General features: G+C 27.8%; 1 protein-coding gene and 1 long non-coding RNA gene across 2 annotated transcripts; one reads left to right on the plus strand and one right to left on the minus strand.

Moving 5' to 3' along the window:
- Positions 1–42,186: 42,186 nt before the first annotated feature.
- LOC135931305 (transferrin 2-like) lies at positions 42,187–99,001 on the minus strand. The gene is made up of 11 exons (XM_065468322.1): positions 98,874–99,001; positions 95,137–95,373; positions 94,836–94,973; positions 94,583–94,702; positions 94,313–94,489; positions 90,603–90,781; positions 72,006–72,162; positions 71,594–71,840; positions 62,283–62,398; positions 52,058–52,523; positions 42,187–42,621 (listed from the first exon to the last, which is right to left on the minus strand). The coding sequence occupies exons 1-11, from the start codon at positions 98,965–98,967 to the stop codon at positions 42,231–42,233; spliced, it is 2,322 nt and encodes a 773-aa protein (XP_065324394.1). The 5' UTR covers positions 98,968–99,001; the 3' UTR covers positions 42,187–42,230.
- LOC135931306 (uncharacterized) lies at positions 83,693–84,141 on the plus strand. The gene is made up of 2 exons (XR_010573007.1): positions 83,693–83,723; positions 84,011–84,141. It is a non-coding gene; the product is annotated as an uncharacterized LOC135931306 (long non-coding RNA).
- Positions 99,002–108,202: the final 9,201 nt, after the last annotated feature.

Consider the following 108,202-nt stretch of genomic DNA (forward strand, 5'->3'; position numbering starts at 1 on the left):
GCTAGACTGTCCGCCTTGGCTGCTACAACTATTTTTCGTATCTGGTTGATATGTTGCATATACTCCTGGGCAAGTTGCTTCTATTTTATTCAACATCATCTTTAAAAGATAATTTCCAAATATACTGAAATTAAATAATTCAAATATATCATTTACTATTTAAGAAACCTTAAAATTAATTAATTGACGACATAGTTTGTTTACATAACATATCTAATTTTCTTTTACATTTAAAATTATTATATTTCATAGATTTAATTAACCTAGAACGGCATTTTTATAAATTTCAACGCGTTAATTTTTATTTATATAAGAAATATTATTCTCTTAATTTAAGTGTTTTCAGTTTAAAACAAACTAATTACCTCATTTTAAAGCAGTTAAATTAACAGAAATTTAATTAAGTTAAAATGGACAATAATTTTAAAATCCTCTCTTTCACCATAAATGTTAACAGGACCATAACCATTGAAGTGAAAAATTATTTCCATTCAAAAAATTCGCATGTGAAAAATTAATAAATAAAAACTATTGCAGATATGATATGTTGATCATATTGGGTTAAAATAAAATCTTGATTCATTTCTCTAAATCGAATCACAAATTTAATATTTTAACAAATAAATTGCATATTTTAGATTTATAATTCAATTTGTAATAGAATATTTTAAAAAAATTAAAAGTGTTTTTATTTATTTGATATTAATTCCTACTTTTAAAAGAAGCGCGCTACCGATATCAATACCCATCAAAAAAAGTAGTGCGCTATTAGCTACTATTTTTTTAAAGTAGCTTTGGCTACTTTTTACAAAAAATTTAGAAATAAATTTCTTATTTTTTTGCTTATAATGTAATTGCATAGTTTATAATACATAAAAATCAACATTTATAAATATTAAATATAGTTAGTTTTGATTATAAAAAAATTTATGTAAAAAGACTATAATTATGTAATAAAAATAAATTTTGTTGCATTTTAATATTAAAATCATTTCTATTCTATAGTTAGTCTAGAGCGACGATCAGAAAGTACAAGTTTCTCCTAAATATATAATCTCTCAACAATAGCACTTGGGCAAGGCAGTATTTAATTTTATATACATATTTTTAATATAAGAAAAATTATCAAAAACACTCATTTGAGTATTTTTAATTTAAAAAACGCGTCTAGAGAATTTTCTATTATATTAATATTCTTTATTTCAAAAAAAATTATTAGTGAAAGTCGTTTTTGTGGTTATAACAAGGGCATTTTTGTCTGCTCAATTATTAGTGTCTGGAGACAAAAAATTGTTGTACCAGAGGATAGAGTTTTTATCAACATGGTAAATGATGGATTATCAACCAATGAGATTGGCTGAACTTATCAATTATAAAATCGACAATAACTTTATCGGCCAGTTTCTGAGAAATATTGGCATGTGCAATATTATTGATCAATTTAGCTTGAATTGAATTATCTTTTTGGGTGTAGTCTTCCTTATACCTAAATTATTAAGATATTTTTCTATCTCTTTAAAACTGTTGGCATGAACATTCTTATAAAATAAAAATACTATTAGAATTTAAAAATGACAATTATCTTTAAGTGTTTTTTGAGGATAGTTACTAGATTTATTTTAAGATATATTTTTTTACACTTTGAACAAATAAATTTGTAGCCATCTTTTGTTTTTACATTTATTTGAAAATATTTTTCAAATTTTGTGAAAATTTTGTATTATTGTATTGTTATTGAGGACATTTTTTTTAGGGTACCTTCCATTTCATTAATATCATAATTGTCTGATTCACTTACATCGATTTGGTTACCCATTTGCGATAACATTTAAAATAATTTACACCCGGCTAGACTTTAACGTGAAAAAAATAATTAAATCCAGGTCGGATTAAGAAATCGACCTCTGCAAGGTTTCTAATTATTCTAAAAAGCCATTTTGGTTGATTAACAATTTTTGATGCCGCCCTATTAAATTGATTATAAGCATCATTTAAAAGGAAAATATGAAGCCATACCTAATGTATATTAAAGATTCCCGGCCTATTTAAAAAAAATGGGCTGGACTTAAATTTTCAAATAAAATGGGTGTTAAAATTTTTATAAGAAACAGGGTGCCATTATTTTTTATTTATTTTTAGAACAATCAAAAACTCGATTATGTTCAGAGTAAAATGTAAAACTACATTGAAAAAAAAGTTAATTTATATTAAAATAAATTCGGGCAGGGAGGAAGAATGATTTTTATTTAGGGTTGGGCTTTTCGGGACAATTAAAAAATTCCGGATGGGTTGGGGTTCTATAAATAAAGTCCGTTGCAGATTACTAATATATATTATATTAAATTAAAATAATTAGAGATATTGACACTTTCATGCGAGGTATAAAAAATTAATTTTTTTATATATTATGTAAATTCTCATGTTCACACTAAGTAGACATTAACTTATTCATAATATTAACAGTTTCAATGACCTATATAATATAGAGGTTATGGAGGAACTAAAGTAAAATATGAACTTGAACAATATTATAAATATTTTTATGTTATAAAAAATATGATTTTATTAATTCGAAACAAAACATGTTATAAAAATATATATACCATATAAATGTTAATATAATAATTATATACAAAAAAAATATGTAGAAGGGATTTTAAAAAAGTTAGGTTAACTCCTTAGAAAGGAGAAGTCCAATGAAACTGATGTTATTGTATTTATGAATGACGATGGAAAGTCTGTGCTTAATTCCCTGGGTTCATCGGAAATTGTACAGTAATGTGAACCGAGTTCTTTGTTCCAGATTAAAGCATGGCCACTAAATGTGGAGAATTTAGAGAGATTATAGGTATGAAAATGTGTTCGTCGGATATTTCCTAATGTTTATTTATTTCAGACAGCTCTTTAAAGGTGATTTTGGGATCTATATAAGAATAGTCCCAAATTTAATATTTACCTATTTCCAAGGATATAAAAAATGATAATAAAAATGCACATGACTGTCTTTAAATCTCGAATTGTTAAATATCCTTAAAAACCTTAAATGATAGATAAGCAAGTCCTAATTTACTTAATGTTTTCAGTTAATTATGAATATAATATCTAAGGCAGTGTACACAAGGAGAGCTCCCCACCCCCAAGGAAAATATCCAAATTGTTTTTAGATTACTTTTATGATATCTTGAATTTGCTTCTCATTTCCTTTAAATTGGTAACCCCCCCCCCTCCGATTTTATCCCTCCTTAATTTAATATTTCTATAAAATCATCTAAAAAATTTGTTTTTTAGTTTATGAAAATGAAGAGATATATAGAAAAAATTTATACAAATTTCAATATTTAAAATAAAAAAACGAAAACATATTTCAATATGAATGAAATTAAATATATTTTCATATAAATATAAACATCTCCGTAAAATGAGTAATTGTAGCAAGGAGCTCTGACTCAAATAAAACGTTTGAAAAGATGAGATGTATCAAATAAACTGATGAAAAATGAAGCGAATTTTGGAAGATTATATGAATAATATAGAGTATCTTAGAAATTAAATTATATTTTTTTTTTGAGAATGTAACACGTGGCTTCTGAAGGTTGAGCGTGTTGTAGTTGTGAATTTTTACGTTATATATATATAATTTTATATATATTAAATGTCAATCAATTGGGATTTTTTAGATTACGATTTGTTTTGGGGAATTTTTAAGAAGGAATGGGATTGTGTAATTTTTTACCATATGATTGATAATAATGGATTTTTTTGTTTATATGGGAAATAAAGTTCATTTTTATTATATGGATTCTTTTGTGTATTTTATAATGCTGTTCATTTTGGTATGTAAAACAAAGAAGAATTATGATAATAAAGCTCATCTTTTAACAAAAAGTTGTGGGTTCGATCCCCATCTTGGGCGCCAGTGAAATAGTTAGACAGTTGAGTCCAACCATTGGGGAGGGAAAGGGATCGACGTAATTCGAGGGTCCGGGATTGTCGGAGAATGGAACTAGGAGACCGGACCTTGCGGGCATTTTTATCAATTCCAAATAAGTACATTAAAATATCGAATAAATTAATCGTTACATAGGAGAAAAAAAAAGAAAATAATAATTATTTAATGATCTATAATTCTTTTTAAGGGGTCCTTATATACTATACATTTTCCAACAAAACAATAATTTAAAATCTATCCATTTATTGTTATAATACTTTTTTCCGTGTGATGGCCATCTCGAAACTGGCTAGGACCAGTTTTAGGTATATAACATATAAAAACAAACTTTGTCTATAAATTACGATTAGGGTAAGACAAAATAAAGTATAATACTCTTTTGAGTGGGAACAAAACAAAAAGGAAACATATTTCTTTTATAGTACTATTTAAACACAACATATATAACATTATTTTTTTTACATTTTTGTGATTTTGGCCAAATATTTTTCTATATTTTTTTTTGGATAGAAAACGTTTTCTATATTTTTAGATTAAATTTACAAAAATATTTTTAATTAATTTAAATATCTTTTTTTAAAGTAAATCATATATATCGATACATATATATGTTGCATTCAATATTAAATCAATCAGCAAAACTCGATTCTCAACCCGACCCCCTTCGGTTTTTTAAAAATTTGTATGTTGGTAGTATATATGTTAGCGTCAATGTGTTTTTTCCGGCAATGTGATATTTTTTCAACTTTAAATCATTTTTTGAGCGCTTTTTTTTTAAATTTAAAAATCTGATTTTACCAGAAATGTATTTCTTTATGTTTGAAATACCTACCCTAAAAATTCCAGACAATTTTTCCATGAACTTTTAAGCTTAATATGATTTATATTAGATTTTCCATATATTTTTTATATAAATTATAAATGACTAAAAGGTTAATAGCAAAATTGTCTACAATTCATAAGATAGGTATGCCAAACATGATAAAGGAGGCTTAATAATTATTTATAGGTGAGTGACCGAATATATTTCAGGTAAAATCCAATTTTTAAATTAAAAAAAACGCGCTCAATGATTTAAAGTTGTAAAAATAACACTGCTGGAAAAAACACATTGACGTTAAATATACACTAACTAATACAAATATAAAATTTTACTTTTCCAATCGGATTACTTTTTAACATTTACCCATCTTTAAAAATGCCAAAATTTGAAAATACACAATTTTAAATATCTCAAGAAATAATTACCCTAAAAATATATTTTAAATTTTTACTAGATAGTTCTAGAATAACCCTTTACTATGATATAAAATTTATTATATTTAAATTAAGGTCAATAACCCAGGCGCGTACACAGGAATTTGGTCTAAGGGGGGGGGGGGGGATAATAAATTTTTTTGAGAAATATTATTGTTTTTTAAAATATCAAGCATAAATTTATTAGGACTAATAACTATTCCTAATACACAATTTTAAATTAATGTGAATTATAAAAAAATTATATGTAAAGAATCACTTAAATGACCCAAAATAGAAATTTGAATTTTTTGAGCCTTTACACAAAAAGTTTCTTAGGAATAATTGTATTTTGTATGTTATATATTTACAATGTAAAATCCAATCTTCGTTGGAATTGAGCTAATTTTTCAATTATCTCATCCTTGCTTGTCGTCAAATGCCTATGAATATTCAAAAAATCCAAACCTTGCAATCTACTTTCACATGTTGTACTTCTTGGTATGTTTTTCAGAGACCTGCAGGCCCGGCTCCTGGGCCGGACAATATTTTAATTTTTTTAATTATACCAAGGCCGGGCCCAAAATTTTTTTTAAAAAACACCCGGGCCGGACCTAAATTTTTTTAAAAAAACACCCAAAACAGCCTATATTTGAAATCGTTATTATTAGCTATAAAAATCAAAAATAAATATAATTTATTTTTTAAAAATCCAGGCCGGGCCTGAAAATTTTATTTTAAAAGAAGCCGGGCCGAGCCTGTAAATTTTAAAAAAAAGCCGAGCGGCCTAAAAAATTTTTTAAAAATAGCGTAAAAAATCTTTAAAAAAAATCTGGGCCGTGCCCTGCAAATGGTACTTCTGCAGGCCTCTGTTATTCTTCTTAAAAAAGAGAGTGTTTATAAACCCTTTTAATACATTGGGAATTTAATCTAAAATGTATTTGAAATAATGCAGAGCATCCATAGCATTTTTTGGGACTATATCAACTATAGTTAATCTTATAAACATAGTTATTCAGCTAGTAAGGCATCATAAGATACTTTAGCATCTTCATAATAAAAATCTAACAAATATTTTTTTTTCTATCACCATCTGAAAAAGGTTGGGAAGGTTTTTGTGGAAGTAATATTTGCAGATGTAAGTGCTGCATGATATATTAAAAATTCATTTATTTGGGTTATAAATATATCTGCATCTAAGATAAACTCTTCTACTGATCCTATATTAATGTTTTAACGATGAGCTTGCCTTGCTGTCGAGGGAGACAAATATTAAACACGTATAGCTCTGCTTTTGACTCAACAATAAAATATAAAATATGAAATTCTTCATCAACATTAGCCCTAATTTCCTTAAGTTCTGATAAAATGCTCTCCGCTATTCTCATCTTCTTAATCAAATCATTGTCATGTTTTTGAAAAGTAATACTTAAAATAGTTGTATAATTAAATAATACATTCTAATGAGAAATAAAATTTGGAATAAGCATTGAATCCAATAATTTTCTTGCTTCTGAGGAAATATTTCTTTCAGGCCATTGTAATATTTCAGTAATAGCAAATAATTGGCTCTTCTAACTCCTTAATAGCTGTTAGTGCTTGATGGAAGAGGCTCTATCTCGTTGGACAAGGTTGCAATTTCTAATCCCTGTTGGACCAGAAGTTTCAGAAATAATTATTATTTGACTAGAAATTTGAAAATGGTAGATAAATTTTACGCCACTAAAAATTTGAAAATAATGTAAATATTACGCCGGAAAACTTGAAATCGAAATTAATTGATAAAATAACTTATGAATGTGATAATAAATGTAATATAATATATATTTAATATGAGTTACGAATAAATATTAACAAATATAAATTAATATAAACAATAATATTTTTGAAAAATATATCCGGCATCTGCATTTTTTGGCTTTGGGGGGATTTGTCCCCCTGCCCCCCCCCCGCTGCGTACGCCAATGCAATAACCTGAAATAGAAAACCATAGATATCTATAAAAAACTGCTATTATTATCTTTCAAAATACTACCTAATATTTGTATAAAATATGAATGGGATGAATACTGGGCTAAGAATTGAACTTTAAAATTAAGTTGTATGGTTTAAATCCCATTTTATACCTATCAAAGACCAGCTGAGGTACTATTTCACGGCTCGCTTTTCAAAAAATTTTTCGGCTGGGCTAGAATTTTATATTTAGAACCGGCCCGGATTTTTTTTAAATATATTCTATTTATTTTAATTTTTATAGCTAATAATAGCGATTTAAAATATACGGCCCAGCTATTATTTCTAAAAAAACTTTGGCCTGACCTGACTCGGGTATATTTTAAAAAAATTAAAATACGGCCCGGCTCGTGGCGTTCTTCCAAATAGATAGTAATTTCTTTTTTTTTAAAGTGGCCAATATGCAAAATAATAAAATTAAAACTAAAATCCTAAAAACCCCAGACTATTGCATTTTTTTGAATATTAAAAAACGCAAAAAAGCGTTTACCAAATTGTACTATAATTATTATACAAACGCAAAACTCCCTAATTTGGAAGCATTGTAAGGAATAAATAATAAAGATTTTGTAAAGAGTAATAAAGTAACTATGATAATAAAAACCCAATAATCTCTTAACCCCACCCAAGGATGGGCCCTCGCCTCACAAAAAAAATTTTTTTTTCTGATTTAACATTTATGACCGTTTATTTTTTAACAAATAATTCTCATATTTGTCAAAATAATCTCTCAAAATTTTATTTTCTTAAAATGATAAAACAAAATAAATATATTTGACATAAAGTCATATAGAAAATTAATTCCAAGGGCAAAAGGTTACATCATCATATTTCTAAGAAATTAAATTACGTATTCATATCCTATTTATTAATTTCAACAACTTATAAAATTAATAAACATCTATTATTTCTCACCAAAATAATTTAAATGTCTACAAAGAGAAAGAAGTAATTTCAATTCCAGTAATGTGCTGCAACCCCTTTCGTGTGAAATAATATGTTATGATCTTAGATGGGTTATTCCATGGATGATACAATTTAATTTCATCATATCGATTAATCAAATAATTTTTGTTCTTGCCGGAAAAATCTCAATAATTTATACTTTTCTGATGGAGATGTTACCAAGTATAAAAACAAAAAAAACCTTTTAACCTCTACAACCATGAGAATGATTTTAGGACAAGGCAGAATGGTATTTTTTGCAGCTGCACATGGCAAAACTCCTTGTGAAAGTTTAGGGGGCATTACTAAGAAGGTAGCTAATGTTGTTAAACGAGTCGATTTGAGCTGATTTTTAAAAACGGCTAACTCAACGTAAGCCTGAAGAATTTGCTCATAGATGGCAAAAAGGTGCGGACATTTATTAGCTAAATCTCAAGGCTTTGGAAATATTTTTGTGGCTAAAATCTTGAGTTAGCCTTTTTTTAAAATTTAAATCGAGCCATTTAACAACACTAAAGGTAGCTGCTAGAGCAAGCCTCTAACGTACTTATGATAATCATATACTAACACCTATAGATTTATGTAATTATTGGAAAATTAATATCCCTGCGATTCAATATATATTCGTCAGCAACATCGATTATATAAGCATGGTTCCAAATTAGTGTCAAAAGCTTGGCTCACTTCACGCTTAAAGGGTAACATAACAGTTTTAATTTTGTTTATAACTCGGTTTCTTTTTTGTTATTTGCAAAACTCATTGAGGAATTAATAGGTACCAATTAAGCATTAAATTTTAGACAAAACCAGTTATTCAGATCTTCTATATTGTCCATTATGCCATGATACTTTGACAATTATTCTTATTTTGCTAATAACCTTTTATTTCTTATATTGTCTAAATGAAACGGTTAAAAGGATACACAATTAAGTACTAAATATTTTAAATTTTCAGAATAAAGGCTTTAGGTCACTTTTAATCGTGAGCTTGGCGTTGGCCAAAATTTTATTTCTCATAATTTTTTCCTTTATACTGGCTAAATACATTGAGACCTTCATGGCCCGGGTATAGACCTAATATTATATTTAATTGCGGGCCTGGGCCGGGCTTGGGTTCTTAAAAAATTTTTAAATAGGCTTGAGCATTAAATTTTTATTTAAATTTAGTTTATTTTAAGGATATTTAATTGAAGAAATTAACAAATCATTGTAATTTCATTAGTAGTATTTACTACACTATTCCTACACACCTTGGAGAGTGCTAATTTTGTTTAATTGTTTGTTTATTTAAAATCGCAAATTTAATATCTTACTTATACTAACAATAACTTTAAAATTCATCAATATTATTTTAATTTTAGGGATTCTATTGGACAATATCATGTTTTATATCTATGTGCAACTGCTTGTATAAATTAGGTTTATTAATCTATTATAGGATAAAATGCATCAATCTATAACTTTTGACATAATATATGATATAATAATTTAATAAAATTTTTATTATAACAGATATATTAAAACCTTTTCTTTATATATTATAAATCAAAAATGGCATAAAACAATAGTATTTTCTTTTAGATAAAATAAAAATCGAGAAATACTTAAAAAATTACAACCTCAGGAATATAAATTATTTGAAAATAATTCATTAAAGAGCAAAGTATGTTATAATTTCACTATAATAATAGACAAACTTAATCAAAAAATTGAGTTCAATGTAAAAAATGTCGGACATACTTAAATATTCACGGAAAGTAGGGTTTTCACATTTATTTTCTCAAAATATTAGGTAAACCAAAATTTGTGATCACTTAATATGGTACGTCCTCCAAGAGCACTAAACCAACCTGTGGACCCGCAGATGCCCGTACTTGAATTTCCAAATCAGGAGCTCACGCATAACTCACTAGAAGCTCCGCCATACGATCCAGGGTCGGCGGCGATGATCTCGGCCATGAAAGCAATCTCAACCCAAATGGCCTCGTTATCTACCCGAATGGACAGACAAGAAAGACGCAGGGGATCACCATCCCCTGCGTTAGCGTCTACGCCCATGAGGAGGGAAAGTAGTCCACCACACCGCCTCCCCGTCTACCGCTTGTCCCTGTTGTCCCGGAAGCACCGCTTACGCCTGAAGAACTATACAATAGGCTAACTAAGGTCTGGGCTGGCCTCAACCAGGATTTACTGGAACCCAGATGCAAGGCCAACGATTGCGACCGGCATGAGATAAAACATATTGCCGATGTCTTTGAACTTCTATCAGTCGAATCGGATCCCAGGCTAATAAAAGTTATGACTAAAAGAATAAGAGTCTTAGCTTTGGCTATCCATTGGAACTGGCAAACGTCTAGATGTTTTATCAGGACAAATACCTGTGCGGGGAAAACATAAACATCTTCCATGAACCGCGGCCCTTTCAAGGAGGCCTGAAAAGAAGGATGCGACCTCCATCCGCGGTAAGAAGAGGAAGTAAACCGCACCATCATGAATCCGATTTCACCCCTATTACCTCCCTCTTCCTCCAACTGATCCTATTCATCTTCCTTCTATCCCCTCTACTTCTAATCCGCAAATAGCAGAAACAGGGACTGCTATTCCGGGCAACTGCCCACCGGCCCGAAGGGTGAGAACAGCACAGCTCCCATCATGGCTAGCAGCGTCTACATGAGCGGGAGGGGTAGGAACAGTTTGCAATATTTTTTGAGGGGGAAGGGGGTAAGCTGCTTTAATGGGGGTAGGATAAATTTTTTGGGGGGTTATCTATTAAATTTTGAGATGAAATAGGGCAAAATTTATTTCTGTAAAAATTAATACTTTTATTATAGTATTATTATAATACAATTCATCGACCAAATCTATATATTGCAAACATGCATACACATTGTTTTCCAAATAAACTATCCTTTTAAATGTAATTTAAAAGGTTTAGATATTTCAGCAAGCTCATAATGCCATAATAATTAATTCATTGTAAATAATGGTTTTAAATCTAAATAAATTCTTTATATTCACAAAATATCGATGTTGTTAGTAGAGATAGATTAATTTAAGTTATCCTTTATAAATTCTTTGAAAAGAGTATCAATAAATAAATAGGTGAAAATAATGATAAGGAGACACCGCCGCCGAAGGTGGCACAAGTTTTTTAGGGGGTAGGCAAAGGTTTTTGAAGGGGGTTTGCATCCAGTGAAAATCCTGTCATGTAGACGCTGATGGCTAGCTATAGTAAACAAATACTTAAGGGAACTGAGACACCGACTGTTCTTATCAAACGTTAATGATAACGATTCAAGTGTAGACGTGCCTGAGATAATCAATAACAATAATCAAACCGTCTCTGGGCGCGCAAGACGCTAGCCCTGCATCCGAATCCGACGTTCCGTCGTTTCTATCGGAAGACTCTGGGATTCCTGAATGGTGGATGCCAAGCCCCCAACGTCTCTACCGTCAAGCAGCTCTGGTGATAGTAGCGAAGTCTCGTCTATCGTGTCGGCGCTACAAGATCCTATGTATAGCGACGATCCCGATTCTGATGTGCCCCAGGTAGGGTCAACAGCAGCTCCAGATCTGACTGGTATCCTTAATGGTACGTCAACGTTGGGGGCCGCAGTTCCTTTACAGACGAAAAAATAACCAATAATAATAATCAATACTTTAGATACTATGGGTCAGCGGCGGTACATTATAAATATCACTATATAATAAAGCAACTATTAGCAGCAGATGTTATAGAGCTAGCCAACTAGCCCCAGATCTGCTCACCCCTTTTCATAATACCAAAAAGCGATGGCTTCCTCAGAGTCACTAGCGATTTTTCCGAAGTATCCAAAAACTTCTTACATTATCCCTTCCGATTAAAATCAATCCCGCTAATGTCCACTAAACTGGATCAAGACAAATTTGCCTGCAAAATTAACATTCGCTCAGCCTTCTTCTCAATACCCTAGCTACTCAAGTAAAGAGATTCTTTGGCTTCAAATTTAACAACGAAACCTACGCCTACAATGTTCTACCCATGGAGGCCTCCTTCAGCCCATACTGCTTGCAAGCAATAATACTAGATGCATGTGCAAAAACATTAAAAAGGCAAATTACAACGTCTACTTAGATGACATCCTAATCTACGGCGACAACGAAAATGATGTGAAATGGTATACCCGATCGTTACGCTGCCCCTAGAAGGGTGGGGGCTACAGATAGCCCCAGAGAAATCTGTCCTTAACCTGGTCACCCGTATCACCTACTTGGGAGTTCCAATCGACCTCGAGCTCAAAACAGTCACCGCCGATAACACCACAAGAAGGAGTCTAGAAAAATGTCTGCCATCTTTAGACAACATTCCTACCAACATATGGATATAGAAAGAGAACTAGCTGCCAGAGTTCTCGGGGTAGTTAATCATTACGCCTATACAATTACAGGAATGTCCAGACTCTTCTCCCCCTACTATGTTACCATGAATAGTAGCCGGCTAACACCTGTAGTCGATACATTCCTTTCCTTCCGCAAAGCAGAAAAGATCATCCAAGAGTTCAACACGCTCCTCTCATTACGATATTACGCCAACGCGCCGTTATACGTGGATGCATCAAACTCGCACATCGGCATAAACTTCTGGCATGTGGACAACCTCTCAATAACATACAGCGAGGCATGTCTATTATTCGAAATCCCTACCCATGCCATCTCCCATATAAGCGCAAAAGAAGTCTTAGCTGTCGGAATGGGTGCTATAAAGGCGATTCACAGGAACAATGAGCACCCAATGATAATCACACACTCATCTGTAGCGTTCTATTCCTTTAGAAAAGGTGGATCAAGATCCCCGTCCATTGAGATTGTTATTTCACAAATATTATTCAAATTAGGACTAGCAAACTTCACCGCGATATCCTAAAATATCTAATGGCTACCATCAGAGGAGAACCACACCGATGCGCCTTCAAGGGATTGAATGGCTGAAAGAGAACACCTAGACCTCTTTGAGGGCATAATACTCGCAGCAGCAATCACCCTCTAGCAACAAGAAACTTCCTTATTCGGAGAAGAATCAACTGTCGATACCCCATCACTAATATCTGGACTATCCGTACCTGATGACTCAACAATTACCTATCAATGGAGCAACTTATCCATCCATTCTAAAGATCTATGAACATTATACTATAAGTTAATCAAATTTCTTCCTACAATAACAATAATCTAAGAACGATTCTTCCGTGCGATATTTATTTCTAAAAATACTCTATATTATAACGATTATACTTATTATTGTTATTTTCTCAAAATATTAGTTATACCAAAATTTGATTAAAATAAAGCCTTAGGAATACGGAAACCATAAAGGACGAAGTATTCGGTTATATCCCATAAAATTTTCTTCTTTTTATTCAATTAGAAATGATAAATTGTTGATAATAACTTATTTTTAAATGATCATTTGAAATTTTATTTTAAAATTTTTTTTATTTCATTATTATTATTATATAATTACTTAATAAAATATTACATTTCCATTAGTATTATTTCAGCATAAATATATATAAAATGATTTAATGGGATTGGAAAATTTTTTTAAGCTTATTACTGGCTTGGGAATTTTTTTAAATGCAGGCCGGGCTGGTCTTGGGCTTACAAATTTTTTTACGGCGGACCTAGGCCTGGCTTAGTCATGAAATGCCCATGAAAGTCTCTAAAGCCTAAAGCATTGGCATAAATTCTAAAATTAGTACAATTGTTCAGCTAACTTTAACAGAGGTCATAAGATATTAGATAATTTAAAGAAAGTTAAATTAAAATAACCAAGGGAAAATTAAAAATACCTAATCAGATTTTTTCATTGACGAAACCCGGTTGGGCTTTGCTCCCAAAAATAATTTCGTAGCCCCCCTCTCACCCTAGATAAATTTTGGCTACTGATTTAAAGTGAAAATTTTAATGTAGATTTAAAGTGAAAATTTTAATGTAGATTTAAAGTGAAAATTTTAATGTAGGTTGTTATAGTCATCATTAGAATCGAATGGGATTCGAGATATATGACTCAAAAGCATTATGACCATTTAGGTTGTCTCCATGGTACCCCACTCCTCCTTTTCTTATAATTTTTAGAATACATATTTACATTCCTAATTATACAAAAAAATATGCGCAGCGCCTTCTATCACGATAGAGATACGATATAATAACTTCACTAATTGTATGGGGGTCGGTTAAATTAAGTATCATGACTGTGTCTTCACAAAATTGGAGAAACCCAGATTCACCTTCTATTCCAGTTATTTTTATTTCCTACCCCCCTAAGATCCTACTGACTCTCACTTGATCTAGGACATGTAGATTCAATCTGTAAAAGGACTGAGATACGGTATTGATTATTTATAAAATACGTGTATATAAAGGTGTTAAGAGGAAACACATAATTCAACAATGCCCAAGCGAAATATTAGTAGAATCATAATGATATCTGCGGATATTTATTATGTTTTAAACTTTATTTAAGATATAAATGGAAGTTTTATGTTGCAAGACTTAATGTCCATGCCACTAGCGGAAAGTTTTAATATAAATGATTCAAACATATTTTTTATATATCTTACTTTAAAGGAAAATTGGAACTCTAGTGCAAAAAGATTTTATATATAACATAAGGTAGCTGAATTCTATGATGTCCTCTGCATAATTAAAAATTTATTATAACAATATTTATACATTATTTAGCTTCTTCTAGTGGTAATGAAGAATAAACCATTATTTAATTTTATATTATTACTATATAATGGCTTTCCGAATTATTGATTTTGTATAAATTACTATTACCCATCCCACCCTGACACAGCCGAAAGGGTTATAAGTAAGATAAAGTTAATCGAAATTATAGTAAGATTTAGATGTTAAAATATTTAAAAGTTAGCATAATTTTTGGGGGTTGAGTTTATAGTTGGATGGAGAGCTCTGGATAAGCGGATGTTTGGACCTATGATAAATAGATTGAGCACATTAAACAAAGGCAATAAGGCATAAATCTTGATGATATTAAGTACAAGTATGAAGTTATGTAATAAACAAAGCCAAGTCAAGGGATACAGATATTTTTGTATATGATTTGTAAAATATATATATACACCATTCAAAGAGCCTTGTTCCTTTTATAAATTGAACTCTGATGCAAGGAAATTAAATATATATAAATTGAAAATTTATTATAACAATATTTGTACATTATTTAACTTTTTCCAGTGGTAGTGAGAATTACCAATTATTTAATTTTACATGATTGCTGTATAATTTATCTGGCTTTCCCAATTTATTAATTGTATATATACCTATTAATCACTCCATCGATGCAAGACCAAATGGGTGATGAGTAGAGGAGGTGCTTGCGTCATAGGTACTCCTTAGAGGTCTTCAGAGTGCAGGGGGGAAAGAGAGTAAAGGTCACTGATTAGACATTTTAAAAACCTGACAAATGTTAACGCTTAAATGTGTTAATATTTATTTTTAAAAATGAGACAAAAATCAGTTCAATAATGACCTGAAACCATTCCCTGAGCTAACCTTAAACTGCTGCCAGATAAAAAATTATTGGTTAAAGATTTATAAGTATATACTACCCCATAATTAGGTGCGAGATTTTTTTAAAAGGCTTCCCATGTTTCTGTATCCTCTAGAAACCCGAAGCCAATCGCTGAGGCCTCTCTGATGACTTAAACATAACATTATTCAATTATACAATGGATACTTCTTATGATGTTGAACATAAAATTATCCCTATTTTAGTGACGCAATTAGGGTCGTACTCCCCACCCCGTATTAGAGAGTGCTGCCCATGTTTTTAAAATGTATTCAACAATTTCGCATAAATTGGAAATTGGCTAATTACTCCAACAACTTAAACAATTACACTACACCTAATATATATATATATCCGATGGTTAGAGTCTAGATGCTTATTAAGATTTAGACGTGTGGAAAAAATAGCAGAGGGCTTTATCGAGAAAAATTTCCTGGTGGTAAATGTAAAGCAAATAGGGTAGATACCTAAGAAAAAAGGGTATCACTGGAACTAAAGATTACACTAGGTAGAGATCTTATTGAATATACGAGTAGAGGCATAATAAATAAATAAAAGAAGTATTATTAAATTTAATCCCCCCCCCTCCAAGCCAAAAAATGAAGATGCCAGATATATTTTTCAAAAATATTATTGTTTACATTAATTTATATTTGTTAATATTTATTCCTATCTCATATTATATATATATTTAATTACATTTATTTATCACATTCATCTACTAAGTTATTTTATTAATTAATTTCGATTCGAGTTTTCATTGGCGTAATATTCACCTATTATTTTCAAATTTCTAGTGGCGTAATATTTATCTACCATTTTCATATTTCTTGTCATATAATAATTTTTCTGAAACTCCTTGTTCAAAAGGGAAAAAGAAATTGCAAGCTTATCCAACGAGATGGAGTCTCCGCCATCAAGCAGTAACAGCTTTTATGGAGTTAGAAGAGCCGATTATTAATGCTATTATTGAAATATCACAATGGCCTGAAAGAAATATTTCTTCAGAAGCAAGAAAATTATTGGATTCAATACTTATTTCAAATTATTTTTTTTCTCATTAGAATATATTATTTAATTATACAACTATTTTATGTAATACTTTTCAAAAACATGGCATTGACTTGATTAAGAAGATGAGAATAGCGGAGAGAATTTTATTAGAACTAAGGAAATTACTAATGTTGATTAAGAATTCTATTTTATATGTTATTGTTGAGTCAAAAGGAGAGTTATACGTGTTTAATATTTGTCTCCCTAGACTTGCTGCCAGGCAAACTCATCGTTAAAACATTAGTATAAGATCAGAAGAAAAGTATTATAAAACTATAATCCAAATAAATAAATGGTTTATAATCCATCATGCAGCACTTACCAATTGGTAGATATTACTTCCACAAAAGCCTTTCCAAACTTTTTCAGATGGTGATAGAAAAAGAAAATATTTGTTTGATGCCTTATTAGTTGAATAACTACGTTTAAAAGTTTAACTAAAATATAGTCCCAAAAAATGCTATGGATGCTTTGTATAATTTAAAATAAATTTATGATTATATTCCCAATGTATTAAAATGATTATATATATGTCGTATTGGGATATGCAATCATGTGGGATTCGGAATCCTAAAGTGGGGATTCAAGATCTTAAATCCCCACGTTTTATTCGGGATCTTTTTTAAAAATATTCCGAATCCCCATGAAAAAAAAATGAAATAATTTAATTACTTTTTCTTCTCTTTTTTTGCAGCTGGCACCATATAATTAAAAGGCCAAAATAAAGATTTAAAAAGAGAATTAAAAAAAAAATAAATAGTATAAAATTAAGGCATATATTGAATGAAAAGGGATGAGGTTAAGACTTTTTTGTTTTAAAAAATAAAAATTCCGAATTATTGCAACAAATTTCGTTGAACATGGGACGGTTATAGTTCAGTATGTAAAAAATTATAATGGTACGTTTTGGTTACGGTTCTTGAGAGAAATTTATAAAGGTTCGGTTCAACTAATTATAAAGGTTTAGTTTATAATTTTTTATATATATTTATAAAAAATCCGAATTATTGCAACAATTTTCGTTGAACATTTAAGCAGGGACTGTTACGGTTCAGTATGTAAAAAATTATAATGGTTACGTTTTGGTTACGGTTCTTTTATAAAATTACAAATTTAATTTAAAATTTATTCACACTCACGCCGTGACCCACCTTTAACACGATGGGTTAAGTGTAATTTCACGGCCCGCGCCCACCTCTAATCATAATTATTTAATTGTTTAGATAAAAAAAAATTTCATTGATAAAATGGTTAAATTATTAAGAAATGGATCTTTCATGGTATTAAGAAGTCTTGGCAGTATATGAGGTAGTAAGAATTTATCATCTCTTATATTATGCCATGTGAAATTAATGGTTTTAATAATAAAAAAAATTATGAACTAAACCTTTATAATTAGTTGAACCGAACCTTTATAAATTTTTTCTCAAGAACCGTTACCAAAACGTAACCATTATAATTTTTTACATACTGAACCGTAACCGTCCCTGCTTAAATATTCAACGAAATTTGTTGCAATAATTCGGAATTTTTATTTTTTTAAAACAAAAAACTCTTAACCTCATCTCTTTTCATTCATTATATGCCTTAATTTTATACTATTTACTTTTTTTTTAAATTCTCTTTTTAAATCCCTTATTTTGGCCTTTTAATTATATGGTGCCAGCCGCAAAAAAGAGAAGAAAAGGTAATTAAATTATTTATTTTTTATTTTATGGGGATTCGGTATATTTTTAAAAAAAATCCCGAATAAAACGTGGGGATTCAAGATCCCACTTGGGATTCCGAATCCCACATGATTCCATATCCCAATACGACATATATATATTAGCAACTCTTTCCATTAGTAAACTAATGAGAGAACATTCTCTTTTTTAAGAAGAATAACAGAGCCCTGCAGATATACTATTTGCAAAACACGGCCCGAATTTTTCTTCAAAAATTTTTTCGCCCCGGCCTGGGTATTTTCAGGACCGACTCGGCTTTTTTTAAATAAAATTTTTAGGCCCAGCCCGGATTTTTTAAAATAAATTATATATATTTTTGATTTTTATAGCTAATTTTAAATATTTAGTTTTAAAATATACAGCCGGCCCGGATGATTTTTTTAAAAATATTCAGGCCAGGCCCGGGTGTTATTTTTAAAAAAAATTACAGGCCCGGGTGTTTTTTTTAAAAATTTCGGGCCCGGCCTATGTATATTTAAAAATTTAAAATACGGTTCGGCCCGAGAACCAGGCCTGCAGTTCTCTGAAAAACATACCTAAGAAGTACAACTTCTGAAAGTGGATTGAAGGGTTTGGATCTTTTAAATATTCATAGGCATTTGACGCCAAGCAAGGATAAGTAATTGAAAAATTAGTTCAATCCCAACGAAGATTGGATTTTACATTGTAAATATATAACATACAAAATATAATTATTCCTAAGAAACATTTTGTGTATTAATATTTATATTTCCAACATTTAAATTTTTTATACTTTATGTATAAATTTTAAAGGCTCAAAAAATTCAAATTTCTATTTTGGGTCATTTAAGTGATTCATATGGTGGTTTTATTCACTTTATATTTTTTAATTCACATTTATTTTATAGTTTTTTATGTGCCAGTTTATATATATCATTATTTTATAATTCATATAATTTAAAATTGTGTATTCGAAATAGTTATTAGTTCGTAAATTTATGCTTGATATTTTTAAAAAACAATAATATTTCTTAAAAAATTTTATTATCCCCCCCCCAGACCAAATTCCTGAGTACGCACCACACAATTTTAAATTAATGTGAATTATAAAAAAAATTTATATGTATAAACCGTCATATAAAAAACTATAAAATAAATGTGAATTAAATTAAACGGATATGGCGGTATAGAAAAATCATAAAATATGTGAATTATAAAATATAAAGTGACTATAACCACTATATGAATCACTTAAATGACCCAAAATAGAAATTGAATTTTTCGAGCCTTTAAAATTTATATATATATAAAATTTAAATGTTGGAAATATATATTAATACACAAAAAGTATCTTAGGAATAATTGTATTTTATATGTTATATATTTACATGTAAAATCCAATCTTCATTGGGATTGATATCTCATCCTTGCTTGTCGTCAAATGCCTATGAATATTCTTAAGATCCAAACCTTTCAATCTACTTTCAGAAGTTGTACTTCTTGGTATGTTTTTCAGAGATCTGGGGGCCAGACCGTATTTTATTTTTTTAAATATACCCGGGCTAGGCCTGAAATTTTTTTTACAAAAATATCCGAGCCGGGTTGTATATTTTAGAACAGCCTATATTTGAAATCGTTATTGTTAGCTATAAAAATCAAAAAAAATATAATTCATTTTTAAAAAATCCGGGCCGGGTCTGAAAATTTTATTTTAAAAAAAGCCGGGACGGGCCTAAAAAATTTAAAAAAACCCAAACAGGGCCGTAAAAAATTCTAAAAAAAATTCCAGACCGTGCCCTGCAAATGGTACCTCTGTAGGGCTCTGTTATTCTTCTTAAAAAAGAGAATGTTCTCTCAATGGGAAGAGTTGCTAATATATATATATAAACCCTTTTAATACATTGGGAATATAATCTAAAATGTGTTTGAAATGCAAAGCATCCATAGCATTTTTTGGGACTATAACAACCATAGTTAATTTTATAAACATAGTTATTCAGCTAATAAGGCATCGTAAGATACTTTAACATCTTCTTGATAAAATCTAATAAATATTTTTTTTTCTATCACCATCTGAAAAAGGTTGGTAAGGTTTTTGTGGAATTAATATCTGCGATTGGTAAGTGCTGCATGATGAATTAAAAACCATTCATTTATTTGGGTTATAAATGTATCTAAGAGAGGGGGCATTTGTTTTATAATACTCTTCTACTTATCCTATATTAATGTTTTAACGATGAGCTGTCTTGCTGCAAGTCTAGGGAGACAAATATTAAACACGTATAGCTCTGCTTTTGACTCAACAATAACATATAAAATATGAAATTCTTCTTCAACATTAGCCCTAATTTCCTTGAGTTCTAATAAAATGCTCTCCAATATTCTCATCTTCTTGATTAAGTCAATGTCATGTTTTTGAAAAGTATTACATATAAATGTATAATTAAATAATACATTCTAATGAGAAAAAAAATTTGGAATAAGCATTGAATCCAATAATTTTCCTGCTCCTGAGGAAATATTACTTTCAGGCCATTGTGATTTATCAGTACTAGCAAATAATCGGCTCTTATAACTCCATAAAAACTGTTACTGCTTGATGGCGAAGACTCTATCTCGTTGGACAAGCTTGCAATTTCTTTCTCCCTGTTGGACAAGGAGTTTAAATAATTATTATTTGACTAGAAATTTGAAAATGGTAGATAAATATTACGCCACTAAAAATTTGAAAATAATAAGTAAATATTACGCCGGAAAATTTGAAATCGAAATTAATTGATAAAATAACTTAGTAGATGAATGTGATAAATAAATGTAATTAAATATTTAATATGAGATAAGAATAAATATTAACAAATAAATTAATATAAACAATAATATTTTTGAAAAATATATCCGGCATCTGCATTTTTTGGCTTAAAGGTGGGGGGGGGGGAAGGGGGGGGGGGGGGGGGTTGTCCCCCTGCCTCCCTACGCTGCGTACGCGTCTGGATATATGATTTCCTCAGAGTGTCATTTTTTTAGGAAGGTTATAAGATAAATCTTTCATGTACTATATCAAAAAAATAAGGACATTAATATAAGAACTCATCCCAAGAAATTATTTCTGACCCTTTACATTTTTCTTTCTAATACTAGATAATTTATAAATTTTAACTTTTTCTAATACTAAATATTATGCATTTTTATATAATGATATCCAAAGATTTTCTATCTATCTACAAAATTTAGGACCCTGGCATACCCCCTATTAGAGGTTTGGGATGACCGGGTTTTAGCCAAAAAACACCCACCCACTCGTTGTTTTTAAATTTTTTAGCCCGTCCGCCCACTTATAATTTTTTTTATAAAATTCACCCCCATTTATCTATTTGTTTAACCCGCCCGCCTATAAATTGAAGTCTGTTTTTCTCATTTTACCTATAAAATATTAAAATTTCATCCGCCCATTACTTTAAAAATATTTTTAACCCGCCCACCCTCCGCTAAATGTTAAAAATGAAAATTTGATCACGCCCGAATTAAGTATGGACGATGTGGGCTGGTGGGGTATAAATCCACCCATTGCAGATCTTCTATATTCTAAACTTCATTAAATCTCAATAAGATTTAAATTAATTAAAACGTGCAAAACCCATTCTATTTCCAATTATGCTTCGATTTAAAATAAAATTCGCTATAATAGGCTTAAAATAGGATTTGAAATTGAAATGTTATTCTATAAGAAATATATGAAATGTTTTCTACAAAAATTATTTTTACTTGTTAAAAAGAATATTCTTCTATTTTTTTTAATTATAATAAAAAGGCATAAATAATTGAATTTTGTCCGTCGAAAAAAAAATTAACACGATTTTAGAGCAAACAAAAGTATGTATATTAAATAATTATCGGGTATTGTTTAATAAATTTTCTAATAATTGGCATAAATAATAAATACAATTTATGTAACAAATTTTGTCCTTGCGTTTTAAGATTTTGTGTTTATGTCATATATATTATACTTTTTATTTAAATTAAAACATTTTTTTCTTTGGATGACAAAAAAATTAAATGGTTATTCACATTTTAAGTTATTTTAAATCATTGATTGGTATGGATGATTTTTTTTATAGATGGAAAAAGTGAATTAGAAAACAATTACTTAAAAAATAATCACTAATAAATAAAAATTATGATTTGTTAATTTCTATTTTCTATATATTTGTATTTTATTTAATAACTATATTTGTGAAAATAAGTTAGTCATTATAAATAATTTTTCAATATTTTATTATTTCTTCTATAAAAAATCAATTTACTATTACTAACTATTTATAATATAATAATATATATTCACTAACTAGGTGAGTTAGATATTGACCCATAAACATTAAAATAAAATTATTTCTTTTATTCTTTCCTTACTTCTTTTCCATCCTTTTCTTTATATTATTTACCATTCATTAATAAATAATGATGGCATTTTAAAAAATCAAAAAAGATATAAGACATTCACTTGTTGAATCATCTTTCGATAATTTTATATAGTTAATATTTTAAATCACGTTAGTTTATCAGTAATAAAAGCTTCTTTTTTTTACATTTTAGAAAAGTTGAAAAATAAAACAAAATTTACTTAACTAATTGAGGGAAGGGGGAGGGTAAGATACCATTATGTCATTAAATTTTGCAAGAGAAGGAGGGGGGGGGGGGGGTAGAAGAGCATTTTTAACATACATAGTTAATATTTATATTATAATTGAATATTGTGATATTTTAATCAAGGGGGGAGGACTATCTACGTCTATGATGCGTATAGAGTATTGACTTCGAATTAATTCAAAATAAAATAAATACAAAAAATTTAAAGTTACATTTGTAAAGGACCTTCGAATTAAAAATTATGTACAATCTTTAATTTCTCTAAAAAATTATCCTATTTTTTATATCATAATTATATCAATAAAAAACTGAATATTATATAGTTGTAAAAGGGTATGAAATCTCTCAGAATGCGAAATTCCAACATAGATATTCAAACTCGAATTACCAAGTTTTTTCAGAATCTTAGTTTAAAGATTTGGAATAATTATTATAGCGTTATAGAACAAATATTTTATTTAAATTTTAAACATACTAAAATAATACAATCCAAAATCAAGTTATTTAAAATTTGCGCTATCGCTTTCAAACTATTACAAAAGTTTTGTAACACTGGTCTATAACAGAAAAATTTATATCAGGTCTATAACCAAATATTTTCAATACATTTTAAAAGAACTTTAGCTCCACCTTGCATTAAAATAAATTTCTTATATTTTTTTATTTGATAAGAAACTTAGGAGGTGAAATTTGTAGCCTATGGGTGCACCCAAAGTCAATAAGTTTTTCAAAAAAATGAGTCGTATTTATGCATTATATGTCCAAATTCGATTTCGTTAGGTTCAATAATAAATTAATTTTTTTAAAATCTTTGCTTCTCTAGAAATTATATCATATTCGCCTATTTTATTTTCGCAACTGTAAACGATATAAACAGACGTATTGTGTCTTAGCAAATATTCTTGCATTTTTTTAATTGCCTGTGGGTACAAATCTTTTTTTAGAGCAAGAAAATCTAAATTATTAATTTTTCTAAATTTATTTTTAAAATTATACTTTTAGAAACAATTCTTTAAATAATATTTAATAAATCTCCATAATAATTATCAATTTCTCCATTAAATGATTGAAGGCTGTATATATTTTTATGATTTTTTGAATCAATAACTATTAATTAAAATAGGGGCAGTATAAAATACATCGTTTATAATTATTCCAAATCATTGTTTTTAATATATTTCGAATATGATGTGGGGATTATAGGGTTCATATCCCATTATGATATATTTTGAGTATTTCACAATGGCGTAATTGAGTTTATATCATTTAGAAATATTAACGTGTAAAAATTTTTTAATTTTGCATTTTTTTAATATCAAAATAATTTCGTTAATAAAGTAAATTATACAAATTAAATAATTTAACCTTTTTTTTCTCACAATAAATAGCTTGTTTTTGTTTTAGCGATTGTTTTATAAAAAAAAATTAAATGAATAAAATTTTATATATCAAAATATTAAATTTAGGAGAGAACGGGACTATAGGATATATGGGGTAAAAGGATATGCAAATTATTTATAAACTTTTGCAGAAATATATAAGAAATTCATGAATTGCAAAGTATATCTATTTCAAGAAGGTTATAATTTATTATAAATTCCTATATTCAATATGACAGCAGATTTATTTGTGCATTGGAATATATAAATTAATTACTTAGTTACACAGCTAACTTATAAAAAAAATTTTTTTAAATAATGTTTGCCAAGAAACTAAGAGATAATATTTAAAAAAATTCATTAGATATATACCATTGTTGAGGCGAAATCAACTGCAAGCTTCGACCTACATTGAGGGAAACTCATTGCTCCAAATCGTTGTTTGATTGAAGATAATTGCAAAATAACCATTTTTATACTACTTTGAATACATTCTTGACTCAAATCAATCGATGATTTATCTTAAGACACTATCCAATTTACAATTCTAATAACCTCCTAATCCGTCTGATAGTGACTCTGTTAAAAAAATTAGATATCTGCCTAATTTTGAAGACCGATTAATTTTAGAATTTAAATCTTAGTATAAAAGATTAATTTATTAGATATTCCCAAGAAACGCCATGAAAGCCATACTTTAAAATTTATGATAGTTTTTTCCAAATAAAATTACTGTATATTTTGGCAATAATACCAATAAACACAAGCATAATCTGAGAAAAAAATTTTTTATTACGGATAATAAAAACTTATCCCAGAGGTATGACATCTGTAAATCGATTGACTGAATTAGCTCAGCGTTTGATCATATACAGAACAACTTATTGAAAAATTGATATCGCAAAGAAGATTTAATTTCCATTTATGAATGAAATTTTGATTAACTTTTTGATATTAGTATATAATGTTTAATTTTATATTTTTATTAAGATTTACTTATCGCTTTTAATTAATATAATATTTTGTTAATAATATTATGCATAATTTAATTATACATATTTATAACTCCCCCCCCCCCATCCTCCATAAAAAAATGTTTAAGTATTTGGGGGCATTATTATTTTTCATAATTTTTTGGGCTTTTTATAACATCCTCTTATAAGTTATATTTTGTTATCAATGGCATAATTAAAAAAAGTTTAATTTGAAATTAAATACGCCTCGTTAAACACTTTGAAAAAACTTTATCTCTGAATCGTCGCTCAAGAAATAATTTGTTCAAATAGAGAATATTTGAGATTTAATTTATGCCTTTCAGGTTTTTATTTCTTCCAAACAAAACCACTAAATGTCCAAAATTTCAAGATGATTTGAAATAATAGCATATACATACAGCATAAATAATAAAATACTAGGAAATATATTTTTTTTATGCATGAATTTAAAGAAGGAAACACTGATGGATAAAAAATATGTTGATTAAAATATATACTAATATTTAATTTTGCGATGGAAGTGAATTAATTAATTTTTTTATAAGTATAGCATCTAGGTCATTACTCTCGTGTGTTTTTTTGTTAACTATTTTCATTAACTAACCTTGAAAAAAAATTATGATCAAAAAAATATTGATAAATCGTTTGAACTTGTTACAATCCAATCCATATTGAAAATGGTGAAAATTATCTTTTTTTCTGAGAAAAAAGTGACAATCATTTAGAAAGTACACCGGTAAATTATAGGTTGTGTTTCACCTCAGAAGCGCGATAAAAATATTTTTTAAACACATGGCGGATTCTTTTTTTAAACTTGGATTCAAACAATATATGAACCTTTTATAATAATAATAATAATGATGAAATCAAGCATAGCAAAATATATTGCGAAATATGTCTTGTTTTAATTTTGAAATAAGAAGTAAAAGTATTCATAACATAACAAATAAATAGTTAAAAAACATTCCATTTACTTCGTATTAGATATTAGACAATTTTCTTATTTAGATCATGGACACATTTTTTTATTTATATTTTGACAAACAAATAATAAATTATTAAATATTTTACATCAATTAATAAACATTTTATTTTAATCGGTGATGTCACGATGAATTCAATCAATCCAAACCTCTTTAATAAAAGTGGACTGGCAGGCCACTTCATTTAATCAGCGGATATCTTCAGTAATTTTTACCACAACTCGCTCAGAAATTTCTACCTCAAATGTCCATTAATTTTGAAATCTCTCCTAGTTAAGCTTTTTAGCATCATTAAAATGAAAATTAATTTATAGATATTTGCAGGCGCAATATCAGCAGAGGGAGGGCAAATACTACCACTCTAGAGCTGAATAATACAGATTGTTAAAATAATTTTTAAAAAGCCTTAGTCATACTTAATCACTGATTTTATGAAGTTATAGGAGTCTATTATGAATTCCCTTAGTAAATTAGCGAAATGGTCAATAAAAAACTTTTATATACCCTATTGAACATAAATTCCTTATATTAGAATATATCAATAAATAATTTAATTATACTCGTATTTTATGTAATCGCTTTCTGTTGCATTTGAGGAAATAAGATTATTTTAGAGGATGGAACTTGGAAGGGACAAGGGTAATCATAAGATTTGGTGCGTTGACTAGCTCTAGGTTAGGATTGGTAGCCTTGATCAGTGAGGACTGGTGAGGTAGAGGACCTAAAATGTGGTGCTGGGATAGATGCACCTTAAGGACTAGTTAGGTAGCATGTTATTATGATAGTAAAGATGGTCATATTTAATCCAAATAACAAATTATTGTAAAAGATTAAAAAATAATAATTATTACAATTATCTAAGTTGACGTAAAAGGGATTAAAAAAGTTCTTATTACAAACAATATTATCCTTTTATAAGTTTTTCATCAATTATGTGTGCTAATATTCTTAGTCAATCATAACATTGTAAACCTGGAGGGATCTTTATGTGTTTATAAACCAATCTGATGTCTTAGAAATGGTGGAATCCTATAGCTACACACAAATATCTATGGCAAAAAAATGTGGTTATATAAAATAAATGCGTTTGTTGAACATAAATGAAGTGATTTGATGAAGAAAAGAATTCATAAATTACACGATTGTTGAGTTCAAATCAAAGATTTATGAATTTGATATTTGCATACTTTGGTTCACACCGAGACAAGCCCGTTGTTTAAATATTATTCTAGATGCAAAAATATTATAAAATGAATAGCTTTATTTCCCCACTTTTAGTGTTATTTAAAACCTTGCCCAGTTAACAAGCCTCAAAATTTCGCCAAAAGAGGTTCAAATTTTTCTCCCCACTTTTAATAACAAATATTAATTTAAGAGTTTTTTTAAATTGACGTTTTTAACACCACTACTTATTTGGATAATTTTATAAATCAAATAAATAGTGTTATTAAACGACACGTTTCAGGTTTATTTTTAAAAACGATTCGATTAAGATTTTAGCCAAAATAATATTATATAAACCTCGAGATTTGGTAAGTAGAGGTCCAAACCTTTCTGTCGACTATGAGGACTTAGACAATATTTGGTTAAAATCGGGCTATTTATCAACACTATAAATAAATGAGAGGTCCTTTTGATCGAGGAAAGGAAGTTACAAATACTTGAAAGCATTGAAAAATTAGCTCAATCACAAAAGAGATTGGATATTTATTTCGTCAATAAATATCTAGCCGATTTATATATACAGGGGTGACCGGGTTTTGGATATAGGATATTTTTTGTTTTCCATCTCCACCATTGGCCCAACCAAGATTTATGAGTAGGTGATCAATATTTAAAAAGGCTACGATTCTTGGCTCTGCATTTTATATTTACTTTTTAAACTTTAAGTATAATATCATAAGGAATTCGTAAAAAATATCAATTTTTTGACACTAATTAATTATGTGAATTATTATGATGGGACATCTGCTGGACAACTACCCTAGTGTATCTTATTGGTCACATCAAATCAATATTTGAATAGAAGGTAGTAGGTTGCTAACCCATTGCCCTAATTCATTCATATATCTAAATTTATCAGTCTAGATATAGCTACTAGCCCATAACCTCATCGCGACATAATTATATAATTAAGTCCTAAACATGGATTTTCACATATATTCCTTATTTACGATAGATCAATTATCATATTCAATAAACCCAATCTCTATGTAAGTGGTAGTCAACGATAATCTCATTTATTTTAAGTTCCATGACAACATCAATTTCTTCCAAGGTCACATTGTTAATTAATTTCCATAAATCACTATATTTAAATTCCCCAATTTCACAATTATTTCCATAAATATAATATCATAAACATTTCAAATAAATCCCAAAATTATTAGATTATTATCAAAATATATCATTTCCAAATATTCATAATATAGAATTATTGTATCAAATTTCAACCAATCTTAATTAAACATTATCTAATTTTAGTAATTTTTCAACATCAACAATCATAATTTTAACATATTTTCCAGATTAATATCCATCCATCAATATCTCAAAATTAATTTCCATTTTTATAAAATTAATATTTATAATTACAGAATAATATTATTCCAATTATTCTCATGTTTAATAATTGTGTAGTATATATACTTCATTCTTTTGCAATTTCATTCATAGTTTAGATTAAAACAGCATCTAATATTTAATCAACATCACCAATCATTTGTTATTTAGGCACCATACTTTTCCATAATATTCAATCATTATACTTGATCCAAAAATTCTATTTTCTACTCATCATTAATATAGTCAGGTTTTCCTATAAAAATCCCACTATCCAGTCTCCACATACAGCAGTAATCAATATATTATATTCCATTTTTTTGGGGCATAAATAATCATTTTTTATTTAAATTATATGTATATTAAAATTTATATTAAATTTGAATATATATAATTAAAAGGAGAATGCTAAGTGAATGATTCGGGGCAAGAATTTTTAAACATTAAATAATTGGACTGATAGCAATGTTTTGCTTAAGTTTATAAAAAGGAGAGGTATGTTTTTTTTCATATTTGCAGATAATAATAAGTTTTACGTGTTAGATAAATATGTTGGATAACTCGTCATAGCTAGTTTTTAAAATATGTTTATGTTATATTTGGGGAATTTAAGTATTTATTTACTTTTTTCTTGCAAAGAATAAGGTTGGTGACGATATGGTGCGAGGTTCGAGTCAGTAAAAATATATTTTATTAACTCATTTCTTTTTCTTTTGTTAAGGTATTTATACATTTTCTAACATATAAATTAGAATATAAAACGAAATACAAAAAAGTAAAATAATATATAAAAAAGTAAGGTTACGCCGTTTATAAAATAAAATTAGATTATAACAAAAATAATAAAAGTTCAAATGCAAAAAACAAAAAATAAGATAAAGGAATAATGCAACATTCTCCCTCTTCTGATAATTTCATCGGAGAAGTCATAGAGAGTTTGTTGTTCAAGTGGTTTATAATTTTGGTAATCAAGTTGTATCACAAATCATCATAACGTTGGCTTGTCCAATCGTTGGTTTGTATAAATCGATTTTGCACGTTGGTTTGTTTAATCACAAGCTTGATATCCATATAATTGTCTCCATTAATCATAGCTTGTTTGATCGTACTCAATTGTTAATTATCATTTTTCCAGTTTGGAATTTGGAATAAATCAGAATATGTAATTTGGAATAGTTGATCAAATCAAATATATGAATAATATGCACGAATAAAATTTTGAATTTCGGAACAATAAAATATGTAATAATATGTAATAAGGAATGATAATTTAAGGAATAAGGAATAAAATCCAAAATAAGGAATGATAAATGATTATATTATTTTTTAGGTGTTTATACTTTTAGCGTTTTACATTTTTTACGTTTTACATTTTTTAGCGTTTCATTATTTAATTACTAGCGTTTTAATATTTAATTTATTTTTATTTATTTTCAAACTCCGAGGTTAAAATATGCAAATATTATGCACATTTCCCTCTCTTAAAAAAAAAATTTAAATTTCACACCCTAATTTTAATTCAAAAAAAAAAAAATTCTTCATAAGATAGTTTTGAAAATTCACCATATATATTTAAATATATTTTTCTAAAATGAATGTTTTTTTACATAACTTTTTGTTATCATATTAAGTATTACTTATAAGGGTTATTTGAATCAATCATGTGATTTAAAAATTACATTTTAACATATTTAAAATTAAGTTTTATCTTCTTGTTTAGGATTTTTAATATTTTTAATTATATTTAAGAATTCATCTTTAGGTTTATGTTAATTTACAACAATTGGTCATCATTCAAGAAATCAAAAAATATCAATATTATCCATTATGATTTTACATTTTAGTAATTTTAAAAATTTATAACATGCCTTTATCCTGGCATAAAATTTTAATTTATAATACTTCTTACGTGGATTAGAATAATAAGTAACCATCATTGGTCTCACAAAATAGAATTCATAACCTATCGTTCAACTTCCATATCAGTTCTTCCTAGGTTGTCACATTAGGTTAGGTGCTGGCTATTATATTCCAGTCCAACATCCAGAGCCGGGACACCATAAAGAAAGAAGCTTTTTGCATGAAAGAACGTACTAAGGTTTGATTCTTGGTAATCTCAGTAGTTTAGGTAGTCACAATAGATAAGGTAGTCATAACATCACAATAGATAAGGTAGTCATAATAGGTAGTCATCTCCATAGGTTAAGCACAAGGTAGAGTCATAATAGGTAGTCATCTCCATAGGTTAAGCACAAGGTAGAGTCATAATAGGTAGTCATCTCCATAGGTTAAGCAATCAACACAATAGGTAGTCATATAAATAGAGTCATCTCAATGGATTAAACAATCGTCACAATAGGTAGTCTAAATAGAGTCATCTCAATGGATTAAACAATCGTCACAATAGGTAGTCATAGAGTCATCTCAATGGATTAAGCAATCGTCATAGATTAGATGGTCATCTCAGCAGATTAGGTAGTCATCTTTTTCTAGTCCACCACCCAAAGGGCACCATGCAAAGAATAAGGTTGGTGACGATATGGTGCGAGGTTCGAGTCAGTAAAAATATATTTTATTAACTCATTTCTTTTTCTTTTGTTAAGGTATTTATACATTTTCTAACATATAAATTAGAATATAAAACGAAATACAAAAAAGTAAAATAATATATAAAAAAGTAAGGTTACGCCGTTTATAAAATAAAATTAGATTATAACAAAAATAATAAAAGTTCAAATGCAAAAAACAAAAAATAAGATAAAGGAATAATGCAACATTTCTTTACAAGCATTTTGTTATAATATAAAAAAATTACATTTAAAGAATAAACCTTTATAACTATAAATTCGTTCCATCTATACATTCTAATTAATCTTGATTTAAGCATTAAATGAATCAAATATTACATCAAAGCAAAAATATATTTTCTAAAAATATATAACTAATTGTTCTTTGTCTTGTCCTTCACTAGGGAAACACACAATTAAGTGGCTTCCACCACCCAAAAGAGGGCGTATCCAGTGCAGTGGATTTGCATCCACTGTTTGGCAGTAATTTACCCAACTCTCAGGGCCCATTTAATTAAAGAAGAATGATAGTACCTCTCGTGGATTAGCGAGGATCCACTAAAAAAAAATTGACAGTAATTTACCCTACTGTAAGATTTAATTAAAGAGAAATGATGGTGCCTCTCGTGGATAAGTTAGGATCCACTGAATGATAGTAGTAAAGAAAAAGTAGGGAAGAAATAAATGGGAGATATTAATGTTATTGATATACGTTGGGATAAGCTTGATAGAAAGCTAGGGGACGAGGGATGTCCGGTTTGAAGAAGAACGAGTAGTACGGTGTAAATACTTTTTAGAAGTCTGTGATGGCATAGACGTAGTGGTTAAGGATACCCAAGATTACCGGTTAATGATGCTTACTACCAAGTGAATGAATGGAAATATTCTAAATACCAATCTAATTTGCTAACTACCGACCTAAATTTATTAAAATGTAATAAGACACTTATTATTTAATATATTATAACGAAATCACGTGGTCGAGTCCGGCCTTCTATATATCATCCCCCAAGGATGGAACCACCAAGTTAGATTAAGAAAAAAACATGACCATTCCCAGGATTCGAACTCTCGACTATGGTATCAGTAAGCGAAGCTCTTGCCTATAGTGTTGTTAAACGGCTAAGCCGAGTCGACTTAGCTGCGACTCTAGCCTAGTTTCTAGTCGATAAAACTACTTTGACTCGAGTCGACTAAATGAGCCGCATTGGTCGACTCACTTAGTCGGCTGGCTTAGTCGGCTCGCTTAGTCGGCTCGCTTAGTTGGCTCGTGTATTCTACTCGTTGGGTCTGCTCAATTTTTTTGTTTTTTTATAAAATCTGGTAAATTGCTAAATTTTGGGAAAATGATTAATGTGACAAAATTATAATAAGAATATGTTGTTTTAGTTTTTCGTATTTTTTTGGCATAAATGGCCTAAAATAAGCATTGCTAACATGTTTAAATAAAATTTTAGTGAAGATGTACCCTAGATAAGTGTCAATTGTCATAATCGTTGTTTTTAAAGTTTTTCGAATTTTTTTGACGTAAATGGGCTAAAATAAGCATTGCTAACATGTTTAAATAAAATTTTAGTGAAGATGTACCCTATATAAGTGACAATTGTCATAATCGTTGTTTGTTTTTCGAATTTTTTTGACGTAAATGGGCTAAAATAAGCATTGCTAACATGTTTAAATAAAATTTTCCCAGATAAGTGGCAATTGTCATAATCGTTGTTTTTAAAGTTTTTCGAATTTTTTTTACGTAAATGGGCTAAAATAAGCATTGCTAACATGTTTAAACAAAATTTTAGTGAAGATGTACCCTAGATAAGTGACAATTGTCATAATCGTTATTTTTAATGTTTTTCGAATTTTTTGACGTAAATGGGCTAAAATAAGCATTGCTAACATGTTTAAATAAAATTTTAGTGAAGATGTACCCTTGATACAGGGTTTCCCATTCAAAAATGAGAAAATCATAATATTTTTTAATTTTTTGCTAATTTTTCTTAAACTTTTATTTATTTTTGTTATTCCTTTTTAATTTATTTCTAAATTTTTGCGATTTCTTTACGTTTTTTTTTCTTACTATCTTTTATCAATTTATTTCTAACCTTTTGCTATTTTCTTTACTTTTATTTTTCTTACTATATCTTCTCTCAATTTATTTTTCTTCAATTTATAAATTTAGGTCCCTTTTTTTAATAATTTACGTTTTTTTTCATCATACATACAGATATAATATTCTTTTTATGATTTATACATTTTAATCTCTCGCATACATTTTTAACCTTTTCAATCTGGTCATTTTTAATCTTTATTTTTTTGAGCCTTTATCTATTTTTTCTTCTCATTTTTGATAATTATTTTTTAAAATTATATATAATGTTTTTGGCAGACAATATAATTACAATTGCTAAATTATAAATTAATCGTTTAGTTTACCTTAACTGTAATACCAAACGATATTTAAATTAATAAAATATAATCATTTTTAAATTCTTATTTTTAAAACGCATTAGAAAATTTTTATTATTTAAAACAATAGGGAAGACTGACTAAATAAAATTAATTTTTTTTAAGTATATTTCCATGGATTTTAATTCTAGTTATTTATATTCAGTTGTATATTCATCAAAGTCCCAACAAGAAATTTCAGGGATAGAGGTAAATTATATGTATATTTAATATAAAAGATGAGTTTTTCTTACATAATTTTGCTAAAATTTATCAATATGATATATTTTATTTTGTTAAATATAATAATTTAGATTTCGAAGTTAATATGAATCTGCTTATTATTTTATTTAATCAACTAGCAATCCTGCTGCTTTTATTTATATTTAATTGAGGTTTTAACAATAGAATTAATGCCCAATATGCTAATTGGCTCAACATCCGATTGGATCAAGAAGATTTTTCTACCGAGTTTTATTAATACAATTGGATACTATGAAAGATTGAAGAATTTATTTAGTACGCAAGCATCTTGTTCTCAGCAATACCATTTCGAGGAGACCGAATCTAATTTGATGTCGGTAAATATTTTGAATGAGTTGAGAAGGTAAATATAGAAATTAATCCTAATTATTTATATAAAATCATTCATATTTTAATTTAGAGATGCCTATATTGTGCCTGATCCTGCTTTAGAAGTGATTGAGGATTATTTGGCGGATCCAGTGGCAAAGACAACAGTGGATGTTCTTAGCTGGTGGTCTGGAAATGCCAAGAGATTTCCAAAATTATCGAATATGGCTAGAGATTATTTAGGGCAACAAACAACATCGGTTGCCAGCGAAAGAGTATTTTCTAGAGCTGCCACCTTGACGAACAAACGAAATAGAATGTCCTCTTCAACTCTTAAACAATGCTTCTCGTTAAATTCATGGGACATAAATATATTAAATTTAAAGGAAGACCTTTGGAAATAATTTTTTAGCATATTTTATTTATACATTATTTTAATTTAAAGTGTAGGTTATTTTATAAATAAAGATTATATATATAGTAAAAAAAATGCGTCCTTATTTATTATTTTTTTAAATTTGTTTTATCATAGTCAGATATAAAATAGATGTTTTAACTAAATGGTCTTTAATAAACAAAATTATATGTACTAGGATTTTGTAATGAACTAAACTAGCAAAAATAATTATCAAAAATGAGAAGAAAAAATAGATAAATGCTCAAAAAAATAAAGATTAAAAATGACCAGATTGAAATGGTTAAAAATGTATGCAAAAGATTAAAATGTATAAATCATAAAAAGAATATTATATCTGTATGTATGATGAAAAAAAACGTAAATTGTTAAAAAAATGGATTTAAATTTATAAATTGAAGAAAAATAAATTGAGAGAAGATATAGTAAGAAAAAAAACGTAAAGAAATCGCAAAAATTTAGAAATAAATTAAAAAGGAATAACTAAAATAAATAAAAGTTTAAGAAAAATTGACAAAAAATTAAAAAATATTATGATTTTCTTTTTTTGAATGGGAAACACTGTATCAAGGGTACATCTTCACTAAAATTTTATCTAAACATGTTAGCAATGCTTATTTTAGCCCATTTACGTCAAAAAAATTCGAAAAACTTTAAAAATAACGATTATGACCATTGTCACTTATCTAGGGTACATCTTCACTAAAATTTTATTTAAACATGTTAGCAATGCTTATTTTAGCCCATTTACGTCAAAAAAATTCGAAAAACTTTAAAAACAACGATTATGACAATTGTCACTTATCTAGGGTAAATTTTCACTAAAATTTTATTTAAACATGTTAGCAATACTTATTTTAGCCCATTTATGCCATAAAAATACGAAAAACTAAAATAACATATTCTTATTATAATTTTGTTCACATTAATCATTATCCCAAAATTTAGCAATATACCAGATTTTATAAAAAAAAACAAAAAAATTGAGCAGACCCAACTAGTCGAATACACGAGCCGACTAAGCGAGCCGACTACACAAGCAGACTAAGCGAGCCGACTACACGAGCCGACTACATGCGCCGACTAAGTGAGTTGGCTCATTCGGCTCCTTGATCGGCTTGAGTCGGAGCCATTTTTTACGACTACGACTCGAGTCGCAAGTCGTATAAACTCGATTTTTTAACAACACTTTGCCTACTAGGCCATATAGGCTTTCCAAAAATCGCGATTTTTCAAATATATATTATAAATATATTTGGTAGTGCCTATCCAAATGAAAAATAAACATAATTTAAATTTGATAGGTAGTACCTTAAGGTAGTAAGCATCATTAACCAAGACTACCAATGCTACAACTCCGTGGAATTCCTGTCTTCGGAGAGAATGTTGGTGAGAACTGCCGAACAGAAATCTAGTCTTCTGATGTTATCATTATATATCTCGGCAGTTCCCGCCCGAAGGTTTAAGGTTATGCCCAAGTAGATCACTGTTGTGGCCGGGATGAATATTGACTTCTCCCTGTTTATTGTTAGGCCCCATTCCTCAGCTTTTGTAACTAGGTCAATAGTGTCCAAGCCTGTGTTCTATCAGTTGTCGCTAAAGATAAGGACGTCATCAAGGTACACAGTGTAAAACAACTCGTCACGGCTTTGCTGCAGAGATCCAATACTATGTTCTGCTGGGCATAAGGCGAGAAATCATTTGTAAGCGTACGTCATACCAATAATAAAACCGAAAAAAACGTTGTCTGGACACTTCTAGTGGGATTAAGTAGAACGCGGATTTCAGGTTGATTTTATCGCTTGCTTCTGCTAGCTGGCCTCTGTTAGCCGGTATCTTAAGCTTAAACGGATATCGAATAAATTCTTGGATATCTTGGAAAAACTGAAGATTACTTTGGGAATTACATTCCTTTTATGTATAAAGAAACAGGTTAGCAGGAATTGTCCGCCGGCAAGCGCTCCTCCGTTTTTATTTGATTGATAAGTCTTGTATAGACTGACTAACCTGATAAATTGGTTAACATGGTAATGACCGTTATCCTCTATGGATTGATGGTCAAACTAATGACAGAAACCTCTTCTAAATTCTTCAGACCAGTATGGAAGTAGCTAATAGGTTTGAGTCCATGTTTATTTCATTTTGGGTTGTGAAAGCAACATCTAATGGGACCATCATTCGAAATAAGTTTGCCATTGCTGCACTCCCGCTGTGCATTAATCTGAGAACCTCGATGTCATGTCTGGAAGGCGTGCTGTGGAAAAAAATTAGATATGATAAAGGGGCCTGGGTCCGCCTCCACCTGTTGAGCTGGTGGAAGTTTATCATCATCGAACCCTACCCATGACGTTTGATCCAATTTTACGTCTTCGACCCCATCTTGAAGATCTCGCGCTAACGGGTGATGGGATCTGGCGGAAGGGGTTGAGTTAGCAGGGAAAAATTAAGACTGAGAAGCTCCCACAGAAACATCTGTAGTATGTTATCTGGCAAAGCACGGGAGGGATGCCAAAGAAACCTTCCGAAATCGGGATATTATCTAATATTTCTCCTATCCATTTCCCTGGTCCTAGTCTTATTGTTAGCGTTATCGTCCCTAGAGTTGCTTCTCCTATAAAATACCGAAGGTCGAGATTGTCTTGTAAAAACTGCATAGTATGTTATCTGGCAAAGCACGGGAGGGATGCCAAAGAAACCTTCCGAAATCGGGATATTATCTAATATTTCTCCTATCCATTTCCCTGGTCCTAGTCTTATTGTTAGCGTTATCGTCCCTAGAGTTGCTTCTCCTATAAAATACCGAAGGTCGAGATTGTCTTGTAAAAACTGCATAGCTGGCCTGGATACCTAAACCCTTCCATCCGCAGCCTGATTGGTTGGGGGCTGTTCGAAAGAGCTCGTTCTTTCTAAGCGCCGGTTTTAGAAATGCGAGCTGTTGGGAGGAATCTGAGGAGTAGACGGCTTACCATCCAAAAATGGTTGCCAACATATAGTTTTCTACTATTTCTGGCCACGTTCTAAAAATAACAAGGGTATCGTTTTCGTTTAGATCGTATATTTCTCTAATAGTCCTATCCCAATCTCTTTTATCTCGTGGGTTGAATTTATTGGTCTTCGTATTCTTCGTACTAGCTATTCCATTTGCATAGTAGGAGAGTAATCTTGATTGTTTCCAAAGGAATATCCAAACGAGTTAGCTCCTCATTGATAAAAGCTTGTTACCTGGTTGTTCTGGTCTGGGAGTTCAATTTTCCTACATTCTCTCATTGGTTAATTTGGGCATATTATCTTGAATATTTTGAGCATTCCATCTAATCTGATTGGGGATTAGCTTCGACGACGCTGTTCTGCGCCAGAATATTAAGGATACCCAAGGTAAAAGTCACCATCCCTGATATCAATTTTAACGAGTCGATTCTTGAATTTATCTGATTTAGACGATCAGACATCGACGCCCACAACTATTCCATTGTCATCCTCGGTGCGCCGTTATTCCCTAATGGGGGCATATCTTAGCCCGTGAGGTAAGCTAATTCTCGAAATCATGTAGGATTTTTCTGCTAGTATAACTAGCAAAAATACTTGCTGACTTGCCTGTCCCAATAAAACAAAGATATGGGTTAGGGTTTAGTTCATGTTTTAAGAAATAACCAATATCGACATTAAAGACAAATAATTGTGAGGAACTTATCTCGGTCAAATAATTAAGTATTCGCATTTGAATAGCCACAGAAAAAATGTCTTTTAGCAGTCTTTACTGCTACAAAATTGTTATCTTTATCTTCTTCATCAATGTCAATCAGCATTGCATTTTTGGAAGTATAATTTCAGAAAAATAATCCACATAACAATGTAATATAACATGAAATTAAATCATCAATGAAGATGATACTCAAGCACTTCTTATGAAAAGGGGTGGGGGGGGGGGGTATTGCACAAAATCCGCATTGAAATTAAATGTGATAGAAGGGCCAGGCAACGGATGATAAGATTTTTTGCTGATTTGTTTGCTAATTAATTTTCATTTTATTGCTTGGGTAAGAAAGACAAAGATAAAGGGTATAATATAACTAATGGCTTAGGGGATAAAGAATTGTCTGATATATTTAATTTACCAACAAAATAAACTTGTTTACAAAAGTTTTCATAACTATAGGGTAAATTATTTTAAAAAAAACAAACAATTAAAATAAAATAACAATATGTTTTTTTATTTTTGCACAACCCTCAAAAAATAAATGACAATCAAATATATAATATATAACAAAACAGATTTAAAAAATACATACGGTAATTTTTTTGCATTTACAATTTTTATATAATTTAATTTTTTTTATAAAATACATACGGTAATTTTTTTGCATTTACAATTTTTATATAACTTAATTTTTTTTATAAAATAGAGTTTAATATTTTTTTCAAATGTTTAATATACGACAAATTTTATCTAGTAATACAAATTCATTTACATTAAATCCTGATCCTGTTTTATCTAATTCAAATTCAATACCTAATATTACAAATAATTTCCATATGATCAATTCTTCCTCTGTAAGTGGTGATTCTATATGAATGCACTAATTATTATTCTACCGACCACCTCATTGATTGTTTTAGAGCGCGAATAGAATATTTGCCACCCTATTCGCCGCAACTAAACCGGATAGAAAATTTTTTTGGAGTGTTAAAAAACAAATATAGGTCAATCAATCCCCGACCAAATACTCGAAACGAAATAATTAATAATGTAACATCATTTCTTAATGAATTTACTATTCCTTTTGATTTTTCAAATTATTATAATAAATGCATCAATTTTTGGAGATTGGTTATCGAGGACAACCAATGAATTAAGGTAAATTTTTAAAAATATAATTTATATTGAAATATATTTTAAAGGAATTTAGAAAAAGGAGAATATATATAAAGAAAAAACGAAAATTAAAATATCCAATTTTTAATGTATTTTTTAAATCTGTTTTGTTATATATTATATATTTGATTGTCATTTATTTTTTGAGGGTTGTGCAAAAATAAAAAAACATATTGTTATTTTAATTGTTTGTTTTTTTTTAATAATTTACCCTATAATACCATATTAATGAATGACATCATTATTTTTTCGCTAATGTGTTAAGCGCGTAATAATATCTTTTTTTATAATGCTTTAAATTATATTTTTCAAAGTGGCGCTCTTAATTCTTTCTGGTTTCTTATCTTGCATAATTTTTTTGATATTAATTATGCTCTTTTTGCTGATTTATACACCTACTTCATTCGCTACAATATTTATTATAATAACCTTATTACCGCTGTTAGAAAATTATTTTCGTAATAATTTATAATACAACATTTGAATACGCAAAGATGTCAAAAAGAAATCAAAGTTCCATAGTTAAAGAAGTTTAAGTATATGAAGTATTTTACAAATGAAAAATATTTTGAAAATAAGTCGATATGAAGTCTAATTTCATTTGATTAATAATATTAAAGTTTATATAATAAAGATACAAATAATTATTATATAACATATTATATTTGTGATATCAAATAACTAAACACAGCATCCTAATTGAATTCGGAGTAAGAGATATGAAAATTCATATTTTTAAATATGTCATTTTCTTACATGTCAATACTTATTATTATAACCCAGCTGAAATAGTTATAGTCAAATATCAAAGCTGTAGTTATCCTCATAATTTCAAGAATCTACTATGGAAACGATAGAAGAACTAGAATCAATATAAAAAGTGTGAATCTGTAAATCTCGGCCCGGCTCGTACTTAGCCAGGACGGGTTTCGGGCGAGGCCGTGTCTATTTTTATAAAATAATTTTGGATCGGGTTAGGTCGGGCCTAATATTTTTTGAAAAATTTTGGGCCGAGCTGGACTTAAATTTTTAAATATATTATTACATTTTGTCAAATAAATTGATATATTTTAAAATTCTTGCAAGAAACAAGGCAGTAATTATTTGTAGAATATTTTTTTACAATTAAAAAATTTTTTTTTCTATATTTAAATAAATTCGAGCCGGATGAACAAATAATTTTTCTTATTTCGGGTCGAGCTTTTCGGGAAAAATAAAATAAAATTTCGTTCGGGATAGTGCAGGATAATTTTTAAAAAAAAATTGGGCCGGACTTGAAAAATTAGGCCCGATTCAGATCACTCATAAAAAGGATTTCCTAATTTCTCATTGTTAGACATTTTATTCCTTCTATTATTATACAGTAATATTGATGTTAAATTTATGTTCTATTATTGGGTTGGTTCTAACATATCCAGATTAATATCCTTTTATTAAAAGAATGTATAGGTTAGCAGGGAATGGGAACATAGCATATCTTCCATTCAGATTCCTTTAAAATTTATTTTAAGATTGATTATTTTTAAGGGATAATCTAAATTTTTTTAAATTATAGAATATTTTTTGATGTGCATTATTTTTTGTTCTAACTATTCTATTTGATTAAATATTAAAAAAATTAAATGTCGGAAGTTTCCAAATTAAATTTTTTAATCTTGTTCCCATTCTAAGTCACTGGTATCATGATGTTATTTTGGAAATTTTTCAACTTTAAATAATTTATGTATATGTTATTTTAATATGAAAAATCTGATTTTGCCACCTGTCTTATAAATTTCAAACCATTTAGCACTATGCGGGCTCGAATTTATTTTCGGTAAAATCAGATTTTTCAGTAAATATACGCGATCAATATATGTATTGACAATGCTTTTCCAGATTTTTACCCCTCTCCCTCATTTCTATTCTTATATTTTTCATATCAATTTTTTAAAATATAATACACATTGTTTAACGATAATTTTTTATACAAATATTATAAATATTGAGTGTTTTCATATAAAAAAAGGGGAAATTTTCATAGAAAAGTGTGAATAAAAATAAGAATATGATTTGTTGATTTGGGAAAATAAATTGCATCACAGTTCGCATTCACAATATACATAGTATAATATATGATATAATACAACCTCGACAAATATATCTATTAAATCCGTATACAACTTCGGAGAATAAAAATGGTATCTTCATTCCTAAAATTAAAATGCGTTTATATGCATTTTTTAAAAATTGAGAAAATAAATGAATTTTCAATAAAATCAAATATTTATTTAATTATATAGGAAATCATATAGAGTATTATAAAAATATATATGCCATATTAAAGGGTGAAAATTTTTAGGGCGTCACAAAAATTATTATGTTGATGGAAATGCTGATGAGCAAAAAATTGGGTAAGGATATAATAGACCCGCACTTAACCGATTCCATGATTTGTATAAATTCGTCCCCTAAATAATTTTCATAATTTTGATTTTCTTCCGGTAAACGGGTCAATTTTATAGCTGCGTCATTGAAAATAATATTTTTGGCTTTACTTTGCGACACAAACAGCTTGAAGTCCATGCTGCCATAATTAGCCTGCTCGTTATTGTAAAAATTGCTTTCCCCCCGCCCACTAAAAAACTCTTGGGCCGTCATAAACAGATCTTCGTAAGCTCTAATTTCTTTTGCACTCCTTTCCCTCGAGACCATTATAGCATCAGATGGAACTTTTTCCAAGTAACATCTATAATGAATTTTGCCCAATTTAAAAAAAATGTGATTATAAGAATATTGTTTATTATAATGTGTAGAAAATATTAAGGGAAGAGGGGGGGGGGGGGAGTTTACGAATTCATGTTTAAAAAGTTATCATTATGAATTAATTAAATTTAGCAAGCAATTAATTTACCATCAACGCTTATACATAACCAAATCAGAATTAAATATTTAGCAGTTCTTAAAATTTTCTTATATTAATAAATAATAACTAATAATGAAAAAATATGTGTATACCTAATTGCTCAAGTTTCATCTAAATTTAACTTTAAAAAATGAAATATTTCTGACTATGTAGAACTTACAATATTAGTATATTTTTATCCACATAGGCACTTCAACCAATCAAACCCCTTCTAAAAATTCTACCAAAATGACAAAGAAAATAATGGTTCAAAAATGATTAAATGTAAAAACTTATTTAATTAAGTTATATTAACATACAATATTAATCTATCTTTAAAAAAATTAATCGTGTTTAATATTCGAAAGTTTTATCAAGTTTTACCAATAGTAATTAATATAAACTCATTTCCATAAATACTTGATGTTTTTTTAATATCTGTTTCAATTCAATACAATACCTAATGTATTATTATCTCAAAATAATTAATATATTGGAACATTAAGCCCTGCTGAATTAACCTAAATATATATTTTTTTTAAATATATTTTTATAGATATTATGTTATGTATGTTTTTAATTTTTATAATCAAAAGTTTATCTTATTATAATCTTTTTCATATTTGAATTTGAAAATAAAGATTAACACAAAATAAATAAATACACTCTATAATTAGGGATAATGTAAAAACTGGAATGGGGGGGGGGGGCTATATTAAAATAATTCTACCTGCATTCGAAAAATTTAATACTTACTTGAAATAAGGGAGGGAGGGGTTGAGCTATTGACTTCATATATCATATGATAGGGTGTAAAAATAATTTGGGGGCAGAGGGTTTATACAAGCATGTTGATTTCACTTAATTTTCATTCGTGAAGATGATGGAGAGAGTGAATGAAAGTGAAGACATAGTAAAATATCGATATGTATTTATCATTAGTAAATTAATTAAGAGGCGACACGCTTCCCTATTTATAGAAGACCCTTTGAAATAATATTTAACTATAGAGAGGCATCAAAAAAAGGTATACCTTTATTATACAAAAAGATAATGGATTTAAGGCTAATAACATGCTCAAAGCCAAAGATGTTATTGAAACTTACCTCCAGGATTTTCTAAAAATAAAGTAAGTATTATGTATAATTTTAAAAGAAGGGTCTAAAAATGTGATAGAAGAAACACTTGGTGATAGGGTATATGACATAATGGTTAAAAAAGACTAAATTTAGTTTGGGAAATAATGTTTTTTTAGACGAAAGGAGTAAAGATTCACATCAGACGTTGTGCCATTTACTATTGAGGACTTCCTAATCTTTGGCCTATCGTCAAAGTGCACCCATCGAAAGATAAAAATGTTCATCAATAGCGAATATTGTACAATAGGGGAATTGGCTTTATACATATATTTCCTTAATATGTAGATCATGGAAGTAATAAAATTTTTGATTAAAGTATTTAACTATTAATGGATCCATTATTTTTATTACTATATTTAAAATACATTTATCTATTTTATTGCCTCCTTTAAATTAAATATTCTAGCAAAGGGTTTCCAATGTTCAGAGAAACTTGTTGCGTCTTAATTTATTTATTAATGATAGATATATAGATGTATCTGTCTATGTCCTTAATTTTCATTTGCTCCCCTCTCTTAAGTTTAGATAATAATTTCTTTGCTATACATATCCCTATTCCACTTTTTTTAATAATAACTATAGATAAAAAGATTTTTTTTATTCAATAAGATTTCAATTTGAAAAATAATATACCATGTAAACTTTATCAAAATAAAATATATTTTAAAAAATAAATAAGAATATATAAAAAATTTATAATATAAAATATGTTTAAAAAAACACACCGTAAATTGAAATAAGTGTGCTACATATTTTAATTGAAATAGGTTGTCGTAGGTAAAAATCTTCCTGAAGATCATCCGAAAATAAGGGCATTTTTTAACTGGGTGTTTTTAAAAGAAACCCGGGCTCTGGATACGAAAGCGCTGATTATGCCGGAAACTACGGTGATTAAAGTTCTATTAGAAATGTAACTTTATTTATTAATTCCCGCTCTAACCAAAGAATTGAAACTTAAGGATAGTGCAAAACTATCAATGCATGTCTAATTTCAGGCCAACGTGCTTCCGTTGCTCTATGGAATGAATGTTATTCCATCGGGCCTAATATTGTCTCCATTGGGTCCTACGGGTTCCAATATTAATAAAATATTGGCTGAGTGGATAGCTCTAGCAATAATTAATCTACTGCCTGGTGGCGCGAGTGGCGGTCTTCTGTGAAGCGGCAATAAAGAGGGAACCCAAGTACCTGACAGAATTTGCAAGATGACGGCGGGACACTAAACGAACGCCTATTTCTATCCAAAGTTCTCCATTGGGAAGAAACAAACTTTATTTAGTTGCATATGATATAATTAGAATATCTTTTTTCTTTATTAGAATTTTTTTATTTTTGAAAAATAAAAAGGTTTTACTAGTTCAATACAATATCATAAGACATTTGCGTATTAAACATTATATTATGTTAAGAGATGTAATGAAATTTGGTGTTACAAAATGGATTATCATTTATGATGTCTAAATATAAATAGATATTATGGATTACCATTTGAAGCTCTTTTTCTATCCAAATCAACAAATGATTGAATATATTTTAACTAATATTTAAAAAAAATTTTTTTAGAAGTAACAATTTTTCGAACAGTTAATTAGTTAGACCTGCAAAACTATATAGTCTTTATACATGTGCTGATGAAGACAGCAATGTGTTATATTTCAAAAACAATTTTTTAATCGTTGGAAAACTTGCTAAAATATTAATATAATCTCTATCATCTTTTAGGTAAGTAAACATCTCAAGTTCAATATCATTTATTGGATTTGAAGTAGTAATAAAATTATCTAATTTAAAGAAATTATTATGATTGTTTTTTATAATCTCGAAACTTTTAAATATAGAAGTGTTTAAAACAGCTTCAGATATTATTAATATTTTAAATCAAATCGTTAGCTTGATGAAACTAATCTAAGCTTAAAATTTGGGTGTGATATAGTAGCTAAGAAAGCAAAGTTTGCTTTGCAATCAAACTCTAAAGAAAAAAATCTTTTATTAATCCTATAATTATAGCCTTTAAAAGGGTGCACAATGACGTAGGGAAGAGTTTTGCAATTTTAATAAAATTTCTTTAGAACTAAATAATATTAGAACTAGCTCCACAAAATAACAATCCTCTTTCTCCTGTAATTTATCTAAGGCAATTTTAAATTTTTTAAAGTTTTTTTTGACATATAAATTGCATTGAATATTGAGAATTTGAATGTAAGTTCGTATTAGAAGAGAAGAGGTTATCGTCATAGGAACTCACTATATTTCTGTTTCGGACAAATATAGGAATAAATGTTTGCAATTATTACGCGTTTTTCATAAAAATTAATTAAATAAGAAAAGGAATTATTAATGTTTACATTCCTGAAAAAATCTTATTTATTATAATTACTAACTCCAAAGTGGAATTAATTATGAAATTACAAAAAAAGAATTGGAATTATGTAATTAATTGTTACACAACCTTGTAAGTTATAGAGGTTAATCACTTTTTAATAAAAATTAATTTTGCATATTGAATTTTTTTTATAATTTTATTTATAATTAAATTATTTAAAAATTACATGACTATTAAAATAATATATATTTATATTATTACATACTATGAATAAATTAAATTTATTTAAGTTCTTCGCGGAAAGGGGGGGGGAGTTGGGGGGGGGGGGGGGGGGGGGAGTTGGGGGGGGGCGGGGGGGTTCAAATGGAAATTTATTCCTTAGAAAGAAAATTATTTGATATATGCAGATCCAACTGATTTCCTTTCTATTCAAGGAACAGTGCCAACTAATTTTAATTCATTAAGTAAATATTATAATTGTTATTTTGATAAATTAAAGTCATTATCAGAGTTAATTTTAAATTTACATACCATTTTTTATTTTTAAATTTTATTTAAGTTTTCCCAAAATCCTACATTCAGCCTCATCGTGGCAGGGGAGTGGCAACGTCTTTTGGCGGCTAATGGAGGTTAAATTCTCTGCAATCTGGGTCTAGAATAGAATCACCGTTTCCTCGGAGGGGTGTAAAGACATCTAAAGGGGTTGATGTCAGGAAGGGAAACCGATTATGAAAACCTTGCTCATTTCCTTATTACAAAAAATTACAGGCGGGGTACAGCCCAAAGTGCCCTGAGGGCCTTCTCATCCGCACGACCTTATAATAAGTGTAGAAACCAGTTTAAGGGGGATAGAGTAAAATTTGCTACATGGAATGTTGGGAACATGACTGGGGAAAAGTGTTCGATTCACTATATAGAAGGCATACAAGAGACTAGCGGAAAAGGTAATAGCGCATGAGACTAGGTGGAAAGGTAAAAGCGCTAGAATAATTGGCAGTACTGATAAAAAGTATAAATTTTTCTGGCAAGTAAGTAATGATGGTAAGACTGGCGTTGGCGTATTGTTTGAAGAGAAATGGGTGAAAGTAATCGAAGTGAAGACTAGAAAACCAGATAATGATTATCAAGAATTTTTGGTAGAAAGCTATGCAATATTATTTCTGCATATGTTCCTCAGGTTGGAAGAAGTGAAAAAGAGAAAGATACATTTTGAGACAGTCTATTGGAGGTGGCATCAAGAGTGGTAAATGAAGAGGGAATTCCTAGCTGGTGATCTGAATGGACATGTGGGAGCGAGTAACGAGGGTTATGAGGGAGTACATGGAAGATTTACTTAAGGTATAAGAAATCCGGAAGGGGAAAGAATTTTGGATTTTAATGATGGTATGGATATGATTGTTTAACAATGTTGAGAAAGAATCAGATTAGTTGATGACTTAGAAGTCGGGTGGTGATAAAAGTGTGGTGGATTAAAGGCGCCAGGATAACAAAGAAAGTTTGTTGTGATAGATTTAAATATATGATAAATATTGAAAGAAAAATGGTGATTGATAATAGTGGTATTAACACCTGGAAGATCTATATGGAAGGACTTTTGAAAGAAGAGAATGATTGAGATAATTATGTTAGTTGTGTAAAGAAGGTCCAGGTGTAAATTTAGCAAAATAAAATTAAGAGAACATTGAAAAGGATGAAAAAATGGAAGGTAGCAGATTTAACGAGAATGGTATTAGAAATGTTTAAAGGTTGTTATGACTAATTTAGTAATCAATGAATTTAGTCAATCTAATTGACAAAGAAGAAACTATACCCGAGGATTGGCGAAGAAGCATAATTATTATAGTATACAATTTGAAAGTTGATTCTATAGATGGCTGGTCTTATAGAGCTATTAAACTCTTGGAACATGCAATGAAAATATTTGAGAGGGTGTTTGAGAAGCGGATAAGGAAACAAATGAAAGAAATTTCGTTTTACACTAGGGAAAAGCACGACATACAATTTTTGTGGTGAGACAAATACAGGAAAAGTATCTTGCAAAGGAGAAAAACTGTATTATGCGTTTGTTGATTTGAAAAGGCATTTGATAGGGTTCCGTGCGAGGTAATTAGATGGGTCTTGAGAAAATCTGGTGTGGAAGAATGGTTGGTTATGGCAGTGTTGGCAATGTATGTGGGAGCACAAACTGCTACGGACAGATGATTGAGATATTGAAAGCTTTGAAGTCAAGGTAGGACTCTATCAAGAATCCGTGCTGAGTCCATTATTATTTATTAGTAAAGGATAAGGTGGCTAGAGTGATGCGTGAAGGACTTCCCAGGGAGCTATTATATGGAGATGACCTTGTATTAATGGCAAACAGTGAGGAAGAATTAAGGGATAAAATTAGTATATAGAAGATCAATGGAAGCAGGGCCTGCAAATAAATGCAGTAAAGACAAAGGTGAAATGGTGGGGACAATCTGAAGACGGAGGAATCCGGCAACTGTCCTTGTTGTGTATGTGGGACAGGAGTTGCTAGAAATTCAATCCAATGTACCAGATGCTATAAATGGGTGCATAAAAGATGTAGCGGGATAAAAGGAAGTCTGATGTTAGCAAGTATGACCTTAGTTGTAGAACGTGCATAAAAGGGGTACATAATACTGATAACGTAGAAAATAATGGTTTGGATATTGGCAATGGGTTAACTCTGGGAAAAGTTGTGCCATATGGGTGATATGCTAAACGCAGATAGTGGCGTATATTTTGCTGTTGTTGCAAGGGTCAGACAAGCATAGGAAAAGTTCAGAGAGATGTCATCTATTCTAACATAAACGTCCATCAGGAGTTTAAGGGTAAAGTTTAAATAAGCTGTGTGAGGAGTTGTTTAGTTTATGGCGGCAAAACATGGACAATAAAAGCGGTCCACGAAGCCAAATTGGAAAGAACAGAGATGAGGATGATTAGATGGATGTGTGGGGTATCTTGGAGAGAGAGAAAAACTAATAAGGAATACCGGGCAATAATGTGTATAGAAATGATTGGAGTGGTAATGCGGAAAAATAGGCTACCATGGTTTGGGCATGTGGAACGTAAGACAGAAGATGACTGAGTAAAGAGATGCACCTTGATGTAAGCAGGAGAATCATACAGGAACGTCCAAGTTGATGTGGATAAAAGTGATAACTGCGGATATGAGAAAGATGGCTCATGACCTACAAAAATGGAAAAGAAAAATCAAAGGGAAAACTGGCTAACCTGGGTAAATCTGGAAATCGCCATTAAAAGGAGAAGAAGGCGAATTAATTGTTTTTAAGTGATTTAGAATTTTTTATTACCAACAATCTATTCTTTAAAAAATTTACAGAAATTATAACTTATAATAGATGCCTATCTCTACTCACATTTGAATAAAGTTGGATTCAAAACTCAGAGAATAGATTTTGAAAATGGATAAATAACAGTTAAAGAACTATCGACTATATAAATTTCCCAAATGAAACTATTAAAAGAAGTCCAAAAAAAATTCTTTTTTTAATAATCCTATGCTACAATAAAAATAAAAATGTAAAACAAAACCTTGATAATTGTTTTCGCAGACAAGAGATTTTACTATTTTTAAATATTGCTAATACAATTATTTATAAAATAAAGCATCATTATTCCTGCTAGCAAGGGCACTAGTATAACCCTTATTTAGTGTTACTCAACGTGTTTTAATGATGAGAGGGACCCCCTTGATATAAACCTAGAGAGTCTTTTATTGTTAAAATCGAATAAAAATATTTAGTATTCATGTTATTTTATAAAACAATATTAGAGTTGTTAAAGTAGCACGCTATCTTTTTTGGTAGTGTTAGCTAATAACGTGTTAATTTTTTTCCAATTATTAATTTTTTTTAGTGTGCTATTTAACTACTTTTTTAAAATATAATGGTAACTATAAACAATTAAAATTTAAATATCATTTTGAAATTGAAATTTATATTTTCAATTTGTATTATAAACCTAAATCATCTGGTTGTAAATTATTTAAAATATTATCACAAAGATATCCAAATCGATGTGTGAGTCAGACAATGATGATATTAATGAAATGGAAGGTACCCTGTAAGAAAATATTCTTGATAATATAATCCCCATTTTCCATTTCCAAAATTCGATATTTTAAAATTAATTTAAAAACAAAAAGTGGCTACAAATTTATTTGTTTAAAATGTAAAAAAAATATATCCTCAAATTAATCTAGTAGCTATACCTTCAAAAAACATCTAAAGGTAATTGTCATTTTTAAAATCTAATAGTTTATAAGAATGTTCATGCCAACAGTTTTAAAGAGGTAAAAAAAACATCATAATAATTTTAGTATAGGAGACTACATCCAAAATGACCAATTCCTTGCAAGCTAAATTGATTAATAATACATGCCAATATTACTCAGATACTGGCTGATAAAGTCATTATTGATTTTATAATTGATACAGCTCATCCAACGTCCTTGGTTGATAATCCATCAATTATCCTGATGATTAAAACTCTATCCCCTATTGCATGTCATAGACACTAATGATTAAGATAGCAGATAACTTTGAAGTGATCAAAGATGCTCTAATAGTAGAGTTGTCAGAGATATCCTATATATGTACCATGGCAGATATTAGCGCGCTACTTTTTTTGATGAGTAGCGATAGCGATATCGCGCTGACAAATAGCGATAGCGGTATTGGGCTACTTTTAAAAATAGGGTTTAACAACTCTGTACAATATGAATTTTTATAATATGTGAGATTTTATTTCAAGTATCTCATTTCATCTCCATCACAAGATGAATAACTATATTCTTCCAGATATAAACCAGTAAACTCTGAATTGCATAAGATTTTGTCACACTTAGTTATGTATCTTCAAAGTAAATTACAAATAAATAGAAATGTATTATTCCATGTCATTGATGGATTATCTGCTCATTTAAACATAATTCTTTTTACAAAAATATTATAATAAGACCACATTATGAAAGGATGATAGATATTAGGGCTACCAGGTGCTTCAGTTTAATCAAAATATTTTTGTAAAAAAACAAATTTTTGTGATATTTCTAGATCATTTTTATAAATTAATCCTTTATGTAGTCTATCATCCATATTTCACCTATAAAATCAAATCTTTTAAAAGTAAATAATTGTGATATTTCTAAATCATTTTAGTGAATTCTTCATATGGTCAAACAGGATTTATGATCAAATATCACCCATGTTTCACCTATAAAGCCAAATCTTTTTGTTATCTTTTAAAAGTAAATTTTTATGATATTTGTGTATAAAATAAGTTAATCCCATATGTGGTCAAACAGGAATCATTAAAAGTCACTCATGTTTCACCTATAAAACCAAATCTTTAAATAAATAATCTTTGTGATATTTCTAAATCATTTTTATAAGTTACCTATATTCCAAATCATTTGTGTAAAAAATCTTATAAAAGCAAATTTTTGTGATATAAAAATGAATATTTCATAATATTAATTATTATTCAACTTTTGAAATTTTTATAGAATGGAAAATAAATAGATAAAAAATACATAATTTATAAATCGTGATGGCATAGTGGTGGGTAAGCAGGCACCACAAATGTTTCGGTTCGATTCCACCTCATGGATTTTGACTTTTTCACAAATCATCACAATTTTTCTGTGACACGGTTTTTATTATATAAAGGATAATTCGTCTCCTTTAAATTAATAAATCTACCAACTTAAAATTAATATTATACAAATAGTTTTTTCCCTCTTATGGCTTTTGAACGTGGTGAAAAACTAAATAAAACAAATACCCACCTTTCCCATTCCTTAACTGACGCCCTACTGCCGTCCTTGCAAAGCAATTCAAAATCTCCCGATATCAAGAACCGAGCCCAGTTCTGCCCATTTCTTCCGTCAGCGTTGTCAGCCAATGTAGTGTGCCTAACAAATGCGACCTGTCCACCCCCTTCTACTAGACACCGTAAACTTCCACTATCCCCGTAGAATGGCTCCGCATCGTTTCTCCGGCAAAAGTCGTCGCCTGTTCCAATGCATAAATCGCACAAGTTACGCCCGTTAATATTAGCTCTTTTATGCTTTCCGCCGTAAATGGGTGATAAGGCACCAGGAACGCAACTTTGCTGGAAAAATTCAGAGGCTGATTTACCCAAGCGACATTTGTCAGAGGGTAATACTCGCATCTGGCCTGAAGTTTCTAGCTGGAATATAGGGATGTACCAACCAGCTCCGCTTTCGAAGGCGCCGTGACATGTTCGCTTACCTTTTGAAAAAGAAAAGAAAATATATTCCTAAAAAACGGTTAGATAAACCCAAGAACGTTGAAATGTTTAGGTACAAAATAAATATAAGTGAAGGGAGAAAATTCTTTTTTGAAATGAATTTTATTGAAAGGGCCATTTGGGTTTTTGAAGAAACGGAAAATTCTAATAGGAGGTGAGTAAAAATATAAAATTTAGAATTATTTAAAAACATGAGGAAATGGAGAATATATAAAACATAAATTTGGAATAATTGAAAAATATGGGGAAATGAAGAATATATAAAACATAAAACAAAAGTAATACATTATTTATTTTTCTATTTCAAAATAAACAATAATACATGATGTCAACAATAATAAATTATTCAATTGTATATATAAATTATAATGATTTTACTACTCAAGTCAGAAGTCCCCGCAATAATTTTTCAACAGAACAAAAAATATTGCTGTGGCAAATTACAGTGGAATTTTTTATTTATAAAAGAATTTATTAGGTTTTTATTGCTTTTATTTGTCATTTTGATTTTAGCTCATTTTGATTTTAGCTCATTTTGATTTGCATATTTTATGTCATTCTCTTGCTTTTTGGATATCTTGCATGTTTATGATAATTTGCATGCCTCTTGCGGTATCTTTTACCATGATTCTATTGATATTGCGTTATTCTTCCATGCTTTTTATGCTATTTGGCGTCATTTGAATGTTTTTTTTGTTATTTTGTGTCACCTTGAATGCCTTTGTGTTTTTTTTGTAATTTTATTTAGCATGCTTCTTTATCCTTTCCCTGGTTTAGTAATAATTTTTTCCATAGTTTCGATTTTAGGCTCTATGCGTATTTTGCGCGTTTTTCACATTTTGGTTGCAATTATATTTTGCTTAATATAGAATTTTTCGTGCTTCTTTCGTCACTTTGTGTGGTTTAGTAATGGCAATAAAAATATAATTTATATCTAAAACTATGGATAAAACTTTTAAATTATATATCTGTCAACTGTGATGTATGAAAATATATGAAGTGACGATTAATAAGAGAAAGACATTTCAAGTCATTCATTCATTCTTTTTAGATATATTCATTTATTTTATTATTATTTTTGATATTTTTTTAACTTCATATCATTTTATTCTAATTTGTTTTCGGAAAAAACTCTTTAGGTCTGGTCTGAGGTTTCATAAATTATGATCCGGTGGAAAATTTGAAGTGATAGAACGGTATTGTATGGGTTGAATCAGGCAAATTTTTTTATTTTAATCATATTTATTTACAGATTCTATGAACATTATATCTCAATATTGATAGTAATCATAACTCACACTAAAGAAATTAAACTTAAAATCAGCCATCACCCACCTTTAAAGTAATTAAATTATACTGTAGTTCTCGGGTATAGGCTCTTTTTTTGCCCCACTCCTTTTTAATAAACCTATAGAGGTTTTGTACCTATAAGTACGTGCGGCTTGCCCACAAACGTGTAGAGGGCTCCTCATATTTTTACTTTTATACCCAAATTAAATTATTCCAATTAGATGGAAATGAGGAAAACCTAGTAGCTTTGTTGAACCTTCAACGCTAGAGGGCAGAAGCGCTATATATCACATTATTATTTTTTGATTTTGTAAAGGGATAATTTACACACTGTATTTGTTAATATGAGTTGATATGTAATGTTCAAGCAGTATAATTGAAATAAAAGGTTAATATATAACTTACTAATTTACTTTATACAAACATAAAAAGGGCGCCTTGTCATATACTTCAAAAAAAGATCCTGGATTAAGAGAAGAATATTTAGAAAAATTATTGGAAGAATTTGAAGAAATATCATTTAAATAGAATTATAAAGAGGTATATTAGGACAATTTGAAGAAATATCATTTAAATAGAATTATAAAGAGAATAAATTTTGAAAAAATGTAATTTAAATGGGAAGAATAATAATTTAAATTAAGATTTTAAGAATATAATAGAATTAGGTAAATAAATTTATAAAGTATCATATTAGAAAATTATGAAGAATTATAAGTTAATAAAGGTATAAGAATTATATTAGAAGAACTGAAATTAATTTAAACAAAGATATAAAAAATTTATATAAAATGGCATATGTTAATAATAATTTTGTTATTAATAAACATATGAGAAGTTAGAGTAATAATAGTAAAATTATTAATAAATATCTTATTATAAAGAAGAATCAGAGAATAAGGTTAAAATATTATAATGTATATAACAATTAACGAAAAAGATAAAATTATAGGTATTATTTTAGCAATAATATACACATCATTAGTTTTAATAGTAGGAATGTTACTGGGAGGTGGAAATAGAAGAGAGGAAATTATGGTGAAGACAAAAGGGTACAAGAATAGAGATATTATCATGTTATTACTGTAATGAAATAGGATGCTTTGCGAGTTAGTGTAGAGATAATAGATACAAAAGATATAAATCAAAGGATGAAGAAGGAAGGAAAGACAGGAGGTAGAACATGAGGTAAAAACATTATATTAAAGAAATTTTTTTGTAAATAAATTGATTAATTTTATAAATATACATTTTATATATAGGAATATTACAATAGATAGATAATTAGAAATTATAGGAAATAGAAGTTAATTTGAATATTATTAGGTTAACTTTATAAAGATGTATGAAATGATAGGTGATAAATTAAATGAGGAAAAATTATCTGAATAATAGTTATAATAAAATTAGAACCTAATACAGAAGAATTAGGAGGAAGGGAATAAAGATTAAGAACCAAAATTTTAGGAGTTAATAAAAAAGTTAAGAAGTGTATCTTTATTACATCCGTGGAGCTAGAATAGATTAGGTGTACGTCATGGTACAAATAAGCCTACAATTTAGGAAATTAAGGTAAAGGAGAAAATAAAGAAGTGTCTCTTTTATAATTTTTCAGCCAGAACGAAATATAGGCGTACGTCATAGTACAGATAAGCCTACAATTGGAATTGAGGTAAAGGAAGGAAAATTATTTTATTTGGTTCTGGTTGAATAATTTTTATAGGTGTGAGTAATAGCACATATAAGTCTACATTACTATAATTGTTCAGGTAAAACAATGGAATAGGTGTATATCATAGTACAAATAAACCTAAATAAAATGGAGATAAATTTAGTGAAACACGGAAATTCCAATAAGAGAAATAATAAAGATTTTATAAACTAAATTTTAGGAATAATTTGGAACTTTAAGAAAAAAATAAAGAGGGATGATAACTTTATTAGGATTAAATTTTCTTATATAAAATTTAATAATAAAGTAAAAGAAGGAGTGAGAATCAAGATGACTAGAATTCTCACAATTAGGGAGTAATGATTTTAAATTGAGAATTCGCTATAAAGGAAGGATAGATATGGAAGGCGAATATATATATCATGGGGATATTTTTAGAAATTTTAAGGGAAATAATTATGTAGGGCAAATAAAGGATTTAAATGTTTGTGAATGTTATGTATTGAAATGGTAGTTTGGAAGCTTTTAGAGTAATTATTAGGGTTTATAGGGAGAAATAGGAATAGATAGAAGAACCAGAGGTATGGCCAAGCATGAGAAGCAATGAAAAGGAAAAGAATAAGAAAAGAAGAAGTTAATTAAGCAAGACCAATATGAATTATGAAAGATTAAATGCATTCATATTCAGATTCGATCCGGTTTTTGATGAATATAAATATAAGTATATTCGTAAGAGTCAAAATATGAAATTAAATTATTTGATTTAAGAGAATTCGACAGAATAGAAAATTGAATGGAGCGTTAGATAAATAGCATAATTCAAAGAAGTATTAAACTCGAAGGATTCAAATTGAATAAGAAAATAAAGAAGTAAATGACTACAACTAAGAGTACAATAAAAGTATTCATCGTAGAACCACTCGAATATTGAAATTATTTGAATTGGAAAAGGGGGAAAGAAAGTAAGAGAGGGAGAGAGAAAAGAAAATTAAGGGAAAGAAGAGGACAATGAAGTAAAAAGAAACTATGGAATGGGAAAAGGGAGAAGAAGGAGTGGAAAATTAAAAAGAGATTAATAATTGACAAATATAAAGACTGATAGGAAAGGATTGATAAAATTACATCGAACACTAAAGACAAAATAGAAGTCGAGAAGCGAACTATAAAGATTAGAACTTTGTTATATTTTATCTATTATAAATTTAAATTTAAATTTTCTTTTTCCTTTATCTTAATTAGTCACAATTATTTGTAATTTTAAGTTATATTTTCCCTGTCATAAAATTTTATATTTCATTCTCAAGATCCGAGAATAGCAATAATTATATCATTTAATTAGGAATTTTAAGTTATATTTTCACTACCTAGTAATTAATAATTTCATCTTCTTCTTTAACATATTGTTTCAATGCGAAAATATATATAATATTGTAATACTATACCTACACAACAAAATATACCATATTGTTATACACACAACCAAAAGCATAACATATTGTATAATATAAAACACGCATAAACAAATTTTACTTTATTGTAACCACAATAAACCAAACCTAAACGCTACAACTCACTATTAACGAAAAATGGAGAATAATAGGAATTGAAGGAGGGGTTAGATTTTTGAAGAGCAAGAATTGATGCGAACCGAGAAAAGGAGACGTTAAAATACGAAACGACAAAAGATTGATAGAAAGCGAAAATGGTGAACAAAAGAATAAATAACGATGAAGGATATGGTGATGGATGAATAAATGAATTATAGTCGTCAAAATATGATGAATGAAGAAAGGAATCATAGCATAGGTGTGCGAGTACGTCAGATACCAATAGTATTGAAAAAAAATCTGGAGACGAGTTATTACAAATTTTGGATTTGGGTGGTGAGGAATTTAATTCCGAGATAGTAGAATGAGAGAAGCATGGAAGGTATGAAATGATATAAACGAATCAAAAGACGAGGATAGAGCAAAATAAAGAGGGGAGATGTCATATATGGAAATATATGAAGTGATGATTAGTAAAAAGAGAAAAAACATTACAAGTTATTGATTCATTCTTTTTCGATATATTCGTTTTTATTATATTTTTATTTTGTAAAGGGATAATTTACGTACTGTATTTGTTAATATAAGTGATATGTAATGTTCTAGAGGAATAATTAAAATAAAAGGTTATATTTATAACTTATTGATTAATATTATTTTAAAATATAAAAGTTATCCTAAAATTAATATACAATTATATGTCTAATACGTTAAAGGCTAGTTACAATCTTCTTGGCTTTTGTGAAACATTGAAATAATTTCTGAAAAAAATTTGATCTTTGTCTAAGATTCAATTACGATGGATATTTTATAACATTCAGTGGTATTTTCTAGTAACTTTAAAATATTAATTTTGTTGAAATTGGAATATTGATGCTGTTTATTTTCTCATTCCATTTCTTATAATCTGGAAATTTCCTAAATTATAAAATCATAATTTTGCAAAACTCACCCCATGATAGCTTTAATTGAGGGAACTTCAATTTAAATAATAACAATCTATAAATATTTATTGTATTTTCGCAGAATCTTAATTTTAGGGCAAGTTCCCCCCAATTACCAACCACTCCTCCAGTCTGTGTTATTTTTTATATTATATATAATTTGAAACGATAAGTATAGTAAGGATACTATAATGATATAAAACCTGATCGATTAATAATATGAGAATGCGGAAATTAAATTATACAATGAGGAATATAGAATGTTATTGAAAAAATAATCTATTATAATAAATATATTTATTTATATTTACTATAAAAACTAATGTAATAAATGTCATAAAAGGAGGAAAATTTTTTAGGGGAACATTCTATTTATTTCTGAAGTTCCTATTCTTTACAATCGTTAGAGTTGAAATATATTAAAATTATTTACAAGATTAAGAAAATTTTATGTTATAATATATAAATTATGTTGAATATTCAAAATTAGAAAATTGTTCATAATTTCGTCCACTAGACTAAAAATGGTAAAAAATTTTCTTTGATAAATCTTCTGCAAATTATTTATTTATTTTTAAAATGACTCGAGTAAAACATTTAAAAAAAATTATGATAATTAAATCACAATAAAAATTATCATGAACAGCTTTTTATGATAACATATAAATAATTATGGTCCTGGTTCGACTTAATTTTGATACTTATTGCTGTTTAGCCTAGACTAAACTGAACTAGGACACTATTTTGGTTTGTTTTAAGTGTTTGGTGGTATTATTAGAATTCATAGTTATTTTCACCCTTTCTCTTTTTTGTATTTTTTTCAAAAATGATTTTGCTTTATAGGCAGTTTATTAATAAGTTTAATCAGGGCACACCCTAAGATCTGTTTAACTTAAATACTAAATCTACGAATTAAATAGAAAATTCACCAAAAATTAAACAAGTTATTTGTGAATGATTCAATTACAAATACAGTGGTGGGGAGGAGAAAGCTGAAGCACGCAGTGTCTTCGCTGATTTTGAAATATTTTACGTGCCCCTTCAAAATTTTTCAAAAATGTAGGAGGCCTGCCATGTTCAAATTAATTATTTTATACTGGTATTTGAGCATATTATTAATTTGTTATTATTAGGGGTGTACCGATACCACCTTTTGGAGGCCGATCCAATATTCCCGATATTAAATTGATATCGACCGATTACCTATCCAATATCTTATCTAATTTTGTATTCTGTAAAGATACCTATGATTTTAATATTTAATATACTTTTTATTAGTATAACATCTATAATTTAACTCTACCATAACTTATGTCATTTGAATATATTATAATGATCGTTACATTTTATATTCAATTTAATTGCAATTCTAAAAGTATAAAAAAAATTTTTATTGTTAAATCACTTTTATTTAACATTAATCTATATACATAATAAGTAATAAACAAATATATTATGAAATTTGGAATAAATATTTAAAATAATTTTTAACATTAATGTATCGAAGATTTCTTTTTAGAAATACCAAAATTTCCAATTTATCAGATATCAGTCTGCGGCGATGGTAACTGTCAATATCACCAGCTTCACTAAAAACAGATTCTGAAGAGATTATCGCACACTTTTATAAACAGAATGCGCAAAAAAAATAACAATATGGCAGAATGTTAATTAATTATTATTATTAAAAAAATATGTATACATAAAAATGGATTTCGATTTTATTTATAAAAATAAATGATTTTAAAAACTTTTTTTAAAAATTTTATAACATTTATTTTTGTTAAAGACGCTTTTTATATCAGATCGTATCAGAAAATTTTATAATATTGGCCGATGACCGATATTTTAAAACGGGTGAAATATCGGCCCGATCCGATATAAAATATCCGTACATCCCTAGTTATTATGAATTATACATAAAATATTATATAAACAAAATGGTAGTATATTAATGTAATTCTATATTTATAATTTGTAAAACGCCTCCTTATTTAAGTTGGTTCTTAAAAAAGTGTATCCGATAGAAATAGGATAATATTATATCCGTTTTGACTAGACGTTTACTAGCTGAACCCTGCTTCCTCACAAGGAATACTTATATCAAGTGAAAGGTGAAATTATACAATTATTAGCAGCCATTTATAAGACAGAATACATAAACCAAAAAATTTTGAAATATACCAATTCAGATGCACACATAGCTGCGGAAAAAGATTATGAAACCAAATTAAAAAAAAATACTGTCAGATATTGCATTAAAAATGGTTAATCACATCGATAAACAAAATAATAATATTTAATACTGTAAATTATCTTGCAAAATTAAAAAGCCCATTTGTAGATTTCGATTAGTTAATAGATTTACAAGAGTAGAATGGTTTAGATATGAGACATATTTTGCAAGGTATTCTTGTTTGTTAATTATTGAAAGTTTTTCCAATAAAATGCAAATGAAAATTGTAAATAATATTATCAATTTACAAGCCAAAATCGCTATACTTGTAGATGAATATACAACTTGTTAAATAAAACAGCTTTAGTTATTTATGCAAAATCTGTATTGGGTCCTCTTTTGATATATAGACTTGATTGAACTGTAATCAAAAGATGAAGCGGGATTGTTTATACCCTACTGGATCTTCTTAAATCAGCTGGGTTTTCTTAAAATTTTTTAAAAAGATGGAACTTTTGTTAGCGATGATGCCAGTGTCATGATTGGAAAGAAAGCACACTATATCCAACGATCATAACCTGGCATTGTTTAAATCACCATTTATAAAGTGGCACCCTTTGAGTAAAAAAGTTACAGGCGTTAATCACTTTAAGGCCTTTATTGACACAAAATATAGTTTATATAGCTAGGTTAACAAAAATCAAAAGCAATAGGAATCAAATAACTTGGCATACAGTTTCAAGATTGGAAGGGTACTTGATTTATGTTGGATGTCTAACAGCTTTAAATAACTATGAGAACCTGTATATGCATTTCAAATATTCAGAGAATTTTAGCAACAGTCTAATTTAACGGGCTGTTCACCCGATTTATCAGATCTCACCTTTATGTAATGTATGATGTTCTATTTGAATTATCCAATCTATTTTTAAGGTTGTAGACAAGAACAATCAGTTTACCTAGAGCTTAAAAATCAATAAAGTGAACGATTAGAATTCTAGATCGCTTAAGGGATATACTTGGTAAGTTCTAAATCTCTTTTATAATTTTTTAAATGAATGTATATATGAAAAAATAGCTCAAAAAACTAGGGAAATAAATAAATTTGGATTAGTAAAGTTGATAAATTAATTTTTATATCTGATCTAAAAATATAGATTTTATTATTTTAAATATAATTTAGAATTGTCCTATGTGCCCCTGAGGCCGGGTCTCCACTACTTTGTTTCTGTATTTCATTTTCACTCCTTTGACTTTTTAATTCTATCTAATTTAAATTAACCTTTTTATTTTTTGTATATCTAGACGGTTAACTCAATATTTTGACCAAAATATATTATACAAGCCTGGAGATTTTTCTCATAGATGGCAGAAAGGTTCGGGCATCTATTAACATAATCCCGAGGCTTGCCCAATATTTTTTGTTGGAATATTGAGTTAGCCGTTTTTTAAAATCTAGCCGTTTAACAACACTAGTTTATTTGCTTTCCTATCATTAACAATTTTATATTTTTATTTTAGGAACCGGATAATTTCATTTGGCTTACAAAGGTAAAGTAATCTATATAATGTAATCATATTAATAATAAATAATTTAATAAAAACATTTCTTTTTTTTTAATTAATATTGTTAAACGGCTAGATTGAGCCGATTTTCAAAAATGGCTAACTCAACATTATAGCCAGGAAAATATTACCTAAGCGTCGAGATTTCGCCAACAGATGTTCAATCCTATGTGCCATCTATGAGCAAAATCTTTAGGCTTGCATAATATTTTTCTGGATAAAATAATGAGTTAGCTTTTTAAAAATCGGCTCAAATTGAGCCGTAACAACACTAGTTTTAATTAGTAAGTAAAATTAAATATCTAAAGCAAAGCGTAATAATGTTAGAAAAAATTGAATGAAATGTAATATACCAAAACAAGATTAAAAATATTTTTAAATGAGGCGCTTCTAAAAAATAGATTTTGCTGGCACCTTTAGGCAAGCTGCCTGCCTGCATGTTCCTAATATTGACACTGATTGGGATAGTATATAAGCATAATAAATCAGGATCTATTGATCGAGAAAGTTATGTATTTGATATTATATTCAAAATTATCTTTTACCTTTTAGGGAGAGAAAATTGGTTTCAAGATCACTTCTCTTAGCTAATACAACGGCGTGATATTCTGGTTTTATCAATCCATAGTTTTCGGCAATAATAGGAATCAGATTATAGTGCCTTTAAAATAATTTTTAATTAAGATAAAAATTTATAATAAAATTCCAGGGTATGGATATAAAAATTTAAAGATCGTGTTTATTTTTATTTCAACTAATAATTATCAAAATTCATCATTTAAAAATCACCTTATATTTTACTACAAATACTATTTTAATATTATATATTTATTTTAGCAGTTTAAATAAATATAAATTATTTACCATCTACTCATTTGCTTAAAAATTATTATAATATTGAATTCTCCATCAATGTATAAGATTTTATATTTGTAACTCTAAAAATAATCTCAAATATATAATATATCTGTGTCATCACCAATAAAAATACTACTTTGGGATTTCCACCACTCAAGATTCGAGTTAGAAATCGGCAATGGGTGAGCCCGCCCGCCTATACTTTGGGCGGGCATGGTCCGGTTTTCTAAAATATTTTCAACATTAAGCGGGAGGCGGGCGGGTTAAAAAATTTTGAGGTAATGGGCTGGTGCGAGCGGATGGATTTTTAATAATTTTCAGGCTAAATGAGTAGAACAGACTTCAATTTATTAATAATAATTTTTTTATTTCATAATATTGCATATTATATATGTTTAATTAAAAATACATTAAAATAAATGAATAAAGAGCAAACTAGCCATTAAAATAATTTGGTCGGGCTGGTTAAAAATCTAAAACAACAATTGGGCGGGCTTTTTAATTCAGGTCACTATACTAAATATTTATGATTTGACCTGATATTTAATTATTAGTAATAGATGTCAATCATTCTTCACCGATGCACTCAATGATTTTATTGCAATATACATTCAAGGATCTTGTGAGAGTATCTTTAAATATATTTTGAGGTTGATGTTTATAATAGTCAATTTTGTCAATATTTTTTCGGGTTTCTTAACATTTCATATGCTTGGATATTATCTGTTAGTGTATTTTGTTTACTCTCACTAGCAGAGGCTTTAGTAAAAAAAAATTTTTGTTGAAATATGAAAAGCCTTGTTTTAAAATTTTTTAAAAAATATTGTAAGTCTCATTTCTTAAGCTTTATTTTTAATAAATCTGTCGTGTGTAATATAATTTAATCATTAAAAAAAAATATAAATATAGCCAAAATATGATAAGTTTATTTTAATGCTAATTATAATATCTTATTTTGTTAAAATATTGCTAAGATATTTGATACAAATTTTCTTTGTCCAAGATTCAGGCACGATGGATATTGACCATGATAATGATGAGAATATTTCATAACACATTATTGACATAAGATAGTTTCTAACTCGTTTCATTTACTAAAACTACCATAAATAATCTGGCTGCCTTTTAAAAAACACGATTTATTAATCCTTATTTGATAACTTTGCATGAGAACTAAAAGCATATTTACTTTATTTTTTTATCATAAATGGTATCGCACATTATAAAAATGAATGATGACTAAAATATCGCGACTTTATTGATCCTCCTCGCCTTTTTATTTATCAGTACAATCTAAGGATGAGGTGATATCATTTTCTATTAAAATCAAAGAGAGATCAACAAGTCTGTCATGTGCCATACAGAATCGTAGGTAAGTTTAAATTATTTTGAGCTTTGAGAAGCTGGCGGATGCTACGGTAATTGGAATGATTAAAATAATCTTTATTGCAATGAATGTACTTGGTAAAGCTTCATTTAACCAATTTAATATAGCGTAAAATCTCCAATGAAGTTTTTAATTCAATTAATGGATTACGAATTAATATCGCCTTCTAAGGTATTAGATCTTTTATATATTAAAAAAATTTAACTCGCTTTCAGGCGCATTTGTCCATTCTAGTATATTGAATATCGTTGCTCTTCTAAATTCATTTCCAATTCCTACGCAAGCTCTTTCTCTGAGTAAGGAATTCTGAAAGCTGTTATCTTTAAGACAATCTAAAAAATTTGCACATTTTCTATAAGTAATCGTTCTTTCTAATTAAATAATGTCACTTTTCATGACCTTACTTACGAAATTCACTTGAGTAATATATCGAACCAGATAACAAGAGTTATCTAAAATAAAAATTGTTTTAATTTTTTGGTCAACGAAATGACTTCTGTGCAACATTTAGGATCAAAGGGTCTGAAACTAGCATATTATATCATATTTAACAAATTAAACACTTAATAGTCCAATCTAAATCTTAAATAAACATGATGAGTAAAATCAGATTCTTTAATTTTTTTTGAAAAATGCGATCAAGAAATGATTTAAATTTGAAAAAACGCGCTCAAGAAATAGTTTAAAGTTGAAAATATAACACATCGCCGGAAAAAATATATTGCCGCTAACATATACAAAAATATATTCTTATTTTTCAGGTAAAAGTAATTGAGTAAAATTATAAAATTTGGCCGCCTCTCAAATTGCTTAATTTTGGCAGCCAGGGCCTGCTGCCCCGCTCGCCTCCCTCCGTTTGCACGGCCCTGGATAGAGATAAAACATAGGCTTAGCCGAGGTTTTTAGGTGAACTTATTGTAGGCCATTGGCTATGTTCAATTTTTATAAAAATAATTTTCGATCTCATTTTTTTATAAAAATGCCTTTTTTAAAAATAGGTAATTTTAAAGTTATTTACTTAAGCTGGAGTGAGGGTTGTGTAGATGGAAATTATTAGCTTATAATGAAATTTGTGATTAAAGGCAAGTTCAAGTTTCTGAAGGAGGTATGTCCCCATGCCCCTCCCTTTGGCTATGCCTATGGGTAAAGCAATTTCCGAAAGAAATGATGAGCTATAAATTTAAGGTTTTTAAGTTTAAATAGATATCTCATGTTTATCATCATTTATAATATTTTCATTATTTTTTCATCTATATTATTTGATACTTTTATAGATTAATATTAAAATAATTTAAATAACACTTTACGTACATTTAATTAAAATAAATAATTAACGATAATTTTCCACCGCTTTATTTTGGATTCTTTTTATTTAAATTTTTTTAATATTTATTTGTTTATTTTATTCCATCTTTTTTTTAGAAAAACAATAACATAGAAAGTTTTTTTTTTCTTTCATATTTCTGAACAATTAAATTGCAATTTAAAAATTTTATTTTCAGTTATTTGTAAAATAAAAATCCCTTTTCCTACTTTGTCCCCCTCCCCTCCAATAAATTTAAATGTCCCCTTCTACACCTAATTTTAAAAAAAATGTACAAACTGTGGGCTACAGACCCTAAGGACACACGGTAAAAGTGATAATTGGTGTCATTTATCACATCATTCACCTTTCACAGATCCTATCCACCCCCTATTTCTTTATTACATTTAACATTAACATCCCCTTTGCATATCCCAGCTCTCCACAATTAATAATTTATCTGTTAATGAGGCCACACCCTGTACTTCGAATGAGTTACCATCTCTTCTCCGATAAATTTACAAACTTATCTAAACCCCTGGGGAGCCAGGCTTCTTGCGGCTAAATCATAGAGGGAAACTATTACTAACCTTTTAACCACTATTAACACAAGAATTGGAAAAAGTTTTTTTTATTTAGCTTCCAAGTCTTTCAAGTCCCATCTGACAAATGCAAACTGTCGCTCACCCAACAAATTAAAACAGATTAAAGAATTTAGACAACATTTCAATGGACATAATCTCCACACCTAAGTTACCCATAAATCCTTTTATAAAGGTAAATTTAGTGGAAGAAAAAATCGATAATTTAGATATAAAAGAAATAAATTAGTTATGAAGCACCCCCCACATTAGGCAACTGAATTTCCTGGTGTAATTCCCACATTTTATTCAATAGAATTTACCCCAGGGGAAGTGAGAAAAGCGATCTCAACTTTTTAAAAAAATTCTGAACATGGTTTTGAAGGCATGAAACCGATATACCATCTAGACTTAACCATCCCTCTAAGCTCTCAAACTAACAGTGTAACTATCCTCTGCAACAGGATATTAATGGTGACTCCTATCTTCGCACAACCAATTCTGTTTGGAGCAAAATTAATCGCTTCTCCAAAACCCACAAAGACCTATGCCCAATTGCCATAGGTACCCTCTTCAGGAGATTAGTATCAAAACTAGTCTCGACTCGTATCAAAAAAAAAATCTACATGATTCTCACTTCAACTTAACTAGGGGTTGGTATCAAAGGCTCCTGTGAGTTTGTCGCTCATATAACCCACATCTATCTTCAAAATAATCCACTAAACAAACACCTAATTAAAATTGATTTCAGCAATGCATACAACACAATAAAACGAATCCTTTATAGCCCGTGCTAATCCAGCTACATTTTAAATTGCTATGCTATTTCCTCCATCCTACAATATGGGGATTCTGAATGAATTTAACAGGGTGATCCACTTGGTTCAATTTTATTCTGTCAAGGGATAGACAATCTAGTAAAAAAAAATTAAAAGCAGCTGTCAGCTAGATACGGGATTATAAGTGGTAGTCCCGAAGAGAGCCATAAATTTTATAAACAGATGAGCCAGACATAGGCCTTCTCCAAAACGAATTGTTATGGCCTACGAACTAACACATCGTGACTCAACAATTGGAGGTTACTTAGCATTTGAAACCTTTTTCCAAGCTAAATCTAATAATTTCACATAAATCTTTCTTTTTAATAAAATTTTTTCAATATACCAAAGACCATCTATGCTTTGCGGTCAATGGCTATTTTTAAACATCCTGAACCTTTGAAAGCATATTGATCCAGAATAAAAAACATTATGGAAAAAATAACTAATCACAAATTTAATTCCAATTCGTGGCATCAAGCCCCTCTCCCTTGAAATAAAGGAGGTATAGGATTACAATCACCATTAGTTATCAATCAGTGGTTTCATCTTGTCCAGATTGGCAAGCTCCAAAATAATAACTGATCACCTATCCTTGCCAGATACGCTCCTTGACGAAGCCTATATTATATGGAAAGCCTAAGTTGGCGATGAATGTCAACTTCCAGACTCTCATAAAAGAAAGGATTGAGATAATCCGATTATTGCAAAGTCCCTTGATTACCCTTTTCCGACCCTTATAAAGATCATGCCTTATCTCAACCACTGGGTGTGAATACCTAGACGCCATTCCCTCTAAAAATCTTGACCTCGAGCTGCCAAACCTTAAATGTGTCAGCCTCAGTCTCATATGAGTGCGCCAAGTGCAAGAAGCATTGCCTTCAGTGCTTTAGCAGTGGACGTTCAATCCGGCATATCAGATGCAATGATCTCAAATAACGGGCTTTAAAGTCCGATGTTTTTTCTGCCACTTTAGAATCTCTAGGTCTTTTCCCTTATGGGTAACGGCCCGATGGAATTACACAAATTTCTTGGGAGAATTGCCTATTTCTACAGTAGAATTTCTCCTGTGTTGACCCCCTTTCACCCTCCAACAACAATAAAACATCTTAAACACAAAAGATTTTAAAACGAACAAATTAGTGGATATTACTGATGAATATAAATTCGTACAAGTTGTCACTAACTACTATCTTAATATCCTTTGGAAGCCATGACCTAATCTTGGCATAGCCATAAGGATTAAATCAGGAGACCCAAAAGAAGGCGTCTACTTATGTCAACCCATAGAAATTCAGATTGTAAAATCTAATTTCATATACTTCATGGGTTCATTTCCCGAGCAGCCGGAATGATTTAGATCTTTTTTCCCTTCCCTTCATTGTTTTTTTTTCAAATTAAGAAATATATATACCTTTTTTTCTCATTTATTTTCGCGATTTTGATCTATATAAAAAAAAAATCTTTTCTCAAATACAAATTTCTGTGTGAATTAAATTGATTTTTCCTGTAAATTTATAATTTATATCATTAATTAAAATATTTATTCGTTTATATTGTATCTAATATCTATATTATAGCAACATATTTTGATAACAAATAAATAATTATTATATAATAGATTTTATATAAATAACTAATAATTTTAATGTTGTATTCTCTAAAATAAATTTGGATAATAATAAAATTAAAAAAATTGTCAGAGTTGTTAAGAAGGCGCTATAGAAGCGGTGCCCCTGGAGAGCCTTTGTAAGTCATATTAATATTCATTTTATAGATATATGATAAAAAAATAGTTTTTGATATTATGGATCCAGATATTATAGAAAAAGAAATCGAATTTCCATCATACAAAAAAATATTTTTCTCTTCTAAAAGTGTTAGATCCTAATGATCCTAATGGAACGAATATTAGGGCCAAATGTTTATTATGTGTAAATAAAAATATCGTTTTCAAAAGTCAGCGGCTTCAACTTAAAAAAACATCTAAAAGTACAAAATCTATCTGTTAAATACAAAATGATAAAACTATATTTTGTTTTATTTTAGATTAATTTTTTTTTATAATGTCTATAATTATTTTTGGGCAATTCATTAGTCTAATTTGGGTTAGATATGATGCTTTTTTAAATATATTTTGATATTTATTTTAATTTGCTCATTACTTGTTCAACCTCCTTTATTATACATTTTTTTCTTCTAAACTTAATTAAAATATTTTTATTTCTTATAAACTTGGTTAACTTTTATTAATTGCTTTACTTAATTGAATTGAAATATCCAAATTAAAACTATACATTTTATTATGTTAATCAATTTATATTTTATTTAATCTTAATTTTATTTTTGTATATTTTTTCTTATTTTATTTTGATCTACAATTTAATGTTTTATTTTAACAATTTGGAAACTTGATAAATTTTGGGTTATAGAGCCTTTGGCAAAAGCTCTAAAAATCCTTGAAGGGGAGCTTCATATGGATATGAATATCTTAACTCCAACCATTTCTAAACTTACATCAAAAATAAACGACTTAACAAATTTAGAGTAGTTTAGCCAACCTCTTGTAGAGTCTCTTGTAATCTGTATCAATAGTTTATAGTAAAAAAGTAAATTATTTATTTAAATAACTTTATTGCAGATTTTCAAATTTTTATAATGATGGAAATATCATTGCGGCTATTATCCATCCTGTCTTCTAATTAATGGGAATTTTTTTAGGATTCCATGAAATTGATCATCAGAAAGAATATATTGGACATATATTTTAAATATTCCCTCTAGTGGTCCTGTTGAGCGAATGTTTTGTATAGCTAAATAGGTTTAGGGGAGAGGCATGGATGTTTGTTAGATATCAAATTTAGAAAATTTATTACTTTTAAAAGCTAATAAAAGATTATAAATATTTTAATATATCATTTTATATTAAAACTTTTTTGTTAAACAAATATGATTTGTTTCGTGTACTTTCTAAACAAAATGAAAATCAAAGGAGAGGCTATGGAGTGGCACTCCATTACTTGGAGCAGGACCCAGCTCCTTTTAAAAATTTAGCTAGCTTCTTTTGAAAAGGTAGGAGCGGGAGCTAACTAATTTTAAAAAGAAGCGTTAACAACTCTGAAAATTGTTATAAATAAAATAATAAAATACTATTTCATTATAAATTTAAAATCAAATCATATTACCTTTTTATTTATGAGTTTCATTTATTTTATATTTCTTAGATGGTCCAAATCTTTTAATATAATTATTTTAAAAAATATATATAATTCCATAATATTTAATCCTCAAATTGGTCAATTTAATTATTAATCTAATTAGCTTATAAATTTTTAAAAATAGAATTTTTTTCAGATTAGTGCAACTGCACTCTGCTGTGGGCGCTCATGCTCATTTTAGATCATCAAAATATTTCTAAAATATTTAATATTTATCCTTTAAATCGTTAGAGTAAATATATGAGAATGCATCTGAGTTAAAATATTTCCAAAATTTGAATATATTATACTAATTGCATCATATTTAACATGTTTCTTGCATTATAAATAACTACGCTTGTAACCAGGAATTAAAATCATTTTTGTATTTTATAATGAGAAATAATCTATTTAAATTGTATATATAATTTTCTTAAAATATTTAAAATTTACTTTTGCGTGTATTTAAATAAAAATGTGAAGGTATTCCTCTTTTAACATGAATAAAGTTATCACGAAAATAGATCTCCAAGTTTTAAAGTTTTGATCATATAAAATCTAACCTTTTTAAAAAAATCAAAGATTATATACCGTTAAATTTGATGTTTTACGTTATGATAATTAAAGTTGTATAGATTGCTTGAAAAGCTTAAAACATCTAAGAAGCGCGCGAGAAAATTTGCTATACTATTTTAGGAAGAATTAAAATTTAAATATTATTATTATAGCCCTGCATTATTTGTATATTTAATATAATTAGTTTCCTATATAACTTTGACAATTTACGGACTTAAAAAGGGTTTACATTTATCACTTAAAAGCTGGCTTTTAATCAGGAAAATATATTAATTATAAGATTAACTTTCCCAGTTCTCAAATTCAAGCTACTAAAAATTTTAAAATAATGATTTCTTATTACTGATTAAAATACAGATTTAAATATAATTTTTTGTAGTATATGCTGATTAAAGATTTTTATCTTTTAATAATTTTCTACACATTAAAAATTATTTATAAAATAACTACAATTCTGTTTAGCTCACCAGTAGTGCACCTATTCAATGTCGCCAAAAATGTTTTTAGTTAAAAGGTGATCTCATCTTGATAAAAATTTTAAAAGCATTTATTTATTAGTAACCCGAACGAAAAATGATATGACTTTGAAAATCTGGGATAAATTCAGACTGACGACAGGGCTCAAAATTTATACCTCCGAAGCTCTCGAATTAAATATTTGTTTTAATTAATAACCAATTTCCAACCCTAAAAATTTATATCAAAATTAAATCGATAATATGTCATTTTTAATATCGGTATCGAATACATTTAAAAAAAATGTATATTTGTATTGGTATTGACGGACCTTTTTAGAGTTTGCTTAGAACTCGGTTTTGATGTATTCATCATTTTCAATAATAACAAAATTGAAAAAAATGTTTATGGGAATAAAATAAACCAGAAATATAATTATAAAATAAATATACATTAAACTTAAGTATTCCAATTAAAAAAGAATAATTATCATATTTTTTTAAGTTCCACCATGATTGAATATTAACATCGTGTCATATTCTCCAAATAATGTATACCCACCAAATATCGCATTAATTTCCTTTTTAACCGAATTAATCAGTTTAATCTAATTAGTCCCTTGGCCTTTGTGGCGACTAAATTTTTACGGAATTAAAGGGTCTTTAAATAATTTCTCTTACTTTCCTGCCTCGTAGATTTCAGCTGCCTCAAAGAGCGACATAGTAGCATCCCCATTGGCAATCATATCCATGCAATGATTTTTCGATTTCCCTTGAGTGCATTTGATAGCCGGTATAAAATCCTTGGCTTTGAAAGATAGACGCATCCTTTCGCATTTGTTCAATTCGTTCCTCGATATTACACACCAAATTATGGGTTTCACATCACACCTTCTCATATTTTCTATCACTTTAAGATAATCACTTCCTTATGGTTAAAATAATTTGAATATTATATGAGTATTTTAAATCTAAAAGAGGATACTATTTAAATTCAATTGGCACTTTATACAGAAATTTTTATGGCTTGAATAAATTTTAATGAAAATATGACTTTTTAAAACCCTTATTCTATAATATATAAAACTTATACCTAGGTATGATCTAAATGTATTTCTTTCTTTGACATCCACTAATTTTAACGTTGTGTCCGAGAATAAGATGTCAACATTACGATACGGTACACTATTAAACATTTTAAAGCTTGATTCTGTGAAGGAAGCGTTAACGTGTAAATTAATCCCAAACACCTTTAAAAATTTGATCGATTAAATTATAATAATACTTAATATTTATGCAAGATGATATTTATTATCTTGATTTAACCCTGTTAGAGACATTCATAATCTAATTGGTGCTTTATATTAGGAATAAGTTGATTCTTATAAAAATATATTTCATAGAAATATAACCAAAAGCAAAATCATATTTAAAATATTTGTCGTGTTTTTGGTTAGTCTATTTTTAAAAAAATATTGTTCCACTAATTATATTTATACTAGAACTAGAGTTATCAATCTTACAGATAAAAGTTATTAATACATCTTTAAGTAAGAAACTAATTAAATTAAACTTATGCGTCATTTTTTGCGAGTCCGAAACTTTTCCCTCCATTCTCAATAACCAAAACTGTAATATCTCGAGGCCCGGACTTCTAACTAAGTTTCTAACCATATTAGCATCACGCATATGTTTCATAAATGGTGTGCAATTGAAAATAAATTTTTACTACATTTCCATCTATATGTTTTTTTTAAATTTACTATTATTGTGCAATATTACACCTATAGGAATGAAAAAAAAGATGAGATAACATATTTTATGTTATTAAACTTTTTAACCTAATAAAAAATAGGGATAACCAGGGTAAAATGATTGGTAATTTGTATTTTTACCATAAAATTTTAAAACAAAGGAGAACAAATTATAGATATATATGTAGCCAAATCCCTCATCTACAAAATAAAAATAAGTTTAGCTTTTTACCTATAATACTTTAAGAGCTATGATTAATTTTGTGTAGTATTCCATTTTCGCCAGGGGTAAGCTAGGCATCAGGGTAAAGTGGTTAAAATAAAATTGAACATACAGGATTTCCCATTCAAAAAAGTAAAAGTATCAAAGGCTTAGGAAAAGGCCCGATCAAAAAAGGGAAAATGGTTATTCTTTTTTATCTTTTTAAAAATTGTTTATTTATTTTTCTTTTCTTCTCTATTTTTGTGATTTTTGACAATTCTTTTTCCTTTTTTTCATCCTACATAACAATTTTTTAACTTTTTATGATTTTTTTATTACATTTTTATTTTTTAAATTTTACTAAATTTTTATTTCTATTTGGGAATCAAATGTTTTTTATTAATATTTTTTTCATATCAAATTATTTCATTACAATTACTTTGCTTTCCTTTTTTAAAGTCCAATATGTTTTATAAATTAATATAAAATCTTTGTTCGTTTACCCTCTTTTGTTGTATATTTAATAATACACATATTTACCATTCTTTATCTTAATTGATTAATAACTTTGCCTCAAGAATTATTTTCCTCCAGGTCATATTTAAGATTATTTGTATTTTATAATAAAATTTTATTAAAAAATAGGGATATGGTTCTCGTCTTACCGATTTAATCAAATAAATCATATTATTTTAAAGAAAAAATCATGATTTCGAACTCTGACTAGAATGAATCGGAAAGGGATTGATACTTAATTATGTATTTCCCCCACTTTTGAAGGTCCAATTAATTATTTAATTCGTCATTTTCTTTCTTCTTTTTAACTAAAAGATAGAAAATAAGTGAATTGATGATCGGTATCACTCAAGGAGGGTTATATTACAACCAAATATCTATTAATATAGTTAGACATTTTATTTATCATTTTTGTATCTCCTATCGTCAACCCTGTGGTTTAAAGTCTAAGAAAATTCTCATAAAACTCTTAGGCTGTGTCCTAGATAGGTTTATTTGGATACTTAATTGCTTTAAGAAGAGACCCTAATTTGGCTTGTCTTTACAAACAAGTTCGTCTTTTTTTAAATATGGGTCTTAAATGTTCAAAATTTTTGTTTAAGATCTAAATAGAGAAGAGAGAAAATGGAATAGTAAATAACATAATTTACTAATAAAGATGTTATTCCATATAGTGGTGTAATTAAAATATTTGAGCTAATTTTTAAAAACGGCTAACTCAATATTTTAGCCAGAAAAATATTGCCTTAGCTTCAAGATTCTGCTAATAGATGTCTAAATCATTGGGCCGCTTATAACCAAAATCTCCAGACTTGCGTAATAATTTTCTGGATAAGATATTGAGTTAGCCGTTTTAAAAATAAGTTCAAATCGAGCTGTTTAACAACACTACTGATTAGTAAAATGAAATACATATATTATTTAATATATTTTTCTGTAATAAATTTAGTTTCTATGCACAAATAAAATTTTATTTATTTTATATAAAAGTGTATACATTACCACATCCTGATATAATAATGGTATAATAAGCAACTAATCTCATTTGATTAACTTATAATATATACAAATTAAAAAATTTTTATTCTATTAGCTCATCTAGTTCTACTGTTAATGTCTATTTAGCAATCCGAGGTTTAGAATTCATATCTTGCAAAGTGAAATAATTTACCTTTTCTTTAAACAATGAATTTGATATAAAATTATATAATAATACGGGAAATGTATAGTTTTTTAAAATTTAAGTAGTGTTTTTAATTCTAGTTAGATTTATTGGAGATATAATTTTGTAAAAAATTGATAAGATTTTGGTTCATGAGTCATAGTTACCATTGGTTATCTTATATTTATTTATCTGTTATATGATTGGTTGAATTTTATTAATTTGAGTATTTTTTTGTTAAATAATATTTTTATTATCGAAGACCATTGGTTGTTAATTTTTACAATTTTTTTTAATGATTTTTTTTAATTTTAATATTTTTTTAAAAATAAATTTTAATAATTTTTTTAATAGTGAGAATAAATGTTTAAAATATTTATAAAAGTTTTTGTGGACTAGCTTAATAGAGGCATAAATACAAAGTCCATAGAGTGTCTTTGGCGTGACCTCAAAACAAAATATGAATCTGGGAGGTCTCAGTTTATGGAAGATTACATAGCAACATATATTTATTTAAAGAAGAGAGAAAATTTTTTAGAAGATATTATTCAAGCATTTCCTTTTATAAATATATAGAATATATAATTTGTTATACATTTTTATATTTTAAATTTGTAAAATAAACATTTTAAATAAAAAATCAAATTGTAAGCTCATATAATATGTAATGAGAAATAAAGCTTATAAGTGACCATTGTGAAAGAAGCATCTGTTAAAAAATTTATACCTCATAAAAGTATGCGATCTAAATAGGAAAAACAATTGGAAAAAATATTTAAATTACAAATCTGCACGGCATCTTAATAATCGATAAAGTTTTTTACCCAATTTGCTCTTCCCTTTATTTAAATTTTATCCTGTCCTTCTCATTTTTATTTATCTTTTTTAAAAATATAGCTAAAAAATTTCCTATAATAAAAACATCATTCAACAAAAAATATTTTAAAAAAATGTGTAAAATTAACAACCAATGGTTTTCGATAATAAAAATATCATCTAACAAAAAAATAGTTTAAAAGGACTCAATTGAGGATTGCTTTAAAATAACCGTTTTTATTTTACTTTTGAACTAAAATCAAATAACGATTTGTGATTTATCAATTGGCTCTATCCAATTTACAAATATTATATCTCAGGGGCGTCACTAGCCTTTACAATCTTAGGGAGCTCAACTAAAAATTTATTTGGGGGGGGGGGGGGGAGACTTAGACCTCATACCTCCTATTTTTATTATTATTATATTATAATTTTTAAATTGAAATTTGCAAACTATGTACAAATATTTTGAATTTTATATTTTGTCATTTATAATAAACAATACAAGACATTTCTAAAGATAATAATTTTTTAATACAAAATATTTATCCATATAAATAATGAAAGCAAATTTTTTTTTTTTTTTCTCTTTAGCTTTCACCTTTTCTGGTGGTAAGCTCCTTCAACATCTCTCTCCACTTTATGTTATTCGTACAATCTCTTTTATCTATTTTATACTTCTTTATATTGGCTCTAACTTTATGGCCCCATTGAAGTTTTGGCCTTCCTCTTTTACGTTTGCCCATCACTTCCAATCTTTCAACTTTATTTCCTATGTAGTTCATAGGCCTTCTCATTGTGTGCCCATACCACCTAAGTCTGTTTACCATTAACTTAGTCTTAATGGGCACTACCTTTAAACTATTTAGTATTCTTGTACTGCGCACCTTATCCTTTCTTGTTACCCCAGCAATCATCCTCAGCATTCTCATCTCCATAGTTTGTAGACTTCTCTCGTCTGATTCTTTGGTTGGCCATGTTTCCGAACTATATAGAATAGTTGGTTGTACTATGGAACTGTAAATTTTTCCCTTTAATTTGTGTGGGATTCTTTTGTCAAATAGCACTCCAGATAAAGATCTCCACTTTAACCACCCTTGATTAATCTTATTCTTTATCTCTTTTTCTATTGTGCCGTTTGTTTGTATAGTGGAGCCCAAATATTTGCAGCTTTCAATTGCGGATATCTGCCAATCATTTATATTAATACTCTCCGTTTCATCTCCTCCTATCACCATATACTCCGTCTTTTCTCTATTTACTTTTAATCCGTGCGTTTCTAGGATATTTATCCAATTCACTAACCTTTCTTTCATTTCATCCTTGGATTCGGCAAGTATCACAATATCATCTGCAAATATCATATTCCACGGGACTGTTTGAGGTATAGACTGTGCTAATACATCTATTACTGTAATGAAGAGAAGTGGGCTGAGAGCCGACCCTTGATGAACTCCTTCGGCTATTGTAAAGCCTGCTAAGTACCTGTTGTGCTACGGACCATTGTTGTATGTCCCATATACATATCCTCTATTATTCTTATATATTTTTCGGGAACTTTTTTGTGGCGTAGCGCCCACCATATAAGTTTTCTTGGGATTCTATCAAAGGCCTTTTCTAGATCGAGAAAGACCATGTGTAGCTTTTTGTTCTTTTCCCTGTATTTTTCACTCATTTGCCTAATTGCATGGATAGCATCGGTTGTTGATCTTCCAGGCATAAAGCCAAACTGTGTCTCTCCTATTTCGATTATATCTCTTAATCTTTTTTCTATTATTTTTTCGTATAGTTTTAGACAGTGTGACATTAGTTTTATGCCCCTGTAATTTTGACAATTTGAAGATAGGAACTAGATAGCTCTGCCTCCATTTTTGGGGGACCTCTTCATTTCCAAGTATTTTATTGTACAGATTTGTGAGGAGATGTATTCCATCATCTCCTAGTGCTTTAAGGCTTTCTATTGGAATATCGTCTGGACCCCTAGCTTTGTTGTTTTTCATATGCTTGAGGCATGTGATTATTTCTTGTTCTGTTATAGGTTATACAAGGTTCTGACAAGGGGAGTGTTCGTCGAGATGCAATATGTGGGAATTAAAGTTGAGAAGCTCCTGAAAATATTCTTTCCATCTATTCATTATTTCTTTTTCCTTTTTTGATTACTATATCCCTAGAATTCTTTTCTCGCTGTTTGGCTAATCTGTATATTTTATTTTGCCCTTCTTTGGTATGTAGATCTTCGTACATGTCATCGTATGCCATAGATTTGGCCCTAGCCACCGCCTTTGTAGCTAATCTCTTGGATTTTTTGTATCTTGACTTGTCATCTGCATAGGGCTTTTTTCTCCTGTTAGTGGTTTGTACCTCTTGATTCCACCACCATAGTTCTTTGTGTGATTTGTTGCCTCCTCTTGTCAAGCCTAGCGTCGATTTTGCAGTGTCTAAATCTGGATGAAAGGTCTGTCCATATTTTTTCACTGACTTGTGAGCAATTTATTGTTTCAATGTTTGCATTGATTGCAAAGGCATCTGTCATTGTTTTTAATTTGCCCCATTTGATGCATGGTTCCAGTTTTATCTTATTTTGAGTGGATTTATTTGAGATTTGTAAATCCATGATTAGTAGCTTGTGTTGCGCGGCGATATCTTCTCCTGGGATGACTTTGCAGTCTATTACATCTTTTAATCTTCTGCAAGAGATTAGCATGTAATCTATCTGTGTTTTCCTAGTACCACTTCATATGTTATTAAATGACTATCTTTTTTCCTATAGTAGGTGTTGGTTAAGGCAAGGTCGAAGGCTTGCGCAAATTTCAGTACGTGCTCTCCTTCATCATTTCTTTTTGTAGCTATCTCTTGCTTTCCCCACATGCGCATTTAAGTCACCACCAATTATGACTAGGTCATCCTTAGGGATTTCCATTACGGCTTCATCAAGGATAGCTCTAAAGTCATCTTTCTCTTCTTCCTTGCAACCCGTTTGAGGAGCATATACTGATAGGATGTGTAGTAGATTGACCAATGTAGAGTTTTATCTTCATTAGTCTATCAGAGATCCTGTTGACTTCTACAACTGAGGAGGTTAGATCTTGACTGAGGATGATGCCGACACCGTTCCTATTGCTAACAAGTCCATTCCATTATAGTACAATTTATACCCATCTCCAATCATCAAAGTCTTCTGTCCTTTCCATTTCGTCTCTTGTATGCACGCTATATCAACTTTTCTCCTGTTCAACATTGATGCCAATTCTCTCGTCTTACCTTTAAGCGTCCCAATATTCAAACTTGCCAGTCTTGTCTTCTTTGCTTTGACCTTTACTTTATTTTTCACAGGATGGAGGTCTACACCCTGCGCGTCGCATGGAGGGAACGCCCTAGCTTTCATATTCATATTTTCATTTGTGTCCTTCATTTTGTTTATTGGACAGGTATCCTTAGCACCCGGCTGTCCAGGCCTGTCGGTGACCGGGGTGTCATCTCTAAGCTCCGAAATTCATCATACCATATGTCTTTACACATCAGTCATCGAAGAAAAACTTGAAAGTTTTTATGGTTCTTACCAGGATTGAACCCGCGTCCTTGTTCATGCTCGTGTTTCCAAGCCTACATCTTACCCATTAGGCCACCCCGGCGATAAATAATGAAAGCAAATCATTTCTAAAAATAATAATTTTTTAATAAAAATATTTTTGATTACGGACATAAAAAAAAATTACGTCTCAACAAGTGATAAAATAGGTTGATTAATTTATACACTGCTTCAATTGATAATGGTTTTTAAAAACCACACAAGACAATATAACTCTTAGCATAAAACTAATATAACGTTGTGTTACCATTTTAGAAAATGATTTATTGAATGGACTAATAAGGTAAAATTTGTAGGTCTAACCAAATATAATTCTTGAAGAAGAGAATATAAACGACTAATCCAAATCATAAAACTTTATGGTGGTTAGAGCTTTTTCTTAGATATCATTATGAAAACTAGATAGGTAATAGAGGAAATTATTGTGAGATATTAAATTTCTAAATAATTATCTTCCATTTTTATGATATCAAACGATTAGACAGTTGACCATTATTGTTCATCTAAATTATGCAATCAAATGCTCTCAGCAGCAGGAGTAATAATCTTAAATTATAATAGCCACACAAAATAGATGCTGGTTAATTTGCATAGCCATAACAATCACGATGTAAACTCATATCAGAATTTATTATTTTAGATAAATTGATAATTCTCCAAGAAATACAGTGGCAGCATTGCATTCTTTAGAATATATTTTGTATTCCAAACATAATAAAATTATGGTATATTTTGGCAATAATATCAATTAGTATAGGAAAAAGTGAGAGGACCTTTTCTTCATTACTGAGATTAAAAACCTATATCAAAAATACGACATCTTAAAATTGATTGAGACTAGAATTACTCATCGAGATCTAATTCCTAAGACAGAATAAATTATTTTAAAAAATTAGAGCAATCGAAAAGAGGATTAAATTTTTATTTAACAACGATATTTTGTTCAACTTTTTAAATCATTATAAAATATAGAATTTTATATTTTATTGTTATTTACATATCGGTTTAGAAAGCTATAATATTTTTTTAACAGTATTATATTCTCTCTTACAGGGTTTCCCATTCAAAAAAGAAAAAGTCTCAATCAAATAACGGAAAAGTTTCAATCATAAAAAGAAAAGGTCCGATCAAAAAAGAAAAAGTGTCAATCATAAAAGGAAAAGCTTCACTCAAAAAAGTAAAATGCACAATCCAAAAAGGAAAAGTTTCAATCATAAAAGGAAAAGGTCCGATCAAAAAAGGATAAGGATCAATCATAAAAGGAAAAGCTTCAATCAAAAAAGGAAAAGGCCCAATCCAAAAAGGAAAAGTGTCTATCAAAAAAGGAAAAGGGTCAATCATAAAAGGGAAAACTTCAATCAAAAACGGAAAAGGTCCAATCAAAGGAAAAGTGTCAATCATAAAAGGAAAAGCTTTAATCAAAAAAGGAAAAGGCCCAATCCAAAAAGGATAAGTGTCTAACAAAACAGGGAAAGGTCCGATCAAAAGAGGAAAAGGCCCAATCCAAAAAGGAAAAGTGTCTATCAAAAAAGGAAAAGTGTCAATCATAAAAGAAAAGCTTCAATCAAAAAAGGAAAAATGTAAAACAGGGACGTAGCCAGGATTTTCTCATGGGGGTGGGGGTTAAAAATCTTTTAGGAAGTGAAGCCTCCCAAACATCCCATTTTTATGAACACTCAATAGCTTATATCCTTTGCTATGAAATTATTTTAAATATTTGTATTTAACAAAATTGGAGAGAGTATTTCATTATAATTTTATTTATTATATAAAAATACTTTAGCATAAATAACATTTCTATATTTTTAATATTTAATGGGGCTAATTCATTTAAACGTTTTCATCGGTGGTATTTCTTAAATAGGTTTTTAACCTTTTTAAAGTTGAAAAAGACCTTTCATTAGTGAAAGTATTAATTAAGGTAGCTAAAATAATTAATAAGACAGGGAATATAAAGTGTAATTAAGCATGGAAAGGACCTGAAAAGCATTTTTTGATCTTAAAGAATACTCTGTTCTGTCAAGATTTATATACCAAAATCCGACATCACAAAGTAACTTATCATATGAGTCTACTAAATTTTCAGCGTAAAACTCTGAGATTTTCTTAATATCCTTTCATGTTTCAAGATCAACCGGTAAAAGAAAAAAAAAGCTTTTTAAAATAAATTATGACTAATAAATCTTTCCTTTAATTGAAATAAAAATGTATCAATAAGGGGAATATAAATGTTACTTTATAAAAATCCTCAATCGTAGTCAATATTTGAGCGATTGGATTGTCTAGAAACTACTCTAGGTTTAAAATTTTCAATCCCAAATATATTAGAATTTTCTTTACTTGCTTATATATTTCATGAAATTCATCCACACTCTCTCTGATTTTTGTTAATATTTCAACAACCTTTGCTCTATTCATAACCTCCCTTAAATCCAAATCAATTTTTTGTAGCATTTTGCTAAAATCATATGTATAATTAAATAAAAAATAAACACATTGAATTGATATTAAAAATTGTGGCTGAATGATAGCCTGCAAATCTTAGCATCTGCTGAATCTTTTTCCTTGCTTGATATAAAAATTCCAGTGCTGCAAATACAACATCATATAGTTCAATAAAGAGTTTCACCGACTCTTATCTTACAATGAATCTAGTCGGACAAAATGTTTTTAGTTTCTTTTTTTGATTTGAGTCAAATTATGATTCATTTGAATAAACATGGAATATGACAAACTAGATTAGTTTTATGCAATGCAAAATAATTTAAAATTTATTTTAAAAAATATATAAACAATCAAATACTGTACATTAATTACTATTTATAATAAATTAAAATTTTAAGCATTTATTATCAATTTAGTAAATTTTAAAAAAAAAATATTTTTAATTTAATTTTTAAAAGAAATACTTATGGAGGGGGGGGGGGTCGCTCAAACCCCCCCCTACCTACACTACTGGTGTCAAACAAGGTCCAAACAAAAATAGGAAAATCGTTATTTTAAAATTTTGTTTAAAAAAATTATAAATTTTTATTTTTCTTACTCTTCTCAATTTATTTTTCTTCTCATTTTTGATAATTCTTTTGTCTTTTTAAAAATAATTTACAAATTGTTCTGGTTATTTTTCTTCACTGCTTCTACTTGATTTTTTATGTCATTTTTTAACAATTCTTTCCTCTTTTTTCATCCTGCATAACAATATTTTGAATTTTTATGATTTTTTCTCCTTAGATTGTAATCTTTTACATACATTTATAACATTTTTTATCTCTTTAAGTCATTTTAATCATTATTTTTTTTATCTTCTCATTTTATTTGATTATTCTTTATTGCTTTTTAAAAATAATTGTTTTTTTAAAGAATTTAAAATGATTCTATTTTATTAATTTACATATCGTTTGGTATTACAGTTCAATTTTATTTAATTTTAAAAAGGTACATTATAACCAAACGATTAATGTAGCAATTGTAATTAAATAATTTGATATATAGAAAATTCTAATATAAAAAAATTGTCTGCCAAAAATTTAGGGAGAATTAAAAATTCCTAAAAAGATTTATCAAAAATGAGAAGAAAAAATTGATAAAGCTTCTAAAAAACAAAGATTAAAAATGACTTAAAGAGATTGAAAAGGTTAGAAATGTTTGTAAAAGATTACAATATAAGGAAGAAAAATCATAAAAAGTCAAAATATTATTATTTAATGAAAAAAAAAGTAAAGAATTGTGTAAACATGACATACAGGGTTTCCCATTCAAAAAAGGAAAAGTTTCATAAAAGGAAAAGGTCTAATCAAAAAAGGAAAAGGGTTAATCATAAAAGGAAAAGCTTCAATTAAAAAAGAAAAAGTATCAATCAAAAAATAAAAAGTCCCAAAGTTTAGTAAAATGTTCGATCAAAAAGGAAAAGTGTCAAACAAAAAGAAAAAGGTACAATCAAGGGAAAAGTGACAATCAAAAAAGAAAAATTCCCTAGAGGAAAGGAAAAGTATCAAGCAAAAAAGGAAAATCGTTATTTTTTTAAATATTTTTTTAAAAAATTTAATTTAGTCTAGCAATTGTAATTAAATATTTTGATATGTAAAATATTCTAATATAAAAAAATTGTCTGCCAAAAATTTAGTAAAAATTAAATATAATTCCAATAAGAATTATCAAAATGAGAAAAAAATTGAGATAATATCAAATTAATAAAGATTAAAAATGACTTTAAAGAGATTAAAGGTTAGAAATGTATGTAAAAGATTACACTATAAGGAGAAAAAATTATAAAAAGAATATTGTAAGTGTTGTAGCTGTTGAAAAAAAGAAGAAATAAATTTAATATAATACATCAAATGTCAGTTATTTTCTGACAGGGAAATTAAGTTTTCCTTGGGGGAAGAAGGGGAGATAAGGATCACGGGGTGTTTTCATTGTTCGGAAAAACCCGTAGTTGGAGATTGGGAGATATTGGATTAGATGTCAGCTGTGGACCTTTGGATGTCAGCTGTGGACCTTTGAGAAATGAAGAATTGGATAATTATATTATATTATATTTTTCTACATATTTTATGTTAGATTGTTGTGGTTTTATTGGAAATAAAGATAATTATGTTAAATATGGATCGTCGTTAATGGTCAATGGTATTTATTTAATATTATTAGAAAGAATTATTTTGGGTTGTTAAGTTATATAATTGAGAGTAAAGGGCATTTTTGTTATATTTAAGGTAATTTGTAATATTGGTGCCGTGACCAGGATCGAAAGAGTGGGTTGATTCGGTTTTAAAGTAAAACAAAATTTTTGTTGTATACATATTACATAAGAGAAATTTTGACAATGCAATGTACTAAAAACTATACATATACATGAGTTTAAGGATTTCTATACTTTTATATTTAACTTAAAAGGTGTAAGATAGAAAGTATGTAATGAGTATTAGGCAGAAATATGGAAATAAGATCAGGAATTTAAGACAGTAATATTTGGTATATTATCTTATGTCTAGATGTATATGGTACATATAATCTTGATCATTATTTGGTATGCCTTAAAACTCATTGAATGGTGTTATAGGTATTCCGTCATAGGAAGCTGAAAGACCTCATGAACAGCAGGACAGAAAGGATTGTTAAATATTTAAATATGTGAAATTTATGAAAATATATATGGATATAGACTTTTGTAATAAAGTGTGTATTATTTAATTATGCATTTTGGGTTTGTAAAGGGATGAATATGTATGGGATAATTTATTATTAATTAAGGTTAATATATTGCATAGGTAACATATGATATATTTAACTATGAATTATTATTTATAATGTTAATATATTGTATAGGTAACATATGATATATTTAATTATGAATGAGAATTTGAAGGAATTGAAGTATGATGAAGTCAGAATAATATCTATAATGTTAGATGTGGATAGTTATTTTGATTTAGTGTCTGCATTTAGTGTATATATAAATGGATAGGAATTTGTATGATACATTAGATGGTGTATAATATTTTTTTTTTCCAAATTATGAAATCTTTATATTTAATATGTATATTTTTTTTTTAAATTATAAATTTTTATAAGAAGTTTTATTTGCAATTATTATATTATTTGTGTGGTATGCAATGATGTGAAGGGAAAATATTTTTACAGATAAGGTCAGCCCGTGTTGAGGGGTATGCCTTGAGGTGAAAATATTGTTTAGTTTGCATACTGGGGAAAGTTTTTTTTTTGTAAATTTATGCTGCATAATACATTTTTTTTAATCTTTTTAATAATTTTATAACACATCACATTTTACTATTTAATTATGAACATATTTTTAAAGAAAAGACTCAAATTATTTTATATTGTGAAGGTATATTAAAAATTCTTTACATATATACCATATAGCCCATTATATTATCAATTTTTGTTACTTTGCATTCTACATTTTTGTGAATTTGTGCTAATTGTGATGACAGAGTTAGGTAGAAATGGTATATTTTTCTTAGGATACTGAGTAATTCCTAGATGGAAAATATTGTATTTTCTACATATTATATATTTGTTCCTTCATATATAATATTAAATGTATTTATATACGTATGTATTGTAATTTTATTTATAATCTTTGTTCGGCCAAGTTTCGCAATTATTTTTAATACCTAAAGATGGATTTTTATATTCATTTTAGGAAATATTTATAAAGATGTAGCTTTGTTTTTTTTCACATGATAGAATGAAAATTACATGTGTTGAAATTGCGTCTCACACATAGACAATGTTTTCACATTACATTATTATATGTAAAATTATTATTTCCTAATTATCATGAATCATACCCTAATAATGTATATTATAGCTAGTAGTTCCCAAATGTCTTAAAATGAATAAATTATTATGTTTTGCGGATATTACATTGTCCATATTAATGTTCCGTAAATTATAAATGCAGATACCCCCATGTACATGTCATTATTGATAATGTCTGTTTTGGCGATTTTATATTGAAATGTACTGGAATTCTTATATTATAAATCATTATAAGGGAAGTTGATTCGATAAATTCCCTGAACATCTTCAAGGCGTCCCAATACAATTATAATGGGCGAGTCGATACAATTCAAAGAGGTGATTCGATACAATTCAAAGGGGCGATTCGATACAACACCACCACAAAGAGAGGGACGCTGGGCTTGTGAAGGGTAGGCGTGTTGTAGCTGTTGAAAAAAAGAAGAAATAAATTTAATATAATACATCAAATGTCAGTTATTTTCTGACAGGGAAATTAAGTTTTCCTTGGGGGAAGAAGGGGAGATAAGGATCACGGGGTGTTTTCATTGTTCGGAAAAACTCGTAGTTGGAGATTGGGAGATATTGGATTAGATGTCAGCTGTGGACCTTTGGATGTCAGCTGTGGACCTTTGAGAAATGAAGAATTGGATAATTATATTATATTATATTTTTCTACATATTTTATGTTAGATTGTTGTGGTTTTATTGGAAATAAAGATAATTATGTTAAATATGGATCGTCGTTAATGGTCAATGGTATTTATTTAATATTATTAGAAAGAATTATTTTGGGTTGTTAAGTTATATAATTGAGAGTAAAGGGCATTTTTGTTATATTTAAGGTAATTTGTAATAGTAAGTATGATGAAAAAAAAGTACCGAGTTGTTTAAAAAAATGGAGCAGAGAAGGGAAAAAAAATAACGGAAAATATTTAAATTATTTTTAAAATGACAAAAGAATTATCAAAAATGAGAAGAAAAATAAATTGAGAAAAGATAGTAAGAAAAATAAAGAAAAGAAATCGCAAAAAGTTAAAAATAAAATAAGAAGGAATAAGAAAAATAAGAAAAATTGACAAGAAAAAAATTTTTAAAAATAACAATTTTCCTTTTTTGATTGACACTTTTCCTTTTTTGATTGACATTTTCTTATGATTGATTCCTTTCTTGATTGAAACTTTTAGTTTTTTGATAAAATCGAGTAGAAGCAGTAAAAAATAACAGGATAAATTTATAAATTATTTTTAAAAAGACAAAAGAATTATCAAAAATGAGAAGAAAAATAAATTGAGAAAAGATATAGTAAGAATAATAAAAATTTTAAAAACAACGATTATTCTTTTTTGAATGGGAATTTTCCAGGGATCCAAATCGAAACAAATATCGGTCAGTTCGGATAAAAATAACTGTTCAAGTTTCAGGTTCGGTTCATAAAAAATAAAAATATCGGTTCGGTTCGAACCTCTAATAACCGGTTTGAACACTTTTGTATTCAAACCTACATTCAAATTATGTATAGGGAAGAATATTTTTATTTATTTCATTTAATTAAAATAAAAAAAACTTACATTTTTATTAATTGCACATTATAAAATAGTATTTAATTTATAAATATAACAAATAAATATCAATTGATTAATTTAATTTTAATATGAACAATTGCTTAAAATTTTTTTATTAAGCCGCACAATTAATATATTTTCAAGATTCGTCTCACTCAAATTACATATATAAGGAGATAGTATAAATTTATTTGTTGAAAAACATCTTTCCACACTAACTTGGGTAGCCGGCACTGCCAGTATGATATTAGATTTGATGTGTCATTTATTATACTATATGTAAATAATTTATACATTCAGTGGCGTAGCCAGGATTGATCCATGGGGGGGGGGGGGGGGGGGGGTTTGAAAAATTTTTTGGGGGCTTCGCCCCCAAACCCCTTTTTAGAATTAAAATTTTTGCCAAATTTATAATTAATAAGCGACTGAAAGCATTATTTTGAAAATGTTATCAATGTTTAGTAAATTGTATATTAATTCAATCTATTCGATGTAAAAAAAATTTGCCTCCCCCCAAACCTTCCAATTTTATGATCAACTCAATATATCTTATTCTATGTTAAAAATAATTATTTTAATTAAATTTTTGCATATAACAATATTTTGCAGAGATTTTATTTATTATTAACTTTATTTATTTAACTATGTTTTTATTTTAATAATATATAAAAAAATAAATTTCAAAATATATAAATTTTATACAGATTATTATATTAAAAATTGAATGTAAATAAACTATATTTTAAAAAAATAAAATATGTAATTCTTGCTAAAAAAATACAATTTAACAATTTTATTTAGTATAAACCCTTTATTTAACTATGTGTTTATTTTATATACAAAAAATAAATTTCAAAATTAGAAATTTTATACAGATTACTATTTTAAAAATTGATTGTAAATATCTATATTTTAAAAAAATAAAATTACAATAATTTAAAAAAATATAATTTAACAGTTATATTTAATACAAATGAGTATATTATATAAATAATTCTTATTGTAGGTGCAATACTATTATTAATATAGTATAAAAATATCATGACTAAAAATTCATTATAATTAAGTTTTACATATAAAAATTTTATGACTAAGAAAATATTACAATTATATGATTTGAATTTATAAAGAGAGGTCTACTTTTCTCTGAGATTTGGCTAATTCATCTAGAATCAAATTTTTATCTAGAATAATCTCCTTATAAATATTTAATAGGGCTAATCCATTTAAACGGTTTTCACCGGTGCTATTTCTTAAATAGGTTTTTACCCTTTTCAAAGTTGAAAAAGACCTTTCATTAGTACAGGTACTAATCGGTAAATTAGCTAAAATAAAAAACAATGTTTTGATATTGGGCAGGGAATCTAAAGTGCAATTACACATGGAAAGGGCCTGCAAAGCATTTTTTGGTCTCAAAGAGTACTCTATTCTGCCAAGATTTTTATACTAAAATTCGACATCACAAAGTAACTTATCATACGACCCTAATAAATCATCAGAATAAAACTCTGAGATGTTCTTAATATCCTCTCGCGTTTCAAGTGTAATCAACAATTCAGACTCAACCGGCAAAAGAAAATAAAAGCTTTTTAAAATAAAATTGTGACTTATAAATCTTTCCTTTAATTGAAATAAAAATGTATCAATAAGTGGAATAAAAATGTTAATTTTATAAAAATCCTCAATCGTAGATGCATCAATATTTGAGCGATTGGATTGTCTAGAAACTACTCTAGGTTTAAAAATTTCAATCCCAAACATATTAGCGATCTCCTTTACTTTCTCATATATTTCTTGAAATTTTTCATCCACATTATCTCTGATATTTGTTAATATTTCAACAATATCCTTTGCCTTATATATAACCTCCCTTAAATCCAAATCAATTTTTTGTAACATTTTGCTAAAATCATATGTATAATTAAATAAAAAATAAACACATTGAATTGAAATTAAAAATTGAGGCTTCGTAATAGCTTGTAAAAGATTTTCCGCATTTGCGGAATCTTTTTCTTTGCGTAATATGTATGATTCCAGTGCCGCAAAAATAACCTCATATAACTCGATGAAAACCTTCACCGATTGTTGTCTTTCAATGAATCTTGTGGGACAAAATCTTTTGAATTTTTTTTTTGAATTTTTTGAATCAATTTCATCGAACGTTTGGGTAAAAATCTCCCTCTTCTTGGGTGGGGTATTCATATTCATATAGTATTATATATAATATATTATCTTATTTCTCTAAATTGAAACCGTTTTTTAAATATAATTATTCGCAATAAAAAAATAATAATTTTTTATTTTATAAAAAAAAAAAACATTTTTTTTATTTTCCATGGGGGGGGTTTCGACCCCAAACCCCCCCCCCCTTGTCTACGCCACTGTATACATTGGATTTAATATATCTCTAGGCATTATAATTTATAAGCTTAAAATATTTAAAAAATGTTGTAAAATGGCAATATACTAAAGTAAGTTTATAAAAATGATGACTGGCACTTATCAAACGAAAATCTTTAAAACAATTCGAATATAATTAAAATTTTTGCAATATACTAGTAATAACTTACAAATTATTTTAAAGCATAAAATTATGAGACTCGAACCTATAAGGGGCATTTTAGCGGTTTAGATTCGGTTTAGGTTTGATAAAAAATACCGGTTTTTAGTAGTTTAATGGTTCGGTTGAGATTCGCTTTGGATCCTTGGAATTTTCTTTTTTGATTGACACTTTTTCTTTCCTTTTGGGAATTTTCCTTTTTTGATTGACACTTTTCCTTTTTTGTTTAACACTTTTCCTTTTTTGATTGAACCCTTCCCTATTTAGTTTGACATTTTTCCTTTTTTGATAGAACCCTTTCCTTTTTAGTTTCATACTTTTCCTTTTTTGATCGGATTTTTTCTTAAACCTTTAAAACTTTTCCTTTTTTGATTGACACATTCTTTTTTTGATTGGACCTTTTCCTTTTAATTGACCCTTTTTATTTTTTGATCGACCTTTTCCTTTTATGATTAAAACATTTCCTTTTTTTATTGGGCCTTTTCCTTCTTTAAATGGGAAACCCTGTAATATTTTGTATTTTCTAATATTTTTTTATTTATGTTCGAATTATCATATTTTCAAATATGATTGGTTCTAATAAATTTTATATGATGATTGATTCTAAAAATATTTTATATAATGATTGGTTCTAATAAATTATTATTGCTCCAAAAAAATATATTTCAATATTTAAAAAAATTATCTCACCACCAGTCTGGCTACGCACCATAGGATAAATATTTCAATCTTTAATTATATTCTATATGAATCAAAAAAGACTGACTATTACTCTACGGTATATTTGCATGTTTGCTCATATAAATATAATTTAAACTGATATGCACAAACGCGTATTAGAATACTAAATGAGTGGCATGCTTAAAGTCTTAATTTCTTATTACTTAATTTTAATTTCTTCTTACTTTTCTGGCTATTGGGTTTTAAGCCGACCTTAGACACAGCCTATTACTTTTAAATTATTAATGACATTAATGATATGTCAATCACAATAATCTGAAAATTTACATTTTTTAAATAAATTAAAATAATAAGCCATATTTTTATCTGATCACTTATTTTGTATATAGTTTAAAATTGGTTCGCCCTACTTTTATATATCTGAGGAAAAACCGAGAAAAAAATATCATTTATGATTATCATTGTGATGTAGATAGAAATTGAAAAAAGTTTGAAATGGCTTTATTTTTAATTCGCAAAATAAATTTTCTATAAAATCATCATAAATTGAGATGAACATTATATCAAACATATTTTAAATTTACCTCTTGGGCTCGTAGGAAGTAATTTTTGAATATAGTTTTGTTTTCCTCGCTCTGGGAAGATAGAGTCATAATAGCATTCCCGGGGACGAAACCCCAATGACAATTTTCAAAATCGTTCACGGGTCTTTTTTCACCGTTTAAGCATAAAAGCGAATAATCTTGCGGTTGAAATCCTATTTCTAAAAATAATATATAGCTAATTAAGAAGCAACAAATCTTTTAAATTATTTTAATATAAAAATTTGTCATATTTTTTGGGTTAATAAATTCATGGTTTATCATTATCCATTGTCGAATAATAACACCCAGAGAAAATAACTTTATATTTTATAAAATTTAATATTGGAATGCTACTTGACAGTGGTGTATCTAGGATTTTTCTATAAGGGGTGAAATATTTTTGGGGAGCGTTCTTAGCTGGCATTCGGCCAGTCTTCTCTCGGCCTTCGGCCGGGTCATATGTTTGACCTATTGAATTAAATTATCCCAATTTTTTTTATTATTTTAAGTTAGGTATATTATATTTAATAAAAAAATTTAAGTGCAATATTGAAATAAAGTTTAGTGTCATTTTAATTTGCTTTAAAAACTAGCCTTATCTTAAATTCTCATACAATAAATAGAATAATTTTTTTTTGAAAATACTAATTGTAGTGTGTATAAAATATTGACTAGAAAATAATTTAAAAAACAAATTTTTATAACTTCTTATAAAATACAATATTATACAAAAAATTTATTAAATAGTATAATTATAATGTGATTTTTAATTTTCATGGGAAATTCTTCCAATTCATCAGTAATTTTATCGTTGGAACCAAATCTCCGGGTATATTTAACAGAGCTAACCCATTTAGCCGAGATTCGGAAGTAGTATTTCTTAAATAAGTTTTCAACCTTCTCAAGTTGATAAAAGTCATATGTTGTAATAGGCAAACATGCAAGAATACAGGCGAGTAACCAATGGGAGGGAAAGGGGGATATTCCCCCCCTTCGCAAATTTGACAGTTTTCATAAATATCATTTAAAGCTAACAAAAATTTTACCCCCCACCCCCCCCCCCCTCCCCAATCAAAATTTTACAAATATTTGAATATCAATTTTCCAACATAAAACTTATTTTTTATAAATAAATTTTATTAAAATTTCCTTTCCTTGTGATTACATTAACATTGTTAAAAAATATTAATAAAATGGAAAAATTTTTAGTCAAAGAGATTGAAATCAAACGGTAATTTATTATATTATTATAAATAATTATTTTATGAATTAATAAGTATTATTAATAATATTTTAATAATTAATAAATATCTATAATTTTTTAAATATTTTTCATTTTTACTTCCATTATGTAGAACAAGAAATAGAAATACAAAGGTTAAATAAGGCTGAGCATGAAAAAAAGTAATGCTTCATCAGAAGCGATACCATTATTGAATTCAATTGATCAATCAGAGTTTATCATTGCTGCTAGTTGCATCAATAAATTATTTTCCTATAGCTCACTACTTTATAGAAATTTACAAAAACCAGATTTAGATTTGGTTCAGGTTATTGATTTGGCGGAAAATATATATGAAAAGGTAGATAGAATAAGAATGAATGTAAATGAATATTTCCAAAATATTTATCTAGACGTTGAATCGAAGACTAAATTTTATTATATAACACTAATTAAACCTCGTCTAGCACATAAGCAATTAAATAAAAAAATTTGTATAATATATTTGATAAGAAGTTAAAAAAAACTTGTTTTTTAAATTATTTTCTAGTCAATATTTTATATACACTACTATTAGTATTTTCAAATATGAGAATTTAAGCTGAGGCTAGTTTTTAAAGCAAATTTTAATAAAAATGACATTAACTTTGCATTTAAAAAAACTTTATTAAATATAATATACGTAACTTTAAATAATAAAAAATAGGCTTGTAATATCCATAAGCACGAATTAGTAAATAATAGTTAAAAATAGAAATATAATTATTATTAAATTATGAATAATTTAATAGAATAGATAAAACATAAGACTCGGCCAAAGGCCGGGGAAAAGCTGGCAGAAGGCCAGGTAAGAAAGGTTTGGGGGCGAAACCCCCCCAAAAAACACCCCCTTAAAAAAATCCTGGATACGCCACTGCAAGAATATAAAACAACTTCAAAATATTTCGAAATTGAGCCAAGGTTTCCTTACACCTATTGAGCGCATCAATATCATGCTCAGGTAAAATAACCAAACGTAGTTAATATTTAAACAATAATTCGAATTCATTGATTAAATTGATTTCAGTATCAATTTACCAATAGTGGTATCAGAAAACGAAGAAGGGTCTTTAGGTAATAAAATTTGAAGAATGCTAAAGACTTGTTTTTTATCTAAAAACTATACTTTTATTTGCGATAAATAAGTATCTAAGAATGGGATGAAAATGGATATTTTATTATATTCTTCATTTGAATCAACATTTATATTACAACTCAATAATTGGGTTCTAGACTAGGTTTATTAGTGTTATATCATAAGATTTAGTTTTCGATTCAACGTCTAGATAAATATTATGAAAATATTGATCTACATTCATTCTTATTGTATTTACCTGTTCAAGTACATTTTCCGCCATAACCTGAACCTAATCTAAATTTGGTTTTTGTAAATTTCTACAAAGTAGTGATTAGGAAAATAATTTCTTAATGCAACTAGCAGCAAAGATAAACTTTGATTGATATTGAAAATTTTAACAAAGGGGGGGGGGGGTTTATTAGCTTAAAATGATATTTATGAAAACAGTTATAACTTTTTAGAAGTGAAAACAATCATAATGATAGCTAAGAAATTACCTCAATATAGGAAAATATACTAAAAAAAACTTGCGGTACGATTTCATATTTGTGATCTGCAAGTAACATTTATTTAATTTATTTTTACTTCAAAAATAATCTATGTAGGCTTCTCTTCTAGACCCAAGATTTTAAAAATTATAAATTGTGATTCATATAATTGAACAAAATTATTAAGCGTGGAATTTATTATAAAATACTTTTAAACGTAAGGAGTATGATAATATTAAGGTAGTCTAGTAAATATAACGATTGAAGATCAAGAGGAAATATTATATTCAAATTATTTGACAAACTTAGCAACAATCATTCAAGTACACATTATAAATCCAGTGATTTAGAACAAGAATGTCATCTTCTCTGAAACCGACATTCACAAGATATGGATGTTCTACATTTCTGGAGAGAAAAGAAGATCGAACTTCCTAATCTTTCCACGTTAGTTAAAAAAAATTCTTTGTGTTCCAGCAACAACTAGCACAGAGTGAAAGATCTGCCGCTGGGTTGACATATAATTCAAGGAGATCATCATTATGTCCGGATATTTAAATAAAATTATTTTTATACAAAATAAATATAAAATTACATAAGATTTTGAAATTATACTGAGTTTATCTTCAGTAAAATTCTAAAAATATGCCGAGATACCGCCCCCCCCCTCATAGAACGGCGCTATTTATAACCTATAAGTTTTAATAAAATATTTGATATGATATTTTTGCCAATAGCCAAAAAATCCGATAGAACAAACCAACCCCTCCTCCAATAGGGCACATCTAACTGAGAGATACTAAAGTAATCACTGCCAAAGATATATTGCGCTGTCTTTGATTACAAAAAAAGGAAGCAAGAAAATTATTGAAAATTTTTAAACCTATATTTTCGTACTCCTTGAGCAAAATGATCGGTGTAGACTCTCTTAAAAACGCGACATCTCCTTTATTCGCTTTTAGGCATTCAAAAGCTCCTTGTTCTCCGGCAAATCTATCGTAACCCATGCATTGCATATGTATATTGGAGCATGCGCTGCAAACGCTAGAGGGGTTGAAACCTTGATATTATTCAATGGAAAAAAAAATTATAAGCTTACTAATAAAAGAAAGAAGAAAAAATAATAATAAACAAAACAGATATATATTGATACCTAAGTTGTTGTCTTTAATTAGGGCGTTAGGAGCACAACTCCCATTGAAAAATTTTGATATAGCTATTACCGGGTTGTCACAATCGAAGGATGGTAGTAAATTTTTTTCATATAATACTCCTTTTTTGAAATTAATAATTTGTATTTTAACATATTACATAATGTTATTAAATTGGTAAATAATTAATAGATTTTATGTGTAAATAGTCGAAATATTTTTATCTCAAAATTACAAAAATTTATTTTTAATAACCTATAGGAATAATCCACCCTGCGCTCATTCCAACAGCTGTATGACAAGATTTGGTTCCTTTTAGATCTGCCAAGGAATTTATATGAGAATTGGTCTTAACCAAGGCGATAGTTTTGTAAGAAGGCTGGGAATTTGATTCTTGTAAAAAATGAATATTGAAATCAAATATAAGGATGGTTAAATTCACAGCAATCATTAATAGGTTTTTTTAAGGTAAAATATAATATTATTTTAAAATGTAAATCAAAACAAATTATAAAATATAAATTAAAAATTGAGTTCTAATAAAATAAATAATAACCTGGCCCATAGCTTTCGGCCAATAAAGGAACCATACTATAATGAACTCCTGCTATGTACACTAACCCTGAATCTAAATTAACTATGTCAGCCCCTGAATTTTCAATCTTTCGCATGCATTCATAATCGTTTTTGGTTATGACACATTCCAATTGTTCTGGCCACCCTTGAGAATTGAAGGCTCTACTCATATCCTCGCATTTTTTAGCTGTCATCCCCATTTTAACGCACATTCGAACTTCAGAAGGTAAATTTTAATTTTTTTTTTTGATGACATATATACAAAATAAGAAAAAAGGAAAAATTGTCATTGGACGAGAAGATATCTTCGAAAAACAAAGTATTTTAAATGAGTATAAAAAATGTAATAGCTTAGGTCAGTTCTATTTAGAGATTTATCTAAATTTATAATAATGTGTATGTTAGCGCCAATGTATATTATTCGGAAATATATTATTTTTGATAAATCTGTTTAGCGGGAAATCCAATATGACCCCTTTTTAGACCTAGGTTAGTTCGGAATTTTCCTAAATAAAAAATTTACTTTACCCTTATCCAGTTATTTTTACAGCCAGGAATTTTAAAATTTAGTTTTTTAAATAAATGGCTGTATTTTGTTAATCATTTTTCAAAAATTGAAAATATAAGCTGCTAAATTTAAAGATCCATTTCCATTTATATTTTCAAAAGAATTATTTGGACTTGATTTTGTAAAATTATTTTAACATCCGGATCACCCTGTGTTTGTAATTTATTTTTAAACTTTCAATCACACGTGGATCTGGCCGAATTTCAGGCCTGCTTTTTATTTACCCACGAAATATGAACCGAATAATTTTGCCTTAAACTTCGTTTGTAATTTATATAAAAAATGGGCGGAAAAATGAATAAAAATTTTAAGTTACTCAAAAGTTCATAGCAAAATTGTCAATATTAATTGGGTGGGTATTCTCGAATACTGATAGATTTCTATTAAATTCATCTAATATTTAAAAACACGTGCACAATAAACTATTCAAAGTTAAAAAAATAACAGTCAATAGTGACGGGCGAATATATCTAGCTAAGAAGAGAAGGAGATTTAAACCAATATAGGAAGATTTTGATATAAAAGGCATATTAAGGTAATTATATAATGCGCGTAGTAGCCAAGAATTTTCAGAGGAGGGGGGGGGGGGATAATTTTTTAAATATTGAAATGGTTTTTTTTGGAGCATTAAAAATTTATTAAAATCATCATATAAAATTTATTACAACCAATCATATTTTAAAAATGACAATTGCTAACACAAATAGTAAAATATTGTAAAATACAAAATAATTATGAGCTACGTTAAAAAATATTATAACTCTCTAATCCTGTATGAAATCACAATAAAATTAATCAATCATATGATGATTTAACAAGTTAAATATAATTCATAAACAGAAATTTAATCTTCTTTGCGATTGTGCCAATTTTTGACCAACTTTTTTTTTAAATAAGGATTAAATTTCTATTTTTATGTATATAAAGTAAAGCTTTCAATCGATTTTATGATGCCGGGTCTGATATCGATTTTTATTCTCCGTAATGAAGAAATTTGTAATAATTGTTATTGTTGCCAAAAGAATTACAAAATATAGTTTAAAGTATGCAATGCTTCGGCGTTTCTTGGAGGATTATCAACTAATCAAACTTTCATACCAAGATAATTCTAAAATTAGTTGGTCAACACATCAGATATGGTCTTCAGATTCATTTATATCCTTGAATAAAATTGAGCTAATTATATTTAATCTCAATATCAAGTTATAATATATCCTAAGACGGATTTCTAAGTAAATATGAAATATCTGGTTCGGGCTATTCTGATATTTCAAGGGCAATTAAAATAGACTTTTCTAGATCTAAAAAGGCTATAACAGTATGATGTCGAAGGCTCTATAGTGTTGGGCATGATATCTGCAGTTTTTCTTCTTCTTGTAGCGCAAGAAGTCTTATAAATGACTGTTTATCAAATCGTGTCTAAATAATGATAACTAATCTCCTGAAGACCTGATTTCTTTCTTATCCATCTTGATTCTTCATTTTTTTCATTAGTTTTATTTGCAATCATTGTGCTTGTGCAGATTGTGGCGGTAACTGGGTTTGGGTTATATAATTTTTATATTAAATTATATTAGTTTTAAGTTTTTGGTTGATAAAATTTTCTTTTATCCATTCAGTGTTTAAGATTCATAAAAATATAGAAAATTTGCTTCAAATTTTAGTAGAAAAAAGTATTAAAATACACATGAAAGAAATAAAAAAATTAATTTAAATTTTTTGCTAAAATTTAAAATAGAATACAACCTATTTAGAATATAACCTATTTGAAATAGAATGTAACCTATTTGAAATATAAATATTTTAATTTCTCAATTTATAAAACCTTTAAAAAAAAATATGTTATAATGGTAGAATTGAGATTAAATTATTTTTTACTTTGGTCGTTACCAAGAAAATTACACATGATCAAGATAAGGTGTAGAACTTGATTATTATTGGTCAGCTTCATTTTTTTATACTTTTAAAAATAACGAAATTATATAATGATATATTTATGAACCATGATTCATGGTAAAAATATAGACAAGTTTTCTTTTTATTACAAAATTTTATTCTTGTTTCAAGTTTCGAATCATTAAATAGCGGAAGTTTATTTTATTTCTTATCTTCAACTTCAAATATCAAACTAGTTTTAATTAGAAAATGAGTTTAAGTGAGTATAATAATATTACTAAATTCTTTATTGCAATTTGTAAAATATAATAAATAATGTAATTAAAAATAAATTCATCGGGTATTTTTATATATTAAATGTAGCGATAAGAAATTTTAATTAATTTTATACAGGGTGTGGAGACAAAAATGTGATTTTTTAAAAAAATAATTGATTTAAATAAAGTAAATATAAAGTTGATTGATTTTGCTAAAACTATGGGTAAAACAGCTAAAGGAAAGCTAAAGATATCCAAGCATTCAAGGCCTAATTTGAAAGGTATCTTTAGAAGTGGAAAAAAAGATATATTATATGAATTAAATAAATCGATATATTATTATAATATTATTACAATTTCAAACTCTGAATTATAATAAATTCTTTAAGGTATTTTAATATATGTGGAATTATTTATTTATTAATTATGTTTTTATTCTCATACAATGTTTATAGGTGGGATGAAGCTAAAACAAATGGTCCCACACTGATGCCTCCGATAAAGGTAGTAAAAAAAAATTCCAATAGTTTTACAATATTCCAGGAAAGAAATGTGAGCTAGTGTTTCATATTAAGAAACATCTAAACATACCTCCCATATATTAGGTAAAATAGAGTATATAGATCCCCAATTTTGGTAAAAATCAAAGTATATAATGATAAAATTGAAAGATGCCCGGAGGAGGTGGCGTGATTTATACCCATTTTAAGTTTGTCCTTCCAATTTTTGTGACTATTTATGATTTATTTAAATAGTTGATGAATTATGATCGATTAATAATATTATAAAATAACTTGATTATGTCATAATAGGTAATAGAAAATATTTCCCCAATAATCATACTTAAGTCTTACTAGCGCTGCTTTATCAAACAATTTATTTTTTTTAAAAAAATAATATTTTGATATTGAATTTAAAAGGTGTTATGTCCTTGCTATAGAATTGTATTTTTGTATCAAGAAATTTAATGTTAAAATAAAATACTTCAATTTTTACTTATAGAGATATCTTGAGCTTCAACAAGAATGATGAATGAATGTATGAATACAGCTATAAGAATCTCGATTTGCCATATTTTATTAATCATCATTTATATTTGGTTTTTTCTTGGATTCAAAATTATGGCCATAACATAATTATTAAAATAATAAATGCCAAAAATACTATTTTTTAAGCCAAAATTTTTCCATAATTTTATTTTTTACCTGAGAAAAATATTTCAAAATAAATAAATAAAATCAAAAAAATACCATTTTATATATTTAATAATATCCCCCACCCCCCTTATATGTTTTTTTTAAATTTTGTTTTATATTTGTCTTATTTTATTGTTTACTTGATTTTATTACATTCTTTTAATATAATTTTATATGCTATTTTTTTATAAATAAAAAAATATAATATTTTTTACCCTTTTATTTACCTTTGTTATTGTTATTATAAAAAAAATTTTTTAAAAAAACAAGGTATATAATTTTATAATGACTTATAAAAGAATAACGATGTATTCTTACAAAAAAAATGAATACTAAAATATAAATAACATTAAAATAAATGTGAAAACGATTACCTTAGGTTATAAAAAAAATGTATTCCTTTCATTCTTTTTTTATCTCCAGAAAAAAAAATTTCCAAAGTTTAAAAAATATATGTTGCATTCCATATCAAATCAAGATTCAATCCGACTCTCTGCGATTTTTAAAATTTGTACGATGGTAGTTTATAGTGATGCAAAATCGCTCAACTCAAGCCGGCTTAGCCTCGTTGGGGAGCGAGCCTAAAAAATCAGCTCTACCTTAAAGCCTGAGCCGAAGAAATTCGCTCAACCTTGAAATCGAACAGGGGCGGACTGGCCATAGAGTGAGCATTTAGCCCTCGAGGCCACGAAAATATGTCGATTTTTGAAGCCGATCAGAGAAAAATATCAGGCCAATTAGAAAAAAAAATATTATATTCACATTATTTTTTCTTATCATTTATTTATTTTTATCTCTATTATTTGAATATCACATTCTTTGAAAATTATCATGTCTTTTACTATATTTTAATGTATAAAATAGTGTTGTAAACGAACGCGTACATGAACGAAGTTCGTTTCTTTGAAAAAAATGATGAACCGCGTTCCTTTTATTTTTGACGAACTTTGAACCTGAATGCGTTCCTTTTTTATGACGAACGTGTTCGAATTTAACGTTCGTTCAATTTTAAAAACACTTTTTATTTTTATATATTTAAAAAATTTAATATTAATCTAAATTTTTTAATAAAAAAGTTTTATATATCAACTGTTTTTCCTTTTTCACATTTCAATTTTTTTAACACGCCATTATTATAGTTTATTAATTTGAATATTATTGTTTATATTTTAATTTAATAGATTAGCATAAACATGGATATATTATTAAACAACATCTGATACTGAAAATTCAAAATCAGATGAATTGATACCATGGCCCAAATATGATAAATATTTTACGGTAACATCCTATATTGAAGGAACTAATTCAATATTTACCGAATGTAAAATATGCCCAAAAATTATTATATCAGTTTCAAAATCTTCAAATTTAATTTAAAAAGACATTTGATTGTAATATTAAATATTTTATTTTATATAATATAATATAAGTAAGTAAAATCATTAATTTGAAGAAAAAAAATGCATTTGGGCTAATTGACCCCAACAATAACCTTAAAATAGGGTAAACCATTGATAGACGCAGAATGGGATTAATAAAAGGTATTAAACCTATCACTATCAAATTAATTACATATATTTTATTTTTTTAAAGATTTGAAAATATTACATGAAGATCATCATGTTCTTTCTGCAATTATACATCCAGTATTCAAGCTTCAATGACCATTGAAAAAACTTCTACAGAACGAACCTATAAAAAATAAATTTATAGCGTTTTTGAAAAAATGCATTGAAAACCCTAGAATGCAAGAACTGTTAATTTCGAAGTATCCTTTTTTTGACAACGAAGTGGGGGATGGATTGGAGGAGGATAACTTATCTCAATTTTTTGAAGCAAAGGACAAAACAATAAATGTTTTTAACAAACTCCCGACGTTAAAAGAGTTGTTTATTAAGTATAATACCGCAATTCCCATACCTGCCCCTGTGAGCACGTTTTTAAAATGCCATATTAACTAACAAGCGTTTCTGTCTATCAAATGAAAATTTTGAAAAACAATTGTTATTAAAAATTAATAAGAAAAATTTTTTATAAACAAAAATATCTTTTTATTCGCTATATTATATTGTATATATTCAAATAAAACTATATTATTTTTTAACATGGCTATGGCTAGTATATTGTGTTAGAAAATATAAGACATTTATTTATATTAAATTTAATTTTAAAAAAATTTATCATAAAATTTTGAACGAACGTGAACGCGTTTCTTTTTTTTTGAAAGTGAACGAGAACGCGTTCGAATTTTTTAGAAATGTTTACAGCCTAATAAAATATCAATAACGTCGCTTACCACGTGCTTTTCTTTGTTTTTTTTTCAAATGTAGTGAAAACGCATCCGTTTGAGTAGAGTGAAAGCTAAGTTTTTATTAATTTATTATATTATATTTTTATACATTGATTTATTGTAGAAATAATATAGCCAACATTTGTGATTGTATTTCTTATTCTTAATTCATTGAAATTAAATTAAACCCAGATATAATAATTTTAACAAAATAAATATCTGATCACTTTGATTTTCTAATGTTTCTTTTATTAATTAATTGATTGTTATTTATGTTAATTTATTACTAACTAAGCTCAACGAACTCAGATTGTAAAAATTTACCTAATATTTGGATTACAACAATTTACTTATCATATCATTTACAAAAATTTTCATTAAATATATTGTACAAACCAAATATAATAATCAACTTAAGTATTTTTACACTTATTTATATTATCATTGAATTGAATTGAGATGTATGTAAAAAGTCAAAAGTAAACTACTTATTCATATTTCATAACACATGGACAGTAATGTTTTTGTTATTATTACTGGCGATTTTTATAAAAATAAGTAATTTTTTATGAAATATAAATTTTATTTGAATTTCCAGTTAACATTTTGAGATATTTTTTTTTAGCCTTAAGTTATAAATTAATTAGTAAATGTTTTATGCAACATCATATGAAAGGATGACCAAACATGAATTGCATTATATTAAAATACAATTCTTTAAAAAAATTAATTAAATTTAAATTTACACTTATCTTGTTTATATTTATCATGTGTAGAGTCTACAATGTATTATTTTTTTAGTTAAATTGATATATTTTTAAATATTGTGCATAGAAATGTCAAAAGGGAATTTAAAGTGGAGCTGAAAAATTAAGAGAGAAAAATGCTGCTGGTCTCAAAGCAGCTGGTGCTGATCCGAAACAGCTTAAATTATCTTTCATACCAAGTATTTTTAATACTCCTATTAATTCATCTAAAAAAATTAATTTTTTAAGAATATCAACAATTGCCTCACATTCACATCTACCTGAAACAACTACATTGTCTGCAACATTTTCATTTATTATTGCATCAGTTCAATCATTGCCACACCCATCTATGTTATATTATTCACCATTCACCATTACAGCAGATAAATCATTCACATACCCAGAAGATACATTATCTACAATTACAGCATTTACATCTTTATTATCCTCACACTTGTCAGAAGTGTTGAATAATCTTAAAATGAAAATGAAAATTTAATTTTGAATTCTTATTTTTGTAAGAAACTCATTTTATATTTTATTACCTTGTATAGCTTATTTTTATTTTTTTGTTAAACTTATTTATATATTTTATTTAACCTTTGTGTTAACTTATTCATTCAAATTGTACATGATATATATGGATCCAAAACACTTTTAGACTTATATTTAGTTATTTAATAATAAACTCACCTGTAGTTTTACACCTGGTACACTATTTTACATGGTGTACCGAGTAAAAACCAGAAAAAAGCTCATATGTCTCTCAATTATTTTTGCATAACATAAAAAATTTGATATAAAAAAGTAAAAAACAAAAAAAAAAATTTTTTTATTAAAATATTTTTTGGAAGAATGTTTTCTATTAAAATAATTAATATCCCCAGTACTATTTACATTTGTGACTTACTTTATCAGACCATTGGGGTTGAAGATCTAGAATATTCTAGGATACCGAACTCTAGCGATATATTCTTTCCCTTTGAAAAACTTATAAACATGCTATAATATTATAAATTGCTGAATGGCAAATTTTACATTTTGAATAATGATGATTTTATCCATTGATTTGTATTTTTGTTAAATTATAAATTAATGTGTTTTATTACAAAATTTAACAAACATTAATTAAATTTGTTAATCCATATCAATTAATGACTTTCAGTAAAAGTTTCCTAAATTACAAGAGAACATCACGGACATATACATTTACAGACTGATCCTATTTTTCTCTAACACAGTATCGTCCGATTTGGTTAAAATCAATTTACTCCTGAGCAATTTACCAGACGATTTATATGACAAAATCAGATCTTTATGCTCAGACATTGAATTTTGGACTTTAACTTAAAAATAAAAAAATTTATGATTATATAATAGGGGATTAAATGGTAAACTTCCTTTTTAATATATCAATTTATTAATATTAATTTATCTTACCACGCGTTCGAGACGAAATATTAATTGATTTATTATATACCAATTTATAATTCACAAAGGATTCCAAAAAAAATAATTGAACAAAAATAATATAATTTCTACTTTTTACACCTTTATATTAGTACATTTCGAAAATAAATAAAAATTTATTGATAATCTTCTATAACCATAAAAATAAGATATATTAATTTTGACAAATAATGACTTGACATCAAATATAAATAACTTTTAAATAAAAGAAAGACTAGGCATGGATGATCAAAAAATAATATCTGTCCCCAAAATATATAAATAAAATGATAAAATTATTATCTATAAAATAATATACATCTAAAAGAAAAAAATGGATATAATCTATTAATAATCATTTATTATTACTGTGTATAAATCATGGACCCGAACCGTTATTTATAACGGTTCATTTTGGTTACGGTTCAATATGTAAAAAATTATAATGGTTACGTTTTGGTTACGGTTTTTAAGAAAAATTTTACAAAGGTTCGGTTCAGCTAATTATAAAGATTCATAAATTACGGTTAGAAATTTTTTTTTTATTGAAGCAACACCATCGTCTAATTTATTTTTATCATAAGATCTATGAATTATATATAAAAAAATATATATGATTCAAAATAACTCATTTTAAATATATTATAAGTAATATATTTCTAATATAAATGGATTCATATTTGGTTGTGACGATATCATAAATTTTAGCCCCGAAAAGGCCCTTTCTACAGAAGCTTGTGTTGCGGGAACCGCCAGTACTATAAGAGCAACTTTATATAATTCTGGATATTCAAATTTTTTTGATTCCTAAAATATTAAAACTGAACCGGTTTAAACCGATTTAACCTTTTTTTATAAAGGTTCTTTTTACTCCTTCAAAAAATTATTATATCGGTTCGGTTACGCTGATATTTAAAAAGGTTTATAATGGTTTAACGGTTTGTTACGGTTCACTCCGGGTCCATGGTATAAATTATTATATTAATAAATGATCATCCTACATATCAAAATAACACAAAACCTAAACATAGAACACGTCAAGGTTGTTTAAATACAATATACATCGATTTTGTACCGATTTTTGATTATATAAAAAGTTGTGCTTGTCCAATTAATTTAATGTTCATTTCTGAATCCGTTCCATTTTAATTCAAAAAAATGCAAACTTAAAGGATGAAATTGGTGAAAATATTTTCCTAAAATTTTTGATTATAAAATCGAAAAGATAAAAGCTTTTAGAATGGGGTCATTGAAGAATTTATTTATTTATACCAATGGGCATATTTGATAAAAACCAGACGAAATATATTTATTCTGTACAAGACTAGTAAAATTGCATTAGCTTTGCCAAAACGAAAAAAATTTATAAATTGTTTAATTATTTTATGATTTTATGATTTTTTTAAAATATAATAATGGTAAGAGGAAACATATTTAATCAGGTGTTGAGTAACAAAAAAGAGAGAAGTGAAAAGTTGAATTTATTTATTCACAAAAATGCTTTAAAATACTTAAAAAAGGTCCATCATGCGTCTCATCTGAAATGCGAGAAATAATCAATATAGATAATGAACATATTGATATGATGAGATTTTTTAACGTATTACTAAATTAAGCAAAAATTTCGTTGGAAGAACGTTAAAACCTTTCAAGGATCCATTTGAGCATTCGATACGCATGCATTGCTAATGCGACTAAAACGTAGCTAAAAGAATATCGTAATTGATTAAGTATTTTATTAACAGCAGATCAAGATTCGTTGGAAAGCGGTATTAATATATTTAAAAAAATTAATAAATATATTGTATAAGCAGAACCATAAAAAGTCCTATAGATATTTTGGGCTATACTTACAATATCTTACTATTTCATTTACCGTCACATCGGCTGAACGCAGCTTCAAAGTTCAAACTAATTAAGACTTATTTAAGATCCTACACGGCGCAATACCGCATCGTTAACCTATCCCTGATTTTAATCAAAAATGACATTGCATTGTTGTTAGATCGTACTACTGACACAAATTAAATGACGAAGAACTACTATTTTGTAGTTTTTAATGATTATCTGATAAGCCTATTATTACATGTATTATGAAAAATTTTTAAATGAGCTTAGTTATGTAAACTTTTTTTCAAAAATTAGCCCCTTCTGTAATAAGTTAGTGATGCCCCTGCATCCTTCTAAAGCTAAAAATTTAATACAATATATATGTACAAATATTTTTGCACAAAAAGACTTTTTAGGGTCATCACCACAGATAAATTCACTTATCCATCTATTTTTTTCCCTCATACTATATATATCTATATTCACACCTTCTCATCTCTTCTTCATCAACTACTCCATTTATATCTTACGAATATCATTAATTACACTAACCTTATATCATCTTTCCATTTACATTCAATTACACAGACATTAGTATTTCGAAATGAGCATCAAATAAAAGCTATTTAAAAGTTTATTTTGTTTTCCACCTCGATGTTTTCGTACAACGGAGGGAGGCTAAAAATTTAAACCTAATATCCTATACATGGTTTTGAAAATAAAATGATTTTTCGACTGTTTTATTAATCACTCATCACTATAAATCATTAATATCTTGTGGATCTTAACTAAAATAAAAATATCTTTTGCTTGCTGTTAGTGTTGTTAAAAAGCCCGATTTTTTAAAATGCCCAATTACGGTTATACCCAAAATTATATTATGTAAGCCTCAAGAAAAATCTTAATCGGGCCGTTTTTAAAAATAAACCCAAATCGGGTTTTTTAACACTAGTTAATCGTCTTTAAAAGTTAGGCGGGTGGTGGTATGACAATCAATTTAAACTTGAGTATCAAATATAAAATTTAACCAAATTGTCATAAATAAATCATTTTTTTTAGGTCTTCAAAACAGATCTAAAAAGGGGTGGTTTCAAATATAATATCTTGACATGGAGTCTAAAATTAAAGCTATTAAATTTGAAAAAATATGAAAAAGCCAATTGAAATTGTGTCTTTTATATAAATATCAAGAATATAATTTGCGAAAAAGGGGAAATTTTAATAGATTTAAGTTAAGTATTATTTTAAAAAAATCTTTATGTAGATATTTTCTGATAAAATTTAAAACTGAATCGAATAGTAAAAGATTCATATATTTCAAAGAAATTTTTCGTAGAAGTTATATTATCTGGATTGTTTAATTTATCTAACCATTCTTATATTTTTAAAATAAAAATATTCAATTTTAAAATAAGGCCTGTAACCAGCGTCTACATGAGCGAGAGGGGTAGAAACAGTTTGCATCCTATTTTTTGAGGGGGTAGGCTTCTTTAATGGGGGTAGGACAAATTTTTTGGGGGGTTATCTATTAAATTTTGAGATGAAATAGGACACCATTTATTGCTGTAAAAATTAATACTTTTATTATAGAATTATTATAATACAATTATCGACCAAATCTATATATTGCAAACTATCATACACCATTTTTCCAAATAAAACTTTCCGCTATCCTTTTATTAAATGTAATTTAAAAGGTTTAGATATATCAGCAAGCTCATAATGCCATAATAATTAATTCATTGTAAATAATGGAGGTTTTAATTGAATTTAATATCTAAAAAAGAAATTCTTTATATTCACAAAATATCGATAGTTGGTAGTTGAGATAGATTTATCCTTATAAATTCTCTAAAAAGAGTATCAATATAATTATAAAGGTGAAAATAATAATAAAGGGGGTAGGCAAAGGTTTTTAAGGGGGTTTGCATCCAGTGAAAATCTTGTCATGTAGATGCTGTTGTAACCATTAATTTTTATTTTAGAGGATCTGGCAAATATGTTTTTTGTAAATTTATAATCATATACAAATTCTTAAAATCAATAGCTCTAGGAAAAAATCTCTCTTCGCAATTAATTGTTTAGTTCTAGCGAGAAATTCATTTTTTAATTTTGTGATTTATTTATAAATATCTGAGAAATTACCATTTTTTCTTGGCAATTAAGTTTTTTGTTTGAGCATTAAAAATTAATTCTTAGTATTCATTATTTTTTCTGAGCATTTCAGTTTTAATTTTGCGAGATTAAATAGGAGCCATTTAAATTCAATAGAAAATGTCTGGGATTTCATATTTTTAAAAAATAAGATAAACATAAGACCTTAAAACAAATGCGATTTAATAAATAAGGTCAAGTATTTGTGAAAAATTTTCCAAAAGAAATGCTTGAAACATTTATTCAACTTTGCCTAAAAGTTAAAACCGTCATACTGATAAAGAGGGTTTAACTATTAGGAGGTAGGGTTTCACCAATATATAAATGCCTTAGTTATAAATGTTTATATATCAAAATTAGCAAGCTAAATTTTTATGCATAAACATCGTGATATCGATATAACATCATAACTTGTTAAACAAAAATATTTTAAGAAGAGGTTGGTAGAAGCAAATAAAATTAGCCTATGATTTGGAATCGGCAAAACCAGTCCATTTTTGAATTTAATTTTAATTGTCCGATTCTAAACTATTCCTTAATATAATCTTGTTTTTTAACAAGTTGTAATATTACATCAATATTACAAGATATTTATGCATACAAAATTTGCTGTCAATCTCGTGCCAATTCTAAGATATACATATTTATAATTTC

The sequence above is a fragment of the Gordionus sp. m RMFG-2023 genome, chromosome 1 (genome assembly GCF_954871325.1).
Source record: "Gordionus sp. m RMFG-2023 chromosome 1, tfGorSpeb1-WG-v2, whole genome shotgun sequence".
Lineage (NCBI taxonomy): Eukaryota > Metazoa > Nematomorpha > Gordioida > Chordodea > Parachordodidae > Gordionus > Gordionus sp. m RMFG-2023.

Bases quoted from the DNA above. Each gene is read 5' to 3' on its own strand.
- LOC135931305 (XM_065468322.1), bottom strand. From the start codon at position 98,967: ATGATGATTAATAAAATATGGCAAATCGAGATTCTTATAGCTGTATTC. The intron at 95,374-98,873 runs GTAAAAATTGAA...TACCTTCTGAAG, and splicing joins AGCTCAAGATATCTCTATAA to TTCGAATGTGCGTTAAAATG. The intron at 90,782-94,312 runs GTTTAAAAATTT...TATTATTTTTAG, and splicing joins CAAGGAGTACGAAAATATAG to AAATAGGATTTCAACCGCAA.